The sequence below is a fragment of the Sus scrofa genome, chromosome 15 (assembly GCF_000003025.6).
Source record: "Sus scrofa isolate TJ Tabasco breed Duroc chromosome 15, Sscrofa11.1, whole genome shotgun sequence".
Classification (NCBI taxonomy): Eukaryota; Metazoa; Chordata; class Mammalia; order Artiodactyla; family Suidae; genus Sus; species Sus scrofa.
The window spans coordinates 125,545,400-125,671,167 of record NC_010457.5 but is presented as its reverse complement, the minus strand read 5'-3'; the positions used below and the strand labels follow the sequence as shown (position 1 = coordinate 125,671,167).

Here is a 125,768-nt window from a genome sequence, read left to right as displayed (position 1 = left end):
TTTTGTCTTGTACTAGCTATGTTTCTGTAAGATAGGATGCCCTGCGTATCCCAGAGAGCTAGAAAACTGTTCTTTGCTCTCATTTGTGGGTTCCATTTTTGTGGTTTTTTTTTTGAGAACATGCGTACAATAAAATATTCCTTGCTTGTTACTCTGTTGCCTAATTTAGCTTTTGTTATGTTTCCCCTGGACATTGAACAGCAATAATAGCTACCACAGTGATTAATGCTCTGCCTGCATTGTATGATTCAGACCTGGCAACAGTTCTGCAAGGCATCATTTTTCCCTTTTACAAGTGAGAAAACCAAGTAGGTCCTATTCCTGTCTGTCTGTCTGTCTGACTTGAAAGCCCATGCCTTCATACTGCCTGCCTCAATGTGCTGGTGTGCGTTGAGTGTTTTATATATAGGAAGTAGGTGTCATATGTTTTGAAGTGTGTGAAGCCCTGGAGTGAGATTGCTCAGGACCTCCAGGCTCCTGAGTGCACTGAACTACATGGAGGCACCATCATCCCCGTCCTAGGTCCCCACCTCAACAGCTCAGTTTTACAAAGAAACACAGGGTGGTTCTGACCCAGGAGAACTGATTCCTTGGCTTGACTGATGAGAGGTTGATTTAGAGATCAGGATGGCAGGTTTTTGAGGATTTTTTTTTTTTTAAGCTAAGCTTTATTTTCTTTCATCTTCAAAATAATATGCTTATTATAATAAAAAGAAAAGGAAGGGTTTGGGATGGAAATGTAAAATTGCATTGTGATGGTGGCTGTACAACTATAAATATAATAAAACTCTTTGAGTTAAAAAAAGGAAAATAAAAATACCAAAAGTATTTTAAAAGGATCTTTAAAAACCTGAGTCCACCCGCGCAGAGAAAACACTATTAAACTTACGCTGTATATATTTCCAGGGTTTTTTGAATGTACGTGTACATGTGTAAGACACACTTAGTAATACGTTTTTAATGGGGCCCTGCTTCCCCCCCCCCCACCTGATAGAGTATGGATAGTTTGCCCATGTCAGAAAATTGTGCACCCTGTTAGCATTTTCATTTGCTGCAAGTTGCAGTGGACACTAGCTCTGTGCTGTCCAAACGTGTACTGGCACTGCCAGTCTCCAACTCTGAGAGGCTGGGCACGTGACTTGCTTTAGCCAATGAAGTACAGGCGGAAACATTTAATCGCAGGCAGGAGGCTCAACCACCAGTTTCTTCCCGAGCAGTCAGGGAGGTACGTGCTGGTAGAGGATGAGGATGCCCAGCTGTCCCTTGGAGCCATACTTGCCCTGGAGCTGCAGTGGATTTTGCATGAGGGAAAAAGAAATCTTTGTTTCAATCCACTGAGGTAGGGTGTGTGTTTTTGTGTGTGTGTGTGTTTTAATTGCAACAAAATCTGGCCTATGCAACAGTATTGGCATAGTTCCATTATGTGGCTAAAGCATCGTTCATTTCACCATCCATGCTGAAGTGAGATTATACATTTTTATTTGTATTTATTTTTATATTTTATTTTATTTTGTCTTTTGTCTTTTTAGAGCTGCACCTGCAGCAGATGGAGGTTTCCAGGCCAGGGTCTAAATTGGAGCTACAGCTGCCGGCCTATGCCACAGCCACAGCAACCTGGGATCCAAGCCACGTCTGCGACCTACACTGTAGCTCATGGCAGTGCTGGATCCTCAACCCACTGAGCAAGGCCAGGGATCTAACCCACATCCTCATGAATACTAGTTGGATTCGTTACTGCTGAGCCACGGTGGGAATGCTTGTATTTTGTTTGGACATACACGAGATCAGATGTCTTTTGCTGCATCTCACATCAGTTAGAATCTGTCAAGTATATTGCAGGTCTGTGCTGAAAACATAGACAAACCTGAAGACACAAGGCCCAGGATAAGCCTATTGGCTGTACCCTCAAGGTATATCCCCATATGGCCACTTTTCACTATTCAGCTCTATTCCCATGGTCCAGTTCACTGTCATCTGGATTGTTCCAGTGGCCCCCTAACCAGTTTCCCTGCTCCTGCCCCTGTCAGCCTGTTCTCAACACGCCCATTAAAATGATTCTGATCACACCATTCCTGTACATGAAGCCCTCACAACCCCCACCAGACTCTTGGTGAGTTCTAAACTGTCCCATCGTGGAACTCCCTGGTGGCACAGTGGGTTAAATATCCAGTGTTGTCACTGCTCTGGCTCTGGTTACAACTGTGGCTCGGGTTCGATCCCTTGGCCTGGGAACTTCAGCATGCTTTGGGCTCGGCCAAAAAAAATAAAAACCTCTCCCCTCATTATCTCCCTGTCTTCTGTGTCCTGGCTTGCTCCTGTCTGGTGACACTGTTCTTGTTTGCTTCCCTCTAACTTCTCTGGGGACAGAGAATTTGTGCATACACAGCATGGAGTGTCAGGCACAGAGTAGGTACTTAATAAGTAGTGATGCTTGTATGTATACAGTTTGGGTGCCTCAGTGACAGGGAACTGCGGTGCATTTCCTTGAAGTCTGTCGTGTTAAGTTCTTGCTCCTCCACCATCATCATCCCTCCTACTCTTTCCACCTTCCACGCTATTCTGACAGTTTCCAGAAGCTGAAAGGAGCGGGTAGAGAACAGTGTAGAGAGTTTATAGAGGATAAGTACACAAGGGACATGAGATGTGTCTTAAGACGTCAAACACTAGTTCTGGGTGTCTCATCAGCATAAGACCTAATGAGAAGCCAACATGTTTGATGAGTGGTTTTTTTTTTGTTTGTTTTTTGTTTTTTGTTTTTTTTTTTTGTCTTTTTAGGGCCACACCATGGCAGATGGAAGTTTACAGTCTAGGGGTTGAATCAGGGCTGCTGCTGCCGGCCTACACCACAGCCACAGCAATGCCAGATCCGAGCCACGTCTGCGACCTACACCACAGCTCAGGGCAATGCTGGATCCTTAACCCACTGAACAAGGCCAGGGATCGAACCCGCATCTTTGTGGATACTAGTCAGGTTCATTACTGCTGGGTCCCGACGGGAACTCCCTGTGCTTAGACCTTCTCCTATTGAGTGGTGGGATTTATATGCCCTCCCCTTTGAAGCTGGGCCGAACTTAAGTGACTCACCAATAGAATGTGGCAGAAGTGACTCTGCAGTGTCTGAGGCCAGATCAGAAAATGCCATGCAGCTTCCACTTAGTTCTCTGCGGGAAACCAGCTGCCTGAGACCACCAGGTGTTCTGGTCAGCAGCTAAGCTGAGCTCCAGCTAGCCAGCACCAACTGCCAGCCATGTGGGTGCACCATCTTGGATGTCCAGCCTCTTTGAGCTTCCAGACGTCTGCATATCCAGCTGCCAGCTGCCAGAGCAGGAGAGGCGCGGAGTAAGGGCTGCTGAGGTGAGCCCTTCCTGAATTCCTGACCCCCAAAATTGTGAACAAAATAAAATGCTTGTTTGAAGCTGCTGAGTTGTGATTTGTGACACGGCAATGGTAACCTGAACAATGAGCCATCGGACTCTTAATTCCTTATCTGGGAGCCAGAGGGTAGAGCACCTCCCCACCCCCACCCCCACCCCGACCCGCACAGCCCAAAGCAGAGAAGTGGACCCAGAGCAGTAGAGCGCAAATGAGGAGCTTCTTCAGAAGCAACTTGAGTTCTTTTTTGTAAGATTACTCAGGGGCCTTTAGCTAATGGATCCTGATCCTCGTTATCTTTCTTCAGATTGCGTCCAAATTCCTACCCCTAAGCCCATCCTTGTACTTCCAGTCCACTCTTTTCCCTGAGATTTCCCTTTTGGCTACAGTGAATTTGGTTTTGAATTAAGCATATTTAGACTTATATTGGCCAAATTGAAGGGTGCCCAATTCTCTCAATTTTTATCACCCATTGTGTAAGTTATGTACAATGATTAGGGCATAAAGAGTTCTGAATTATGAAATTTGCAAGTACTGAAACATTATTATATATCATGTGTATTATATATGTTGTGTTTTTATTTTATTTTATCTTTTGTCTTTTGTCTTTTTAGGGCCGCACCTGCAGCATATGGAGGTTTCCAGGCTAGGGATCTAATCAGAGCTGTAGCTGCCAGCCTACGCCACAGCCACAGCAGTGCAGGATCCGAGCCGAGTCTTCAGCCTACACCACAGCTCACGGCAACGCCAGATCCATAACCCACTGAATGAGGCCAGGAATCGAACCCACAACTTCATGGTTCCTAGTCAGCTTCGTTTCTACTGTGACACGATGGGAATTCCATGTAGTGTTTTTATTAACACAATTCATTCATTGAAAAAAATAGTCCCTACTGTGTGTGTGTGTGTGTGTGTGTGTGTGTGTGTGTGTGTCTGTCTGTGTGTCTGTATGGTATTCTAGGTTCTTAAAGAAAAAAAAGTGAAGTAAGCAAAGACCCTGCTCTTGTGGAATTCACATTCCTGCAGAGGGAGGTAGACAGTAAACAATATTTATTTTATTTATATTTTATTTATTAGGTAAACTACACAGTATGCTAGAGCAGAATGGAGAGTGCAGGTAAGTGGGTGGTGGAGGCTGGTTGCCAAATAGGGGGATACATGTTTAGAGGATTCACAGGAGCTGAGGAAGGTAGCTAAGTGCACATCAAGGAAGAAGGTCCCAGACAGAAAATAGCTGGATCTGAGGCTCCAAGACAGGAATGAGCTGGTTATGTCAAGGAAGAGCAAGGACTCCAGAGTGACAGCAGTGGAATGAGAGGTGGTTGTAGCAGAGAAGGTGGGGTGGGGGGCACTGGGAAGTAGGGAACTATTCCAGAATACTTTGTTATTCTGGAATACCTTATTTTGTCATGCCCAGGTTGTCAGTTTGAGAAGTCTGCGGACATTTTATTATTCTAGGGAGGAATAGTCATCCCAATTTTACCGTTTTTTTCTTTTCCATTAGAGTTTATTATTTCATTTTATATTGTATTTTATAAATTTTATTGAATTATAGATGACTTACAATGTGACAATTTCTGCTGTACAGCAGTGACTCAGCTGTACACATAAACATATCCATCTTATTTTTCCAGATTCTTCTCCCATATAGACAATCACAGAATGCTGTGCAGACTTCCCTGTGCCATACAGAGGTTTCCATTAACTATAGCTAATTATTTTATACATACCATTTTAAAAGGGTGAAGGCTCTGCCAGCACCTTTATCAGTAAACGGTAGCATGCATTCAATCTGGTGTGCAGGGTACATGCAAAACTGCAACTGCACCAGATTCCCTTGGGACTTTATTATTTTAATTGTTTAGTTATTCATTTTTGCTTTTTAGGGCCACACCTGCAGCATATGGAAGTTCCCTGTCGAGGGGTTGAACTGGAGCTACTACAGCTGGCCTACACCACAGCCACAGCCACATGGGATCTGAGCCATGTCTTCGACCTATATACCCCACGGCAACGCCAGATCCTTAATGCACTCAGTGAGGCTAGGGATTGAACCTGCATCCTCATGGATGCTAGTCAGTCTCGTTACTGCTGAGCCACAACAGGAACTTCCATCCTTTGGGGCTTTTAAATCTTGGTTAAAGACTTGCAGTAATAACTGAAATTAAACGGAATCTTGTTCACCTTTACTCACTTTCAGGTTCCCTTAAATGGGGCATAATTACTCTCACCTTCAGGGACCTGCAAGCTCAGGATTAATAACTTGTGTGGCTTTGACTCATTTTTTTTTTTTTTTGTCTTTTTGCTATTTTTGGGGGCCACTCCCGTGGCTTATGGAGGTTCCCAGGCTAGGGGTCGAATCGGAGCTGTAGCCACTGGCCTACGCCAGAGCCACAGCAACGCGGGATCTGAGCCGCGTCTGCAACCTACACCACAGCTCACGGCAACGCCGGATCGTTAACCCACTGAGCAAGGGCAGGGATCGAACCCGCAACCTCATGGTTCCTAGTCGGATTCGTTAACCGCTGCGCCACGACGGGAACTCCTGACTCTTAATTTTTTGGCCCAGGAGCCTCCTGGGCTGCACCCCAATCCTAACTCTGAGTCGCATTACCTTCGTCTTCTTAAGAATTATAATCTGAAGCTGTCCTCTTCATTCATTTACCAACACGAATAATGTGACTAATATTTCTCTCTTGCCTTAGACCATAAGCTCAATGAAAATACAGTAGAGCCTGCTTGTCCAGTAGGTTTAGGAAAGCATGGTGCCTATGGGCTACAAAAAAAACAAAACAAAACAAAAAAAAAAACACTTTATTAATTCCTTCTAAAATCAGAAGAAAAAATGAACAACAGTGAATATATAATAATGAATCTAGCCTGGATCATATTTGTCTTTATTACCAAAATAGCCATAACATCTAATGTTTCAGATATTTGTATGGGGAAAGGGGACCGACCATGATGGCAAGGGTGGCCTGGAGCCCACAGAGGTGATAACGCAGCCCTGGTCACAGCACCGGGGCCTGCCTGACACGTGGCAGGTGCTCATAAAATCGCTGTCACAAGAAGGAGCCAGCAAAAGGAACATTCAACCAAAACAAATCTGGAGTCGAGTCAGGAGGTTTTGGGCAAATAGTCCCTGGCTGTCTTCCATTTCTAAGAATTATTGCTTCTAATTTCAAGTTTTTAATCTAGATTGAAAGAAATGCCCCCAAAGTCTCTGAGCCAACCGTATTCCTGAATGGGCTTTACAAAACCAATTGTGTATATGACTCACAAAGAATGTGAGGCCATTGTTAAGAAGCCAGCCCAGCATTCTTGCTGAGATGGAAGCATTTTGGATTTTTTTTTTTGTTTGGCTTTTGGCTTTTGGCGAAAGTAGATGGCTATTGTTTTCTCTTCCCTGGCCTTTTATTTATCTTAAAAGTTGCCTGGTGTCTTTTTGTTAATTCAAGTTCTTCAAGTTTTAATTTAAACGCTTTATGTATATAGGTCAGGAAACAGGTGAATCAGTGACTTCTAGAGCAGCATGCTCTAACGGTAAGAGGATCACAGTGTTTCATATTTCAAGTCCCAAGAGTAGACACTTCACATAGTTTATTTCAAAGAATGTACCAAATAGCCTCTTTGGGACTGATGAAAAATACAGTGGATAAATTAAAAAGAAATTAGTGTTTGTTGTTACAGGTGATGGCCCTTTCTTTTACAAGCATCTAACTTTGGGAAGGCGAGGCAGGGTGGGGTAATGGTTAGGAGTGCACTCCCTGATAATTTCATGCCTGGGCTGGACCTCTGGCATATGGAAGTTCCCAGGCTAGGGGGCGACTCTGAGCTACAGCCGCTGGCCTACACCACAGCCACAGCAACTTGGGATCTGAGCCACGTCTGCAACCTACACCACAGCTCATGGCAACTCAGGATCCTCAACCCACTGAGTGAGGCCAGGGATCAAACCCTAGTCAGGTTCATTAACTGCTGAGCCACAAAGGAATTCCCACTTCCCTCATCTTTAAAGAGAAGGTTGTGGGAATTCTCAGGTGGTTCAGTGGGTTAAGGATCTGGTGGTATAACTGCTGTGGCTCAGGTTCCATCTTTCTTAGCCCAGGACCTTTTTGGCACTGCTTAAAAAAAAAAGAGGGAGAGAGAAAATTGTGATGGTGCCTACATGATTGCGAGGTTATGTCCAAATCAACTAATCCATATAAATCTGCTTAGAATGGTGCCTGACACACAGGATATGTGCTCAGGTAGGATATGTTATGCAGATTCAAAATTCAGCTTATTAAGCCTTAGCAAATTAAACGCCTCTTCTGTCTAGAAATGCACAGGCTTTATACTACTCAGGAAGTCAAAACTTAGATCAATACCATCACTCTTACAAGTTCTCATAAAATATGAACATTTTCACCCTCAAATTCCTTCTTTGTTATCTTCCCCCAAATTAGTCAAGGTGATGGTTTCTAACCATACTCTGTAAGAGACCTAGTTAAGTTAAAATAGGGTCTAAGCTCATTAGAACTGTTTTGAAAAGAAGATTTTGAATTATTACTTCTACAGGGTATATTTGATGCGTTTTTCCATTTAACTCATATTTTGGTTTTATAATTTAATTCACATGGTTTAATAATCATAATTATGAGTGATATATATGTTTATTTTAATTAGGGTTCTGATTCCAAGACTTAAAACTATTATGATTCATTTTACTCATAATATAATTTAATTAATTAATTAATTTATTTTTAGGGCTGCACCTGAGGCATAGGGAAGTTTCCAGGCTAGGGGTCGAATCGGAGATACAGCTGCTTGCTGGTCTATGCCAGTTACAGCAACATCAGATCCAAGCCATGTCTGTGACCTACACCACAGCACAGCAACTCAGCCTAACCCACTGAGTGAGGCCAGGAATTGAGCCGGCATCCTCATGAATACTAGTCGAGTTCTTAACCCACTGAGCCACAGTGGGAACTCCTGTAATTTTAAACTAAAATATTTAAAGCTTCCATTTTAATTTCAGATGAATTAAAAACTAAAGAATAACCACTGCCTCTCCCAGGATATGAAAGCTTCCTTCCTTTCTTCCCTCCAGCCACCCCTCCTCAAAAACCAGCCTCCTTGGAGTTCCTCTCATGGCTCAGTGGTTAGCAAATCCGACTAGGAATCATGAGGTTGTGGGTTCGATCCCTGGCCTTGCTCAGTGGGTTAAGGATCTGGCGTTACTGTGAGCTGTGGTGTAGGCTAGCGGCTACAACTCCAATTAGACCCCTAGCCTGGGAACCTCCATATGCCATGGGTGCGGCCCTAGAAAAGACAAAAAAAAAAATAATAATAATAATTGAAAAAACAGCCTTCTTTAGTTTGACACAGTATTGCTAATTGATTCTTAAAGAAAAGAACAACTACTATTGTTATTGAAACAGTGACTTTCACCTCAGGTAAAAATTATTTCGATGGCCCAAGGTCTTTAAAATAATTATCTTTTTTAAAAATAGAAAATCTAGGAGTTCCTGCTGTGGTACAGTGGATTGATCATCCAGTTTGTCTCTGTAGAGGCACTGGTTTAAGCCCTGGCCTGGCACAGTGGGTTAAGGATCCAGCACTGCTGTAGCTGTAGCTAAGTTCACAGCTCCAGCTTAGATCCGATCTCTGGCCCAAGAACTTCCATGAACTTCCATATGCCATGGGTGTAGCCAAAAAAAGGGGAAAAAATGACTTAAATTTTTTTAAAAAAAATAGAAAATCTATTACAGAAATAAGTTCTCTAAAACAAATGGTTGGAGTTCCCTCATAGCTCAGCAGGTTGAGGATCCGGTGTTATCATTGCTGTGGCTCTGGTTACAGTTGTGGTGTGGGTTTGGTCCCTGGCTCAGGAACCTCTGTATGGCGAAGCCAAAAAAAAAAAAAAAAAAAGCCAACAAGGATGTTGGAACTATACTCATTATCATGTAATAACCTATTACGGAAAATAATCCAAAAAAGAATTATGTATATACAACTAAATCATTTTGCTGTTCACCTGAAACTAACACAACACTGCAATCAACTATATTTCAATAAAATGTTTTTTTTAAAGACAAATGGTTTTGGTGTATGTGTCAATATTTAAACATTAAAAAATTCTAATCATCTGGGACATGCATAAGACTTTTGACTTTAACTGCTTTTTTTCTTAACTTTTTATGTTGACGCAATTTCAGACTTACAAAAAGTTATAAGAATAGTACAAAGAATTCCCATGTACCCTCCCAAATTCTCCAAATGTTAATATTTTACCACATGTGAAACCAAGGGTAGTCATCAGTTAGATCCTTTAAACTGTAACTTGCTTAATAAATAATATCCTGGGAGTTCCCGTCTTGGCTCAGCGGTTAATGAATCTGACTAGCATCCATGAGGACTCGGGTTCGATCCCTGGCCTTGCTCAGTGGGTTAAGGATCTGGTGTTGCCGTAAGCTGTGGTGTAGGCCGGCAGCTGTAGCTCTGATTCAACCCCTAGCCTGGGAAACTCCATATGCCGAAGGTGCGGCCCTAAAGAGACGAAAAGACAAAGAAATAAAATAAAATAAATATATCCTGTAACTGGCCTTTACTAACTAAGCTTGCTTTAATTATTTTTGCAAGTTGTATACCCACCAAGCTTCATATAGTCTTGCTAATGTCTCACAAGGCTCTCGAGCCACCCCCTATAGATAAGACCTCTGATACATGGGTTGTTATAGTAACAGTATCTTAGGTAGTTTTTCAGGAACTTGGTTTCAGCTCTTGTCCAGTTCAAGCTGGCTAACATTGGTTTGGACCCAACCCTCAAACTGGGTCTGTGCATCTGTCTAATACATGACCTTTTGATGTCAGAAGGTCAAAAAATCCACCCTCCGATCGTGCTAGTGCCATTTTCTGAACATGCATATCACGAAAAGCATGTGAGCCAGCTACGTCTGTAAAGCAGCAATCATCTCACCCTTTCCTGCCCTAATCACCTTCCCCGGCACCTCCTATACTCTTCACCCATAAATATCCCAAGATCCTTGCCTTTAGGGAGGCAGATTTGAGAACTGTTCTCAGGTGGCACATGGACGTTCCCAGGCTAGGGGTTGAATCGGAGCTGCAGTTCGCCAGCCTACACCACAGCCACAGCCACGCCAGATCTGAGCCATGTCTGTGACCCACACCACAGCTCAAGGCAATGCCGGATACTCAACCCACTGAGTGGGGCCAGGGATCGAACCTGCATCCTCATGGATATTAGTCAGCTTCTTAACCTGCTGAGCCACAACGGGAACTCCTCACCCATTAGTTTTAGCATCCACTGGTGATTCTTGCTTGATGATTTTCCTGGTAGTCCCCAAGACTGCTCGATGATTGTCTAATTCCAGCATTAATTAATTCCACATTTATTAGTTGCTTTCTAGTAAGAGAAGCTTTGCCTCTCCCTCCACCTGTTTGTTCGTTATAAATCAATCAATCCACGTAGACTCATGACTTCTTATTTTATTCAATAGGTTATAATCCTTTACTGTTATTATTTTGTTGCTTGACTTAGTTTAGATTTCTCCTGTGGGAGCACTTTCAAGGTGGCTCTTGTGTCTTCTTGACATGTCGCTATCATTATTTGCTTTCTTTCAGGCACAACAAGACATAACAGGCTTTTCTTGTTTTCCCTGTGTCGGTCCCTGAATCTTCCCTTTCTTCAAAATGTGTTTCCTTTCATGGTGTGCAGAAGCAAGACCAGGTTTTAGTATTGTTGAAGTGTGAGTCCTTAGAAATGGAACTGCTGTGTCAGAAGGTAAACATGTACATAGTTTTGTTAGATGTTGCCAAATTACCCTGCATAAAGGTTGAACCAGTTTGCATTCCCACTGCCATGTATGAGAGAGCCTGTTCCCCACGGCCCACCAGCAGAGTATGCTGTCATTCTGTTTACTTTTTGATAATCAGATAGGTGAGGAGTTCCCTTGCGGAGCAGTGGGTTAAGGATCTGGTATTGTCACTGCCGCGGCTTTGATTACAGCTGTGGTGTGGCTTCGATCCCTGGCTGGGGGAATTTCCACATGCCCTGGGCGCCTCCCCCCCCCCAAAAGTGTGATAAATCTCTAGTTTTAATTTGCATTTCTCTAACTGAACCTCTTTTCATATGTTCAAGGGCCATTTAAAACATCCTGTGATGGCAGTTGTACCTCAATACAAAGCAAGGATAGTGGAGTGTTTTGACCCTTTTATTCTCAACTCTTTTCTTTGTGTGTCTTTTTTTTGCCTTTTCTAGGGCCGCTTCCTGAGGCATATGGAGGTTCTCAGGCGAGGGGTCTAATTGGACCTGTAGCTGCTGGCCTATGCCACAGCCACAGCAATGCGGGATCTGAGCCTCATCTGTGACCTACACCACAGCTCACGGCCACGCCGGATCGTTAACCCACTGAGCAAGGGCCGGGATCAAACCCTCAACCTCATGGTTCCTAGTTGGATTCGTTAACCACTGCGCCACGACGGGAACTCCTCATTCTCAATTCTGAGGAATACTTTCTAAATAAAACTAGCCCTTAATCTGTGGCTATGTATCAAAATTTTTCCTCCAGTTTTTCATGTATCCTTTGCCTTTTGACTTATGGTAGTTTTTTTTTTTCCTATCATGAAATTAAAATTTTTTTTCCTTTGTAGTCAGGTTTATTCAGCCTTTTGTTTGTTTTAATTGATTTTGGCTCTTGTTTGAAAAACGATTTTCTTTAGTCCCTGTATGAGCTCCTCTCTCTTTCCTTCTTCTCTCTCTCTCTGACTCTCCTTTCCTGTCTTTCTTCCTTCTTTTTCTTTTCTTTCCTGTCTTTCTTCCTTCTTTTTCTTTTCTTTCCTTCTTTCCTTCCTTCCTTCTTTCTTTCTTTCTTTCTTTCTTTCTTTCTTTCTTTCTTTCTTTCTTTCTTTCTTTCTTCTTTCTTTCTCTCTTTCTCTTTCTTTCTCTCTTTCTCTTTCTTTCTTCTTTCTTTCTTTCTTTCTTTCTTTCTTTCTTTCTTTCTTTCTTTCTTTCTTTCGTGCCTGCCTGCCTGCCTGCCTGCCTTCTCTCTCTCTCCCTCTCTCTCTGTCTCTCTCTCTTTCTCTTCCTTTCTCTCCCCCTCTCTTTCTTATTCCTGATTCATGTGGAATTTACTCTCATATGTGATATAACATATGCACCTAACTTTATGTTTTTCCAAATGGTAAATCAGTGCCTCAGCACCACTTATTAAAAAGCCCATCTTTGCCTCCAGGATCTGACATACCAGCTTTGTCATAAAGTTCCAAAGAGACTCGGGTCTGTTCTTAGGCCGTTCCACTGGTCTATTTGCTCCTGTCTCAGTGCTGCATTGCTTTAGTCATAAAGGCTTTATAGTCCGTGTTCATGTCTAGCCTGGCTAGTCCCATGTTGTAGCTCTTCCTTTAAGACATTTCCTGATTATTCATGAATGTTTATTTTTCCATAAAAATTTTATTTCTACTTGTCTAGCTCTGTAAACGATGGCTTGGTATTTTTATTGGGATAGGTTATTTATAAATTAACTGAGGGAGAACTGACATCTTTATAATGTTGAGTAATCTTGTGTGAAACAGAGAATGTTTTCCTTTTGTTCAAATCTACTTTATCTTTGAAGAAAATTTTGGTTTCCCTCTAAGGTTTGCACAGTTTGTATTATTTATTCCCACAAAACATGTTTTTTTTTTCTTTTTTTGTTGTTGATATGGTAAATTAGTTTTCTCAACTATTGTATCTCCTACTTGGTAATTGCATATATGAAGGTTATTGATTTTTTTTTTTTGTCTTTTGAAATTATATTCTGCTTCTCAACTGAAGCCTTTTATTGTTTGGGTGTTAAGTGCCTTTATTGTGTGTGTGTGTGTGTGTGTGTGTGTGTGTTGTCTTTTTAGGACTGCACCCTTGGCATATGGAAGTTCTCAGGCTAGGGGTTGCATTGGAGCTATAGCTGCAAGCCTATGCCACAGCCATAGCCATGGGGGAACCAAGCTGCATCTGTGACCTACACCACAGCTCATGGCAACACCAGATCCTTAACCCAGTGAGCAAGGCCAGGGATCGAACCCGCGTCCTCATGGATACTAGTTAGGTTTGTTTCTGTTGAGTCACAGCAGGAACTCTGGCTGCTGAGTGTTTCCCCATCCCTCTCCAAAAGCCTGTTAGTCTTCATAAAACCTGGACATCAGGGATATAGCTATAACGAATTATTTGAAGTTTTTTTTGTGTGTGTGTGCCACATTTCAACCACAATTTGTGAAAGTAGATAAATGAATATTAAGAATGTACATTTTAACATAGTGTTATCTCAAATCTTCATATTTAATTATGGGAAACAACTTCAAAGTCATAATTATGCAACAAAGTTAAATTTGGGCTGGTGTCTGGGAATGTGATGTATACTCCTTTCACACAGCTCCTTATAAATTCTTTTCCATTTGAATGTTATGCAAAGTTTACTTTTTAATTTATTTACCAAAACAGTTTTCTATTGAAGTATAGTTGATTTACAATGTTGTATTAGTTTCCGGTGGACAATAAATCCTTTTCAGATTTTTTCCCCTTATAGGCTATTTATTACGAGATATTGACTGTAGTTCCCCATGCCAAAAGTAGGTCCTTGTTGTTTATCTATTTTATTCTGTACAAATTCTTGCTTTTTAGGGCCGAATCCATGGCATATGGAAGTTCCCAGGCTAGGAGTCAAATTGGAGCTACAGCTGCTGGCCTACACCGCAGCCACAGCAATACAGGATCCCTGACCCACTGAGCAAGGCCAGGGATTGAACCCGCATCCTCATTGATACTAGTTGGATTTGTTTCCACTGCCGCACAATGGGAACTCTCTCCATAGAAATTCTTTAAAAATCTTTAACCATTGTTTACAAATATTAAGCAGATTATACTTGTGTTAATTTGAACCATTGAAAACTTGAGTAACATATTGGATAGAGGGTAAGAAGAAAGTTCCATATATTTTTCATATTTCCAAAAGGCAGTAGACAAAGGTAGCTCCCCCTCAATCTAATGTTTTATGTGTTAAAATATATTAAGGAGTAGAGTACACAATTAAGCACCTAACTGTGTTGAAAATGCAATTGCACATTTAGGAAAATTCTCCCTAGTTGCAAAGTTGTTTCTGTACTCCTATAAGCATTTCACTTGCTCTTTAATCTCTGTATTTAAACTATGTGCAATCTCATGAATGCAGCGGAAGCCTCTAATTAAGTGTAGTGTTTTGTGTTTATTTACACCTATTGCCTAAGTCTCAAAACCAAGTCACAGCGGGATCCAGAGGGTCATTTACATCTCAGGAAGTAAACTACTGTCACAGAATTCATCTCAGTGTTCCCACTTAGTGTCTAGAAATCAGATATTCAAAGATACTTAAAAGGAAGTATGTGAACTTCGAATAAATCTTGAAGCCTATTTACCTTTTCTTTCCTGGCATCGGGGGGCTCAGAGTTAATTCAGTGAAAAGAAAAGTGTCCGATAGGAATTCCCTTTGTGGCTCAGTGGGTTAAAGATCTGGCATTGCCATGAGGTGTGGTGCAGGTCACAGATGCAGCTTGGTTCCCACGTTGCTGTAGCTGTGGCGTAGGCTGGCGACTACAGCTCCGATTCAACCCCTAGGAACTTCCATATGCTGAAGTGCGGCCCCAAAAAGAAAAACAAAATATCCAATATATTTTTCTAGGAGTCTCTCTGAGATGAAGGAATACTCGGTAATTACTTACGGCCGACTGGTGACTTCAACAATGTCAACTTAAAAAGTAGAGCATTGAAGAGCCAAGGTTTCAAAGAGGGTAAATTTTTTTTTTTTTGTCTTTTTTTGTCTTTCTAAGGCTGCACCCATGGCATATGGAGGTTCCCAGGCTGGGGTACAGTCGGAGCCACAGCAACGCCAGATCTGAGCCATATCTGTGACCTACACCCCAGCTCATGGCAATGCCGGATCCTTAACCCACTGAGCGAGGCCAGGGATCGAATCTGCAACCTTATCGTTCCTAGTCTGATTCGTTTCCACTGGGCCACGACGGGAACTCCAAAGAGGGTAAATATTGATTCATTTGTTGATTTATTTATTCATTCATTTGAATATCCTCTTCACATATTTAGTTTCTGTAACTGGTTTAAGCAAAACACTAGGGATATAGCAATAAACAAAAAAGAACCTCTGAGTGCTGGATTTTATATCACATGAGGATGTGGTAAAACAGAGAAATAGCTGAAACTCTGTTGATTATCTGGACCTTAATTCCAGAATCTTTTGGACAATATGCAGAGTATAATAAGAAAGAAAAGTCTGTCTTCCTGGGAATTTCAATTAATTGGAGACGACTCCTTAGTTGTGTTGAGAGGAGCACTGAATAGGACTTGAAAATGGTTACTGAAGGACTAGTTACGTTGGTTGGTGAAGAATTCCTAGGGGATAGAGGTATAGATATACATTTTTAATAAAGTGTTTCTCTGGGGAAAAGAGAGAAAACTGTGAGTAGGATGTTATTATGCAGAAGATACTGCATATTAGAGATTCTTCAGGAGTTCCCGTCGTGGCACAGTGGTTAACGAATCTGACTAGGAACCATGAGGTTGTGAGTTTGGTCCCCACCCTTGCTCAGTGGGTTAAGGATCTGGCATTGCCGTGAGCTGCGGTGTAGGTTGCAGACATGGCTCGGATCCCACGTTGCTGTGGCTCTGGCGTAGGCCGGAGGCTACAGCTCCAATTAGACCCCTAGCCTGGGAACCTCCATATGCCTCGGGAGCGGCCCTAGAAACAGCAAAAAAACAAAAAAACAACAACAAAATAGATTTTTCAAACGTGCATAGGTACACGCAATTTCATCTCTTTAATTTATTGCTTTTCCATACATTGGTTCCCTCTAATTGTAATCTTAAACTTTAATAAGTATGTTTCTTTCTTTTCTTTTCCTTCTTTTTTTTTTTTTTTGTCTTTTTAGGCATGGCATATGGAGGTTTCCAGGCTAGGGGTCGAACCAGAGCTGTAGCAGGTGGCCTGCACTACGGCCACAGCAACACAGAATCCGAGCTGCATCTGCCACCTACACCACAGCTCACAACAATGCCAGATCCTTAACTCACTGAGCGAGGCCAAGGATCAAACCTGCGTTCTCATGGATGCCATTCAGATTTGTTTCCCCTGAGCCACGACAGGAACTCCAATGAGCATGTTTCTTTCATTTACCATATTTTGATAAAAATTAATTTGAAAATTTCCACCTTCAAAGAATAGCCACCTGCATGCTGAAAAAAAAGGGGCTCAGAATATATATTTTATTGCATTTTGTTTTGAATCCAAAGCTTACATTTTAGTGTGGGGGTCTGGCCCATATTCTATGGCACATACTGTCCTCAGGTCTCTGTGGTCTTATTTGTTGCTTTCCCTTTGCATTTGAACATTTTCTCTATGGGATTTTAGGCAGTTCATTTAAAAATCTGAATCAGAGCTTAACTAATTTCTCTATTCAAAACATACTTGCCGCCAGTGTATGATTATAAAATGTGTTCATTTGAGGCCTACCCTGTCTGGATGTAAAGTCTTATCTCCCCCCCGCCACTTTTTTTTTCACCACCCTGCTGCTATATCTCCCGAATGGCCTGGTGTTACAGCTTCTCTTGTGTGAGGCCCAGTGTGGGATCACCTGTAAGGAGGTGGAGGAAGAAATGGAGTAGAAGGAGGGGGAGGGGGAGGGGCAGGGGAGGAGGAGGAGAAAGAGGAGGAGGAGTGGGAGGGAGAGGAGGGGGGAGGAGGAGAAGGGGGGAGGAGGAGAAGGGGGGAGGAGGAGGGGGAGAAGAAGGAGGAGGGGGAGGAGGAGGGGGAGGAGGAGGAGGAGGAGGAAGAGTGGGAAGGGGAGAGGAGGACTGGAGAAGGAGGTGGGGAGGAGGGGAAGAGGGGGAGGGGAGGAGGGGGAGAGGAAGAGAAGGAGGGGGAGGAGAAGGGAGAGGAGGGGGGGAGGAGGAGGTGGAATAGGGGAGGAGAAGTTTCGCTACTTCTTTTTTAATCGCAGTGCTGCTTTCTTCACCCGGGGTTATTTGACTTAATCCTTTTAAGAACCCTCTGTGGTGGAACTACTTGTATACCTATTGTACAGAGGAAGAAATAGTCCTTAAATTCTGCTTTTCTGCCACTTGCCCAAACATTGATCCTGGCATCCTAGAGGAACCCCACAGGAAGTGCTCATAGACACGTTCAAGACCTCATAGGGTAGAAAAAGTGGACTTTGGTCCTGGACTTATCAGGGATTGAATTCCTGTACTGCTGCTCATTGGCTAAGTTGACACTGGCAAGTTATGCAAACATCCTGGGCGCCCACTGCTTTCCTTTCCTTACCAGTAATTCATGAATGTAAAGAGTAAGGTGTTTAAAGCAGCTAGCCTACTGTCCATGGTAAATAATACTTTCTTTCCCCACCTTCCCTTCCAATAGAAATGATGGAGACAAGTGGAGGATGGCCCTGCTTTGGGGAAGTTGATGGAGAAGAAGAGAGGGGTGCGTGGGATGTGCCCCTTGAGGCAGAGCTCACTTTGGGGTGGAGAGTTGAGGTGTGTGGTCCACCTGCATCCTGAGTTCCTGGTTCATGGCCTAATGAGAACACAGGGTGCTTTAACAAAAGGCCGATCCTGGGCAGTGCACTGAATTTTCCCTGGCCCAGCCCTTGGGGTGTTTGTTATGAGTTAAAGAAAAAAACCATAAAGTCTGAGTGAGCAGGATTGAGGAACATGGGTGAGGCCACCTCTCCAAGAGCAGCCAAGAGTGCTCTGTAGTCATGGAGGGGAAACAGGGAGGCCAGGAATAGACTCTCTGGCCAAGTATCTTTGAGGGGCCAGAAAGGAAGAGAGGGGGCTAGGAGAATCTGGAACCCAGGAACATTCCTCAGTGGGATCTTTTCTTTTTTTGGCCACACCTGAAGCCTGCAGAAGTTCCAGGGCCAGGGATGGAACCCTCACATTGTAGCAATGAAAATGCCTGATCCTTAACCCACCAAGCCACCAGGGAACTCCTCCTTAGTAGGATCTTGATGTGAGTTCCATTTTGATTTGTTCAGCATGGATTCACTCTGCAGAGCTGTGGAAGTGTTGGGGGTGGCCAAGAGCATGTGCTGTGCAGCTGACTGCCTGGACTGGAAGTTCCCTTAGGAGCTGTGTGGTCTAGGACAAGTGATTTAACCTCTGGCTTAAGATTTCTTTCTCTGTATAAGGTGGGGAAAGTAAGTACCTGCAGAGAGTCTTTTTTTTTCTTCTTCTTCTTCTTCTTTGCCTTTTAAGGCCATACTTGCAGCATATGGAGGTTCCCAGGCTAGGGAATTGGAGCTGTAGCTGCTGGTCTACACCACAGCCACAACAACGCCAGATCTGAGCCGCATCTGCGACCTACACTGCAGTTCACAGCAATGCTGGATCCTTAACCCACTGAGAAGGGCCAGGAATCGAACTCGATCCTAGTTGGGTTCCCAACAGCTGAGCCACAACAGGAACTCCTACCTGCAGAGAGTCTTGTAGTGAAGAGTAAATGAGTTAATACACATCAAGTGTTTTGAACACTGCCTGCCACGTACTCAATGCCCAGTAAATGTCAACCTTTTTGATGTGCCAGATTGGACCAGAAGATTAGAAATTCAAAGAATAATAATGCATATTAGGGCTTGCAAGGCAGTTTGAGCTGCCTTATCCCCAGCAGGTGGCGTCTGTGTCACTCACTAAGGCAAAGCATCAGGTAGACGCCAGACCTAGAACCCAGCCCTGCTGGATGGGAGGGGGGTTGGAAAAGCCCAACCTGCATCCCGTGGTTTCATGTCCAGGTCTTTCTTCTCTGGTTCCTGACTGGCCTTTTGTACGCATGTCTTCTCTTTTGGGGACAGAGATCCCCGTATAACGGGAGTTGTCCCAGTCTGAGAGCCAAGCTTGGGGAGTCCATAGGTTTGGGCAGATTGTCATGGCAACTCCTTCAAGCCTGGGAAGTTGGGTGGAAGTTTTGAAGGACGTTTAAAGTAGCTGCAAAGTACCTGTGAGCGCACTGAATCCAATCTCCCATCTTTTCCACGACCCTGAGACTTGGTGAGGCTCAGTGACCTAACTACTCAAGGCAAAGACAAGACAAGAACCCAGGTCTCCAGTTCTCATCACGGCCTCCTGGGTTTTAGAGTCGGAAAGGCCCCCAGGCAGTACATGGTCCAAACTTCCTATTTTTACAGATGGTAACACTAAGGCTCAAGGTGGTTGAAACACAGTTCTTTACTGACCCTACCTCTTAGCGCCACCAAATCTGAGCTGACTTTTTGTTTATTAAGTTGTATTTGGAAAGGTGGAAGCTGATGATAGAAAAATAAAGTTCCTAAGAATGGTCCTGGTGCATAAAGGACATGTTTCCACTTAACTCCTCTAATTTGCTTTAGTCTGGAGAAGCAACGCTTCCTGCTAGTAGCTATGACTCAAAATGAACACAGGAGGGCTCTGCTGCCATGTCTTGGCTGGAAATGAGCTCACACTTGCAGTCCTCCTAGAAAGCTGTAGACACCCAACTCTCATAAGATTGTTTGAGTCTGGTCTTTAAATCTGGCAGGGACAGAAAAGGTTCTTTATTGCTCTCAGAGCTTCTTTTTACTGGAAGTCAAACTCTGAGCAAGTAGTCACACTCGTTGCCTGGAAGTGTAGGTTTAATCCAAGAGGACTATTTAGGTAAATGTTCAATGGTTACTAAATGGGAGGGAGGAATCACTCCCAATCCCCACATTCCAAGAAAAATGATTTTCCATGTTGCTTGCATGGGGCGGGGGGCTCAGGTAAGGGACCAGCCCCACTGCCAAAGGTTGAGATAGGTGACACCGTCTTAAAGAGATTCAGAGAGGAGTGAGAAGGACAGTGGACAAACATCCTGGTCATGAATTTGTTAATCACGAATGAGGTCTGGGTGCCATTTTGTTCAGGTGGATAAAAGAAAGAGTTGTGTTTGTTTGTTTGTTTTTGTTTTTAATAAATAAAATCCTAGCTCTACCAGAGCCCACAAGATCTTGGGACCAAGATATTCTCTGACTGCTCAGCTCCCTATCTTGCTCCATCCCCACCTGCCTTCCCAAGCACTCACCTGTCCTTTCCCATCCCCTTTACCTGGCTGGTAAAGCAGGTAATTTAAATGTTAGGTTAGCAGCAGTTAGGTTAAATGTCTCTTAGAGAATCTCTGCCTTTATTCTCCTTCTAAGTGGATTCCCCTTTATGCACTCTGGCTCCTGGTCTCATCTGTCATAGAATTCATCCCTTGATTTCATCTGTCAGAGAATTCACCACAATTTTCAATCATCCCTTTTTATTTTTATTTTTTTGCCTGCACCTCTAGGGCATGTGCAAGTTCCTGGGCCCAGGATCGAACCTTCAGTGACAATAACAGATCCTTAAGCAGCTGTGCCACAAGAGAACTCCTCAATTATACTGTTTTTGTTGGTGTACTGGTTCGCTTTCTGTCCTTCCACTAGATTATAATTCGCCGGGATCCTGTCTGTGTCATCCACCGTTTCTTATGGACCCAGAACAGTGCCCAGCACATAGTAGGTACAAAATACAGAATTGCTGAAATGGGCTTAGAAAAGGAAGCGCTGATGGTGAGTTGATGTGATGCTTGTGCATAAGGAAAGTTAGTTCTGCAGTCTTCACAGACTGCAAGTTCTCTAATCAGCTATGTCAGAAAGTGAAGGGTAACCTCTGTTTAACTTTGAGGTTCTCCACCCAGGCAGATCTCAGGTCGAGATTCTTATTAGGGAGCATTCAGGACAGAACTGAACTGCAGCATGTGTGTAGGTGCCAGGGGCAGAGAGTATGAGCTCAGTACGCCAGATCCTCTGCTGGTCTTGAGGACACACAGTCCAAGTGAGATGTTTGTTTTCTGCCCAGGAAACAGGTTCAAAAACTTCAGTATCAACAAAACCAGTTAACTTTTAGTAAACATGTACCATGTACCAGGCACCATGCTAGATACTTTTCAGGTATTAGTTATACGGTTCATTCTCACAAAAAACTGTGAATTGCATACTGAGGTCATCTCCATTTATTGATGAGGAGACTGAGGCACAGAGAAGCTAGGCAATCAGTTCAAGTTCGCAGAGCTAATAAGTCAAGAGTCCAGGACTAAAATCAAAGCCTTGTAGTGGAATATGAGCCCAAAGCTTCCTCACTCTAGGCCCTAGAATGGATCTCCGGGGTCAGCATTTCTCCAAGGGGGGCTGGCATGTGTATCTTTCCCTCCTTCTGTGCACACCAGAGTTTGGAGTCTGCTGGCTTTATGAGTGGATCCAGATTTCTCAGGGCTTCCCATGGCTGGACTTTTCTCATGGGTGTCTGAGTTTACCCGTTCCATCAGTGGGACCCTCACCTGTGTCCAGGGTGGTGACTCCACTCTTTAGGCTGGAGGAGGAACTGGGAATGGTGTGTACAGGACAGCATCATGCTTGAAAACCCTGGAAGATTTGGAGTTGGGAATGAAAAGGACAAGAATAAAGGAAAACTCAAAGTCTGAATAAAACACGTGCTGGGGGGAGGTGCCCCTGTGGTGCAGTGGGTTAAGGATCCGCTGTTGCCACAGCTGTGGTGCAGGCTGCACCTGCAGTGTGGATTCAACCCCTGGGTCGGGAATGTCCACGTGTTGTACGGGTAGCAAAACAAAACAAAACACACAAACATGTGCTGGGGACTGAAGGACCACCTTAGTGGAAAGATTATGGACTTTGGAGATAAGGATACCCACATCTGAACCCCAGCTCTGCACTTTACTAATGAGGTGATCTTAGCAAGTTCGTCACATTCTGAGCCTCGGTTTCCTCATCTACAAAGAGGAATAATAACTTACACAGAATAACTGAAACAATCTCAGTGCTTTCCAAAATGTGTGACTAGGGAGGAATCGAGAGTGAAACAAGTGTCACCAGAGAGGAAATGAGTAGCCAGAGAGGATAAGTCTGTGGTTTAGGAAAATAGATAAATAGGGGGCTGAGCCTACCCAGCATGCCCCAGCTTAATGAATTCCTGCTCATTTTTGCTCTACTCAAGTCTTTAAATACTAGATCAAAAGGGCAGAATGTTTCTATTCAGGATAAGGTTAACAATCAGTATCCATTACCTACTAACACTATTTTTAGAATACTAACCCATTAGAAAATACTAACTAATATTAGAAAAATATTAGAAAAAAGCCAAGTGACCAACGAAGACTTAATTTCCAAAATGTATAAACAGCTCAACAACAAAAAAACAAACAATGCAATCAAAAATGGTTAGAGGTCTAAATAGACATTCCTCCAAAGAAGACATGCCGATGTCCAGTAGGTACATGAAAAGATGCTCAACATTGCTAATGATTAGAAACAGGCAAGTCAAAACTACAGTGAGGTATCACCTCACACTGGTAAGAATGGCCATCATTAAAAAGTCTACAGATAACAAATGTTGGTGAGGGTGTGGAGGAAAGGGAGCCTCCTGCATGGTTGGTGGGAATGTAAGTTGGTGCAGCCACCATGGAGAACAGTATAGAGGTTCCTGAAAAACCTAAAAACAGAGTTGCCATATGATCCAACAATTTCACTCCTGGGGTATAGCCAGAAGAAATTCTAATTAGAAAAGATACAGGTACCTCATTATTCATAACAGCGCTATTATGAAAGCCAAGACGTGGAAGTAACCTAAATGTCCATCGACAGATGACTAGATAAAGATGGGGTACATACACACAATGGAATATTACTCAGCCATAAAAAGCATGAAATAATGCCATTTGCAGCAACATGGATAGACCTAGAGACTCTTATAATAAGTGAAGATATTATTCATATATTTCACTTATATATGAAATCTAAAATATGATACAAATGAACTTATAAAACAGAAACAGGAGTTCCTGCTGTGGCACACATGATTGGCAGCATCTCTACAGCATCAGATGCAGGTTTGATCCCCAGCCTGGGCACAGTGAATTAAAGGATCCAGCACTAAAAGACCCCCCCACCCCCCAAAAAAAGGATCCAGCACTGCCACAGGTTGCAACTGTGGCTTGTATCTGATCCTTGACCCGGAAACTCCATATGCTGTGGGGTGGCTAGAAACAAAAACAAAAGAAACGGATTCACAGACAGAGAAAACAAAATTATAATTACCAAAGGGGGAGGAGGTGACCAAAGGGGGAGGGGGTGGGGAGGGATAAATTAGGAGGATGGGGTTAGTAGACACAAACTATATATAAAATAGGTAAATAATAAGGTCCTACAGTATAGCACAGGGACTGTATGCAATATTCTGTAATAAACCATAATGGAAAGAATATAAACAAGAATACATGTCTGTATCTAAATCACTTTGCTGTACACCAGAAACTAAAGCAAGGTTGTAAACCAACTATACGTCAACATAAAAAAAGAGTACATTCAACCTATATCAATGGATAATCATATTAAATAAGGCAATACATTTATTTTTTTAAATTATTTTTATTTTTTCCATCATAGCTGGTTTATAGTCTTCTGTCAATTTTCTCCTGTAAGGGCAATACATTTAAAGCCCTGTACTGGAATCTCAGTAACCAGTTAATAAATGTTAGTTATTATTATTTAAAAAAAAAGGGAGTTGCCGTCATGGCTCAGTGGTTAATGAACCCGACTAGTATCCATGAAGACTTGGATTTGATCCCTGGCCTTGTTTCAGTGAGTTAAGGATCCCACGTTGCTGTGGCTGTGGCATAGGCCAGCAGCGACAGCTCCAATTCGACCTCCAGCTTGGGAACCTCCATATGCCTCAGGTGCGGCTCTAAAAAGACAAAAAAGACCAAAGAAAAAAGCCAACATGCAGTTAGATATTACAATAGCATAATATTTAAGGATGGAAATTAGAAGGCAGAGAACCTGATCTCTTTCAACAAAAGGAGGCAAAGTATTCTCTCGCGAATTCCTGAAGGCAGGAGATAGCAAGCTGACGTTTTCTCAGGTGACAACCTCTGCCTTTGCAGATCCAGCAACCACCCCTGTGCATTTATATCACTTACGCTAAAGAACCTTGAGACTGTGTGATCTTCCAAGTCCTGCCTGTGTGTGCAGGTTATTACTCCGCGTATTGCTTGAGTTTCATGGGAAACTTGAGTGTGGCTTGCACGGCTGGGGACAAGCTGGCTGGAGCCACGGAGCTGCCATCCCATTCAGTGCTCTCTATTGCTTTGAAACATGCTTTTAAGATGCACATTTTAATACGCATTGGGAAAGTTGTTTTTGTTCAGTGAGTAGATACGGCAGCTTTTAAATAAAGTTTATAGTAATTAAGTTTGCTATAGCAGTAGTAACAACTGTAATTATTGAGTGCAGACTTTTTTTTTTCCTTCTTTTTCGGCTTCATCCACAGTTCCTGGACCACAGATCAAATCTGGGCTGGAGCTTCAATCTACATACACCACAGCTGCGGCAACCCTGGATCCTTAACTCGTGGTGCTGGGTGGGGGCTTGAACCGACACCTTTACAGAGACAAGCCGTATCATTAACTCACCGTGCCACAGCGGAAGCGCTGAGTGTAGACTTTTTAATTCTGCCAGTGTATTTAGGAGGCAAAAGAATGATTATCTTCACTTTACAGAAGAGGAAATGGAGGCACAGGGAGGTTAAGCATCTTGCCCAAATTCACATGGCAGGAAGGAAGAGAGACCAACCTGCCACTCAGGACGTCTTGCTGCAGGAGCTCCTCTCCTTTAAGACAATTCCAGCACATGACCCTGGGGAGAAGTTAACTCTCCCATCTTACCCACTCCCAACTCACTTGAAGGCTAGGTGATTCTGATTGTTCTCCCGAGTCCTCCTCACTCCCTACCCTGGATTTTGAAATCACTGGCTTTGAGATTCAGTCCCTTTCCCAACATACACATTTATCTAGTGACTCTGTACCATGTTCAGTCTGCACAGGGACACAGGATAACACGGGGACTTTGACCAAATGCTACAAAACCAAAGGCTGTTGCTTACCAGGAACACCAGGGCTAAGGATCCTCTGTTTTGTTGTTGTTGTTTGTTTGTTTGTTGCGTTTTAGGGCCACACCTGCAGCCTATGGAAGTTCCCAAGCTAGGGGTCTAATCGGAGCTTTAGCTGCTGGCCTACGCCACAGCCACAGCAACTCAGGATCCGAGCTGCGTCTGCAACATACACCACAGCTCACCAAGCTGGATCCCCAACCCACTGAGGGAGGCCAGGGATCAAACCTGTGTCCTCATGGATACCAGTCAGGTTCCTTACCACTGAGCCACAACGGGAACTTTCAGGGATGCTCTGGTTGATGGGAAATTTAAATATTGGTTTATTCTATAGGAGACTGGCAATGTATGCTACCAACATGGCATTAAGCTTCAGAACAGACTGAAGACTCCTTTTACCCAGCTATAAATCTGGCCCCAGGAATTCCCGTCGTGATGCAGTGGTTAATGAATCCGACTAGGAACCATGAGGTTGCGGGTTTGACCCCTGCCCTTGCTCTGTGGGTTAAGGATCTGGCGTTGCTGTGAGCTGTGGTGTAGGTCGCAGATGTGGCTCAGATCCTGGGTTGCTGTGGCTCTGGTGTAGGCTGGCAGCTACAGCTCCAATTAGACCCCTAGCCTAGGAACCTCCATATGCCGTGGGAGTGGCCCTAGAAAAGGCAAAAAGACAAAAAGACAAAAAAAAAAAAAAAAATCTGGCCCCAAACATCTTATCCATGTCTTGGGCAACTTGTCAACATCACCACTGGATTGGGTGAGTGGCCACAAGAATTTCCTGGAGTGTGGTAGTTGGTTGAGTGTTTAGAATTCCAAAGTAGGGTGGAAATACGTAGGGAGCAAATGCTGGCGGAAGTCAGACAAAAGCGCAGTGGGGGAGTTCCATCATGGCTCAGCAGAAATGAATCCAACTAGTATCCATGAAGACGGAGGTTCCATCTCTGGCCTTGCTCAGTGGGATAAGGATCTGGTGTGGCCGTGAGCTGTGGTGTTGGTTGCAAATGCAGCTCGCATCCCAAGTTGCCGTGGCTGTGGTATAGGCTGGCAGCTGCAGCTCTGATTCGACTCCTAGTCTGGGAACTTCCACAGGCCGCACGTGTGGCCCTAAAAAGCCAAAAAAAAAAAAAAAAATAAGCACAGTGCAGCAGTCAGGAAGGATGCCAATTCTTTGAAACCAAGGCCCAGTCTGGGGAAGGCAGGTCTGGGAACATGCTTGGAGGATCAAATCCAAGGCCAGCTCTCACACATGAAAGGCTCTCGAGTTTACTTGGCACCCATTCCGTTGACATATTCTGCATTTTCAGTGGTGATGGTAACTGCCACCCGATATCAAGGTGTATGTGTGTTCCGTTTTCTTTTCTCCTTTGGGTAGCAGTGATAACCATCAGCCTGCTTTGGTGAAGTAGCTTGTATTTGACCAGATTAACAAAGCAAGAAACCCAGAAACTATTACTCCCATTCCATTGATTTTGAGTTAGACTTTAACCAAATCACCACGATGATTAGAAAGAATGAACTTGCTCACTTCCTGACAAGACTTGTTTGATGACATCAGTAAATCTTACTTATTTGCAAATTCCAGAGATTACCGTGCAGATTTCAATAGCCATCAGGAAGCATTTTGCATCATCACACACACACACTAATATACACTCGATATCTTTTTTCTTTTCTGAAAACAATCTGGCATTTACAGGGTGATGAAGTAACATTTGAATAGTATTAATTAGTATACATGCCATTTGGTGAGAGACCATTAAACCTCTAAGGGAGAGATGCAGGTAACTGCAGGGATATCTGTCTCATTCTTTAATAATAATTTCACATTCTCAGGGATGTGTGATGTCTGCTCAAGGTCTTTAGCATGTCAGGAAGAGATGGGAGACCAGCCCACTCTTGGTCATATGCAGGTAGCTATGTTTTGAAAGCCAATCTGTGGTCCCCAAAGAGGGAGGGGCCTACTCAAAGCATCCCCCACTGAGAACTTGTAGGGGTGACTTGCTGGGTTCCCACCTTTCTCAGGGATCTGTCCTGATTCCACCACAGCTCTGGCTCTGGGGTTCACACCCCTCTTTCCATAAATCCCTTCTGCATGAGAATCATGTTGGAAACATGCTTATATAGAAATGGAAACAACTTGAGAGTTTGTGTACTGCCTCTCCTGGTGATTGATTTCAGGAATCCATAAAACCATAACCCAAAGAAACTGAATTCCTTGTGGAATTTTTATCTTCATCTGGGATGCGTATGTGTGTGTGTGTGTGTGTGTGTACGCTCATGTCAGTGAATTATGTCACATACACACACTGAATTTCTTGGCCAGTTTACTAGATTCATTCTCAAATTTCACAAGGTCCATTGAACGTCCCACTTGACTGGGCATCCAGTTGTTTCAAGAGCTCCTCTGGCATCGTGTCCTTATGCCCGTCGGCCAAATACCTTCTCGAGTTAATCTCCTTCAAGCACAGCTTTGTTCCAGCCACACACTCACCCTCTCCTCTGTCCCCCCTCCCTCCATTCTCACTCTGGCTTAAAAACCTTCAATAGATCCTCATTGTCTAAAAGGAAAACAGGTATTATTTGACTGACATTAGTGCCCTTCAAAAACTGGTCCAAACCCACACTAGAAGCTTGGAAACACTCACTATCCTAACTCACGCCATATCTCAGCTAAACCAGGGAGAGTGTGAAGGTGAGAGAGGTGCAAACCCTGGGTCTGGGTAGTCCAGTGCTCAGAGGATTGGAAAAAGGGGATTGAGCAAAGGCAAAAGGATGGTTCCAGGGAAGCCTTTGGAGCTTGGAAAGGGTGGTGTCCTGGCTGCCAGGTAAACTGTTTCCTGGAGGAAGTTGTATACAGTTTGGGCAAATGTTGCTGATGGATGGATGGAGAGGACGACTGAGCGCTCCCCACTGGGTTGAGCAACACGAGCTCATTGGTGACCTGATAAAAGCAGCATGGCGGGGGCTGGAGCCTAATGGGAGTAGGTTCAAAAGCCTGTGGGATGAGTGGATACAGACAGGGAGTAACGGCGAACTGTTTGAGACATTACTATAAAAGGGAGAAGAGAGAAGTTCCCTGGTGGCCTAGTGGTTAAAGGATCCAGCATAGTCAGTGCTGCAGCACGGGTTTGATTCTTGGCCTGGGAAATTCTGCCTGCTGAATTAACATTAAAAAAATAAACCATTAAAAATAAACATTAACAAAATAAACATTAAAAGAAAAAAGAGAAGAGGTATAGGTTGGCAGCCAGAAAATAAACATTAACAAAATAAACATTAAAAGAAAAGAGAGAAGAGGTATAGGTTGGCAGCCAGAAAATAAACATTAACAAAATAAACATTAAAAAAGAGAGAGAAGAGGTATAGGTTGGCAGCTAGAAGGTTGGCCAAAGGAAATTTTGTCTTGTTTTTAAAAGATGGAGGGTCTCACTGCATATTTAAGGATGTTGCTGTAGAAAGGGAGGAAGTGCGGATGAAGGAAAGAAAGTGGCCATTCCAGAATGAGATCCTTGCCTCTGCGAGGGGCGAGGTGGGGTACCTGTGCCCCAATAGAGGGGTCCTGACAGGCCATGCATGGTGGTAGCGGGTGGGAAGTGAGAGAGAACTCGGGAAGGCTGCACACGGGTGTGTTAAGGGTGAAAGAGGTTGTCTTTTGGTTGCTCCTATTCGCTCAGTGAATGAAAAGCTCAGCGCTCAGGTCTGAGGAGGGAAGAGAAGGTGTTTAACAGGCCTCAGCAGAGGGGAGCAAGTTGGCTGGGGGAATGTGGTGAGCCCCTCCCACCCCACCCCCTGTGGCCCTAAAGGTTATTTATTTATATATTTATTGTTATTTTTTTTTCCTTTTGTGATCCCACTTGCAGCATATGGAAGTTCTCAGGCTTGGCGTTGAATCCGAGCAGCTGCTGCCAGCCTATACCACAGCCACAGCCACACCAGATCCAAGTCTTGTCTGCTACTCCCGTTGCACTTAACCCACTGAGCCAGGACAGGGATGGAACTTGCATCTTCACGGACACTAATGTTGGGTTCTTAACCTGCTGAACCACAACAGGAACTCCCTAAAGGCTGTTTCCATTTGTGAGCAGGAACTTAAAGTGAGACTGGTCAGCCTACTTGTGAGTCTTCTCCAGGTAATTCAGCTGGAACTTTGTTTATAAGGAAATTTATTTATTTATTTATTTATTTATTCATTTTGGCTATGCCCATGGCAGTTCCCAGGCCAGGGATCCAACCTGAGTCACAGCAGTTACTCAGGCTCTAGCAGTGACAATACTGAATCCTTAACCTCTGGGCCTACAGGGAACTCCTGAAATTTATTCTTCGTTCAAGAGTTACATGGGTTGTTTGTTACTGGTAGGGTTGTTTGTTACTGGTAGGAATGTGGATCAGTGTAATTTGTACAATACTTTATTTTTTTGTTTTTTTTAGGGCCACACCTGTGGCCTATGTAAGTTCCCAGGCTAGGGTCAAATAGGGGCTGTAGCTGCCAGCTTTATACCACAGCCACAGCAATGTTGGGATCCGAGCTGCATCTGTGACCTACACCACAGCTCACAGCAATGCTGAATCCTTAACCCACTGACTGAGGCCAGGGATCGAACCCAAGTCCTGATGGATATACTAGTCAGGTTTGTTACCACTGAGCCATGATGGGAATTCCCTGGTACAATCTTCCTTGCACCAGTAATTTGAACTTTATGAATTTATCCTGATGTAACCAGAAGCTGGGAGAAAAATTTTATGTGCAAGATTTCCATTGTAATATTCATAAAATAACAAGTGAAAATAATCTCAGTATTTTGTCATAAGGACTTAGATTCCTAGAATTTCATTATATATCAGTATAAGGGAATAGAATAGGAATAGACCAAGAATGGACTCTTTATATGTTCTTTAAGTATTGTGGTTTTTTGGGAGTTCCCATCGTGCTGCAGTGGAAACGAATCCAACTAGGAACCGTGAGGTTGTGGATTCAATCCCTGTCCCTGCTCAGTGGGTTAAGGATCTGGCATTGCCGTGAGCTGTGGTATTGGTCGCAGATGCAGCTCAGATCTGGCGTTGCTGTGGCTGTGGTGTAGGCCGGCGGCTATAGCTCTGATTAGACCCCTAGGCTGGGAACTTCCATATGCTATGGGTGTGGCCCTAAAAAGACAAAAAAAAAAAAAAAAAAAAAAAAGTACTGTGGTTTTTTTAACTAGAAATTAATATTGAGAGATTCTCACAAAAATGCATTGAGTAAAAAAAAAAAAAAAAAAAAAATCCAACGGAATATCCTTGTGGAAGTCACAGTATCACCCGTCACTTGTTCCTTAGACTCCCTGCATCCCCTCCTGTCTGCCACCTTTTCTGTTCACACCACAGCAAATGGGACTGTTAATAAATACCTTTAAGACAAATTTTGACACTTCTCTTCTTGTAAGTCTTAAATGGCTTCTCATTTCTTGATCTCATGTTCTGAATCCTTAATCCAACCTCCTGCACTCAAGCTTTTTGCTCCACTATTTTATAGCTACATCTGCCCCAGGCCCCTGAACTTGAGCGTGCTGTTTCTCACCTTCAGTTGCTTTCTTCACCTCCCTCCTGCTCCAGGCCAGTTTAACTCCTACTAATTCCTCAGGTCTCACCTTATACCTCCCACCCTCAGGGAAACTTTATACTGTGACGCATCTTAATCACCCACACTGTGACAACCCAAACTACTTCAGGTAGTCACAAAATCCAGGGTTCATTTCCAGCTTGATCTGGGACTTAAAAACTTTCACCAGGACCTGATTATCTCCTTGTCTCTTGGCCCCATTTCTTTGGTGTTGGCTCCGAACAGAAGCTCATCCTTTGTGGTGCTAAGGTGGCTGCAGTGGCTCCAGCTTCCTCTTTCACCTTCTAACCTAGTAGGAAGAGTGGATGTACTTCTCCAAGAGGATGCCAAAAAACGTCCCAGAATTTAGTCCGGTTGGCTTAGGTTACTTGACTCCAAGCTTATGCCGATTTTAGAACCAATCATTGTCGCTGAAATGCATTGAAAACAGTTCTCTGAGCTCTCTGGTTGCTGTCAGGCCACGTGCTACTCCTAAGGCTAAGAGTTACGTGTGCGTTGGGTCCCCACACCCAAACTGGGATTTCTGGAAGCAGGAGGAATGGTTCCTGGGGAGGCAAACAACAAATGTCTGCCAGGATTTTCGTAGAGGTGGAATTGGAGCTGCAGCTGCTGGCCTACATCACATTCACGGCAACACCAGATCCTTAACCCACTAAGCAGGGCTGGGGATTGAACCCTCATCCTCATGGATACTAGTTGGACTTGTTATTGCGAGCCACAACAGGAAATCCAAGGAAATTTTTTTACTACATGTTAACATAGCACTTTCTCCTTCCGTTTAATAGCATTTGTGAAAATTATACATTTATGTGTTATTTTAAAAAAGACATTTGTTTTCCCTATAACACAGTACATTCAACTTGAGAGGGACCATGTCTTTTTTTTTTTTTTCCCACTGTTCTGTGTCCAGTAGTCAGCACAGTTCTTGGCACAAAGCAGATGCTCCATTAACATGTGTTCCATAACCATGTTTGCAAAAACCAACCAACAAAACCCAATCAGTTAAGTATAAAACAGGACATGTGGTAGGATTCCAATTTTTGTTTTAAAAACGAAATCTCTTTCTCTCTTCTGTGTCTGCAGAATACAAATCTAAAAGGAAATACACTACATACAATAAGGTAAAATTTAAAGTGGGGCTTTAAGAGACCACTTTTCTGTATTTTCCAAATCTACAATGAACCTATAATATTTTTTTAACTGAAAATTTTCTGAAAATATTCTTTAGAAATTTATTGGATAAGGTTCTTTTATTTGGAATAAAAATGTCCAGTTTTCAAAGGAAAAGGAGTTTTCTAAGAACATAAGGCCTCCGACCACAAGTTTCCCCATGACGAGGTGAATTCCTGAACGCTGCAGAAGAGATTACTGGAGATGTTGATTACTTAAGACATGAACAGCAAGGCATTCAAGAACAGCGGGGTCAGGCTTCAATCAAACGTGTGCTGCCCTGGAGGAAGGGTAAGAGCTGGTTTTGAAGCTGGTGTCTCCTTTGCTTCTTTTATTTTTTTTTTAAAACTTGTAGCTTGACTCTTCTCAATTTCTAGAAAGCTGATATTTTGGTTTAGACTATCATCATTTTTGCTTTATCATCATGTTCTGTTTGTAACTCCAACCCTCCCTCTCCCCCCGCTTGGACTCCATGGTGGCTTTTTCTGTATTCGCGGTATCTTCCGTTACTACACAGTTATGGAGTGATTTGAGAAGTGAAACTCAAATCAAGTTGACACAACACCAGGGCTTTGTGTTGCGAGTAGATGTCCACGCCCAGAATCACACACATCAGCTCAGAGATGGCTTTGATCTGAACCATGTCACATACCACACCAGGCTCCCTGACTTAGGCTTATGACAGCAGATTTGCAAACCAAAGGCCCCTTCAGGATTGGACCATCTTCCCAGTGGAGCATTTTGATTTACAGGGCCCCTGGGTCCTAGAGTTCTCTTGACAGATGCCACCACCCCAGGTGGAAGCTATCAGGAGGTTGTTAGGTTTGCCGAGGGAGGATCGCTCAAGGCCAAGTTAGCAGAACAAAGGGGATTTATTAAGGCATCAGAGGAGCACAGGCTGAGCTCAAAATAGCACCAGCTCTGACCATAAAGAGATGTGGATATTTTCCGCAGGCCACTGTTTCTTGCTGCCCAACTTGAACCTCCACATTCCGGGAGAGGGTGTCCACAGCAGGTCTCCAGGGTGAACAGCCACCTCTGAGGGTTGGGGGGGGGGTCCTGTCCGATCCCCCTGGGAACCTATCAAAGGCCTGCGGCATTGAAAAATCCAGGACCAGGAGGCACTTGAGCTTACTGAGAATTTGCAGGACGAAGGCTGCAGTTGTCTTGGGGGCTTTTAGTGCACAGGTTGCCTTAAGGCAGGGAAGACCCATTGCCTCCTGCCCACCCTCTGACCTCCTCTAATTTAACTCCAGCCCCAGAGGCCCTCTTTGGGGTCTTTTGAGAAGGATGACTCTTTTTTTTTCCCCCTTCAGAGCACTCACCTCCACATCTCATGTCACCTCCTCAGGGACCAGCCCTCCCTGACGCCCCCGCTAAATAAATGCAGCTTCTGCTGTGCAGGTTCTAGCAACCTGTAGGCATTTTCGTGGTAATCTTCTCACCTACTTAGCACTCGTTACTTTGTAATTATTTATTTTGGTTATTATTCGCTGAGCCACGAGAAACTATAAGCTTCAGAAGAGAGCAGCTTGTTTGTTCCCAGCTGGACCCCTGCGCTCCTTCTGAAGGGCTGGGCACAGAGAAAGCGCTGATGAATGTGGCATCATCGAACGGGTGGATGCCCCCGCCCCCTGCGCCGCGCAGAAGGCACATCCTGAGAAGGACTTTCACCAATTTTGGTTCCAGAAACTCAGGCAAAGTTTCTTAACCTTTTTGGGGTCACACATGTCTTTAGGTAGTTGATAAAACCAACCGACTCTCCCAAACGAACATAAAATGCACTCCAAGCTCTGCTTACAATTTGGGGGTTTGGAAACTCCTAAGGCCCCAGGTGGAAACTCCAATCTTAAGAAAATCCAAGGGGAGGAGTAAGATTAGATACTGGACGCTACAGTTTTAGGAGATACCTCTTAAAACCCGGCCTATCTGAAATGACCCACATCCTTGTACTGCAGCCATATGTGTATTATACATACACGTGAGAAGAAAGAAATCGGAGGCAAGAAATCGCTTCTAATTCTAGCTCCGCCAAAGGCTCCCTCCCTTACGCGGTTTAGGACTACAAAACCAGTGACCCTTCCCGAACGCGTCTCCGGAAATCTCTTCGCTAGGTCTGCTAATGAATGACACACTCGCTCGGCAGAATCAGGAAAGCAGCCCCGCTCCGGTTTCCCCGCGCAGATCTGCTCTGCGGGGTCCACCAACGCCGGGCAGGGCAGGCCAGGTTGCAGAGGCGCGCGCAGGTATATTCGCACCTAAGGCAGCAAGGACAGCGCGGGGCGGGGCCCGATGCGGGCGCCGGGCGGGCGCGGGGCGGGAGGAGGGGGAAGAACGCGAAGCACAGTGGGAGGAGGGAGAAAGGGGGAGGAGGGAGAGAGGGGAGGGGGAGGAGGGAGGAGAGAGTCGGAGAGGGGAGAAGGGGGAGGAGAAAAGGGGAAGATGGAGACAAGGAAGAGGAGAAGGAGGAAGAGGAGAGGAGGAGGGGAAGGAGGGAGGTGGGAGGAGGGAGCGGGTAGGGAGGGAGATGGGAGGGGCAGGAGGGGAGGGAGGGTAGCGGCGCAGGGAGGAGTCTGCAAACTTTCACTTCGAGGGCATTGTGGGAAGCAGCCATGGTCTGAGGCGGGCACCGCACCTGTCAGCCGCGCCGGCTCCAGCGCTCGCTTCTCCTCCTCGCGTCCACCGCGCTCGCCTCTCACCCGCCGGGGATACCGGCGGCCGGGCCACCATGGTGAGTCCGGGTGAGCAGGGCGGTGGCGCCGACCCGGGGCGGGGACAGCCTGTGTGCGCGTTCCCGGGAGGCACCTGCTGCGCCGGGCCGGGCGCGCGGTCGGGTGGGGTAGTAATCCCATCCCGCCCCACCACCCCCCAACCCGTCCCACGGCCGGCGGCACGCCCAGTGGTCCCGGCGTGGCGGCCGGATGGTGCGGATGCGCCCGGGGCACCGTGGACGCCAGGTCGAGACTCTGGGCGCCGCTGCTTCATTCATTCGACGGGTTTGCTGAGCGCTTATTCTGTGCCAGGCACGGTGCCAGGCTCTGGAGGTGTCTCGGGGGACCAAGTGGAGCCCTTGCTTTTAGGGGCTTACCTTCTAGGAGGAGGATGTGGAAGGGGGAGATGAGGAATATATCAGTAAAATTAGGATAAGTTCTGAGAGTAAGTGTTCTGAAGTCTCCAGTGGAACCGTGTGGAGAGATCGAGATGGAACTCTACAGAGGGCATGCAGAGAAGGCCTCTTCCAGAAGGTGACATCTGAGCTATTGGAGATCCTAGGGGAGCAGGGCAGGTAGTGGGAGCAGAGAGAGCAAAGGCCAGAGAGGAGGAACCCCTGCTTGTAGCGAGAAAGATGGGCAGGGGCCAGATGAGGTAGGTCCTTATAAACCAAATTAAGGAGCGTGAATTTTATTCCAACTGAGTGGTGGAGCTTTGAGAGTGTTTTAAGCAAGAGAACTGACTTTATCCCTTCTACGCTTTTGAAAGATCGCTTTGGCTGTTTGTAGAGAGTAGGCTGGGGTATGTGTGAGCGGAGGATGTCAAAGTGGAGACAGGGAGACCAGTTTGCAGTGCTTCTGGTGAGAGATGCTGGTTGCCTGCACTTGCATTGAAGCAGTAGCTTTAGGCGCCTCTTGTTCTTGCTTTCTGTTTAGGGTGGTGTTTTGAGAGTGCAGTGGCCTGAACTGCCCCAGTTCACTTCCCCAGGTGAGCTCACTTCTCCAATTGAGGTGGGACAAAAGTGACCTGCATTCTCAACTTGAGTACCGGCCACAGGCAGGAGCAGGAGGACCATGTGGGTTAAGAAAGTTGATGGACAAGGAGAGCAGTGGAGTGCTGAGCCTCTGAATGGGAAGACCATAGACACTAGTTCCTAGGAAAGGTTTGGCTGCACAGACTGGACTCGCCATTGTTGTTTGTGGAGGATTGCTTGTAAATACAGCGTGATGCAAAAAGGAGGCTGTAAATAATGGAGCAGTTCTCTTGGCTTGCTCAGGTTTCCCAAGGGACAAGGCGACATGTGTGCAGCCCGCCGTATCATTTGCCTAATAGAGGGTGGAATAAGGCCCTGGAGTTTCTGAGTAGCAAAAAACTTCCATCCTGAGAGCCCGTGCAGACTCTATGCTCTGGACAACACCTTCGAGTTTTATTTTTTCTTGCTGGTGTCAAATAATTAGTTGATGAGAAATGTGCCGTGCTTCCCTAACTTCTTTACTAGAACTTACCCACCGGGAAATATTGATGTTACCTACTGAAGGCTTGTGATAACCAAGCAGGACACTCAGCTCTTTACCTTCATGATCTCAGTCAGTCCTTGTAACAAACAACCAAAAGAGGGTATTATGCTCTTTCACTTCGCCTGCTCTGACCTGTCCCAGCAATGTGTCCTTGGATCGCGCCTTGACCTCTCTGTGCCGCTTTGCTCATTTGTGAAATGGAGATTATAATTGTGGTCTGGGTACCCTTAGGAGTCCCCAAGAGTTTTCAGAGGTCCACAAGGTCAAAACTGTTTTCATAATAGCTCAAAGATATTATTTGCCTTTTTTTTTTTTTTTAGGGCTGTACCCATGGCACAGGGAGGTTCCCAGGCTAGGGGTCAAATCGGAGCTGTAGCTGCCAGCGTAAACCACAGCCACAGCAACGTGGGATCTGAGCCACGTCTGCGACCTACATACAGCACAGCTCATGGCAATGCTGGATCCTTAACCCACTGAGTGAGGCCAGGGGTCGAACCTGTGTCCTCATGGATGCTAGTCAGACTCGTTTCTGCTTAACCATGATGGGAACTTTCTTATTTGCCTTTTGCACATTCATTCCTACTTGACTGTATATGGAGTTTTCTCCAGGCTCCTGGGACCTGGGAGGTTGTGACAGATTGAATGCAAAGCAGTTAGGAGAGTACAAATTTGTGGAAATTTGCCAAAATGTAAAACAATGCCATTCTTTTCACTAATTTTCTTTTTTGCTTTGGAAAATATTGTTGCTGTTCATTAAAAAGATGTTTCTGTTAATGTGTAATAGGTTGATTATGATTTTTTTTTTTTCTTTGGTCATGCCCAAGTCATGCAGAAGTTCCCGGGCCAGGGGTTGAACCTGTATAACAGAATTGACCTGAGCAGTTACAGTGACAACGCCAGATCCTTAACCTGCTGAGCTACCAGGGAACTCCAACAGGTTGATTATAATTTTTCAGTGCATTAATAAGTATCTAATTTTTTTCTCTATTTAAATTCCTAATACAGTAAACATCAATACAACCTATATATACAAAAGGTCTTTGAGGTGGAGTTTATATATATATATATATATATAGTTTGTTTTGCTTTTTAAATTTTATGTATTTTTATTATTTGGAGCTGAATTTTTAAGAGTGAGAAGGAGTCACAGACAGGTGAATACAGGTGAAAGTGTGTAGACCAGTTTTGCCCACTGTAGGTGCTCAGTGACTGTCACCTCTTGTCTGTTATTACTGGTGGAGAAGCATAAGTGGCCCTCCCTCTTGCCAGCACCTCTAGGCTCTTTGGAGAGGGCCACTCTGTGACTCCCTGTTGTTCTGCTGCTTTGTTCCTGCCTCTTAAGCTAGGAGAATGGACAATGCTCACAGCCTCCCACTGGGTACCTACACGCAAAAAATGGTCCTTGGTTCCACTGGGCCAGTGATCCTGGTTTCTGGTTCAGAGACTTCATGCACTGCGCATCTTCATTTATATCTGAATAGTACTGTTTGCATCAACTCTGTACTTCTGCACCCCGTCTTTGTTTTAGAAATCTCTCTCTTGAAAACAATACTAAGTCTGTCGTGTTTCAGGGATCCCCATAGTCTCTGAGCTCAGGGTGCTTAAACATTTCACTGGGATGAATTTACCTTTCCATGGTTGGCAATGTTGATGGAAGAAGGAGGATTTTTTTTTTTTTTTGCTTTTTAGGGCTGTACCCATGACGTATGAAGGTTCCCAGGCTAGGGGGTCGAATCGGAGCTGTAAGTGCTGGCCTACGCCACAGCCACAGCAACGAAGGATCTGAGCTGTGTCTGTGACCTGCACCCCAGGTCACGGCAACGTGGGATCCTTAACTCACTGAGCCAGGCCTCAGTGATCGAGTCTGCATCCTCATGGATGCTAGTCAGATTCATTAACCACTGAGCCAGTACAGAAACTCTGAAGGAGTATTTTTAAAATGTGTTCTGGTATTTATTTGTTTATTTTACCTGTAAGAAGATAGCAGTGAGGATTTATAGGGTGAAGTTTGAAAGGCTTTGGGAACACCCTGAATAAAAATGCAAGTGGACTTTGCTTTATGCAGCCCACATGCTTCTGGGAAGTTGAGGTGACTTTTAAAACCACGATGTGAACAAAATAGGGAAATTATCCACTGAAAGAAACTCACAAAGTGACCCATTTTAAATATGAGTAAGCATCGCCTTGTGTTGCAAGTCTAGTTCTCATAATGTATGTTACTTATCTAAACTAAAATGGACTTAGGCTGAAAAAAAAAATCAGGGATTTTTGGATGTGATTTGACATTTGACTTGAGACAGACAGAGACAGATATCTTCCCAAGCTGAACTGCGAGGTTCTTTCTTTCTTTTCTTTTTTTTTTTTTTTTTTGTCTTTTTGCCATTTCTTGGACCACTCCCGCAGCATATGGAGGTTCCCAGGCTAGGGGTCTCATCCGAGCTGTAGCTGCCAGCCTACACCAGAGCCACAGCAACGCGGGATCCGAGCCGCATCTGCGACCTACACCACAGCTCACGGCAACGCCAGATTGTTAACCCACTGAGCAAGGGCAGGGATCGAACCCGCAACCTCATGGTTCCTAGTCGGATTCGTTAACCACTGTGCCATGACGGGAACTCCCGAAGTTCTTTCTTTATCTAAATTCATGTTTGGGGGAGTTCCCGTTGGGGCTCAGTGGTCCCCGATTGGACCCCTGGCCTGGGAACCTCCATATGCTGCGGGAGCGGCCCGAGAAAAGGCAAAATAAAAATAAAAATAAAAATAAAAATAAAAATAAAAATAAAAATAAAAATAAAAATAAATAAATAAATTCATGTTTGGGATGGCAATAGCTTAATTCCAAGTTTCCCAGGTTCATCATAATTTCATTGTATTACAGAGGCAGAGGAAAGGGGAGAGGGAGTTGCTGAAGGTGAGATATCTAACACTGAATCTGGAGATCCTGCTGTGACCCCCTTTCTCCATCCAGTGTAGCCGTTTTATTGTCTGAGGCGTAGGTAAATTGTAATAAGTGTGGAGTTACCGCAGTGGTGGTTTGAATTCCGGTTTGAGGGTGAAGAAGCCTATCACAGCAGCGAGTGTTTTTCTCCTCTGAGGTGTGGACTGGGCTGCTGACCAGCAGTTAAGGATGGAGGGGTTGGGAGTAGGGTTGGGAAATGTCCCTCCGAGGTGTTCAGTTCTCCCAAGAGGGTTCACCCCCTACAGGCCCTTTCTGTGGGTCTCCCAACAACACCAGTGAGATCTGCATTTACCCCTCGCCAGGACTGTACCTTTCCAGTTCTTCCCATCACTGGTTTTTGTGACAGATACTGTCAACAGCTTCCCATTTTTGTGTGATATTTTACTGACAACCGCTGGAAGGAAATGATCAGCCCACAGTGCCTTTGCCACATTGTGTTTTCAATGTCTGTCCTTTTGGGTCCCATGAATTATTTTATCACAGACGAAGACATAAAGATACCCCTCCCTCAACACAAATAAAGGAAGCAGGAGTTCCCATTGTGGCTCAGCAGTAAGGAACCAGACTAGTATCCATAAGGACACGGGTTCGATCCCTGGCCTCACTCAGTGGGTTAAGGATCCCGAGTTGCTGTGAGCTCCGGTGTAAGTCGATGTTGTGGCTTGGATCAGGCATTGCTGTGGCTGTGGTGTAGGCTGGCAGCTACCGCTCCGATTCTACCCCTAGCCTGGGAACCTCCATATGCCTCGGGTGTGGCCCTAAAAAGACAAAACAAATAAATAAGTAAATAAACAAACCTCCTGTAAGAGTCCCCAAAGTTAAGCATTTCTTGATATCTCTAGGAACCTCCTTCAATTTTAATTTGCTGTTACTCTAGAGATTCTCCCAGGGGGCTGAGACTTCACTGGGGTTCCTTCTCTCCTGGGGCCTTCCTTGCCTCCCTTTCTGATATATTGTATTTTTCTCTGATGGGATTATGTGTTTTCCCTGAATTTACTCTAGCCAGTTCCTCAGGAGAGACTCCCTCTCCACCGTTCGAAGCCCCCAGATCCTGTGGATAGGAAAAACATGTATAGGAGTTCCCGTCGTGGTGCAGCAGAAAGGAATCCGACTAGGAACCATGATGTTGTGGGTTCGATCCCTGGCCTTGCTCAGTGGGTTAAGAATCTGGCATTGCTGTCAGCTGTGGTGTAAGTTGCAGACATGGCTCAGATCTGGTGTTGCTGTGGCTGTGGCGTAGGCCAGCAGCTGTAGTCAATTCGACCCCTAGCTTGGGAATCTCCATATGCTGCGGGTGTGGACCTAAAAAGACAAAAGACAAAAAGAAAAGAAAAGAAAAGAAAAGAAGAGTGTATGCAGATATCAGAGGCAAAGGCCTCTAAAGTCCTCTCGGCCGTGCACTGAACTGGCCTGCCATCACCCGACCATTCAATCAAGTCCCAAGGCTGAAAACGTTCCAACAGGTAGAGCTGGCTTCTGAAATAGCTCTCTGTACATAGTTTCTGAAATCTGCCTGGGGAAAAATAATCCAATCACTTTCTAGTCTCTCAGGGCAGTGGGGGGTAGACTTGTATCGCATTCAGTCAAGAGCAAGGGCGTTCAGGATTCCATTGTGAATGTCCTTTTGAATCTTCTCAGAGCACGACTTCTGGGCTGGGAAGAAAGGATGGCTGTGTGGTGCGGTTCTGGGGCCACTGAAATGATACCAGAGCCTTCCTTCTCCACTGGGTCTTTTAGGGAGGAGGAATGAGGGCCTCAGTTTGCAAACTGTGGGGCTTGTGCTCTTTGCATACTCATCCTTGGCGAGGGGGACCTCCAGGGATTAAAAGTGGTCATCCAGATCATTGTAGATTAAAAACACTTTTTTGCAATAAAAAACACTTTTATTTGCGTACAAGATGCAAAATCCACATTACCTTTAAAGACAGAAACCTAAGAAATAGCTTGTTTACGGCTAGTTGCTGAAGGCGAACCCACCAGGTTTCCCAAGACTGCCTGTCATTTCTGCTCTTTGGGTAGAAAAATTTGAGACAGTGTTCTAAGGCAGGTATCAGAAACATTTTCCTGCAAAGGGCCAGATTGTAAATATTTTTTTTTTTTGGTCTTGCCTGAGGCATGTGGAAGTTCCCTGGCCAGGGAATGAACCCGTGCCACAGCAGTGACCCAAGTGGCTGCAGTGACAACACCAGATCCTTTACCAGCTGTGCCACAGAAGAACTCCTGGATTATAGATATTTTAAGCTTCCTAGCCCTGTAGTCTCTGTCACTATTACTCAATCCTTCTATTGTAATGCATAGGCAGCCACAGACAGGATGCAAATGGCTCTGGCTGTGTTTTAATAAAACTTTATTTACCAGAACAGGTGGAGGGCTAGGACTGGCCTGGAGGCTGTAGTTTGCTCTGTAGACCCCTGTTCCAAGGCAACTTCCATTAATTCACTAATGTGTGTATTTGACAAATAAATCAGACACCTGCCCTAAGACAGGCAATATTCTAGGCAGGACTACATAATTTGTGGCGCCCTGTGCAAAATGAAAACGTAGGATTCCCTCATTCAGAATTTATTGAGAATTTTCTAATGATGGCAGCGGAGTGTTAACTCAAGGGTGGTGCCCTTGAACCCGGAGCCCAAGTGTGCATAGAACCCAGCCGGAGATCTAGGCCTCAGGGATTGTGTTGAATAAGCCAGAAGCTCTCCTGTGCTCCTGGAGTCCACATTCTGGGGAGGACATTCTTTAAACTTTCTTAATATGTATTTTGTATCAAGCACTCAGAAGAGGATTATACTGTAAAGCCATTGATTAGTCATCTCATTTTCACTTCATGGAAGTTGTAGATGTTTCCTAGCAGGTGCCATGGGGACCCTAGCAGTCCTGGCCTTGGTGGCTACATCAAGTCCCACCACGCCGTCCCTTTCTGCCCTGAAGTGGTGGGGCCATTCCTCTGGCTGGCTCAGCCTGCCCTCGGTCACTTCTTGAACCAGTTCTGACTGGACAGAGAGTTCAGAGCCATATCCGCCTCCCCCCATGTGCTTTAGATCAGATCCTTAGATTAATGCTTCTGCTGCTGGCATTGCCTTTGTCCCTGTACCCATGGAGCACCGGGCACATGATGCCGTGGCTCCCCTAGTCCCTCCTGGGTCTGCCCTAATTGTCAGGTGTGGTGTAATTTGTCAGCTTAGACCCTGTACCTTATGTCCCCATGTGTGTAAAATAAGGAGATAGATATGCCTACATATAAACAGAAAACTTCTAGAAGGATGTGCTAGAGACAGTGATTATTTCTGGGCCTTCCCAGGGCTCTAAGCATCCAGTGTGATAAAAGGTTCACTTTTTTTTTTTTCTTTTTATGGCCTCGTCCGTGGCATGTGGAAACTCCCAGGCTAAGGGTCACATCAGAGCCGCAGTTGCCGGCCTACACCACAGCCGCAGCAATGCAGGATCCAAGTCGTGTCTGTGACCTACAACACAACTCAGTGCAACGCTGGATCCTTAACCTACTGATTGAGGCTAGGGATCAAACCCCCATCCTCATGGATACTAGTTGGGTTTGTAAAACCCACTGAGCCACAGTGGGAACTCCCAAAAGAGTCACTTTCTTTCTTTCTTTTTCTTTTTTCTTTTTTTTTTTTTGCTTTTTAGGGCCACACCTGAAGCACATGGAAATTCCCAGGCTAGGGGTTGAATCTGAGCTACAGCTCCTGGCTTATGCCGCAGCCACAGCAATGAGGGATCCGAGCTGCATCTCCGACTTACACCACAGCTCATGGCAGTGCCGGATCCTTAACCCACTGAGCGAGGCCAGGGATGGAACCTGCATCCCCATGGATAGTAGTTGGGTTCATTACTGCTGAGCCACAATGGGAACTTCCAAGATTCACTTTTTATTGTATGTTCTATTAGATCCTTCGGTTTTTCTATTTGAATGTAATACCTTTTAAATGATATGAAAAATGACGTTAATATTATATTACTTCTCCAGCGGAACTCTGTTTTGTTTTTCCCTATATTTTGTGACTTCTTAAGCTTGGATGTGTCTGGAATTGGGATGGAAGCAGATATTTCCTGAAAATACACACTCACACAGACACACACATGCGTGTGTACACACTTAGATGTACACACATGCCTATACACACAGGCACTTTCTCTTTTTCTCTCTTTAACTTGGGCTGTTGGCCAGGCTCCCAGGACGCCTGATTGTTCCTCGCTTTTGAAGGAGAATTGAGAGTAGCTGAGGGGGAAAAATGTGATCCATCTTCCTCACTTCAGTGACTCTGAAAACTTATGAGGTAAAATAATATTTCCAGTTGCTTCACGGGATAGAGCCGTTAAAGCACAGAGATGTTTGTTAGATGATCTGGGGCCGGTCTCACTGTGTTGCGGAACATTCTAGTAAGATTGAGAAGTTCTGTCCCTGAGTCAGGAAGGACGTCAAGCCCAGTATCAGATTCAGATTATGACTGACTAGTTCTGCTCAGTTTCAGTGTCTGCTGTCCACCCACAGCTCTCCTTGGCTTCCCTGCAAGACAAAAAAAAAATCAGGGCAGCAACTTTTTGCTATGCAGGTGGAGCTGTCAGAGACCTGAAAAAAATGTCTTGTTTCTTGTAAGAGACGTGTCAGAGTTTCATCAGGTGGCAGGACGTGCTGTTGGAGGAGACATCTCTGCGGCGTAAGTGTTGAGCCACACGTTCCCTGTGGAAGTGACATACCTACAGCATTTCAGGAAGCCTTCTTCCCATGCTTACTTCTGAAGACAGGTGTGGGGTATGGGTGTATCCTGGCAGGTGGAGAATGCGGTGAGGCAGACAGCCCCGGGCCCTTGCGTGCAGGCTCCGTGATTTGGGACGCTCTGCTCTCTGCTCTTGTCACCGGGGCCCCTTCCTGAGTTTCCTTGAAGGTTGAATGAGCTAATCTACTTTGACCCTTAGCTTGGGACCTGGCCCCTGGCAGGTGTTGCATAAACATCAGCCAGGCCAGTTTTAAGGGAAATAGGAAAAGTGGAATGAAAAACTGAAAAGTAGTTCTAAAGTTTTGTTTTTTAAGGGAGAAATTTATTTGAACAGATGAAATAAAGAAATAAAATAGCACATGCTGCCGAGATTGGGGAGGTGGGAGAAGATAAGGGTTATTGTAATATCCCAGTGTTTTGGAATGTGATTGCAAATTCAGTGTATGTATAGAGGGTTTTCCTTTTATTTCCTAAACAATGGCTTGCCTTTAGTTTCTTCATGAGAAGTTAAGTCCTTAATTCTGAGTGCCTTGGTTAGTTGCCCTACCTTTCTAAGTCTGTCTGGCTTCATGATATAGACACTTGAAGAATTCATATATCTGGAGAAAACCAAAATTCCAAAAGATACATGCACCCCAATGTGCATTGCAGCTCTATTTACAATAGCCAAGACATGGAAGAAACTTAAATCTTAACTGTCCATCGACAGATGAATGGATAAAGAAGATATATATATATGTGTGTGTATATATATATAACATATGTATTTCTCACACATAAACACAACTATACCTATATACATATATACTATACAATGGACTATTCATTACTCAGCCATAAGAAGAATGAAATAATGTCATTTGCAATAACATGGATGGAGCTAGAGACTCTCATACTGAGTAAAGTAAGCCGGACGAAGACAAATGATATCATTTACATGTGGAATCTGGAAAAAAAAAGATACAAGACAGAAGTAGACCTACAGACATAGAAAACAAATTTATGGTTACCAAAGGGGAAAGGTTAGGATAAGGATGGACTGGGAGTTTGGGATTAATATATACACACTACTATATATAAAGTAGATTACCAACAAAGACCTACTGTATAGCACAGGGAACTATAGTCAATATTTTTTAATAACCTGAAATGGAAAAGACTCTGAAAAAGAATTGACATATGTATATGTATAACGGAATCACTTTGCTGTATACCTGAAACTAATACAAGGTTGTTAATCAACTGTACTTAAATTAAAAAATAATTCAGAAGATCTAGTCTGTGTTGACAATCTTTGCAAAAAAATACAGGAAAAGAAGAAACCTAACTATATAACAAGGCAGGTCTCAGATTAAACGTGAATTTTGAAACAGGGTATGAGGAACTCCTTTGTGGCCATGGGTTAAGGATCTGGTGTTGTCACTGCAGTGGCTCAGGTTGCTGCTTTGGCACGGGTTGGATCCCACATGCCACGGGCATGGCCAAGAAAAAAAAAAAAAAAAAAAATATATATATATATATATATATATAGTGGATGTGCCATCTCCTATATCTTTCTTTTTTGGGGGCGGTGGTGTTGGGGGCAGGGCAGCGGGGTTGGGGGGATGGGGTGGGTAGACCGCCCCCATGGCTTGCAGGAGTTCCTGGGCCAGGGATCCAGCCCACACCACAGCAGTGACCCAATTGCTATAGTAACAACGCCTGATCCTTAAATTGCTGTATCACAAGGGAACTCCCATCTCTTGCCTCGTAAATTTTCTTCACAACTGTAGGCTTGGTTGTCAAGGTATAAAGGCCCTGGGGACAGACTTGTAATGAGTTTTGGGTAGGCTGCAGTAGGAGGAAAAAGGAAGGTTCTTAATAAACGTTTAAGTGGTCATTACCATTCAGGGTGCTGAGTTTAGCACAGAAATCATAGCCTCCTGAACAAAATTATTCCTGACCACAAAAATTCACATTAAGAAAGATCAAATAAGCACAACTATGAAATATGAATAGAGTCCCAAGTGGTTAATGTTTCATTCAACTTCAAAGTCATATTGAAAATTGCTTGAAAATTCAGCTCCCTATTTCTAGAATCCTTTTCCTCCTGGAATGATTTGAAACAGAATCAAATGCTACTCTGCCTCTGAAAAGACTCCAGGAGAGGGAGTTCCCATTGTAGCTTAGTGTGTTAAGAACCCAACTAGTGTCAGTGAGAATGCAGTTCAATCCTTGGCCTCGCTCAATGGGTTAAGGATCTGGCATTGAGATGCGGTGTAGATCACAGAAGAGGCTCGGATCTAGTGTGGCTGTGGGGTAGGCCGGCAGCTGCAGCTCTGATTCGACCCCTAGCCTGTGAACTTCCACATGCCGCAGGTGCAGCCCTAAAAAACAAGACCCCACAAACAAGCAAACAAAAACTCTAATTAGGGACATACTGACAAAAGTAAACCACCCACAGATACTGTTGATATACCCTAAGTTGATTATTCCATCCAGAGGAAAGGATAAATGGAGAAATAATATGTGAATCCCTTTTTGTTTTTTTTTTTTTTAATTTGTTAATCCTGTATTCTTGTTTGTTATTGTTTTTTTTTCCCGCGGAAAAAATAACATGATATTCTCATTAATTAAATGTATATTACTGGTGCCATACTTTTTCTTTTCTTTTTATTAAATACAGTTGATTTACAGTGTTGTGTCATTTCTGCAGTATAGCATAGTGACCCAGTCATACATATATATATATATATGTGTACACACTCTTTTTTCATACTCTCTTCCATCATATTCTATCCCAAGAGATTGGATAGAGTTCCCTGTGCTGTACAGTAGGACCTCATTCCTTGTTCCTTCTGAATGGATGTTGTAGTTTGCATCTACCAGTCCCAAACTCTTCATCCATCTCACCCTTGGCAACCGTAAGTCCGCTCTCTATTTTTGTGTTCTTAACCAGAGAGGTTACTAGAAAAGAAGACCCCACAAATAAGATTTGTTGCTTGATTACAAGAAACTTATGCTGTTGGGAAGAAATTTCTCACGTGCATAGACACCTCGATGAGTGTGGGCATGAGCCATTAAACTCTGAAGTATGTTTTTTGGAATATAGAGTTACCATAGGAATTCTGTGCAGATGGGCGGGGCTCATGGGAAAGACAGGCGTGGGGCTGAGCCCAGAAGGGCAGGGGACCCTGCCTTCAGCTTTTCAGAAATGAGCATGCGTGTGTATGTCTGGTGTGTGTGTGAGGGCGAAGGGGTTAATAAGCAGATGACACAGAAAGGCGACATTAGGACATGTGAATCCTGGAGGACGGCCTGTGGAAGGCCTGCCGTGACAAACTGGTGTCTTGCTGATTCTCCCGTCTCTAACTCTGCCCTCTGGTCAGCCACACCCGGAAATTCTTCATCCATTGGAGTTCCCTTTGTGGCCCAGCCCTTAACAAACCCAACTGGTATCCATGAGGATGTGGATTTGATCCCTGGCCTCGCTCAGTGGGTTAAGGATCTGGCGTTGCTGTGAGCTGTGGTGTAGGTTGCAGATGCTGCTCGGATCCTGTGTTGCTGTGGCTCTGGTGTAGGCCAGCGGCTGTAGCTCAGATTTGACCCCTAGCCTGGGAACTTCCATATGCTGCAGGTGTAGCCCTAAAAAGCAAAAAAAAAAAAAAAACAAAAACAAAAAAAAAAAACCCAAAACATTCTTTATCCAGTATAACTGGGGAATGACATTTCTCACGTGTGCACTTTCCAGATAACTAAAAAGGACCAGATTTTTTTCTTTTATTTTAGAGTTTAAACAAATTGAATACCTTTCTTAAGTGTTTGAGACTCATCCAGCATCTGGTGGAGCCTCACTTCACGCAGCTGCATGGTTTTGGAGATGGGTGGCCTTCTTAGCAGCCAAGAAACAATGTGACCGAAGTTGCAGGTGTGTTGAGGGTGCGTGTGTGTGTGTGTGTGTGTGTGTGTGTGTGTGTGTGTGTTTAGTCTCTGAGTGGGTTAGTTTCCTTGTGTATCTCTAAGAAACCTTCTGCTGTTATCTTCCCCCACCACTTTAATGCATGCTTTGAAAAGAAAAGCTTGTTTTAATAGCAGCACATAAGGCAGACATCACCGGAAAGATAGGAGAGCATGAGGCCCGGAAGGATGACTGGACTGGAAGATAAGGAGATTTGGGTCTTGTACCCAGCTATGCCAATTGCCGTGACCTTTGCTTCCTAGGTGAACTAACTTCCTGGGGCCTGTCCTCAGCTGTCACATGAGGTAAGCTTGCTTGAGCCTGGGAGAATCTTAAAAATCCTTTTTGTTTGTCTTTTTAGGGCTGCACCTGTGGCATATGGAGGTTCCCAGGCTAGGGGTTGAATCAGAGCTGCAGCTGCCAGCCTACACCACAGCCATCGCAACATGGGATCTGAGCTGTATCTGTACCTACACTGCAGCTCATAGCAACACCGGATCCTTAGCCCTCTGAGTGAGGCCAGGAATCGAGCTCTCATTCTCACAGACATTATATCAGGTTCTTGACCCCTAAGCCACACCGGGAACTCCTTAAAAATCCTTTCCGCTTCTCACAGTTTGTGATCAGCTGCAAGAAAATCATATACCTCTCCTAACCGCGTATACATTATTTCCTGAATGTGTCAGGTTCAGAAGCAGGGAAGGCCTGATGCTAAACTGTTGAACCCTCTGACCCTGTGTTGCTGTGACCAGGCGCTGGGCTCCTAAGTGCAGCCTGCAGGTGGCCTTGTCATGTAGCGTGAATGCATGGTGGCCAGACCCCCAGTGCTCATGTCACTATATATCAGGTCATTGCATGCCTTGCATGTCCCTTTGAGTGTGCGTTTAGGCACAGGAGGGAGTGCAGTTTTGGCTTCAGTCAAGTCACATGTAAAAGCAGCACAGCAATCTTTTTTTCTTTTTTTTTCTTTTGGTAATTATTGTCTTTGACTTTATTCCACTATTGAGATATAAAACATATCATTTAAAACACATCATTTAAAAATGTACAATTCAGTATTTTTAGTAGATTCTCAAGGTTTTGCAATCATCATCACTCTAATTCCAGAATAATCATCCATACAACAACCCCCATATCCTTTTCTTTTCTTTTCTTTCTTTTTTTTTTTTTTTGGTCTTTTTAGGGCTGCAACCTTGATATATGGAAATTCCTAGGCTAAGGGTCGAATTGGAGTTGCAGTTGCTGGCCTACACCACAGCCACAGCAACGCCAGATCCGAGCGGAGTCTGTGAACTGCATTGCAGCTCATGGCGACACCAGATCCTTAACCCCCTGAGGGGGGCCAGGGTTAGAACCCTCATCCTCATGGATACTAGTTGGGATTGTTACTACTGAGCCACAACAGGAACTCCCTGCCCTTTATTTCTTTGTGGAAGCCAAATTACATTGCAACGCGTCTGTCACATTTCGTTTATCCATTCTTCAACTGATGGGCATTTAGGTTGTTTCCCTTTTCAGCGATTATGAATATGTTGCTATGAATATTCATGAATGAGTCTTTGTGTGAATACATATTTTCACTTCCCTTGGGTTTCTGCTAAGGAGTAGAAATACTGGATCATACGCTAATTCTATGTTTAAAGTTTTGAGCAACTGACAAACTATTTTTCAAAATGACTACACCATTTTCGCCAGCAATGTAAAATGTTCCCATTTATATTCTCATCCTCTTCAACACTTGTTTTTATTTTTATCCAGCCTTTTGATTATGGCCATTAAGTGTGAGGTGGTTTCACATTATGGTGTTGGCTTGCCTTTCTTTAATGATTAATGATGTTGAGCATCTTTTCGTGTTCTTATTGACCATTTGGACATTCTTTTTTTTATTTTTTATTTTATTTTTTGCCTCTTCTAGGGCCGCACCCACGGCATATGGAGGTTCCCAGGCTAGGGGTCTAATCCGAGCTACAGCCACTGGCCTACACCACGGCCACAGAAACGCCAGATCTGAGCCTCATCTGTGACCTACATCACAGCTCATGGCAATGCTGTATCCTTATCCCACTGAGCGAGGCCAGGGATCGAACCCATATCCTCGTGGTTCCTAGTCGGATTCATTTCCACTGCGCCACCACAGGAACTCCCCATTTGGACATTCTTTGGAGAATTGGCTCTTCAATTCCCTGCCATTAATTGGGTTTATTTGTCTTTTTATCATTCAGTTGTAGAAATTCCACACATTTTTTGGGGTTATTTTCTTTATGGACCATGTGACATTCCAGAAGTTGCAAATACAAAGCTGAAAATACATCTTTACTGTATATATACCTTTACTGGTGAGCCTTGTCATTTGTGGTATTTTGGATTCTGGTTGCAGCCTTTTCTTTTCTGCCTAGAGAAGTTCCTTTAGTATTTGTTATAAAGCTGGTTTAGTGTTGCTGAATTCTCTTAGCTTTTCCTTGTCTGTGAAGCTTTTGATTTCTCCTTCAAATCTGAATGAGAGCCTTGCTGGGTAAAGGAATCTTGGTTGGAGGTTTTTTCCTTTCATCACATTAAGTATATCATGCCACTTCCTTCTGGTCTGCAGAGTTTCTGCTGAGAAATCTGCTGCTAACCTTATTGGGGTTCCCTTGTATGTTATTTGTTTCTTTTCTCTAGTTGCTTTCAAGATTTTCTCTTTGTCTTTAATTTTGGTCAGTTTGATTAACATTTGTCTCCGGGTATTCCTCCTTAGGTTTATTTTATATGGTACTCATTGCACTTCCTGGATTTGAGTGAGTGCTTCCTTTCCCACGTTAAGGAAGTTTTTGGCTATTATCTCTTTGAATATTTTTTCTGTGCCTTTCTCTCTCTCTTCTCCTTCTGGCACCCCTATAGTACGGATGTTGGTGCATTTAACATTGTCCCAGAGTTCTCTGAGACTCTCTTCATTTGTTTTCAATCTTTTTTCTCTTTTTGTTCTGCATCCGTGATTTCCACTAATGTGTCTTCCACCTTACTTATTCGTTCTTCTGCCTCCTGTATTGTGCTGTTGGCTGCTTCTAATGAATTTTTTTCATTTGTTATTGTATTTTGCCTCTCTTCTTGCTTAAGTTTTATATCTTGTATCTCTTTGCTCAGTGTTTCCTGTAAGTTATCCATCTTTGCCTCCAGTTTGTTTCCAATGTCTTGCATCATCTTCAGCATCAACAATCTAAAGTCTTTTTCCTGGAGGCTGAGAATCTCCTGATCACTTAGCTGATTTTCTGGGGTTTTTTCTTTCTCCCTCATCCGAGTTATAGTTCTCTGTCTTTTCATTTTTATAGGTTTTTGGTGTTGTGACCTTTTTCCAGATAATAGAGTTGTAGCCTCTCTTACTTCTGGTGTCTGCCCCCCTTGTGGCTGAAGTTGGTATGGGGGGCTTGCTGTAGCCTTCTTGATGGGAGGGACTGATGCCTGCCCACTGGTGGGTGGAGCTGATTCTAATCCCTCTGGTGGGTGGGGCTTTGTCTCTGGATGAGATTAGAGGTGGCTGTGTGCCTGGGGGGTCTTTAGGCAGCACAGCAATCTTGTTTTGCTATAGGGACACATTGACCGAATACTGACTGTGGTCTATACCCAGGATTGGAGATGATTAAGAGATGTAGAGGAGACAGAAATGATTATGCTTCTGATCCCATGGGTGGTGGTGGGGGGGGGTTGGATCATAGAGTAACTCTCGTCCTGCCCTAAACTGAGGGTTTCTTTCAAGAATGTGGGACATAGAGTTGTGGAAATGACTTTGGAAAACACACACACACATATATACACACCCACAAAAACCTCCCAGAAAAAGTGGAGTTGTTTGGTGGAGGATGTTGAATGCCTGAGAGTTTCTTCTTGCCATTTGTCTGGGGGATAATTCAGGAAAGTCTGGTGTGGTTGTTTTCTGTTTAGAAAGGCTTTAAATTGAAATTTACAGGCTTACGTTCTTTTCCTTTTATATTAGATAAGTTGAACCACCACACCCATTTCTCAGAAAAACTTGAATCTATCTTTGGTAATTTTGTTTTTTACTTCCTCTTTATTGAGATGTACCTGCTGGTCATGAGTTTGGCTGTTGGGGCAATGCCAAATTGCTATAAACATTTTTTTTGAGATATAGCTAACATAACGTTATGTGACTCTCAGGTGTATAACGTAATAATTCAATATATGTGTAGATTGTGAAATGATCACTGCAATAAGTCTAGTTAACATCCATGATCATTTTTTAATGAAATTCAGGCAATATGTATTTATTTGTTAGCAGCTATATGTCGTTTCTTATTAAAATCTGAACCATTATGTTTCCTGAAGAATAAAACATTTTAAAATATAAGGAACCAAATATGAAAACTTCAACTCTGGCTCTTTGTATAAAGCGTTTGTAAAAAGATTTATATCCTATGTCAATTGCAAGACAGAAAACTTTCCGTCTGAGAAAAAAGCTTTTTTTTTTTTCTTTTTGGCTGCACTTACCACATGCGGTAGTTCCTGGGCCAGGGCCACAGTAGTGATGACGCTGGGTCCTTAATGTGCTGTGCCACTGGGGAACTCTGAAAAAACCTTTTTAAAGTTATTTTCTTGTAATAATGGACTTGTCTGATTAACTGATGTTGACTTACGCTTATTTGTAAAATTAATATCGGAAGTGTCATTTATTTATTTATTCATTTATTTATTCATTGGCATGTTGGAGTTTCCTGCAGCTTAGTGGTTAATGATGCAGCATTTTCACTGCTGTGGCTTAGGTCATTGCTGTGGTGTGTGTTTTATCCTTGGCCTGGGAACTCCCACGTCATGGGTGTGGACAAAAAAAAAAGTCATCCTCTTAGGCTGGTCTAATGAAAAATGAAACAAGCCATTGCTGGGCATGATCTGGTGTTTCCTGTTCTACTGCTCAGCAGGGAGCTGGAGCTTACCAGGTAAGGAACAGCTGTCCTCTAGCCAATGCATGGTTATTTACTGCCCACTCTTAATCACATCACATTATAAGAGTAGAAAGGGCCCAGAAAAGAATTCTATAATAAGATTTGAGCAGGAGGCCAGATTCATTATCAAGTAATTTAGCCCCAGAATTACTTTAATGGCCATTAAAATAGAATTAAACTATTCCCCCATGACTGAAGCTTAAATCTATGACAATTAAATTATGACCTCTTCAAAGTAGCTGGTAGTACTTAAAGTTTTCTGGGATAAGAACCCTTTCAAAAATCTGCTAAAATTTCTGGATTTTTTTTTTCCTTAGAGCAATACTTATAAGTCCTAAATATACTTTTAGTTATTCTACTGACACCCCTTTCTCTTCCAGATTATCCTTAAACCTTGGACATTTCTTATAAAAGCTATGGAATCCTGCTTGAATGCAATATACCTTGCCCTTACCGATATAGCTTGGTGACTCTAGGAAAGTCTTTTAAATGTGAGCAACTTAATTAATAATAATAATTATTATTATTTTTTTGTCTTTTTTTTTTATAGCGCAGCACTCAAGGCATATGGAGGTTCCCAGGCTAGGGGTCTAATTGGAGCTGTGGCTGCTGGCCTACGCCAGAGCCACAGCAATGCCAGATCCAAGCTGCGTCTGTGACCTACACCACAGCCCACTGCAACACCAGATCCTTAACCTACTGAGCAAGGCCAGGGATTGAACCCACAACCTCGTGGTTCCTAGTTGGATTCATTAACCGCTGCGCCATGACGGGAACTCCTTAATTAATAATTATTATGGTTTTTTTTCTTCAGTGTTGGTACATCACCCACATTCGTTTGTAGATTAAACAATATAATGCATTTAAACGTTCCCAGCATTGTGCCTGCTGTGCAGTGGGCCATTTTTACTGGCAAATACAATTGTCATGTAGAACACTTCATTCATTTTAGTTGGTCAGCAGACTCAAGACTTCCTGGAGGAAAGGCCCCCTGAGAAGTTAGATAATGATCAGAAGATTCTTAGGAGAGCTCAGGACCAGAGTAGTGAGAGTTAGTGGGCCAATGACAATGTCTCTACATTCATCTAACTAACTCTTAGCTCTTGCATCTCTCTGCACTTGCCAACAGCAGGTACTCAAAGAGACCAGATGGGGCACCTTTCTCCCTGGAGGTGTGTTGGCAAGTTCTAACAAATTGTCTTCTTCAAGGATCTAAGCAGGCCACAGCTGTTAACACAGCTTTCTTCAGACTGGCTACTGTAGAGCAGATCCTGGGGCCCCTTGCTGGTTGTCATTCCAGCCCACACCTGGTTGTGTTGATTCGACCATGTCTTCTATGGAGGGTTAATCATGCTGCTTATGGGCTTTTTGATTTTGATTGCCAAATTATGGGATGACTGGTAGTCTTTTTTTTGCTTTTTAGCTTTTTAGGACCACACCCACGGCATATGCAGGTTCCCAGCCAGGGGTCCAGTCGCAGCTACAGCTGCCAGCCTACACCACAGCCACAGCCACATCAGATCCAAGCCTTGTCTGCGAACTACGCCACAGCTCACAACAACTCCAGATCCTTAACCCATTGATTGAGGCCAGGGATCGAACCCGCAACCTCGTGGCTCCTACCCAGATTCCTTTCCACTGTGCCAGGACAGGAACTCTGACTGGTAGTCTTTTGTACAGTACTACAGTCTGCAGTATTGTTGAGCCTAGTGTTGTGCACCTGTTTAACAGACTCAAAAGACTTGTGTTATGTAACCAGGCATCGCATCTACCCTGTGCACATATGAAGACTGCCTTTGATTGTGGGAAGGACTGATGTGTGGATGGAGTGAGGACCCCTGGCTTTACAGTCAGATCTGTGTTGGAATCCCTCTCTGCCACTTACCAGCCTTTCAGCTCAGTCATCAGTGTAGATATAACTGTGCACCTATCCATGGCCTCAAATGAACACGCACTATCTGTTCCTTACTGATGATTATCTTGATGATGATGGCTTGTGGCTACTCACATTTCCTTCTTCCCTTCGCCATGCTGCGTGTTCGTGGCCTGGAACCCCATCTTTGCCTCCAAAGGAACATCTGTTGATTTGTTTTTGATAAGTGACCAGTTTTCTCAGATGCATGGATGGAAAAAAAGAATCATCTACTATCTGTCTTGGAGGTTTATCATTGAGTATGTTACTCACATTCCTAATTTAACCAATCGATCTGGCTGATAACAAAGTTCATGCTGAAGTATGTGTTCTATGGAATGTGGGGTAATGTATAAATAAGGATAATTGGGGTAATGTATAAATAAGGATGGTTTTTTTGCTTGGATTATTTGCTTTGGAATTTTTAAGAAGTTTAGATTTTAGTCAACTCGGACTCATTGCCTTAGTTTTTCTGACAAGGTTCACATGTTGGGTTGGTTTTCCAGATCTCTGCAACATCTTCTTAGGTTCATTTCTACCACAGTTTTTAGGAATTTGCCATTAGTTCTTAAGCTTATGAGGGAAAGTGATTTTTATGTGAGAGTTGGGTTAGAATCTAAAGAATCATTACTCAGGTCTGTCTGGAATTTAACCCAGTCTCTTTGCTTTCCTTGGATTGTACCCAAAATCAATCCTGGATGGTTTCTCCCAGAATTAGTTCCCCCAGGAGTTCCTGTTGTGGCTCAGTGGGTTAAGAACCTGACTAGGATCCATGAGGATGCGGGTTTGATCCCTGGCCCCACTCAGTGGGTTAAGGATCTGGTGTTGCTGAAAACTGTGGTGTGGGTCACAGATACGGCTGGGATCCTGCGTGGCTGTGGCTGTGGCTGTGGCTGTGGTGTAGGCCTGTGCTGGAGCTCCAATTTGACCCCTACCCTGGGAACTTCCATATGCCGCAGGTGTGGTCCTAAAACAGCAAAAAACAAACAAACAAACAAACAAACAAACAAACCCCAAACCCAAATCCCCCCCCCCCAAAAAAAACCAAACCAAACAAAACCAGAATTAGTTCTTCCAGACTCTTCCTCTCAAAGAAAATACGCCCTACACTGGAGGTCATGTCTGGAATTTACTAACCAAGGAAGACCAATGACTGTTCTTAGTTTTATAGCAAAAGATTCTCAAAGGTTTTCCAGTGTAGTTTATGGAGCATTGATGTATACTTTCAGCGGCGTTGTTTTACTAACTCTATTCATCCTATTGGTGGAATGAATTACAAAGCCAAGTCAAAACTAAATCACATTCATTTAAAATAAAGTTCGGGTCTTTGTTATTATTGTCAGCCTGAAATCTGTACAGTCTTAGAACTCTTAATTTTTTAGTTTAATGTATAAGCCTCATTTCAGGGGGAGGGATGGTGGGGTGCTGCTGCCCCACGGCATATGGAGTTCTCAGGCCAGGGGTCAGATCCAAGCCACAGTTGCGACCTATGCAGCATCAGCAGCAATGCTGGATCCTTTAACCCATTGTGCTTTTAATCCACTGTGCTAGGCCAGGGATAGAACCTGCGTCCTGGTGCTGCAGAGACACTGCTGATCCCGTTGCGCCACAGTCGGAGCTCCACAAGCTTCGTTTTGGTTAAAGTACAACCATATTTGAAACATCAGACTACATATTTTGCAAATGGTGAATGAACCTGTGATCAGTGAGAATCGTGTTTGCAACGTTTGATAGGGTCAGTGGAAAACCAGTCCTGGCCACATGCCCCTGATTATTGTGCCCTACAGAGTGGCCAGGTATGGTTTGAATGTTACCTTTTGAGCACATTTAATTTCAGAATTAGGTGATGTCTGAGAAGCAGAAAGGCCCGCCCTTTGTCATTTTTGCCTTTTTGTTAAGCTCAGTACTGATGGGTGTGGTCTCCCAGGCTGTGAACTAGACGGAGCAGAACAGAAAATGAAAGGCAGGGAACAGCTAGTTCCCATTGCTAATGGACAAAATAAGAAAGTGTGTGAGATACTCAACCATGCCAGCCATGTCTCCTGTAGCCTCTTCCCCGTGGTATTTCTTTCTCTGATTTGCTCAGTGCAATCTTCTTTCCAGTGAGGGTCACAGGGGGTCAGAGCCTGGGGTGGGGGGTGTAGGAGGCATTGCCTACAACGTCCATATTCTAAAGCCACTGGCATGTGACAAGATGAAGTGACCAAAACAAGGCTATAAAGGAGTTCCCTTCCTGGCTCAGCAGTTAAGGAGCCTGACTAGGATCCAAGAGGATGAGGGTTCGATCCCTGGCCTCACTTAGTGGGTTAAGGATCCAGTGTTGCCGTGAGCTGTGGTGTAGGTCGAAGATGTGGCTTGGATCCCACGTTACTGTGGCAGTGGTGTAGGCCGGCAGCTACAGCTCCTACCTGACCCCTAGCCTGGGAATCTCCATATGCCATGGGTGCGGCTCTTAAAAAAAAAAAAAAAAAAAAAGAACAAAAAACAAGGCTATAAATATTGTGGCACCTTTTCAAGCCTTATGCTTAGCAAGGTCTTACATGCAGTATTCATAAAATTCTGTGTACTTTTATTTTGACTTTGTCAAAATATTTTAAAGATTTATAAAAATATGTTGGTTCACTGTGTGTGCCAGAATCTTGAACTGGCAATGGGACACAATTTTATAGCTATGTAAAGACCATCTCTCCCTTTTAGCCTCATTGGGGTTTTTCTGTGACAGTCTGAGTAATGCATGGTACTAGATTTGAGACCCTTTGCAGACATGAGCCTGCCTCTTCCTTCTTACCCCTTTCATTGAGTGGGGCTACCTCTGATTCTGAGGCTGATTTGTCTGTTTTTGCTCTCCCATGTATTGGCACTCATAGTGTCCATATTTTGGAAAATGTTTTATAGGAAGGATGCAGAGGCTTTGTGAGAGTAGGCTTAGCGAGACTGTGTCCTCCGAACAGGGCTATAGTTGGTAAAAAAAAATATTCAGAGTTGGGAATCTGTTCCCAACCTGCCTGGCTTCTAAGCCTGGTTCCACCACCTGCAGCTGTGTGGCCTTAGACAAGTTACTTAACCTCTCTGTCCCTCAGTTTACCCTTACTTAAGAGATGGAGAATAGCTATTCTCCATTTTATGTGTTCACTGTGGGAATTAAATGATGCAAAGTACTTAGCACAGGGCCTGACAGGTAGCAAATGATATTCCAAATAATGGACAATAGTAATAAGTTTCTAGTGTATGTTGTACTATTTATTCTTCTCCCTAAGATTTTAATCTATTTTTTTTTTCTCTTGTTCTTGTGCTCTGGTTGGTGATGATGGCCCATGAGTATACTGCATGGAGATGCTGTACTCCATCTCTAGGCACCGATTCCAAAAGACAGGCTTTGGAAGTTGCAGAAAAATTACTCACTGAGCTTTTCTAATATGCATTCTGAGGCCAAAAGGCCCTACATAAAGCCATAGTAGAAGAAAAGTGATTTTTTTCATTATTCTTATTGACAGTTTTGAGTTTAGGTTATCGTTTTTGTGACTTTATTGCACATTCCTGATTTTACTCTGTCTCCTCCCTCTGCTAACTGAATGATAAGGTGTTCAAGCCAGGCTCTGTGGAGTTCTCTGAAGACCCCCAACCCCCAACTCTCTTTAACCAGAGCTGCTGAGATCTTACTTTTTCCTCTTTGTAATTAACTTTCATTTAGATCTAGAGTTTCTGTTTAACAAAGATCTCTCATTTCTCTCAGGGCAAGGGATGAGAAAGGGAACCAAAAGTTCCTGCACCTACCTTCCACCAGGCAAACAATGGCCCCCACACCTACATGCATAAATGTGATATATATGTTATTTTGTAGTATTTGGTTTCAGACAAATATGTAAAGGATGCTTTATGACTGATGATCTGAGAATTACTCTCTGTATCCCATTATTTATTTTAGAGGATGTGTGATTATCATTTCCTTATGGGATAGATGTCTAGTATCAGAGCTGAAAAACACCTTGGCAATGATTTCAGTCAGGCATCCCAGGGATGCTTGTAAACTTGCAGCGTAGAACTGACTTTCCTAAGTCACGTGGGACTGATTCTTGGCAAAAATCTGGATTTATAACCACATTTTATGCCACAATGCCATCTTATTTTTCCTAAAGTTATTATTTTATTGGATTAATAGTAAGTAGGCAGAAGATAAACAGAACTTAAACTATTTATAGGACACCTGAACACTACCAGATCACATATTCTAATTTCTACACCTTATGAACATGCATATGAGACATAAATATAATTCCCAAATCCCAAATAACCGTTAATCCAGAATACCGGCAGCATCTACAATTGTATATAAGTGAAAGTGTTAAAACATAGGGCCAAAATGACTTGATGGGAAAATGGACAAAGAGCTTGAATAGATGTTTCTTCAACGATCTCCAAATGAGATTTCATTAGGGAAATGCAAATCCCAATCACAATGAGTTAGCATTTCACTCCCATTAGAATGGCACATTTTTTTTTTTAATCCAGTAATGGATTGTATTGAAATAGACAGAAGAAATCATTGAACAGGTGGAACTGTGCACACAGGTAATCCCCAGGATTTACCAGTCAGGGGACTTAGCACTCATACACTTCAAATGGGCAATGAAAAATTTCTGAACATGCTACCCTATTTTTAATTTAATTTAATTTATTTAGTTATTGTTTGGCTTTTTAGGGCCACACCTGCTGTCTATGGAGGTTCCCAGGCTAGGTGTCAAATAGGAGCTGTAGCCGCCAGCCTACACTACAGCCACAGCAGTGCAGGATGTGAGCTGCATCTGCGACCTACACCACAGCTCATGATAACTCCAGATCCTTAACCCACTGAGCAAGGCCAGGAATCAAACCTGCAACTTCATGGTTCCTAGTTGGATTCATTTCTGCTGCACCACAACGGGAACGCCCATGCTACCCTATTTTAAAGGAACTTCAAAGGCCAACAAAGCTACACAGAAGGTCCAAAGTTTGCTAAGGGGAGAGTTATTGGAAAAGGGTGGAGTCCAGAAAAGGTTAAAAGTTAGAATGGCTGCTATTAAAAAAAAAAAGCAAAAACCCAGAAAATAACAGGTGTTGGTGAGGATGTGGAGAAATTGGAACCCTTGTAGACTGCCTGTGAGAATGTAAAATGGTGCAGCCTCTATGAAAAATAGTATGGCACATCCTCAGCAAATTAAATATAGAATTACTGTGTGATCCAACAATTCCATTTCTGGGTATGCACCCTAAAGAATTGAAAGCAGGGGGAGTTCCTGTTGTGGCGCAGTGGAAATGAATCCGACTAGGAACCATGAAGTTGCAGGTTTGATCCCTGGCTTCACTCAGTGGGTTAAGGATCCCTCGTTGCCGTGAGCTGTGGTGTAGGTTGCAGACGTGGCTTGGATCCTGCATTGCTGTGGCTGTGATGTAGGCTGGTAGCTGTAGCTCTGATTCAATCTGTAGCCTGGGAATTTCCATATGCCATGGGTGTGGCCCTAAAAAAGCAAAAAAAAAAAAAAAAAAAAAAAGAATTGAAAGCAAGAACTTGAAAAAAAGAGAGATATTTGTACACCGATATACATAACAACATTATTCACAATAGCCAAAATGTGGAAACAATCCGGGTTCCCACTGGTGGATTTACGATAAACAAGACATGCTATTTACATGAAGTGGAATATTACTCACACTCCAAAAATGAAGGAAATTCTGCAATGCAACAGCACGGATGAACCTTGAAGACATTATGTAAAGTGAAATAAGCCAGTCACCAAAGAACAAATAATGTATGATTCCAGTTATATGAAGTGCTTAGAGTAATCAAATTGATAGAGACAGAAAGTAGAATGGTGGTTGCCAGGGGTTAAGGAAAGAGGGGGGAGTTATTGTTTAATGGGTACAGAGTTTCATTTTGGGAAGATGAAAAAAGTCCTAGAGCTGGAAGGTGGTGATGGTTCCACAATATCATGGGTGCATTTAATAATACTGAACTGTACACTTAAAAATGGTTGTGGTGACAATTCCATGTTATGTGTATTGTTTAACCCTTAAAAATGGAGCCAAAATTTAAACTACAGTAAAAAGATAATACAATGCTTGAAAGAATATTGCAGCAAATAGGTCTGTAAGAGGAATCCTAAGTGGTCTCTTGTAATACAAATAATGACTCCTTAATTACTGGGAGTTTTCTACCCATCACAAAGGATTTGTTGAGCATCTTCTGCCTAGAGAACTGAATACCTTTACATTTAGGTAAGTAGGCATTACTTGATGTATTGTTTCAAGAAAGGAAGTGATACTGCTTCTTTGGGCCAGGTGCAAACTTAAGAGTAGTACATTTAGGAGTTCCTATTGTGGCTCATCAGTAACGAACCTGACTAGTATTCATGAGGATGCAGGTTCCATCCCTGGCCCCACTCAGTGGATTAAGGATCCAGTGAGCTGCAGTGTAGGTTGCAGACATGTCTCAGATGTGGTGTTGCTACGGGCTATGGCGAGAAGCTCCAATTGACTCCTAGCCTGGGAACTGCCAAATGCCGAAAGTGCAGGCAGCCCTAAAGAAAAAAAAAAAAAACAACGCAAAACAATTTAAAAAAGACTAGTGCATTTAGTAAACTAAAAAAGAGAGTATTCTCTTGTGGTGCAGCGGGTTAAGGATCTGGTGTGGTCACTGCAGAGCCTTGGGTCGCTCCTGTGGTGCAGGTTGGATCCCTGGTTTGGGAGCTTCCACATGATGTGGGCATGGCCAACTCCCCCCCCCCGCCCCACCCTCGCCCCAACCAGAACAAAATAAAACACTAGAAAAGAGAGAAAAGAGAGAGGAGATTGAGATACGGTCAAGTATCATTTACTTTCCCTCTGTCATGTTATTTAATCTAAATTTTCACTGGCTCAGTTGCATTTTGCTTTGGTCAAAAGACAACTGTATTTGAGTTCAAGATCCTCAGGCTCTCAACAGCTTAACAACCGTGTGATTTTGGGCTGAGGCTTTTCCTCTTTAACTGAATTTCCATTAGATTCTATCCAAGATTCTGTCCAGCTTTAGCCCTTTGTGAACTCTTTAGTCTATTGCATTGGGATTTTTAATGCATACACAGATTTTAAAACATATTGCTCTCTGCTCTTGACTTATATAGCTCTTTCTAACTTCTAAGCCCAAAAAACTCCTCCAAAATGGATTTCCAATGAACTATAGAAACCCAGTCGACTCAGTTAATACCCCTGACTTGAGAAGGGCCATGGTCAAAGATATAAAGGTATCTTGATTTTAGATGTGCTATTACATCATTTTTAGAAGCATCATTTATAGAAGCAGTATTGGGGAAACTGTTGTGAATCCCTTCATGCTGGTGCTGGCGGAATCAGTTATTCACTCACTTTAGAGTTCCGCAGCTGGTGGACCCTGCTGACGTTCTGCCCTTGGAGGATGCCAGGAAAAATCCTAAGAACAGAAAGGGAAGGGTGATGACAAAGTCTTGGATCCGCATTCTGAATGCGGTGGCTTGGAAATGAAAACTTAAGTTTTTCTAGGAAAACAAAAAGGAAAATGGCTACCTCTAATAATGGCTTTAAGAAAACCCTTCAATTTCGTACTTACCTACACTTTCAAGTGTCCTTAGTGAGAAGCTTGTTTGCTGCTTATTGTGCCACAGTAATTCTCATAATCTAGGTGCATCCTAGATGCACAGCCCAGTCTATGTATATGTTGTCAAAACAGTGCTTTCGGGAGTTCCCGTTGTGGTGCAGTGGTTAACGAATTCGACTAGGAACCATGAGGTTGCGGGTTCGATCCCTGGCCTTGCTCAGTGGGTTAAGGATTTGGCGTTGCCGTGAGCTGTGGTGTAGGTTGCAGACACGACTCAGATCCCGAGTTGCAGTGGCCGTGGTGTAGGCTGGTGGCTACAGCTCCGATTAGACCCCTAGCCTGGGAACCTCCATATGCTGCAGGAGCAGCCCTAGAAAAGGGAGAAAGACCAAAAAAAAAAAAAAAAACCAAAAACATTGCTTTCGGCCATTATTTGTTTCTCATTGTTTACAGTCACTGTCTCATTTCCCGAGAGAAATTCATGTTGAGTGCGTTGAAGGAACAGATATTTGGTAGCCAGGTGAAAATTTAAATGTTCACGTCTTCCTTTGGAGTTCAGTTAAATGTGAAGTCCTCATGGCAATCACTTCTTGATTGTTAGTCTCACCAATAAATGATCTAAGGGAGGTAATCTTTGATTTTTCTCTGATGGATCATTATATCTTTTTCTTTTTCTTTTTTTTTTAAATTTTTTATTTATTTTTATTTTAAAATTTTTTTATTACTCAAATGAATTTACCACATTTTTTTTTCTTTTTCTACAGTGACGTTTACAGAAAGAAAAATTCATAATGTTCTCATGTTGCTTGTAGTGTGTTGTCCTAGACTTATCCATCAGAGATAGACACCAGATATACCTGTAGGCTGATAATACATCAGTAATTTCCAGAAAAATTAATTTATCTCTTCTCCAACAAGCAAAATCTACCACTAAAATGTGGAGCAGTGATGGAGTTAGACATAATTTAAAACCCATCAATATTCTGAACCATAATCTTCTAAATTCTCACAGTTCTATTGTAAGTTAACCAAGTAATTATATTTTACAGACTATATTTTCTTTTTTGTATTTTTGGGGCTACTATTCAGCAAATCTTTGCTTTATTGTCTTCACACAAGAGTTGATCTGCTGTAGTATTTCATCTGTTTATTTGGAAAGTATTTGTTGAGGAACTATAATGTGCTGAGCACTCTCCTGGAAATTTGGGATGCATCAAATGAACCAAAAGCATAATTATTGCCTCTGGAGCTTGCATTGTAGAATATGGAATAATGACAAGATAATAAAGTAAAATAATATGTCATAAATATTTTGAAAAATCGTGGAGTGGGGCTTAGTATTGGGAGTGTTGGGCTAGGGTGGAGCTAGTGGCGAATTTTATATAGACTGTGCAGGGGAGGCCTTACTGAGAAGCAGATTTTTGTTTGTTTTTTTTAGGGCTGCACCCGAGGCCCATGGTGGTTTCCAGGCTAGGGGTCTAATTGGAGCTGTAGCAGCTGGCCTACGGATGGCAGATTTTTTTAAATAGACTTGATGGAGGTGTGGGAGTGACCCAAGCAGATATTTGGGGGTAAGAGTGCCTTGACCAGAGGGCCACGGAAGGTGATGACATCAGAAGCAGAGCAGTGCGTGTTGGGTAAGGCCTTTTAGGTCGTGGTAAGGACTTGGCTCTTCTCTTCTTAGAGAGAGGGTTTTGAGCAGGGGAATGACCTGCTCTGACCTGCAGTAGATCTGGCTGCTGTGTTAAGAACAAATAGTCAGGGAACAATGGTTGGAATCGTTGTTATGATTCCTAATGAGGTCTGCTAAAACCTTACCAGCCTGTCAAAATTTAGAGAAAAGAACATCTTGAGTATTTCTAAGGAAATTTAATTGTATTGTTTTCTAGTCTAGTACATTCTAGTTCATTTGCCATCGAAGGATCAAAATTCAGGGGCTTATTTAGGTGTGCCTTAATGAAAAGATGAGTCATTTAAAATGAGAACTTATAACATCATATAGCTCTCCAGTGAAAAATGTTTGAAAAGCGTCCTTCCTTCTGTAATGTTTCTGGCAGCCTACAGGATGAACCCCCCCCCCAAAAAAAAACCCCAAACAAACAAACAAAAAACCACTTCCCTTCCATGTAGCATTAAATTCTCATTAATTGGCCAAGAATTTAGAACTCATCTGAAGGAAGGGAACTGCACAGGGAGGAGCAGAGCAGTCCTCAGCCTGGCCTCCCTGGATCCTCAAAGGTACTGTTGGCCAACAGCTGCCAATGAGAACATGGCGACAAGGAGGGGCTCTCTGCATCCTTGAAGCTCTGTTCCACCTCTGTCCCTTTCCTATGTTCTCAGGTCTTACCTTGCCATGGGGAAGAATTTGTTACCGATTTTTTCACTTCTGATTAAGGAAATGCTTACAAGTACTGGGCTCTTTCTTGACCTAAACCAAACACCAGCAGGGCCATATTTTCTTGTGTGGCATGTGTTAGGGCATCGGGTAGGGTGTATGGCAGAGTCCATACTCTGCCTCCAGCTGTCTGGTATTCCACCAAGCCCAGTGCTTCCCTTCCTGTGTTTGAGTAGCTACTGTATTCTGTTTCCCTAGGAAATGTAACTTAAATGTTGGAGTTTTTTGTTGTTGTTTTTAGGTTGTGCCCATGGCATGCGTAAGTTCCTGGGCCAGGGATCGAACCTGCACCTCAGTGACTAGCTGAGCCACAGCAGTGACAATGCCAGATCCTTAACCCACTGAACCACCGGGGAATTCCCTTAAATTTTTAAAAATTATAACTCATGCACACACACACACACACACACACACACACACAAGTATATGTATGTGTTAGGGTTAGGGTTAGGGTATAAGTATATATATATGTATTTATATATGTTCTAAATACTGAAAGTTTAAAGTTAACTGCCAAAAGTAAGAAAAGTAAAAGAGGGAACCTAAAATGATATAAAATGATATGCAGCTCAAATGATGTAAAATAGTGCTAAATGATATAAAAATCATCAGCTAAATGATATGAAAATATATACAGCTAAAATAATATTAAAATAATTCTTCGTGTATATGGAAAGCTGAAATGTGACCATGAATTTCACATGGTGTGCGTTTTGCACTTGCTGGTGTGATTGCTGGGAGGGTTATTTGGGTTTGGCACTTTCAAGAGTGAAAGCGTGTGATCATCCACTCAATTGGAACCTGTCTGGTTTCTTTTTAACTTAATGAGCATGCCAGCTAGAGAGCTATGCAGTTCTTCTAGTGTTTGTACTCAAGTCTGTCTGTATTTTTGTTTTTCCAGAAGTTAAAAGTTTGACATTCTTTCTCTGTCCTTGATTTGGTAAAACCTTTACTTAGTACAGACTAAGTACTGAGGGAGTACTTGTACTAAGTACTAGAGAGTATTTAGACTCTCCTGTGACATTCGATTCTGTACTTGATCAATCAGGGTGAGAAATGGAGGTTTCTGGTATCCTTAGACTAGTGAAGGCACAGAAAGTATTCACATTTAACCTCAGATGCATCATCACTTGCAAAAGTTGCGAAAAAAATTATAACTAAATTATGCATACTACTGGGGTAAAACAAATAAAGCAAAAGGAAGAAAAAAAACCTCTCTGAAACTTCAAAGCAAAATCGATTGAGGAGCAGCCTGTGAGAAACCAAAATACATTTTTTAGACATATTAGAAGTTAGATGTAGTTCTGAATGACAATGAGATACTAGCATATATTTGTTAAAGTAATTCGGAATGTATTGGACATTTATCTAATGTATCCAGTGGACCACTTACCAAGCCGAGTAAACTCTGAGATCAAATAATTTTGTCTTGGCACCAGAAGTGTACGCACTATATATTGTATTTTTTTTTTTTTTTCTTGTCTTTTTGCTATTTCTTTGGGCTGCTCCCGTGGCATGTGGAGGTTCCCAGGCTAGGGGTTGAATCGGAGCTGTAACCGCCAGCCTACGCCAGAGCCACAGCAACGCGGGATCCGAGCCACGTCTGCGACCTACACCACAGCTCACGGCAACGCCCGATCCTTAACCCACTGAGCAAGGGCAGGGATCGAACCTGCAACCTCATGGTTCCTAGTCGGATTCGTTAACCACTGCGCCACGACGGGAACTCCGTACCATATATTGTAAACATGAAGGCGTAATCTTCAGAAGTTATTTTGGGGAAATGTACATCAATATATGCTAAAGCTTCAGTGGTCACTTTCCTGCTCCCTATGCCCACCGATGGGTTTAAAGGCTTCTGTTCAATGTTGGCCTTTTCTCTGCTGGTCATTCACAGGCAAGTTCTTTCTCCACTTGTTTCTCCAGGAATGTTTTCTCACAGGTTCGTCTTATCTGACCCACTGTTGTACACATATGAGCTTCAAGCCTACATGACTTCAGCTGATAGTTTAAGGTGGTTTTGAACTAACTAGGAATGAAGTGCCCATTCCTTAAAACCCTGCTGCAAAAGTTAGTATCTTCCTGAGAGTCAGGATTCAAGATGGACATACAAGCACAACTTGTGAATTTTACCATTGATACTTTAGAAACTCCCCTTCCTTTCATTCGATCTGGAAAATACTAGTCTTTTCTTCTTCTTCTTCTTCTTTTTGTCTTTTTTTGTCTTTTTAGGACCACACTCACAGCATGTGGAAGTTTCCAGGCTAGGGGTAGAATCGGAGCTATAGCTCCTGGCCTACACCACAGCTCACAGCTACGCTAGACTCTTAAACCACTGAGCAAGGCCAGGGGTCAAACCTATATCCTCGTGGATACTAGTTGGGTTTGTTACTGCTGAGCCACAACGAGAACTCTGAGCCTAGTCTTTTCTAACTTCCCTAGTTTGGAATCAGTGACCTGAAAACTGAAAGAAAGGAGATGATGGCACTGGCAAGGTGGGCACGCTTACTTGGTGTGCATTGGGGAATTAGTTAGCATTTCCACCTCTGTGTTGGCAGCAGAAATCTGTAGCCACTACTTTGGAAGGTTTGGGATGTGTGCTCATCCCTGCCTGACGGCTGCTTTTCCATGCTACAGCCAAGGGCGGGATCTAAATTCAGGAGCGTGAACCTAGGCATCAATTGGGAGGTTCTATTTACCTGGATCTTACCACGCCTTGTTTTTTTTTATTATATTATAATTTTTTATTTAAAGGGACAATTGTTCAGCCTATGGAAAAGAGAGATGCGGAGTAAGTTGGGTCAAAATTTAACATTCTACTGAAGTTTGTCTAAAGGCATAGTTACACTCTGCATTTGTGCTGGTCCATCCCACCTTTCAGAGGTCATGAAACTTGTACTCATTATTAAGTATCTTTTGCATGCTTAATTTTCATGCCAAAGATAATCAGTGACCTGTCATCCTGGGACTTCGAAGAATAATTGTCTTTGAGTCTGACCTACCACCTTTACCCTCAAGCAAGATGCCGTAGTATTAGGATAAAACCAATTAATTATTGAAAGAGGTGAAAGCACTTATGTATGGAAATCTGAGCGGTAACACTTAGTGACACTAAACTTGCATCAGGAAATGGGATGTTATAAACCTCTAACAGTCTCCCCTGCCATTTTGGCTCCTTTTGATGACCTTGGATGTAAATTAAAAAATTACCTGGTGGCATTCAACTTTGAATAAGGCTTTAACTTCCTGAAAGAGGAAGACAGATAAGTGAATTTATAATCTATTTGAGGATAGGAGATCTTGGAGTTGGAGTGGATTGTTTTCAGTGAGTATCAGAGATTTGCAAGAAGAATGAACTTGGCTGCTAATAGCTGCATTTGCATTTGATAACATCATTGCAGTTTAAAGTGACTCAAGGACGTTCTGGTTGTGGCTCAGCCGTAACCAACCCAACTAGGATCCATGAGGATGCGTGAATCTCAGGTTTGATCTATGCATGATCTCAGTGGATTAAAGGATCTGTGAGCTGTGGCGTAGGTTGCAGACGCGGCTTGGATCTGGCATCACAGTGGCTGTGGTGTAGGCTGACATCTCCAGCTCCAATTCAACCCCTAGCCTGGGAACCTCCATCCCACCTGGTGTGGCCCTGAAAAGCAAAATAAAATAAAATAAAGTGACTCTAAGCAGGGTTAAAGCAGTCATAGAAAAAGTTTGGTCTGAGTTATCAACCAATACAAATTTCGATTGATAAAAATGTTCAGACTTTTAACACAGTTAAGGAGATTGTAGTAATTGGAAAACTATCTTATTTTGCTTCTAGTGCATACTGGTTTATATAGCCAAGGATGTAGATGCTTGTTTACCGCAGTTTTATCTATAAAAAATGCTTGACTGTTCAAAAATATTCCTAGACAAAGTAGTTCAAAGAAAGATATTTCTTTTTTTTTCTTTTATTTATTTATTTATTATTTTTTAAAAAAATTTCCCACTGTACAGCAAGGGGATCAAGTTATCCTTACATGTATACATTACAATTACATTTTTTCCCCCCACCCTTTGTTCTGTTGCAACATGAGTATCTAGACATAGTTCTCAATGCTACTCAGCAGGATCTCCTTGTAAATCTATTCTAAGTTGTGTCTGATAAGCCCAAGCTCCTGATCCCTCCCACTCCCTCCCCTTCCCAAGAATATTTTTTCTTTTATTTGACTAAAAGAATAATCATGGGTTGATCTACTGCTATGAAAAATAACACTTGGCAACAAAGGCAATTTATAAAATTGTATAATACACCACAGATTTTTATTCATGTATTTTCTGAGCTGTCGATAGTGAAGATTCAAAACTTCAGAAAAAATGCTCCTTACTGAAACCATTGATGAGACTCTTAACAATTTCCTTCACACTGAGGTTGAATAGAGTAGAACAGTTGGCCTTTGCTGCATTTGGGAGTTGTGAGGGGTTTTTTTTTGACTAAAATTGTTTAAGAGCTACTTTTCTTTGTATAATTTATGTATTGCCTAAGAATGTGATTTGTAATTTTGGGAATTATTTTTATTTTTGTTTATTTTTTTTGTCCAAACCCATGGTATATGGAAGTTCCTGGGCCAGGGATCAAACCTGTGCTGCAATAGCGACCCAAGCCATTGTAGTGACAACACCGGATCCTTAACCTCCTGTACTGTAAGAAAACACCAGGAATTATTTTTTAAAAATAGGATTCATTACTAGGAATCAAAAAGGCAAAAGACCATTAGTAATTTTTACTTTGTGTTTTATAAGAAAATACTTTTATCCTTATGTTGAAAAGCTTTGAGATGGTTAAAACAACCTAGCAAAATTGCTATTAATTTTTTTTTTTTTTTTGGCCATGCCTATGGCATGTAGAAGTTCCTGGGCCAGGGATTGAACCCATGCCATAGCAGTGATCTGGGCTGCTGCAGTGACAACATGGGATCCTTAACCTGCTGCACTACAAGGGAACTGCAAAAATTACTATTAATTTTTTTACATGTTAAAATAACATTAATTGGGACATTCCATAAAGCATCACTGATTACATGGTTTATTATTGGAAAGTGGTTCGTTATTGCAAAATATTGAGATACCCCCAATTGAGATAGTATTATTATTTTATACTGAGACATTTTGAAATCCTCTTAAGCGAATCCAAAATTAAAAAAAAAAAAATAGACAGGCAACACAGGATGTAACTAATGCTGTCTTTCTCACCAAGTTGGATAGATTTGTTGGAGGGAGGTGATAGGAAGGGGTAAAAAGTTTGACTCTTGCTTCTTGAGAGCCACTGTAGGGTAGTGAACGTGGGCTGAATACTACAGATGATTTTACCCACTTCCTTGTGGTCTTGGTGAGTCATTTCCTGCCTCCGTGCCTCAGTTTCTTTATTTAAAAGCATGGGAGTAGAACAGATGATTGAGAAAGGGTCTTACAGCTTCATTCTCTTTAAGCCTCTGTTGGATCCTCTCTGCATTCCAGAGGATCTTGAAACATGACCTGGTTGCGTCTCCAAGCCTGTTGGAGTTATGCCACCACCATAACTGGCCCCCCTTCTTTGGTGGCTTATCTCCTTCTCCTCCTGGGTTCCTTGAGTCAGAACATTTACCACTACTCTTGGGAGTTACTGTTGACCCTTCTGTCCTCACACGGACCACTAGCCAAGTGCCATTGGTTCAACTACTTAAATAGCATGGACCCCTTCAACTTCTCTCCATCCTCACTGCTACACTGATGAAAGCCACAGGTGTCATCTCTGCATGTATTGCTCCATTCTTGGGTTTCTTTATTCCCATTTCCCTTAGGCTGAAGTCCAAACTCTTCATCATGGCTTGCAAGACTCTTCTTCTCTTTGCCTTTGCCGTCTCTCCCTGCTCTGCCTCTCCAGTCAACCAGCCACATGTGCCGTTCTCAGTTTGCAGAAGATGCCATATCCTTTTCTTCCCCGTGGCTTCCTTATTCACAGTTCGCTCTGCCCGATCATTCTTACTTAGCCCTACCCTCTCCTTTCTTAAACTGTTTCCGTTTGGCTAATCCTCTTCATCTTTTCAGGTCCTATCTTGAAAGTCACTTCCTGAAGGGTTCCCTGACTGCTAGACAAGGTTATTTTATTTTCCCATAGCTCTTGGTGCTTCTTGTACTTTAATGCATCAGGCTCCGATGGAATGTATACTGTTTAACTGTCTGTCTCCTTCTGTTAGAAGATGTGCTCCATGAGGGTAGGAATGTTTCTGTCCTGTTCTTGGTGGTATCCTCAGCTCTTGGCACAGTGCCTGGCACATAGAAATTCAGTAAATACTTGTTGAATGAATACATGAAAGAAGGAAAGAAAGGAAGAAAGGTAACATTCTGTGCATTTTCTTTTTCTTTTTTCTTTTTACGGCTGCACCCACGGCATATGGAAATTCCTGGGCTGAGGGTCGAATCAGAGCCACGGCAGCTCGGGATCGGAGCAACACCACATTCTTAACCCGCTGAGCAAGGCCAGGGATCAAACCTGCATCCTTATGGATATTAGAGTCTTAGCCCACTGATGCCCAAGAGGAACTCCTCTATGCATTTTCAGTAAGAAAGCAAGTCCAGCAGGCAGTGGCTGTGCTTTTCTTTCCTGCTATCCTCCTCTTACCTCCCACTCCATTTCTGTTAGAAGCAGGGACTTCCGTACCAACACAGGCCCGGTTTTAATTATCACCTCAAAAGAAGTAAGGGCCTCTCCTCTCAACTTATAGACCTTTGGTGGAGCTCTCCAAGTAATTCCCCACCCCCCCCAACTTCACATTCCTCATTGCTCTCATTTATATGAAAAGTGACAAGGGCCCATGTTTAATCTAGCTAAACTGCATAGGTGGCTTCAGATGATCTTTTCCTGTGGACAAGCTATTCTTTTCCAATAATCTTTGCTTAAAACTTTTTCCACCCATCTTTTTTCAATTTTACTTTTTTAAAAGGAGGTTGGGTTTATTGACTTATTGAAAAGAAGGAGATTACACAGCATGGAGAACCATGGAGTGTCTCCGTAGGAGGGTTTGAAAAAGGACTTAGAATATTTGGGTTTGTGCTAATGATTTGGGGGAACATCCAAAGAAGCAGGGCTTTGCTCTGGATTAAATGCTATCAAGAAGCAAAGGGTAATTCTTGTGTATCTTAATAATTTTCTACCTGGAAGATGGAAAGAACCAACTGGTTATCACTGTAATTAGTAAAGAAGCAGAAATCAATCATACTAGCCAGGATAAGGGATAATTGGCTATTTTTGTGGTTTGGACAATGTTCCTGTTTTTGTCTGTGCTGATACTGGGTTGCTGGTTGGTTGTCACAGTCACTGTGTGGTCTTGTCTGACATTGGTATTCTGTGAAATTGTTCGGCAAGAGAACACTGTGACCCAGCTGTGAAGGCCGGGCTAGGTTCTGGATATCAGTGACGGCTTTTTGATTTTTCAGATGCAGCATAAGAAACTGATTTACTGGTAACAAGACATCTGTATTCCTGATAAGATGCCAGTGTGATTCTGATGGAGGGAATCTGAGGACCAAACGTGCCAAAACACTCCTTTGGTAGGAAATCAGGCAACGCAAGAGGAGTAACTTGCAGAGAGCCTTGAAAAACAGTTGAATGTGTTTGAACATAAATCTTCCAGCAATAGGAGGTGGTAACGGCATATAGGCAAAGAAGAAACATTGGTTCAGAAAGATTCTTCTGTTGGTTTCATGGAACATAAATGACAGGGGCTCAGACTGGGGCTGAGCAGGGGAAACAGAAGCAGACTGACCACCAGCTAGGACACTCATGCAGAAGTCTGATCTTGAGGAGATTATAGCTTATATTAAAAAGGAGATAACAGAAGTAGAGCCCAGTTCTTAAAAATGTGTCTAGAGAGACAACTGTAATAGAAAGCTCATATGAGAATCAGTGAGTCACAGCATGCAGTAAGTATGGTGCTGGGCTGGACCCCACAGCCCTGCAAGGCCTATGCTTGGCTAGCTTCAGGACCAAAGAAAGAGCCTGGCGTCAGCGACAGAGACATCATCAATAATTTAATGAGTAAGGGATCTTACACATCGGAAGCAGGGTCCTGGAGTGACACTCCACTCTGTGTAGTGGCCAGCAGGCAGGACATGGTGGCAGTGTTTTTTCTCCACCCATCTTGATGCCACTGCTGTGATATGTTTAATAGTAGTGAGTCAGAGTGATTCAGTACTAATGTCCTTATTATCTTTAGTTGAATGTTTATTTCTCTTATTTTAATTTCTATAAGCACAGGCCTTTGGCCCTCTCTGCTCATCTTTAAGATTGGCACGGAAATTCATGGTATTGGCTAAAGCAGGGCGAGCTTCAAGGACTACCTTCTAGTTATAAAGATGAGCAATAGCATATTGAGTTTAAAAGCAGGTAAATCCAGCCTCATTGGTGTCTGTCTTTGCTGTCTCCCCACAGGGTGATGGTGCATAACCCTTAAAAAGTGGACTCCAGAATTAAAACCCAGCTCTGGAACCTTCTTGCTGATTGGCCCAGAGCAAGGCACTTAACTTTTTTGGGCCCCAGTTTCCTATCAATCAAATGAGGATAATAATAGTATTTCTGTCTTATGGTTTTAATGAAGGTTATAGGAGGTACTGCATATAAAGTGCTTAGCATGGTGTTGGAACCTGTTCAGCACATGCCAATCATTATAAGTAGGTTTCTGGCATTAGCATAAGACTTGCCTGATTATAATTATTTCCATAAATAGGAAAAGAAAGTAGTGGTCTTAGCTTTGCCAGAAAAAGGTGCAAAGAGCCTTGGGCTAGGAGCCAGGAGATAGTCTTAACTCTGCCACTTGTTAACGACCAAGAGGCTAGTCACCAGCACTCTGTTTTGAGCTGAGATTTGCACCAAATCAGTTCTGCTGTCCTTTCTAATGTTCCTAGCAGTGTGCTGCGAGTCCAGGAATGAGTGGTTATTTCCTTTTCAATACCTCACTGGGGTAGACACTGAATCAATATTTGCTTAGGGGAATGGAATCTGCTGACTGTATCTCTGGAATGTAGATGATTTGGTTTCATGATATTGAATTGTAATGACACAGAAAACAATGGTGGTGATTTTGAGATTAAAAAAAAAAAAAAAAAAAAGAGGAGTTCCTGTTGTGGTTCAGCAGAAACAAATCCAACTAGGAACCATGAGGTTTTGGGTTCAATCCCAGGCCTCGCTCAGTAGGTTAAAGATCCGGCGTTGTTGTGAGCTGTGGTAGAGGGCACAGACACGGCTTGGATCTAGCGTTACTGTGGCTGTTGTGTAGTGGTGTAGGTCGGCAGCTGTAGCTCTGATTAGACCCCTAGCCTAGCAACCTCTGTATGCCACGGGTGTGGCTCTTAAAAGAAAAAAAAAAAAAAAAAAGACATAAAATTAAAAGCCAGAGACAAGCTGTGTATTAGGGCTGTTGTAATGAAATACCACACATTGAATGGCTTAAACAACAGAAATGTATAGGTTTACAGTTTGGGAGGCTGGAAGTCCAAAACCAAGGTTTTGGAGTTCCCATCGTGGCTCAGTAGAAATGAATCTGACTAGTATTCATGAGGACTTGGGTTTGATCCCTGGCCTCGCTCAGTGGGTTAAGGATCTGGCATTGCTGTGAGCTGTGGTATAGGTCACAGATGTGGCTCCGATCTGGCATTGCTGTGGCTGTGGCATAGGCTCCTTCTGATTCGACTCCCAGCCCGGAAACCTTCATATGCCGTGGGTGTGGCCCGAAAAAACAACAACAACAAAAATCAAGGCTTTTGGTAGGGCTGGTTCCTTCTGGAGCTTCTGAGAGACACTGTGTTCCATGCTTGTCTCCTAGCTTCTGGGGCTTTGGTGCCAAGCTTTGGTATGCCTTGGTCTCTGCTGGCTGCATCGTTTCAATCTCTGCCTTTATCTCCACGTGGTGTTCTTTCAGGGTGTGTGTCTGAGCCCCGATTTCCCCCTTTTATGACGATATATTCATACTGGATTAGAGGCCCACCCTACTCTGGTATGATCTCATCTTAACCTATTACATCTTCAGCACCAGGGTTCTATTTTGAGATACTGGGGTTAGGACTTCAACATATAAATCTTTGAGTGAGGCAGTTTAACCCATAACAGGCTGCTTATCTTGTCTTTTTTTTTTTTTCTTCACTGTCTTTTTAGGGCCGCACCGTTGGCATATGGAGGTTCCCAGGCTAAGGGTCCAATCGAAGCTACACCTGCCTATTTACACCACAGCTCACAGCAACGCCAGATCCTAAACCCACTGAGTGAGGCCAGGGATCGAACGCGCATCCTCATGGATACTGGTTGGGTTTGCTTATCGCTGAGCCCTGGGCTGGGCCGGGAACTCCTTATCTTGTCTTTTTCAGGTAACTATCCACCTCTGCATCCTTCCTCCCTCCCTCTCTCCCCTCCCCTCCCCTTCCTTCCTTCTGCTCAGGAAACATTATTGTGCAATACAGGTGGATGAATAACAGACACTTTAATAAGGAATTTTATTTACAGGAGAATGTTTAAAGTTTTACATAAATGGCTACTAGCTAACTCTCAGCAGATGACCTTTTAATTTGTGGATTACTTATGACTTTTGTTTCCATCTCATTTTCTCTCCCCCCCCCACTGTCTCTCTTACTCTATTCTTCCTTTTTCCGCCTCACCCAATTCAGCTTATTTTCCTTCTCCACTGAGCATTTCACTGTTATAAATAGATAGTTCTGCCACCAGATGGTGTGCAAGCATTGGGAAAGGATTTGAAACACACTGGCCAATGTGGCAGCCTGTCAACATTTTATTTTGGGAAGAAAGTTGACCTAACAGGCCAAAAACAAGATCCTGAGTTTGTATAGATTTTACTTCTCCAGGTACTTTTGCTCTTCCTGGATTATGCAAACAGAAACCTGAGCTGGAAATCTTGAGGAAAAGAAAACTTAAAACCTGTGATGGCTAAGAGTTAATAGAAGACACTGATGTTGGCATAGCTTCCACAGTAACATTAGGCTGAGAAGTAGAAGCAAGATTCTCGGGTTTGAGGGCCACTTCCTCAAACAGGTAGATTCAGAAACCACAAAAAAGGGGAAATCTGTTGAGCACAGTAAAGCTATGAAAGGCATTAGTGAAACGAGGGGCTTCCGTTGTCACTTAATTCAGCCATTTCATATGAACCTGTAGCCCCAGTGCAGCTTACGAATAACTACTGCTTGCAATGTGCTCTGTTTAACTTGCACAGGGGTTTGTTGTTATATTTCATTATTCATTGCCAATATGAAAATTATTCCAATATTTCACATATGCATTCAGATTTCAGGCTTCTTTTGAGAAAAAGAATCTGAAGGCTCGGCAGTACCAGCTGAATGTTTTTCTTGGCTGGCTCTGGCTGAGTTGATTCCAACTATCCCTTTATAGTTGGAATTCGTGATGTATGGTTTTGACTTTGTCTCTCCCCTCCCCGCCTTGTATTATGCTGAACATTTACCCTCATTTAAAATGTTACCTGCCTCTGCCTCTGCCCAGCCCTTGGAAAGTATTCGAATAGGCAATCCTGCTCTCCTGCTTTTTAGACAAAGAATGAAGTCCAGAGAGGGGAGCGGACAGCTGGTTCAGTGCCACGCCTACCCTGGAATTCCCACTAAGAGCTGCTTCCTCTGGGAAATAGAAACTGGTGGGGAAAGATAAGAGTGACCCATCCCTCATGGGTGATGCAGTTCAAGCAAAGTGTCAGGGGAAAATCTTAACCGCTGTTTCTCAGTTATAGAAAACAGAAACTAGAACCATGCACGCACATACATGAAAAATGGGAAGCCCTAAAGTAAACACCTTTTGGGGAACTTGGAGAGAATTAATAAATACATGATCAGAGCACCACTGGTCAGCAGTCGAAAGAAAGGAACCCTAACCAACTTACCTGTATGTTTAGGCTGTCTCTGGGGTAAACTCATTATTTAAGCATTGGGAAGGCAATTGATGAGGCTGGTAGTTGAGAAGGCAAGGTGGCAAGTCACTTAGAAATTGGATGGTTTGTTATTATCCACAGAAACAGCAGAATGTCTTCCTGGGGACCTATAAACACTTTCCAACAGAACGTGGGGACTAGCTGGTGGAAAAGTGATGGAGTAGACACGGCCTGATGCCAAAGTGGAAGCAGGGAATTTTTACTTTGCCTCAATGAAGGTAAATTGGACTATAAATGGGTGGGGCTGACTCCCAGAGGACCTATTAGCCATGGCTAGTATTTGTTGAGGGCTCACTCTGTGCTAGACTCTGCCCTAAAAGGTAGACGTGTGTGATATCGTTGCGTCTAACATTACTCATGTCATTCCTATTGTCCCTCCCTCTTTTATAGATGGGCAGACTGAGCACCGGGGAGATCGAGTAACTTTTCCAAGTTCACTTAGCTCACAGATGACAGAACCAGGATTCAAAGGCAAATTCTCAAGCTGCCTATCCCCAGAGTCTTCCCACTTAACACCCAACCGGCTCTATTGGCCCCGAGTCCTGGCCAAGGATGTGGCCTGGCCAAGTGATAAATGCCCTGAGAGTCCCAAATCCAATTTAGGTTGTCCTAGTGGTAAATGCACAGCATGTTCTGCACCAAATCTCACACGGTGCTTGAGATACACCATTTGGACTGGGTGGCATATCCAAAAACCAAAAACGTGCATTCCCTGCATGCAACAAGTTTGAGGAGCGGCCAATTGTCAATGAATCTTTGTCCTGAGAACATGAGTACATGACTTGGGCAACTTTAGTCTGACACATCTTAGTTCCACCTGGGGCATGCTGGTAACATCTATAATAAAGGTAGATCCCTGGCAGCTTAAGCAAATTACCTTTTCAGAGGGAGGGCAACTTGGCTTGTGGAAGAGGAACTGGAGGCCCACAAGAAGGTGAATGCATGAGGCTGGTGACAAGCAGGGGGAAGCCCTTCTTTCTACTTCCTGGAAGCCCCTCTAATAGGGGTTCAGACCAAAGGGAGACGCTTGAGAGGAGCGACCCTGGAGGGGTAGTCTTACCACTTTTGGAGCAGACTTAGAGGAAGGAAATCAGGACAGTGGCGAAAGGGGTCATTCCTATGCTCAAGTATAAACTGTAGGGCCCTGAAGAAATGAGTGCCTGGAGGAGGCAAGCGTCACATTTTCATAATTGATCTAGCAGAGAGAATGGAGCAGCTGGAGCTCTTGGTTTGTAAACGCTGGTAAGCTCTCCTGGCTGGAGAACTGTTACTCTGGTCAGGATAAGCTGCCAGAAGATCTGGCAAATACAAGTGGTAGTTGAGTTTATTGCATCTGGAGAAAAGTAATCCCAGTTACAAGTTTATGATGCCCTATAACACCCCAGACCATGGTGTTCTCTGACCTCTGTAGAAAACTCAGTTCTCTACTCGGAATACTAATACAGGGCCAGTTGCTATTTCTCAAAATTCTTCAGTTCCACCAGTGTTTACTGAGCCCCTGTTTTTTTTTTTTTTTTTGTTTGTTTGCTTTTTAGGGCTGAACCTGCATGTGGAAATTCCCAGGCTAGGGGTCTACGCTGCAGCCACAGCAACACAGGATCCGAGCCGCGTCTGCAACCTACAACCACAGCTCACCGCAACGTCGGATCCTTAACCCACTGAGCGAGGCCAGGGATCAAAACCGCATTCCTCATGAATACTAGTCGGGTTCTGCTGCGCCACAAGGGGAACTCCCCGAGTCCCTGTTATTAGCAAAGAGTGGAGTTAGACACGATTCAGGAAGAAATATGCAAAATGACAGGGGAGTTGAGAAAGTCATGGTGTGAAAAGAAGCTTCAGAGAGGAACTTCTTTGCTGCACAGGTGAAAGCGCAGGGGGATGTATAGTGGATTGTTTTTGTTTTTAACATATTTTAAATTATAGCAAATTGTTAGTATATGAAAGATAGATACAGACTCTGCAAAACCTTTTATCAGTCCTCTCTTTTGAAAAATGATACTAGGAACAGTAGAATTCTGGTCTTATGCTATATGCCTTGAAATGAAATCGGGACATATATTAAAATGTATTATTCCACCTGGAAGCCAGTAAACTAAAGGCACTCTTATTCATGAACTCGTACAGATTGAAAAATAAAATGGCATCAGATAAAATCAAATGAGAGGTCACAATGCATGTAGAGATTTCCCCTCTAAACTTTAGAGCTTAATATTGGGAAGAAGAGGGGGAAATATCTCAGACTATGTTGTTAATGTCACCGTCAAATATAGTAATCCACTATCCTTTTTTTATTTGTTTTTAATTCCTTAAAAAAATTTAAATATAAGTAAGATATATGTACATAGTTTAAAAAAATCGTATGGGTTATACAATTTGTAATGAAATGGAGCAACGTTTCGCCTGTCCCATGTTCTTCTCCTAGAGGCAGTTACTTTCAGTAACCGTAGCCTTTTCTTCCCGTATTTATATTTCTAAATAATATGCTTATCCTGGCAGTTTCTCCCTCCTCATTCTTTATATTATTTCCTGACTTGCTGTTATTGGAATTGGGCATTTACTTCTCTTCAGGTCACCCACATACTTCCTCTTCTCTTTTTCTCCCAAAGTCATTTTCAGAGCTAGGATTCCAGTTGGGGGCTCAGCAGGTTGAGAACCCGACATAGCATCCCTGAGGATTTGGTTTGCTCCCTGGCCCCTTGCTCAGTGGGTTAAGGATCCAGCGTTCCCACAACCTGCAGCGTAAGCCAGAGATGCACTAGGATCCAGTGTTGCTGTGGTGTAGGTCTACAGCTGCTGCTCTGATTCAACCCCTAGCCCAGGAACTTCCATATGCCGTAGGTGTGGCGGTAAAAATATAAAAATAAAAAATAAAGAAAAAAAAGAACTGGGATTATGATTTCTTGTTTGTATCATTTCTCTTTTCTGGAGTTTATAAAATTTTTTTCTACTCACCTGGCTTTCTCCGTATCTATCATTGTTTATCCCCCTCAATGGGATATCTTAGCCGATATCTTTTAGATGGCTATCAGTATTTTCTCCAACTATACAAAGGAATGAAATGATCTACAAATTGTGTTTCTCCCTTCCCCTCCCCCCCACCCAGCCCCAACCACCGTCTGCAATGGTTGCTTTCTTGGTCTCCCGCGTGGCTGTCACTCTGGCTTTTCTTTTCATCACCGTTTCACTTTGGGTTCCCTGTGCCCTAGGTGACCATATCTAATGCTTTTCGATACTTTGCTGAGAGATGTCTTCCAGTGGCTTCCTGAGAAATATATACTGGATGCAAATTTCTTTCTTTTATTTTTCTCTTTTTATTTTTTGTCTTTGCGAGTGTGAAAACTCAAACGTCTCGTCCCCTCTTTTACCGATTGATCATTTGGCTGCAGGTAGATGTCCAGTCTTCCAACAGCTGGTGCTTCTCCACAGCTGGTGTTGCAGGTGAGGAGTCCGATGCTCTTTTGATTGCCGATCTATTGAGTGGGAACTTCTTGTCCTAGAATCTCTTAGGCTGCTCTCCTTATCTTAAGTGTTCTGAAGTGTCCTGCGATGTACTTTTAGAGTTCATTGTTCTGGGCACTTGATGAGCCTTTCTAATCTGAAGCTTCATCTTGTTCGCCCTGGGACATTTGTTGAATTCTTCCTTAGAGATTTTCTTCCTCTCCATTATCTCTGTTTCAGCTTCCTGGATGTTACACCTTCTGGATTGACCCCTTAATGGTTTTATCTTTTCCACGAATTTTCCGTCTGTTTTTTGGTTTGTGATGATCTCTTGAAGATTCCTTTGACTTCATTGTGTTTATTGTACTTTTTAGTATGCAGGGTTTTTTTCTTGTCTCTTTTTTCCCCTCATAGAATTCTGCTTTTGTCTTATTGACATAGGAATTCCATCATCTTTGAACTCTCTGAGTACATTCATTTCGTGTGTGTGTGTGTGTGTGTGTGTGTGTGTGTGTCTGCGTAAGTTTGTCCTCCTCCTTGTTTTCTTACTGTATCCAGTGCTTACTTTTTTCTCTTTGTCCTTTTTGGCCTTGTTCTTTGGCATTAGAGACTATTCTCAAATGTCTGGTAACCTTGGCTTCCACTCATATTTAAAAGCAGATGCTAGATTGGCTAATGGCACAGAGAACTCTACCCAATATTCTGTGGTAATCTATATGGGGAAAAGAATCTGAAAGAGAATGCATGTGTGTGTATGCATAGCTGAATCACTTTGTTGAACAGCAGAAATTCTCACAACATTGTAAATCAACTATACTTCAATAAAATTTTAAAAAATGAAAAAAATTAATATAATAGAGTGCTAAATGTTAACAGTCAGTTCTGGGGGGCAGAGTCAGGTGGCCTGAAAGCCCCCATTGTTAGTGCCTAGAGGTCTTTCCTCTACCATTTAGTGTTTCCAGGGGAATCATTCAGTCTCCTGATGAAGAGACGGGTTTTTTGGAGTTCCCTTCATGGCTCAGCAGAAAGGAATCTGACTAGTATCCATGAGGATGTAGGTTTGATCCCTGGCCTCGCTCAGTGGGTTAAGGATCCGGTGTTGCCATGAGCTATGGTGTAGGTTGCAGATGCTGCTCAAATCCCTCATTGCTGTAGGCTGGCGACAACAGCTCTGATTCACCCCCTTGCCTGGGAACCTCCATGTGCTGCAGGTGAGGCCCTAAAAAGACCCCCCCCCCCGCCGCCAAAAAAAAAAGATGGGTTTTTTTGGACAACAAAGTTCGTGATAGAGGTGCAGCAACACTTTTCTCTCTTAGCGAAGGTCTATATCTATATATCTGTGGCTTTGCAGGCTCAGAATTGCACTTAAGATCCAGGAGGGCTGCAATTGTTTATAAATATTTCTTCTTAAGGGCATCAATTACTTGTGTTAAGTGCTTTGAGAGGTAATGTAAGCCTTAAGTAGAGAAACATGGCATTGCACAAATTTGAGCTTCTCAGGTTGGGTAAACCTGTGACTCCTGTGGACAGCAGCATGTTGGCAGCTGCTTGTTACCCATTCCTGACCGAGGTCCAGAGGAAGCTGTGCTAATGTTAGGGGACGATTGACTGAAACTGCCCACCTTGGCCAAGCACAATAGCTGCTCGCGTGAGTTGTCTCAAGCAGGAGGCCCTGATACGGAACATGATGCTGCCCTGAAGACTAACCAGGAGGATGTGGGAGGGGCCAGTAGGAGGGTGGAGAGGACCAGCCTCCCAAGATCCTTGGCTCTGGAATCCATTTTGGCTGAGAGGTGCACATGCCACCAAGAAGGACCCTGAGTCAGATCAAGTAAGGGCCGAACAAGATGATTGGCAGAGACTACCTGGAAACGAATCCCTTTACCATAAAACTGGAGACTGCAGTTCTCCTAGGTTCCCTTACCCTGGCAATCTCTGCCCAAGTGCCCCTTCTCAATAAAATCTTTTGCTTTGTCAGCATGTGTGTGTCCTCAGACAATTCATTTCTGAGTGTTAGACGGTTGGGCCCGGGGAGGGGTCCACCTTCCTGCAACACTAAGAGGCTCTGACTGTAAGGCTTCCCCTGAATTTCTGCACCCTGGAATAAAGCAACTGGGGACTTACTGTGGAGGGTGGTCAGGTGTGTGCGTTCTCAGCTGCAGTCCCCTGGAAATGTCAACAGCTCTGTAGGTAGACCTTTAGCCAGTGTCCCTGTTTTCACAATTGGGGGAGGGGGGCGGCATGTTACCCCCAAGTGCTGCTCTTGGGCTTTCTCTGGGGAGAATTGGCTGGTTTCCTTTGTTTTATTTATTTATTTATGCTTTTTGGGGCCACACCTGGGTGACATTTGGCAGTTCCCAGGCTAGGGGTCTAATCAGAGCTACAACTGCTGGCCTATACCACAGCCATTGCCACAGCAACATCAGATCCAAGTGAGGCCAGAGATCGAACTGGCAACCTCGTGGTTTCTAGTTGGATTCGTTTCCACTGCACCACGACAGGAACTCCTGGTTTCTCTTTGAAATCTGCCTCTTACACTACAGCCGTCCTTATTTTGCTAAGTTAGTTGTCACTCTCTGTCTCCTTCCATCTTCCAAAGATTTGTTGAAATCTCTGGGCTGCTATCACATGCCCTTGGGGCTAAGGCATTTTTGTAAATTCTACTCTTCTCATTTTAGTGGTGTTTCGGAAGGTAGAGTAGATAAAAGACTGTGGTTGAATTCTATATATATATATATATTTTTAAAATCTTTATCACGACTAAAAGCTCCTCAAGGTAAAGAACCAAGTATTATGTTCACAGGGTTCTTAGTGCACTTAGTAGATAATCAGTAAATATGGATTAAGTGAATAAATGACCTCTGCTTTAAGGTCTCTCTGAAATTCAGATAATTTAGCTGCCAATGTGGTATTTCCTCCGGATCATCTCAAGCTAACCTTGAATGAAGGAGGTGGGATCTCGGTGAAGCCAGATGCCCACCTCGGACCAAATGTGAGAAGCCAAGCTTGCTCATCATACTTCATTGGATTTTATGGTTATTTCTGGAGTTGGCGTTTTCCAGAAGAGTGTTACAGTCAGCCTCTCCATATGCCTTTCTTCTCAGCAATATTATTGAAACAAAATGCCTGGGCATTGTTTTCTGAAGTCAGATGTAGTTTACTTTCTTTTTTTATGTATATATTCTTTTATTTTCAAATTCATATTCTTTTATTTATTTATATATATATTCCTTTATTTTTTATATATTCTTTCTTTTTTAATTACTCAATGAATTTTATTACATTTATAGTTGTATAATAATCATCACAACCAAATTTTATAGATTTCCATCCCAAACCCTCAGTGCATCCCCCAACCCCCCAACCTGTCTCATTTGGAAATCATACGTTTTTCAAAGTCTGTGAGTCAGTATCTGTTCTGCAAAGAAGTTCATTGTGTCCTTTTTTCAGATTCTGCATGTCAGTGAAAGCATTTGATATTGGTGTCTCATTGTCTGACTGACTTCACTTAGCGTGATAATTTCTAGGTTCATCCATGTTGCAGCAAATGCCGGTATTTCTTTCCTTTCAATAGCTGAGTAATATTCCATTGTGTGTATGTACCACATCTTGATCCACTCCTCTGTCGATGGACATTTAGGTTGTTTCCATGTCTTGGCTATTGTATATAGTGCTGCAATGGACATTGGAGTATGGGAGTCAGTGTGTCCATTCTCTGGATAGATGCCCAGGAGTGGCATTGCTGGATCAAATGGTAATTCTATTTTTGGTTTTCTGAGGAATCTCCATACTGTTTTCCACAGTGGTTGCACCAATTTACATTCCCACCAACAGTGTAATAGGGTTCCTTTTTCTCCACACCCTCTCCAGCACTTATTGTTTGTAGACTTTTTGATGATGGCCATTCTGGCCCGTGTAAGGTGGTACCTCATAGTGGTTTTGATTTGCATTTCTCTAATAATGAGTGATGTTGAACATCTTTTCATATGCTTTTTAGCCATCTCTATGTCTTCTTTGGAGAATTGTCTGTTTAGATCTTCTGCCCATTTTTCGATGGGGTTATTTGTTTTTTTGGTATGGAGCTGAAGAAGGTGTTTATAAATTTTGGAGATTAATCCCTTGTCAGTCGATTTTTTTGCAAAGATTTTCTCCCATTCCGTGGGTTGTCTTTTTGTTTCGTTTAGGGTTTCCTTTGCTGTGCAGAAACTTTTAAGTTTAATTAAGTCCCATTTGTTTATTTTTGTTTTTATTGTCATTACTCTAAAGGGTGAATCTGAGAAGATGTTGCTGTCATTTATGTTGGAGAGTGTTTGGCCTATGTTTTCCTCTAAGAATTTTATAGTAGCAGATGTAGTTTCTTTATGATGAATTTAAGTTGGCTCTTTTTAAATATTGGAATAAAAAACCCCCTTCCAATAGTCTTTTTTTTTTTTTTTTTTTTTTTTTTGTACTCTCAAGCTAATGCTAATCAAAAATGGTATTTGATTAACCTCTTGAAACACATTCTCCAAATACGCCTTGAATGACTAAGCTGATAAATTGGATAAAATTAATTGCTAGAGGTTACGAACTCCTGTGAATCATTGCAATTTATTCTGCCAGTTTTCTCATGCTACATTGTTAACTGTGGAGATGGAACAGATACCAGGTACCACAACACTAGCTGCTGTGCTCTCCCAGAGCAGAACTTGAAAAACTCTTTCAACACTGTCTTATGCAATGCAGTTACTGGATAAACTTGAACCTGTTTTTTTGCTTCTTTTGAATTTGAAATACATTTTATATTTTAAATTGCTTTATGGATGCGTGTATTATGTTCATCCTTTCTCTTTGAACTCATTGTTAGAATGAAAAAGAGCTCTTTGTTTATTTTCTACCTTGTTGATCCATGTTTAAGAAGGCAGGCACTTGATCTTGAGAGAAGGTTGCAATAGAGTTAGAAAGTAATCCACAGTTAAACATAGCAATTGTTCCACCTAGAACTTTGGGCATTGATATGATCTTAAATTAAAAGTGATATTTATCTATGAAGTAATACTGGGGGAGTTGCAATGATAATGTTTTGAAATCTGATAATAGGGTTCTATAAGAAGACATGAAACCAAGGTAGTTTGTTCTGTAAGGAAAAGACTTTCTTTTGGAAGGTAACCTTTAATGCCTGTCTTCAAATATGTGAAGAGTTAGTTATTATTCCAAAGATAGTGATATATTATCTTTTAAGATGTTCTGTAGATAAAACCAGGGAAAATCAGTTTCAATTGTAACAGAAGAGTTTAGGTTAGAATGCAAAACGAACACCCAGAAAACACGTGGATTGCATTTCTCCAATAAAGATCTGACCATTCGCTAGACATTGGTTTGAATAGTTTTATCCACTGATTGTGATCCAAAGCTGAGCTTTGTTCTCAAGATCCTGAGGTTTTATCATTCTGTCACCATTCAATTTTGTACCTTTAGAATGTCACTTTTAAGATCTCTTCCTGGAAACATAAATGCCTTTCTCCGTGTGATTCGTGTGATTCTTAAAAAGTGGTAGCTGTGTTCCATTATTGCATTATCTGTACCTATGCTGATAGTGAAATGGGTATTTAAGAAAATGCTATATTCTAAGCAGATGCTTAAAATTCCAGATTGAGGGTGACTTCTTAAAGCTACTAGATGAGCAGGGCTTTTTAATTTGCTTTCTTTTCACTTGCTGTGTCTTGGTTTTCAAGTCCCTGTTATAACAGATGTTTCCTTTCTAAGACAGAATATAACTTATTAAGAAAACTTCAAATTCTATATGTTGGTGGGAGGGGACTCTCTGAGGAAGGAGCGTAGTTTCTCTTGGTCCTCAGATACCACCACCTAGTGGGTTTAAATGACTCATGTTGTGATATTTAGAGCCAAAGCTCTTCAGTAAAGAGTTGAATATTGTATTTGTAAATAGTTCTTTTTTTTTTTTTGCTGCATGTGGAACTTCCTGGGGCCAGGGAATCAAACCCTTGCCACATCACTGACAATGACAGGTCCTTAACCCACTTAGCCACCAGGGAATTCCTAAAAAGTTTAAAAATTGTGATTATTTTAGTCCTAGTATATATTGTCCCCTCCGTGGCACAATTAACCTCAATAATTAATTTTATTATTATTTTTTAAAATAAAGCAATTGTAGGAGTTCCCATTGTGGCACAGTGGTTAATGAATCCGACTAGGAGCCATAAGGCTGCGGGTTCGATCCCTTGCCTTGCTCAGTGGGTTAAGGATCCATGTTGCCATGAGCTGTGGTGTAAGTCGCAGATGCAGCTTGGATCCTGTGTTGCTGTGGCTCTGGCATAGGCGGGCATCTACAGCTCCAATTAGACCCCTAGCATGGGAACCTCCATATGCCGCAGGGAGCGGTCCTAGAAAAGGCAAAAAGACAAAACAAAAATGAAAACAAAAACTAAACAATTGTATAGCATAGGGAACTATATTCAATATCTTGTGATAACGGTAATGGAAAAGAATATGAAAAAGAATGTGTATATATGTGTGTAACTGTTTCACTTTGCTGTACAGCAGAAATTAACACATTGTAAATGGATTATACTTCAATAAAATAAATTAAAAACAAAAGAAAAAAACAACAAATAGTTTATGATTCTAAACTTTACCTTCTCATTCTGTGGATTGAGAAAAACATCTCTTACAAATATTAGACAATCTGACAATTTCTGAAAAACAAATCTTCCATACCTCCCAGGTTCCGCAATAAATTTCGCATGTCATGGTGTCTTCTAGTCATTGAAAGCTTTTAAAGTTCATTGAAATATGAACATGCATTTTAGATACACATTTTGAAACAATTGAAAATGAGATCAGGTGTTCAGCTAATGTGGCCCGTGCGCTATCTAAATTGTTAAACATTAATTATGATGCCAAAGATAATTGTGTTTTGAGATGGTTGATTCTACATCTCTCAGCCAAGTAACCCACAAAGTGGAGTAAAGATCTTACATTTAAGACTAGTTTGATCTTTGAGGGAGGTGCCAAGAACACACCATAGGAAAAGGACTGTCTCCTTAATAAATGGTATTAGGAAAACTAACAACCACATTCAGAGGAATGAAATTGAATCCTTACTTCTCTTCACATGCAAAAATTAACTCAGAATGGATGAAACTCTCAGGCCTGAAACTGTAAAACTATTAGAAGAAAACATACGGAAAATACTTCTTGACATTAGTTTGGGCAACGATATTTTGGATATGACTCTAAAAGCACAGGCAACAGTCAGAGTTCCCTTGAGGCACAGCGGGTTAAGGATCTGGCATTGTCACTTTGGCAGCCAAGGTTGTTTCTGTGGCATGGGTTCAGTTCCAGGCCCAGGAACTTCCACATGCCACAACCACAGCCAAAATAAATAAATAAACAAATAAAATCACAAGCAATAAAAGCAAAAGTAGGCAAATGAGGTTGCATCTAACCAAAAAGCTTCTGCCCAGCAAAGGAAACAACAGAGTTGAAGAGACAACTGATGTAATGGAAGAAAATATTTGCAAACCATACATTCGTTAATGGGTTAATATCCAAAATATGTAAAGAATTCAAACAGGTCAGTAGCAAGAATGCAACCCAATTAAAAGTGGGCAAAGAACCTAAATTGACATTCCTCCAAAGAAGATATACAGATGGCCAATAAGTATATGAAAATATGCTCAATATTACTAGTCAGCAAAGAAATGCAAATCAAAAGTGCAATGAGATATCACCTTATACCTGCTAGAACACCTATTATCAAAAAGACAAGAGATAAGAGGTGTTAGTGAGGGTGTGAAGAAAAGCGACCCTTGCACACTGTTGGTAGGAATGTAAATTGGTACAACCATTATGGAAAATGGTAAGGAGGTCCCTCAAAAATTAAAAAATAGAACTACTATGCAAACTAGTATATCCTGGATGAGTAAACAACAAGGTCCTACTGTATAGTACAGGGAACTATATTCAATGTCCTGTGATAGCCCAACATGGAAAAGAATATGAAAAAGAATATATATATGTATAACTGAGTCACTTAGCTGTACAGCAAAAATTAGCACATTGGAAATCAATTATGCTTCAATAAAATAGAAAAATTACATGAATTCAACAATGAAATTCGTATCCAGAAAAAAAAATAGAAAACACACCATTGTAAAGCAACTGTTCTTTAATTAAAAAAGGGCAAAAAAACCAAACAAAAAACTAGAACTACTATATGATAGCACTTCTGGGAATATTTCCAAAGGAGATGAAATCAGTTTCTCAAAGAGACAACTACACTTCCATGTTCACTGCAACGTTATTCGCAATAGCCAGGATAGGGAATCAACCTAAGTGTCCCACTGAGAGCTGAATGGATACAGACAGTATGGTGTGTGGAGTTCCCTCATGGCTCAGTGGGTTAAGGATCTGGCGTTGTCACTGCTGTGACTCTGGTTACAGCTGTGGCGTGGGTTTGATCCCTGGCCTGGGAACTTCTGCATGTTGTGGGCGCAGCCAAACCGAAAGAGGATGATGTGTGTGTGTAGTTAAGTATACACATATACACAAACGATGGAATATTATTCAGCCTTAAAAAGAAGGAAATCCTGTAATTTGTAGTAACATGGGTGAACCTAGAAGATATGCCAAATGCAATAAGCCAGGCATAGAAAGACAAACACTGCATGATCTGACTTATATGTAGAATCTAAAAGCATCAGACTCATAGAAGCCAAGAGTAGGACAGTGGTTACCAGGAGTGGGGGGTGGAGGAAACGGGGCGATGTTGGTCAGTGGGGGCAAACTTGCTTCATGTAGGAAGAATAAGTCTAGAGATCTAGTGTAGAGCGTGGTGACCTGGTGACCGTAGCTAATAATACTCTATGGAATACCGGAACTTTGCGAAGAGAGTATATTTCCGGTCTGTCATCACACACAAAAACAGATAACTGTGTGAGGAGATAATGCGTTAATTAGCTTGATTGTCATAAACACATCACTCTGTGTATGCATATCAAATCCTCGTGTTGTGCACCTTAAATATATATAATTTTTATTGAAACATAGATATGGTCCCCTTCTAGTTTCCTCCTATCCCCCCCTTGCTTCATGCTCCTTTCCTTTGCATTCTTCTTTCCTTTCTTACTACTTATCATTTTGTTTCTATGGTTGCGATACAGAGCAGGAGTATAATTTTTAAAGTAAACCCTTCCACTGTTTTAAATTTTTTTTTTTTTTTTGGCTTGTGAAGGAAGAATTTAATGGTTTTCTCCAGAGTTATATTCTTCCTTGATATATTTTTCTCTCTATAATGAGTTCGTGACTCATGAAAAGAATTAAAAGAAGAACTTACCTCTCTCCTCTAGTATAAATAAGCTGTGTGTGTGATGTATATGTTTCTTTGTTCTTTGATAGGTTAAATGTAATATAACCCAGATAAGCTAGGTTTTCATACTGCTAAGTATTTTTCATCTGTTCAGAATTATGATCCTTTTTAAACCCTGCTTCTGAATTTCAGTGTCTAAGGTAGAATGATTTGGTTGACCAAATTCCATTTTCTTTCTGTCCTTTATTTGTTCTAGATACATTTCATATTGCTCTTCAGTCGACAAGGGAAATTACGGCTGCAGAAATGGTACACGACTCTCCCTGACAAGGAAAGGAAAAAGATCACCCGGGAAATTGTTCAGATTATTCTGTCTCGTGGTCAGAGGACAAGCAGTTTTATTGACTGGAAGGAGCTAAAACTTGTTTATAAAAGGTGTGAGTAACTTTATGAGAACTGAATTTCTCATTATTGTTTGGTTTGTTCAATCGTGAACATTTTAGATTGCAACACCCATTTCATCATTTATTGAAATCTTAGGAGACTGGAGCCCGAGAAGACTAAATAGAAGAGGATGCTCATTTATTGAAAGGCCCTCCGTGTGCCAGAGTGGCTTCTGGATACTTAATTTTTGTGCCAATAATGCACACATGCATTCAAGAAATGTCTTATGAGCACCTGTTATGTTTCCAGCACTGTTCTAATGGCTGTGGATACAGTAGCCATTAGACACAGAGCTGAAATCAGACACAGTCTGAATAAGACACAGAACATTCCTTCTCTCATGGAACTTATTAAACAAAGCATTTTTCAGTTAGTAACAAATGCTATGGAAAAAATTGCAGCTTCACATGATGCAGAGGTGGGCATCTCTTTATTATGGTTATTATCACTCATGTTTGCAAATGAGCAAACAGAAGCCGCTGAGAGTTTAAGAAATTAGTCCCAGCAACAATATTTGAGTGGTAATTGGTGGAGCCAGCATTCAAATACAGATTTTTGACTTTAAAGCCTGTATATCCTCTCTTTACTGCACCAGCTTCCCCTGGTAAGACCATACTGGAAGAGGACCTCAGTTTATAGATGAGGAAGCTGAGGCCCTGAGAGGTGAAGTCATTTTGCCCATGAAGATCCAGATAACCAATGCCTAAGCCAGGACCAGAGCACAGCCAATCTGACCCTGCACCCAACATCACACTGCAGCTTTTAGAGGGTAAAAACACACACTAGAAAGGGTCTTTTGGAGTTCCCAAAAAGGTGCAGTGGGTTAAGAATCTGACTGCCGCAGCTTGGGTCTCTGCTGAGGGTTAGGTTCAATCCCTGGCCTGATGCACTGGGTTAAAGGATCTGGTATTGCCATAGCTGTGGCTCGGATTCAGTCCTTGGCCCAGGAACTTCCATATGCCATGGATGCCACCATAAAATTTTTTTAAAAAAGGGTTCTTGCAAGGGGTGTTTAAAAAACTGGAAGAAGAAGGAGGTAGCATCCGCAGGCTATATGCAATGGAGTAAATTACCAGGAAGTGCCTGGGCAAAGCTTCTTTTGCTGGGTCCAAGGTCAGAGCTTTTTGTTTTAGCATCATGAGAGATGTCAGCTAAGGCCCCTTCATAAGCATCTCAGGAATGTAAAGGCAAAGTCCCAGGAAAAGCTTGGTGACAAAAAGCTTGTCCCTCTTCTTTGCTTGTTGGTTTCTAGAACTTTGAGCTCATTTGTAATTTAAACGAGTGCATGAAGAATAGGCTTCAACAGTTCTTTCAACAGATACTTACAGCTTCTGGGTACACACTGGTGGACAGGGCAGCCTCAGTCCCTGCCTTTGGGAAGTGGCTGGTCTGGTGGAGGAGAGACAGGCCAAGTGATACAGGATGAAGAGCACATTGTGCTTTGCAGGGGAGATACAGGAATGCAAAGCCGGGGCATCTGATGCAGTGAGAAAGGATGGAAATTTCCTGGGGGAAACGGCATTCAAGCTCAGAGCCACTGGAGGAGCAGGAGAATCGGGTGGGGAGGAGTATTTTAGGCAGAGGAACACACAGGGGAGGGAGGACTTGACAAGCTGAGGGTAGGAAACAGGGCAGTGCAGTGTAAAGGGAGAAGGTGGGCAGCGTGGGAGCCCTGGTCAGGGGTCTGGAGTTTAGAAAGCACAGTTTGTAATCCAGGGAGGAGCATGAATAGGCACCCCAGGCCCAAGGACTCTGTTCCCCGATAAGAGCGCCTCCTGGTAAAGTTTCGTGGAGGACCTTTTCACCTAATTAACCGAAATACTCCCATCACCACCATAGTTTTTGCGTATTCTATTTTACATTTTGGGAGGATGTTGGATGTGATGAATAATGATTTCTCTCTCGGAGGTGACCAGGGAGAGTCTCTAGGGAGGAGGGGTAACTGCTTGTTCCCCCCCAAAAAAAGCCAAAAAAAAAAAAAAGCCATCTTCAGGTCGTGTAACATGTCACCATATTTTACGTTCTCTTTTTTTCTTTTCAAGGTATGCTAGTTTATATTTTTGCTGTGCCGTAGAAAATCAGGACAATGAGCTCTTAACACTAGAGATTGTGCATCGTTACGTGGAGTTGCTGGACAAATACTTTGGAAATGTAAGTGGCGTCCTGGTTTCTTAGAATTAGTCAGTCTCCAGGCCGGCTCTGACTTCCGTTCTGTCTGTCGTCACATTCTTTCTCCCTCTCAAGTCCAAAATAGGAACTGCCTTTGCACCGAGGATCAGAATGCAAGGCTTTCTCCTTAGTAAATGGGAGATCTAACGCTTTCAGGAGGCAGGTGTGTGTCTCCAGATCACAGCCATGCTAGACACCTTGTTTCAATGAACTGGAAATTTAATCCTAAAAGATTCGATGATATTTTGTCTCTTACTCCTCCTGATCTGTCTTATCCCCTCTCTGGTTTCTTTTACTAAGCTCTGAGCGTTCTTGCATATTATTTATACATAAGAGAAATCAAACATCCGACAAATGCAACAAAAATCTCTTTCCTTCATGTTGCTGTTCAATCTCTATGCAGTTACTGCCAAGAAATACAGTCTTCAAGGTGCCCTGAGCCCCAGAACTCATTCACTCCGTGGCATCTTGCAGCTTGGCTTCACCTTGACTGTTCCAAAGAAATCATCATGCTTCTTTTTAATTAGTTTTACCTTTCACATTTAGGTCTTTATTTATTTATTTGGTCTTTTTGTCTTTTTAGGGCCGAACCCACAGCATATGGAGGTTCCCAGGCTGGGGGTCCAGTGGGAGCTGTAGCCACCCGCCTACGTCGGAGCTGCAGCAACCTGGGATCCAAGCCTCAGCTGTGACCTACACCATAGCCGGATCTTAACCTGCTGAGCAAGGCCAGGGGTTGAACGCTTATCCTCATGGATGCTAGTTGGGTTCACTAACCACCGAGCCACAATGGGAATTCCCAGGGATGCTTCTGAAATCTTCACCTGCCTTAACCTCTCTGCAGCCCTGGACTCTTGCTTATCAAAATCCTTTCTTTAAATCTGCTCCTTTTATTTCGCCCTGACACTGAGTTCTGCTGCTTCTCATCCTGTGTTTCTAAAGGCTCCCACGTGGCTTCTTCTCCTGCTTCCTCCCTCCCCCTGCCCTCCAAATGCCCTCCTTCTCTTTCTGCTCTCCTGCATGACTACTGGACTTTCTCTCCTGGAAACCCATCACCGGCTGACTCTTCTTCACTCCGCTGGGCTTCTCATGGGCATCTCAACGTTCATCTGACAAGAACTAAAATCACCTCCCTAGAACCTTCTCTGTCTTATGATGGAAATTATGATGTCCCAAGGTCCTTCAGTGCCAAAGGACAGTGTTTCTGATATCTTTCCCCACCCTTTGCTTAGGTTTGCCTCCGTCTCTTCAAATTGGACTCAAATTCATGTCCTTCTTTCTCTCTCACTAGTGTAAGCTTACTTGGGATTACAGTTTGGCTTTTCTTTTAAACCTCGTCTCTGCCCCTTCCTGCCTCTGGGCTTGTCTCTGCTCCCCTTTCCTGGCCTATTTGTTAGCATCTTCCTTCCAATGCACAGATCTCAGGTGACATTCCTCCCTCAGTTGCTCTCCTCCGTCCTTAATGAATAAAACTCAAAGAAATTTCTTTGTCTGGCATTTACGCTTTCTAAACGTTGGTCGCATACCACTTCTTCAACCTTCTCGCTTTGCTTTCTTTTTATCCCTGACATACCCAGTGCTCCAGCGACACGGAGCAGCCTTGTATCACCCTTAACTTGTGCAGGATTTGCTTGACAACCAAACTGCAAGTCTCTTGAGATCATGACCTGGGACTTATTTGTTTTGTTTTTTCAGCACTTGGAACCAGCGCTGGGCTAGACTTTAGCAAATGTTCCAGAAATATTTCATCTAGTTCACAGTCTCAAAAATAAATCAGTGAGGGCGTTCCCTGTTGAGCCTAGCAGTTAAAGATTTGGCATCGTCACTGCCATGGCTCAAGTTCAGGACCTGGCCCAGGAAATTCCACATGCCATGGGTGTGGCCAAAAAAAAAAAAATTAGTGGATTTGGAAAATGTTTTCTTCATAGTAATATTCTCTTCCCTGTTTCCATGCTCACTGAAGATTTTTAGTAAGTGCTGTTTGGAGAATTTGCTTTCAGAATATTTTTCTGTACAGTGTTTTATTTAGTGAAAGGAGCAGCATTTGAGATATTGATTAAGGTTTTATCCAGTTTGTTGCAACAGTTTTCACATGAATGAGTACCTTAAAGGTTTTTGAAATAATTTTCCCTCCCTTCCTCCCTTTCCCTCTTTGATTCTTCTTTTTTTTTTTTCTTCCTTCGTAAAATGTTATAAGCCCTAAATGTTGCTTCAGGGATTTCAGGTTGTAGGTCAGTGCATAGAAGTAATAAGACAGACCAATTTTCTTTCACGCTCTCCCCATTTACTAAGTTTATTTTGATTTTTTAACAAGAGATTTGCAAATATATAATGGCGTGTTTTCAGACCTGAGATTATTCCATTTTGTGCCTTCAATTATTCAAATGAATCCCGACACGGCGGTACTTTCATTTGAAATAAACTGCAGATGTGGTTTTTTTCAAAGCCCCGAAGGAATTCTCCAGAGGCCCAGGTTTTCCTATAACCTACCTTCTCCCCCTCATTTCTTCACTCTGGTTTGACCTGTTGTGTTTTCTTAGATTTATGCAATGAGGGTCATATGAATTGGGTTTGAATTTTGATCCCAACCTTCTCTGACCACATGTCAGATGTTTCTGAACATACGTTGCTTTCTCAAGAGAATTTGAATCCTCTTCACCAATGCTAAGCCCAGTTAGAGTATAAGCAGACCTGGAACATATTTCTATTTCTCGAACATTAATTTTTCATCCTCTTTTGGCATAGCTTTAGAAGCTCTGTCTTTATCATGGACCAAAATTTAATTCACTAAAAAAATTCAATGAATCTTTCATTAAGCTAAGAGCAGCTTAAGAGCAATTCAAGGCTCTGTGCCCAGTAGGTGTTCAGTTCTTATTAATTAACTGATGAGTAAACCCAGCAATTCATGACATCGTCTCAGGAATAGCATCCTTCTCTTTGGTCTTCTTTTCCTCCTGTGTTAATACTGAGCATTTTCTTGGATTTTTGCCCTTAGATTATCCCAGGGAAAAAAAACCCTCTGGACTGAGCTTTTCATAACGCTAGAAAATATTACCGTCCAATGACAGATAAATCAAAATCTCTGGCTCTTAATTTATGTTTTAAATTTTTTTTTATTTTTTATGTTTTTTAGCACTTTTCAATTCCCAGGAGATTTACCTGGATTAATGTGTTACTCTTTCAGTCTTCAGTAAGTAGCATTAAGCCCCGTTCATAGAGGGTAAGAGGCAGTACCTCAGAGTCTCACAGTAGATCAGGCGCAGTCTGAGAATTTAGACGCCTGCCATGTTGTCCCATTGCAGGCTAGCCTGTTAAGTTTTTACTGATGCACTCAGAGGGAGTGGAAGTTGCTGTTCCAGAGAGGTTTGATCTTGATTTAGGGGGTTTTGTTGTTGTCAGAGGAGGGGGTCCTCCGGCTCCTGCTGGATCCCAGTGTCGGCTCACTCACTCACTAGACCCATGATTTGGCTCCTCATAGACCTTTATTTCACAGATAAGAAAAATTACACTCAAAGTGTAATTTACTTTGCCAGTCTCATGGGGGCTGTTGTGAGGATCCAGGAGATAGTGTAATTGACAATACTTTATAACTTTCAATTGCCATGCAATTGTACTTTGCATTATTATTTTAGATATAGTTTTATATATTTGCTATAACTTGAGCTTTTTTTTTTTTTTTTTTTGTCTTTTTTTTTTTTGTTGTTGTTGTTGTTGCTATTTCTTGGGCCGCTCCCGCGGCATATGGAGGTTCCCAGGCTAGGGGTTGAATTGGAGCTATAGCCACCGGCCTACGCCAGAGCCACAGCAACGCAGGATCCGAGCCGCATCTGTAACCTACACCACAGCTCACGGCAACGCCGGATCATTAACCCACTGAGCAAGGGCAGGGACCGAACCCGCAACCTCATGGTTCCTAGTCGGATTTGTTAACCACTGCACCACGACCGGAACTCCCAACTTGAGCTTTTTTGTGTTTACTTTAGAACAGAATTCAGTAATGGAAAGTCCTCCTTAGATTCTATCCAAAAGGGTTTAGTTATTGACATGTTGGAAATAATCTCACTACAGCATGTATTCTGCTATAACAGAAGTCCCTGAAGCCAAATGATAAAGCACAAGGCTAGGGGATCAAAGATAATGTTAAATTACCCCTGTTTCTTCCTATTACAAGCTTTCTTCCAGAATACAGAGACATTAGAAAATGAGAAAAAAATAAGGAAAGAGGCTCATGTGTTTATTAACACAGAAACTATGTGCTTTTGTGTAACTAGATGGAATGCAGGCATTTGAGCATCAAGGTACATTTCTGATATATTGGGGCAGTGCTCTAAAGGTAGAATTAGAAGTAATATTTGAGTAATTAGACAATAGCTAAGAAATCAGGTCTCATGTTCTGCAATATTTTGTCTTCTTACTTTCAGATACAACAGCCTCTTGGTGTTAGACTCTAAGAATAGCCAGTGGAGTATCATTTTGGAGTATGAAAGAGTTGCTCTTTTATAACATTCTCTATAATGCTGGTTGAACTTGCGCATCCTTCTCCCTTACGATCTGGAAATAGTAACTGTATAATCAAGGTGTGTGCGTGTATGTTCTCTGTGGCTTTGCATATCTATCCCTTGAAGCTAGATGCAGTAAATTAATTGCCCCATGGCTGCTGGCAAGCCCTCTAGGCTTGAGGATGGGTTGCTGCTCAGACAGTGGGGTATGAGAAGTTCCGAGAGATCTTGAGTTAGTATCTGTCAAGTTCACTTTGCAGGATTCTGGTTGCTGGTTTCACTTAATGAGATTCCTGTCTGTCCTGGATTCCTGGTCTACACCTGCCTTGAACTCTGGGGTTCCCCGGCTGTTACTGCTTTAACTCCTGACTTCCTGCCTCTTCTGATCTCTGGTAACTGCTTACTTCTTGTACCTTCTTTGATGTGCACGAATGTCTGATCTACTGTGCTTTCTTTCTGTTTATCTATATTGTTTACAATTGCAAAATAACGCATGATACATTCTCACACATAATAATATGCATAATACAATCCCACTTTTTTTTATTAAAGAAACTGAATATGTTTTATATGTCTTATCTAGAAGATATATACAGTTTTTTTTTTTTTGCCTTTTTTTTTAGGGCTGCACCTGCGTCATATGGATGTTCCCAGGCTAGGGGTCAAATCGGAGCTGTAGCCACTGGCCTACACCACAGCCACAGCAACGCCAGATTCGAGCCAAATCTGCAACCTACACCACAGCGCATGGCACCTCCTGGTCCTTAACCCACTGAGTGAGGCCAGGGATTGAATCTGCATCCTCATGGATGCTAGTCAGATTCATTTCCGCTGAGCCACAATGGGAACTCCTACAGTTTTTTTTTTAAATTAAAAAATGGGATTGTATTATGCATATTATTCTCCAACTTTTCTTTTTTTTTTTTTCCTTTTAGGCTGCACCTGCAGCATATGGAATTTCCCAGGCTAGGGGTCAAATCGGAACTGCAGCTGCAGGTCTATGCCACAGCCCACAGCAACACTAGTTCCAAGGCATGTCTGAGACCTATGCCACAGCTTGTGGCAATGCTGGGTCTTTAACCCACTGAGCGAGGCCAGGGATTGAACCCACATCCTCATGGATAGTGGTCAGGTTCATAATATATTTTAAGGATTTATAAGCTGAGAACATGTCATTTTATGATGTCATCCTTTTCCTGATGGTTATTTTCAAGAAGGAACCCTAAAGGTCTGGGAAAGTCCTAGATTATAGTAGCATTTCCCAGTGAATAGACTCTATTTTAAACTGGTTTTAATATGTGTGAGGAGAGAGAGAAAGAGACAGAGGGTCAGACTCTCTAGGGAGGGAGAAATTAGAGGTACAGGCACACACAAACACACACACAAATGTACATGCTTATTGATTTGATGTTGTTTTCTAATGAATGAAGAGACCATATGCTTTGCAAGTTAGATTAATTTTTCTGAGTTGGCCATTTATTATAGTGGTTATGCTTATGCTTCTAGATTCAGTTGGATCTGTCAATATAAACCATTTTCCTTGGAGAGTCTTCAAGTTTATTTTCCTAAATCCTAAATATATGGAGCAATTTGTTAAAATATTGACATCCATTTTATGTCAAGTCATAGGATTCAGTAGGATCAGAGGATTATTGATCTGGGAAGCCATTAGTCCCCAGGATTGTAACAATAAAGACTCTGTGGTGGTAGCTGACTCATTCATTTATCCTGCACACATTTACTACATCCTACTGTGTGCCAGGTACCAGAGATATAAGGATGACTAAGACATGGGCTTTGCCTGAGCTCACAGGGCAAGGTGGAGTGGCTGTAAGTAAGCATACAACAGGATGAAAGAGAACACAGGAAGTGATGCAGAATCTCAACGGGAGGAGAGAGGATTTCCGGGAATCATTGGGCTCATAACTTTGGACTTTGGCCTTAAAAAATGAGCTTGATTTTGCCAGGAGAATGAAGGAAAGGACATTTGGGCAACATTCCAGGAACTTCTGGGATGTGCAAAGGGCAAAGGCAAAAAATCATGGGGGTGAGTTTGTGGAATGTGTAGCTGTAGTGTGGAGTGGGCGCTGGCACGGGAAGCCAGAGGGAGGCTCCGGGCTAGGCTGCAAAGTTTCCTGCATGCCATGCTGAGGAGTTAAAACTATCTTGAACAGAAGACCGTACACAAGAAAGGAACCAGATCAGCATTTTAACAAAGCATTAGTGGTCATTGGCTTTGCGTGGGCACAGACACCACCTAGAAGGTCACGGATATGCCCTAAGCAAGAGATATTTTAGGCCTGAGCAGTGGCAGTGAAAATGGACAAGAGGAAAAGGGTTAGGGGTTTGCAAGGATGGAATCCATAGGATTGAGAGGGATGTGACTGAGGAAGGAGAGGAATAAGAGCTAGGGGGAAAGTAACTGTAGAATGAATTAGATGGAACCACTGGATAGAGGTTTCAGCTACTAAGCAAAGCCAGAACTAAAGGGAAAAGAATATGCCTGACTTCAATTTGGTACATGGGCCCATGGATTAAGGGATATGCAGGCAGAGATGTCTGATTAGTGGATGAAAATATTGAATTAGTGCTGCAGAGGGGGTTCAGGCCCAGACATCTCAGTTGGTTAAGCCACCTGCATGCAAGAGTCAGCTCTAGGAAGAAAAGGAGGTTATCTAGGAAAAGCATGTGTTGCAAAGAGAAGAGGCTCTCTTGAGAAACACCAGTCCTTTTTTTAAAAAAAATTTCTTGGAATATAGTTGACTTACCAAGTTGTGTTAATTTCAGGTGTACAGCCAAGTAAATCAGTTGTACGTATACATATATACATTTCTTTTCAGATTCTTTTCTCATATAGGTTGTTACACAGTATTGAGTAAATTTCTCTGTGTTATGCAGCAGGTTCCTTTTGCCCATCTATTTTATATATAGTAGTGTGTAGATGTCAATTCCAGCCCCCTAATTTATCCCTCCACCCACATTTCCCCTTTGGTAAACATAAGTTTAGTTTTGAAATCTTTTAGTCTGTTTCTGTTTTGTAAGTTCCGTTGTATCACTTTTATTAGATTCCACATATTAGTAATCTCATATCATATTTGGCTCCCTCTGTCTGACTTATTTCACTTAGTGTGATAATTTCTATGTCCATCCATGTCGCTCTAAATGGCATTTCATGCATTTTTTATGGCTGAATAATATTTCATTGTTTATATGTACTACGTCTTCTGTAGCTATTCTTTTGTCGATGGACATTTAGACTGCTTCCATGTCTTTGCAATTGTAAATAGGGCTGCAGTGAACATGGGGGTGCATGTATCTTTTCAAATTATGGTTTTCTCCAGATGATGTATGCCCAGGAGTGGGATAGCTGGATGACATGGTAGTTCTACATTTAGATTTTTAAGGAACCTCCAATCTGTTCTCCATGGTGGTTGTACTGATTTACATTCCTGCCAACAGTGTAGGAGGGTTCCCTTTTCTCCACACCCTCTCCAGCATTTGTTGGTTTGTAGACTTTTTGACGATTGCCATTCTGACTGGCATGAGGTGATACCTTACTGTGGTTTTGATTTGCATTTTTGAGAAACACCTGTCTTTAGGAAGAACGTGGGTCTGTAGAATGTAAGCATCCTGCAGCCGAGATGTTTGCTTTGCTGATTGATGTGTCCCAAGCATTTTGTAAATACTTCTTAAATGAATGCACGGTCAGGGGGGCGATAAATCACCCAAGGAGCCTGAGAAGAATCATCAGAGGTGAAGGAGGAAACCAGGCTCGAGTGATATTGCCAACAGCAGGGAGCAAAAGAGAGGAGATTTTTTAAGCAAGGGATTGGTGAAGCGTATCTGATGCTGTTGAGCGGTAAAGGTGGGAGGGGACTGAAAACCTTGATTGAGCAGAACTTCCATAGCATATGGGAAGGGAGCTCTGGGGAATATATGACAAGGAAGTAGCAAGGAAAGTGCCTGAGTGGTTGTCTGGTGGAGGCATTGGAATTGAGCCTCATGTGGATTATGGGGAGTGGACTTGGCACTTGCTACACGTAACCAAATCTACAGTCTCTGCTTTAGTCTGTGACAGTGGCCGTGGTTCTCCATATGTGGTCCCCATACCAGCATCATTAGCATCACCTGAGAACCCATTAGCTCTTCAAACTCTCAGGCTTCACCCAGACCTACTGAATCAGAGACTCGGTAGGTCTGTTTTGTTTTGTTTTTGTTTTTTATTTTTTATTTTTAGATGTTGGAGGTCGTTTGCTATATTCTCCTTCACCGAAGCATCCCTTCTACAGTGACCCTGCCCAGCATTCATTTATGCTGTGTTTAATTGCCTTTTCCACGTTGCTGTCCCAAGGCTTGCAGTGCTGGTATAGCCACAGCCAGCTGTGTTCATTTCATCAAGTTATTTCAGTGTACTGGGCCTCATTTTCTCATTTATAAAATGGTAATAATTATAGTACCTAATTTAAAGAGCTGTTACTTCAATTAGTTAACTATAATGGCTAACATTGTTTTTATTTATTTATTTATCTTAGGGTGGGGTCAAAATCAGCATGTTTTTATATTAATGATAACTCTTTAAATTAGTAAAGATGCAGTGAAATGGTAGGAGCACAAATTTATACATTTTTTTCAGAAAGCAATTTGAGTGTATATACCAAAAACCTTTAATATGTCACTGGGGTGTGTGGTAACAAACTTTCTGGGTGATTAAGGTACAGTCGGAAGTTTGAGAATCACTGGTCTGTGACATAATTTTGAGAAAAATTAGCACAACTGAGCTAATATGCCTCTAAAGAGGGAGATTCTGAGAGTTCGAAATCTGGGAGCCAAATTTGCAAACCAGAGATCTGGAGCAATGAAGCACTGTCCTCAGGCCTGAAATGCAACGCGGGCTCAGCTTTTATCTGTGCAGGTGGAAAGATGAGCTGGGCTGCTGCATGCTACTGAGTCTCAAATTTCCTGTTGTGACATTAAACAGTATTATCAGAGGACATGCTCTGCTTTAATAGAATGTGGTTTGACTTTTATTCAGGGCCTGGACTTTCCTAGTTCTACTTTCCTGGCCTTAAAATACCATCTGATATTCTTATCTTTGGGATGCCATATGGTTGTCACTGTTGAAAAAACCTGAAACACTGGCCAGTGTTTCCCCTGATCCTCCTGCAAGTTTATCAAAACATTTGTTTTTGCCTTACCAGGTCTGCGAACTGGATATTATCTTTAATTTTGAAAAGGCTTATTTTATCCTGGATGAATTTATAATGGGTGGAGAAATTCAAGAAACATCCAAGAAATCTGCTGTCAAAGCTATTGAGGATTCTGATATGTTACAGGAGGTCAGTACATAGTTTCTCCTGCTCTTCGAGAAGATATTGTTGTTGGTGGTGGTGGTGATAATATATTAATTGACACTTGTGTGGTTACTCTGTGTCGGGTACAGTTTCTAAGTTACATGCATTGACTTAATTATGGTAGCAACTCTAAGAGATAGGTATATTGTTACCCTCCTTTTAAGGATGAGTAAACCGAGACCCAGAGAAGTTTAATGACTGCTCAAGGTCACCCAGTAAGTGGGGAATAGAGATTTGAACACTGGAATTGGGCTTCGGAGTCTTTGCTCTTCATCTTTGAGCTTTTCAGTGAGGATCCTTCCCTGTCAAAAGAGTATTAAATATTTGGTGCTATTCTTTTCAAGGATAATTTTATGGGAGGTGTAAAAGGACTTTCATTAAAATATCTGTGCTGCCCTGGGAAAGCAGACTAGCAGTGTCTTGTTATTTCATTTGCCTGGGATTCTAGGGCTTTATTCTTGAAGATGGCATTTATCATTTTAATTAAAATTTCGTGCCTTCCTGGAGAGGCTGTCTGTGTATTCCTATTTGCATGAATAAATTCAGGAATTCTGTGGCTTGCTTGCCAAGGGATAAATGGACTCGGAAGCATCCATCCATTCGCTCAACTCCTGACTCTGTGATACTTATATAAAATACACTGGGGTTTTTCTCCGAGATACGGTCCAGTTTGCACTGTCCCTAAGAAAGAAACTTACCTACATTAGCCCCTTCATTCCTCTCAGGGGCTTCACCCCACTGACCTTTGCCCTCCCCAATGAGATGAGGCGACTGGTCCCCTGCACAAGCATGCCTTTGAGGGCCTGGATCCTGTCCTACCTCTGCCATCTCTAGATTCTTCTTCTCACAGCATCGTTGGGCCTTTCTATCTTTCTGTTTTCATGAGAGCAGATCAGAAGAATCCAGAGCATTATAAATTGTCTTTTAAAAAATTGGCATTAAAGCCATTCTTGCTGTTGCCCTGAAGAGCCTGCCTCAGTTAATAATTAGGTATGATTTCCCAGCAACTGTTTTGGTAAATTTTTGAGCTGATGACTTGCTCCTGTCCATCTAGGGAACCAGCCCTTAGGTAAATGGACACAGAGAAAGAAGCAGGGTACCCCTGAGCCTTGTGTTTGGCTGATGTGTTTATTTCTAGAGGTGTTACTACCTCAAAAAAATGCATTTAAACTTTTGATGTTTACTTGGCTCCCTCCAAAGGCCACGGGAAGGGAGTTTTACAAAGTACTTGAGAAATCGGTGGTTTGGAATTTCCACATAATGACCTCTCTTAAAATATGCCAGGGGGTTCTTTATAATTCTGTCCTCAGGGTCCTTACTGTGGAATCACCTTCTAGGAGAAACAAACCTTTACCAGGGTCTTTGACACTTCCATAATGAAAGCTCCTTGAATTGGGGCCAAGACACATCTGGGTTATTTTGAATTCTCTGTAAGAAATAAGAGCTTTAAAGAGCTTGCAGGGTATCTGGTGCTTCTAGTTCCATTTAAGTCTGGGAAGCAGGTATCGCCTGCTATTTCAAGAGTGAGGTTTTTTTTTTATTTAATGATTTTTATTTTTTCCATTGTAGTTGGTTTACTGCGTTCTGTCAATTTTCTATTGTACAGCAAATTGACCCAGTCACACACACACAAACATATATACACACACACACACACACACACATATATAATATATATATATATATACATTTTTTTTTCACATTATCCTCCATCATGCTCCATCACAAGTGACTAGATGTAGTTCCTGGTGCTATACAGCAGGATCTCATTGCTTATCCATTCCAAATGCAATAGTTTGCATCCATTAACCCCGGATTTCCAGTCCATCCCACTCCGTCCCCCTCCCCCTTGGCAATCACAAGTTTGTTCTCAGGAGTGAGGTTTTTCACACTTAAACATTAATTGGTCATTCATGTCCCTGGTGATTGAGTGAAGGGTCTTGATAGGTAGGTCTCAGGGGACCCTCCATTCAGCCCCCACATCCCCAAAGTGAGTAGGCAGAGTGTCATGACTGCTCTCTAAAGCTATCATTTAATTAACAGCATCTGCCAAAGAGAAACACTGTTACCAGTTTTCCCTTGGGAGCTGGTATTTCAGCTAGGTTGAAGAACATTTGCGGAGCTGGTTGAAAAATTGACTTTGTATATCTGGTTAGGAAGTTGAGCATGAAAAGGCACAAGCAGTGTAATTGTATAAAGAGAAAAAAAATGACTGCTTTCTTTTTCTCCCTCTTGTCCTTTGCTCCTAAGCACATATTTGTACTTGCCAAAGTTTAAGGGAGGCCTTTGTAATATTGCTTTTCCTTTGTGCACAACTGAAAATCTCAAAGTGGCCCTGGACTTTTCTCTGACCCCTACCCAGTAAAAGGTTTTCAGAATAAAAAGACTGTCTCCACATATTTCGTAAGAAGATACATAGTCTTAAAGCTCTAAATGCTCTGAGCTTATTCTGAGTGCACTGAGGCCGGGCACTGATAATAAGGAAAGAAAGGAACAATTTAATTGGTTGGGGATGATTTTAAGAGGCACCTTCTTTTGAAAGTACCTGTGGACAATGGTGCAGAAGGATTGGAAGGAAAAAGAAATGCTAAAAGGAGAAGATAGAGATCCTTCAATGAAAGAGGTTGCAATTCTTGGGATCACCAGTTGGGGGCGAGAAACAGAAGCTGTTCTGACCACTGAGTAAGAAAGCCAGTTAAGAAGGGAGGGTCAAATGGTACCTCATTAGGTCAAGCCATGGGATAGATGGGATACCGTGTACGTGTGTGTGCAGATTCGTGAGAAATGGCTAGGTGCTCCTCAACACTGTTACCCTTAAAAGCACAAACTACGTTAAACAGCTGAGCCAAACAATAGTGCTGTAAAAAGTTGTGGCATGCAGAGTGCTGAATGCACAGGAAACACCACTGTGCTGAATGAATACCTGGAGGGGTCCTGAGATACCCTAGTCCTGTTGGCGGAGGGCCAGGGAAGAGCCTTTTAAGTTTGTGCCAGCCCTAAAAGTCTGGTCCTGGAGTTCCCATTGTGGCTCTGTGGGTTAAGAACCTGACATAGTGTTCTATGAGGATGCAAGTTCAATCCCTGGCCTTGCTCAGTGGGTTAAGGATCTGGCATTGCTGCAAGCTGCGGTGTAGGTTCACAGATGCAGCTCAGATCCAGCGTTGCTGGGGCTGTGCTGTAGGCTGGCAGGTGCAGTTCCAGCTCTGATTCGATCCCTAGCCTAGGAACTTCCACATGCTGCAGGTGCGACCATAAAAAGAAAAAAAAAAGTCTGTTCTGCCTTTAAAGTGGAAAGCTGAAGAAAGTACCGACCTCATGTGTCATTGGCTTATGTAAATTTGAGTAACAGTCCAGCTCATAAAGGGCAGCCAGTGCAGTCTTTAGCACAATGAATTTTCCAATGGGGTGAAGCAGTGCCAATGACTTGAGGCCAATGACCTGTGAAGCCAGCGAAGTTGACAACTCCAGGGCTATCTCTAGTCCAGTCCCCTTCCAAGGCTGTGGGCTCATATTGTCAAATTTGCAAAGGTAAGCTATCTTAACTGCAAAGAATTTGTGGCCATGTAATGAATATACAAAATACTGTAGAAAGGTGTCAGGCATTTAATGAATGAAACCCATATGCTATTATTCTGGATTTTGTGATATTTGTCTTTAAAACAAAATTGATAATGTACTCTCATTTCTTTTCCCATTCTTTTTCTTTTTTAGGGCAGCACCCGAAGCATGTGGCAGTTCCCAGGTTAGGTGTCAAATCGGAGCTATAGCCACTGGCCTAAGCCACAGCTACAGTAATGCCAGTTCCAAGCTGCGCCTGTGACCTTTACCACAGCTCATGCCAATGCTGGATCCTTAACCCACTGAATGAGGCCAGGGATTGAGACTGTATCCTCACACATGCTAGTCAGATTTGTTTCTGCTGAGCCACGACAGGAATTCCTCTTTTCCCATTCTAAATAAACTTTATGCCCAATTTGGTATTTGTAATTTTGCATTCCTTTTAAAATAGTATAAACTCTAGGTACCATGAGACAGTCATGGGCCCCTGGCCCATGTGTTACCCCTGCCAAGTTTAAAGACATGGGCAATATCTGTAAGAGGAGGTACAGGGCAAAAGTCTTAAGGTGTGGGCTTCTCTTGGCCAGTGCTCATCCAGGAAGCATAAGAGCTTTATAAGAAAGTATGGATGATGGAGCACAAGTATGAGGACTGAAATTTTAAATAGAGCTGATGAAAACAGTTAGAAAACCTGACTTTGAACCCTAGTATCCTCTGAGCAGTTTTGCCTAGGTATGGTCTTGGTCTCTTTAGCCCATGCTGGTTGACATCTTCCCTGGCAGGTTCATGTGAATCAGCCCCCCGGGGGCAAGCATTAGAACAGGTCGAGCATTGCTGACTGTACTGGCTTTGACTTACATGGATGAGGTAGGGGTGTTACCCAAGGCTGGGCCCTTGAACTCTCTCTCTCTCTCTCTTTTTTTTTTTTTTGTCTTTTTAGGGCTGCACCTATGGCATATGGAGGTTCCCAGGCTAGGGGTCTAATCAGAGCTGTAGCCACTTGCCTGTGCCACAGCCACAGCAATGCAGGATCTGAGCCGTGTCTGTGACCTACACCACAGCTCACAGCAACACTGGATTCTGAACTACCGATTGAGGCCTGGGATCGAACCTCGTCCTCAAGGATGCTAGTCAGATTCCTTTCCACTGAGCCACGATGGGAACTCCCCTTAAGTTCTCTTATTGATTCAACCCAGCGGCCACTGGGTTGCACAAATATATGTTTACAACAGAACAGAGTGGAAGAGCAAGTCCATCCATCATGCATCATTAAGGGCTTGCAACATCACTGTGATTTTCCTTCTCCCTATAACTGGTAATTCATTTAAACATTTTTTTTTTAAAGTTCTGAGAAAAAATTACAGCCTCATGACATATTAGCAAACTTGGTAAGTGATGAGGAGGATGAAGAAATATAATTTGTATTCTTTGGAGGAAAGCCTTTACAAAATACATGGAAGAAATTCTTAAGAATTACGGTCTGTTTATCCTTTATGTCTTGGCGATAAGATGTTCTGTATCTGTTGTAATAATACATACGTTATAAATATATGTATGTAAAGATACATGTTATACAAATACAATTCAGATTTCTTCAGTACCTGTGCCCAGAGGTAGTCCTCATGACCATTTTAGCAGGCACATATTTCTGAAGTCAGCGTCATAGTTTGGCAGCTGTTACTTTAGCATTTCTCTTTTCAGATATTCATTTTATGGTCAAGCTTAAGTTTTTCTCTGTTGAAAGTTATTTAATTCCAGCCCTACGGATTTGTATACAAATTATATTCAAACTTTGAGCCACCTTTCTTGATTAGAATGCAAAGATTTGTGCCCATATACACTTTCAAAAACTTCTTTTCACTAAGGGCAAAATAAAGAATGAAGAAGTTTTCACAATCCAGGGAGTTCCTGGTCGTCTAGTGGTTAGGACTCGGCACTTTCAGTGCTGCAGCCTGGGTTCAGTCCCTGGTCTGAGAAATGAGATCCCACATCAAGCACCTGTATGCAGTGGCAAAAAAAAAAAAAAAAAAGAAAGAAAAAGAATAAGTTTTCACTGTCTGCTAAAGGATGTGGTTTAAGGGGAAATTACTTAATCTGCTATTCTCTTTCAGACAATGGAAGAATACATGAACAAGCCTGCATTTTAACCATACAACTACTTGAAGACTCCAAGTGCTACATGTTGCGAACTTGTAAATAAGCAGTGCCTTGCATGGAGTTATTTGACAGAGCCTCTGGCACCATGCCAAAAATAACTTAAAAGGGATTTTTTTGTTACCTAGTAAAAATTAAAGTTGTTAACATAATATATTTATCATTATTACATGTCTGTATTATACTGTATATGACTATTTCAAAGTTAAAATAACTGCTTTCATAACTCAATAGACTGAATATTTGTTAGCAGTGTTTTAACTCCAAGTCACATTTTGGAGCTACTTTAAAATTTGTTGCAATATGTTTGATCTGCTACTGATAGGATGAAAAAAATGTCTTGTAATAATCCATGATTTTGAAAGTAAAATATCTCTTGTATCAGTGATACTTTTTCTAAATGTTTAGTTTCTTAAATTGTATAATCAAAATTACCTTGGTAGTTCAGAGTTCTACAATGCTGACATTTTTAATACACTTTAAAAATTTTAATACTGTAATTTCAATCCAGATACAGTGTATCTGATTTTAATGTCCTGAGTTTGTTAATTATTTCAGGGCTGGAATTAAGGGAAATGACCAAAGATAATATAGGATGTAAGTGTTTTTTATGTCTTGGAAGCTGCTATCTAGGCTGAAGTTTTAATTTTACCTTTTAATTAACTATAACAGGTGTTTCAGTAAGGTTGTGTTTTCTACAAACCGTATTTATTTAGGTTTTGAGATATCTGGAGATATGTCTGTAACTTACCTTATTATAAAAATAGTATAATAAAGATTAATAACAGTAGCAATAATAATTACTACTACTGTTTTAATAATCTTTTATGTTATAAGCACTTAGTTGCTTGAGAGATTTAGTTTCCAAAATGTTTTCATGTATATACAATATATTTGAAGACTTATTGTTTTTTAGGCTTATTTGGAGCATTTAATATTATTGCAGCTTCTGTAGCAAGTGCCTTTCCTCCTTTTTTCTCTCTTCATCTCCCAAAGAAAACATTTGCTGTTGACTGTTATTATTGTGACTATGTCACATATACGCTTTCTGGAGTGAAAGTTCTATATAACCAAAGAGTGAAAGTGATCAGAACTTCTAGGGAAATGGCTTATTCTGTTCTGTCTTGGTGCCCTGCTTTTGATGTCTTACCTGTGTGTTTTCAATGTTAGTTTTGAGGTCTCATATCATCGTGTTGCCATGGTTAGGGACCCTCTAGTGTTCTTCCTAAGAGGAATGTGCTTGCTGTTGGAGACTTCAACTCGAGGGGCAAATGATCTCTCTGATTTACTTTGCAGACATATTTAGGGAAAAAATAGCAAGACAAGAGCAGAAGAATATGAGGAAAAAGTTGACCAGCTCTTCAATATAACCATTATTAAAAGGAAACAACTCATTAGTATATGAAGGAATTATGGGGCTTAATAGCTATATTTCCTCAAATTAATCATGTATTTATAATTACGGCATCAGATTAAAGTTTGTCATTTTTAGCACTTGGTTGACTTTAGATCTTCTTTTGTGCTTTAGCCTGTATTTTTTTTTTTTTAATATGGCAGAGCTCTTTATTTTAAAAAAACATTTCATCAAGGTAAACTTTGGGTAAATTGATCTCAGTTTTTCTTGTTCTTTTGGAGTTCTCCATCATTTTTGGAGGAAGGTATTGACTGAACCTCATTCAGAGGTACTCAGCACACATTCTGGGGAATTCCATATCAGACCCTGTCTAGCTAGAGACAGGGCTTCTCGGAATTCTTGTCAGCAGCACACTTAGAACAGGAACATAACAAACAATATGGCACTCAGTCGTACATTAGAGGAATTTGGGGGACACCTTACATGGACATTGGTGAAAATAATCATTATATCATATAATTGTAGCAAAACTGTCAAGTGAAAGATAATAAATATTTAATTTGTACAAAACTTCCAAATAAAAAATTTTAAAGTTTTTAAACGAGGAACTTGAGTGTGTTTTTATGAAAAGAATTGCCTTTAAAAAAATCAGATGTTATGCTTGGCGTTGTTACTCGTAATTCCTGGTGAATTCACAGTAATATAACTTTTCATTTTCTTGGCCATTACCATTCAGGAGAAACTTCATAAGCAGGTGACAGCAAATGAGAGAACAGAATATAGTGTTTTGCTCCTATTGTCTTCTTTCTCCCATTCACCCACATTTCGATAAACTGATCTCTTTACATGTAGTTAATGATCATTCTTCAAATCTACTAACTCTTTTGCTTTCATTTTAACAAATGTAAAGTGACTTTTTTTTTTTTTTTTGTCTTTTTAAGGCCAGACCCACAGCACATGGAAGTTCCTAGGCTAGGGGTTGAATCGGAGCTGTAGCTGCTAGTCTACACCACAGCCACAGCAACGTGGGATCCGAGCCTCGTCTTCGAACTACACCATAGCTCATGGCAACACTGGATCCCTAACCACTAAACAAGGCCAGGGATTGAACCCGCATCTTCATGGATACTGGTTGGGTTCATTACCGCTGAGACATGACTGGAACTCCAAGTTGACATTTCTTATGATAAATAAAGTGAATTTTTATTTTGGACTTCTTTCCATTTCAGTCTCATGAAATAATGATAAAGCTTTTCCATCAAACATATGCAGATTCTTCTACACCTAACAGTTCCTTAGGATTTGTATTATAATACCCATGAAACATCACTCATGAATGCATTTAATGTTACTTTTCTAAGGTCTAATCAATACACTTAATGGGCAAATGTTACTATATTTTTTTTCACATGGTCCCTGCAATTTTGGGTTAAGTTCAGTAGATGCTCTGGAATATACAATAACTTTTTCAATAATTTGCAAAGGGAGGGTCATTAAGTTTTTTTTTCCAATTTTTATTTTAACTCTTGACAAACTCTTAAAAACCTTTGCCCATAGATGATGTAGTATGGTACTCAACAGTGATAATCTATTTTGTCACATAAAGCTAAAATCAGAAAAGGCTGTATTAGATTCACTTTTTGCAACTACTATTTGGTATGGAATCCAGCCCTACTATTTAACATGGAATTCAAATGTGCATTTCTGTTTGATAAGTTCTTTGTGAATAAACTCACATATCGACTGAATCCAGGGTTTTCTCCTTGCATCTGTGCCATCAGTACATAATTTATGCAGTGTTTCCATCATAACTTACTGGTTTCAGTGTTAATTTACTATTTCATGGACTAGTTTGTTTTGCTACTCTACAGAATAAACAGGCCTCTTCAAGGCTTAACAGCATAGTTCCTAACAAGGACGGATCAATGTGAATGATACATTTATGTACATACATACATACATTTATGTATCATCTAATCTAGATTTAACTATCATCTAGATTAGATGGTATTGTTTTCACATCTTTGTGAAAATACCAAGAGGACTTTTTCCTCTATTTGTTTAACTAATAGTATTATTCAAAAGTGGTAATTTTTCCTCATTCCTTTGGAAAATGTTGAGCATTTCCATGGAGGCTGGTAAAATGAGCATTTATGCAATGTATGTGTTTTTTGGGCTTTTCCTGTCATTAGCATGACCTTATAACTATAACTTTATGAGCTACACCTGATATGTTATAATTTATGAGAGCTTCTTATTTTATACTTGTGCATGTTTACAATGTTATTAATCCTGTGTAAAGAGGATATATAGTAGAAAGATGCAGCATAGTTTACTTGATAATATTTTGAAGTAAATAAAACATTTAGACAGAAGAGGAACAACACTTGATTCAAAAGTGAGATAATTTTCATACTGCTTCGATAGTGATATATATGTATATATGTGTGTCTGTGTGTGTGTATGTCTTTTTAGGGCATACCTGCAGCATTTGGAAATTGCCAGACTAGGGGTTGAATCAAAGCTGCAGCTGCAGGCCTATGCCACTGCCACAGTAAAGCTGGATCCTCAACCCACTGAGTGTGGCCAGGGATTGAACCCACATCCTCATGGATGCTAATTGGGTTCGTTACTGCCTAGCCACAACGAGAATTCCAACTTCAGTAGTGATTTAAAAACTCTTTTATTTATAAATAATACACCACAGCCAGAGCAAAGCAGGATCTAAGCCGCATCTGTGACCTACACCACAGCTCACAGCAATGCCGGATCCTTAACCCACTGAGCGAGGCTGGGGATGGAACCCGCAACCTCATGGTTCCTAGTTGGATTCGTTAACTACTGAGCCATGACAGGAACTCCCTAGTTGGGTTCTTAACCAGTTGAGCCAGGATGGGAAATCCAAGCATTTTTATTTCTGGAAACAAAATTCGAATGATATTTTATCAAGACAGAATTTGTCTAATTATAATATTAAAAGCCAAAACAGAAATAATAGATGAGTGAACAATCAAGGCACGTAATAAGAAAAATGAATAAAATCAATTACGTTCTACTTAAAATACCTAATTTCATATGGTAATAGTAATAGTTGTAAAGAAAGCAATGTGTATGTTCTTCCTCTATTTGTTGAACACCTCATTAAAAATGTAAGAGCAGAGAGCAAATTATGTTGGAAGAAAATTTGAATTTTTAACCTATCCACAAGAAGCTAGAGAGCGATAAATCACAAAGTAAAAATCAGACTTACGCACTGAGGCGGTGTTACATATATGTATAGTTTATTTACCCTCTCTGCTCTCTATGCATTCCGTATGCAGAATTTTATGGGCCAAATTACGTAATTACTGAAGTTAGGAATTTTTCTGAGGCAGCCATCCGAATGCTATTCGAATATAATTCAACTCTTGCAAACTTTTGAATCAGTGGAAAGTAATTGCTTATTATTATTTAAAAATTTTCTACATGTGATTTTCAGCCAACAGTGACTCAGAGCAAGTAAGTGGGCCATAGCTCACTGGTATAGACGTTCTGAAAGCTAAGACTAAGTGTCATAATTGTGTTTAGAGCTTCAGAATGGATTAGAAATTGGGAGCCTTCACACTTGCCCTGAATGTACCACTGAGAAGGTTCATGAACTTGCTCTTTGGAATGGATCGAATGCCGGAGTCAGATGGGATCATGGAAGTGGGCTAGCGAAATCATTCATTATGCAAGAAGAGGAAAGCATAATGAGAACATTCCCACTTGTGCTTTGATCGGGTTCCAGTGCTGATCATTTTCTTAATTAAACCTTGTCTTGATCAAAGGTGTTACCTAATGAAAGTATTTGATGAGCTCGTTTCCTGGTTTGAGATAAGAGCCTAATGCTATTCAAGCGTGTTTTTCACCCTTTCAAATGATACCAGTGATGTATGATGAGTGCACTTTAGATGAAGGGTACATTAGGGGAGTAGAAAGAAGAGCTACTCTTGGAATACAGATGAAGAGTGAATCACCAAAGCTGTGCTCGTGAATTTTGGAGGTGGAATGTCATATGAACAGAAAAGCAATACATTTTTTTTGGCTAATGTTGAATAAAAGGGACTAATAGTCTTGAAAAAAATCATTGAATTCAGAGACGTTTTCTGCATTTAGCTAAAGCTTATCATTTCAACCTAGTTTGTACCTTCGTGTTTGGTTGTGAGTCAAGGAACGAGTGCTGGATGAAACCAAAAACACTGCTTGAAAAATGCGGTAGACCAGATGTCCATTTACCAAATCATTTCCTTCTTTTCCTAGACCCTCTTTCTTAATTTTATTTTTGTCTTTTTGTCTTCCTAGGGCCACACCAGTGGCATATGGAGGTTCCCAGGCTAGGGGTCTAATTGGAGCTGTAGCCATTGGCCTATACCAGGGCCACAGCAACGCAGGATCTGAGCTGCATCTGTGACCTATGGCAACGCCACAGCCTTAACCCACTGAGTGAGGCCAGGCTTGAACCCATGTCCTCGTGGGTGCTAGTCGGGTTCGTTAACTGCTAAGCCATGATGGGAACTCCTCTCCCAGCCTCTCTTGAAGGTTGGTTTATCCATAATGGAATCACAGCCAGTGGTATGTGGGTCCAAGTAACGTGTGCCCAACAGCAGGTCTGGCTCTTAAACACCCCCACATGTGACCCTCCATTTCTGTCCTTCCTGGTTCATAGCTGAAGGAAAATATTCCAGGGTCCAGAGAAAGCATAGCCATGAGATTGATGGATCAGTCACACTGGACTCCTACGTGTGACAAAAATAAACATCTATGTTTTTAAGTCCCTGAACTTGTTTGTTGCAGTGGTGAGCGTGCCGGGATACATGACACAGATGTCAGAGACTCTCAGCAGCGTCAGGATATGAATAGTCAAGGTTATCTTCAGAAAGTGGAAAAATATAGCACCCTTTAGAGTTAATACACACAACTGTCTATCTAAAAAAGATAATCAGATTGGGGAAGTAGGCTGCCTGAGAAGTAGAAAGATAATTTTACCATCCACCCATGGTGTCACTTTTGTAGAGAGATGAATTGGGTGCCACAGGCTCCCCTGAGCCTGCATACAACTTTTGTTTGACCCGCACTTATGAAAAGGGGAATCAATTGTATGATTTCATATAAAAATTAGATTTTTTGGTTTGCTTTGCTGGGAACATCCTAAGAACTGACCCTTTAGGGCCTGCACATCTGGAGGCAGGATTCAGCTGACGCTGGAGGGCTGTATACTGCTGATTTCTACAGTACCCACCACAACACCGGCCCACCTCACTAATTTATATACGTCCCACCTTGTGCTAAGTGTGCGCTCTGATGCAGCGTCTTAGTCTGACTTTTTTTTTTTTTTTTTTTTTTTTTTTTTTTATTAAATTTTATTTTCCCACTGTACAGCAAGGGGGTCAGGTTATCCTTACATGTATACATTACAATTACAGTTTTTCCCCCACCATTTCTTCTGTTGCAACATGAGTATCTAGACATAGTTCTCAATGCTATTCAGCGGGATCTCCTTGTAAATCTATTCTACGTTGTGACTGATAAGCCCAAGCTCCCGATCCCTCCCACTCCCTCCCCCTCCCATCAGGCAACCACAAGTCTCTTCTCCAAGTCCATGATTGATTTTCTTTTCTGAGGAGATGTTCATTTGTGCTGGATATTAGATTCCAGTTATAAGTGATATCATATGGTATTTGTCTTTGTCTTTCTGGCTCATTTCACTCAGTATGAGATTCTCTAGTTCCATCCATGTTGCTGCAAATGGCATGATGTCATCCTTTTTTATGGCTGAGTAGTATTCCATCGTGTATATATACCACATCTTCCGAATCCAATCCTCTGTCGATGGACATTTGGATTGTTTCCATGTCCTGGCTATTGTGAATAGTGCTGCAATGAACATGCGGGTGCATGTGTCTCTTTTAAGTAGAGCTTTGTCCGGATAGATGCCCAAGAGTGGGATTGCAGGGTCATATGGAAGTTCTATGTATAGATTTCTAAGGTATCTCCAAACTGTTCTCCATAGTGGCTGTACCAGTTTACATTCCCACCAACAGTGCAGGAGGGTTCCCTTTTCTCCACAGCCCCTCCAGCACTTGTTATTTGTGGATTTATTAATGATGGCCATTCTGACTGGTGTGAGGTGGTGTCTCATGGTAGTTTTGATTTGCATTTCTCTTATAATCAGCGATGTTGAGCATTTTTTCATGTGTTTGTTGGCCATCTGTATATCTTCCTTGGAGAAATGTCTATTCAGGCCTTTTGCCCATTTTTCCATTGATTGATTGGTTTTTTTGCTGTTGAGTTGTATAAGTTGCTTGTATATTCTAGAGATTAAGCCCTTGTCAGTTGCATCATTTGAAACTATTTTCTCCCATTCTGTAAGTTGTCTTTTTGTTTTCTTTTGGGTTTCCTTTGCTGTGCAAAAGCTTTTCAGTTTGATGAGGTCCCATGGGTTTATTTTTGCTCTAGTTTCTATTGCTTTGGGAGACTGACCTGAGAAAATATTCATGATGTTGATGTCAGAGAGTGTTTTGCCTATGTTTTCTTCTAGGAGTTTGATGGTGTCCTGTCGTATATTTAAGTCTTTCAGCCATTTGGAGTTTATTTTTGTGCATGGTGTGAGGGTGTGTTCTAGTTTCATTGCTTTGCATACAGCTGTCCAGGTTTCCCAGCAATGCTTGCTGAATAGACTTTCCTTTTCCCATTTGATGTTCTTGCCTCCCTTGTCAAAGATTAATTGACCATAGGTGTCAGGGTTAATTTCCAGATTCTCTATTCTGTTCCATTGGTCTGTCTGTCTGTTTTGATACCAGTACCACACTGTTTTGATGACTGTGGCTTTGTAGTATTTCTTGAAGTCTGGGAGAGTTATGCCTCCTGCTTGGTTTTTGTTTCTCAGGATTGCTTTGGCGATTCTGGGTCTTTTGTTGTTCCATATAAATGTTTGGATTGTTTGTTCTAGTTCTGTGAAAAATGTCATGGGTAATTTGATAGGGATTGCATTGAATCTGTAGATTGCTTTGGGTAGGATGGCCATTTTCACAATATTGATTTTTCCAATCCAGGAACATGGAATATCTTTCCATTTTTTTACATCTTCTTTGATTTCTTTGATTAAGGTTTTATAGTTCTCGGCATATAGGTCCTTTACCTCTTTGGTTAGGTGTATTCCGAGGTATTTGATTTTGTGAGGTACAATTTTAAAAGGTATCGTATTTTTGTATTCCTTTTCTAATGCTTCATTGCTGGTATACAGAAATGCAACTGACTTCTGAATGTTAATCTTATATCCTGCCACTTTGCTGAATTTATTAATCAGTTCAAGGAGTTTTGGGGTTGAGTCCTTAGGGTTTTCTAGGTATAGAATCATGTCATCTGCATACAGTGACAGTTTGATCTCTTCTCTTCCTATATGGATGCCTTTGATTTCTTTTGTTTGTCTAATTGCTGTGGCTAAGACTTCCAAAACTATGTTGAAGAGCAGTGGTGAGAGTGGGCATCCCTGTCTTGTTCCAGATTTGAGTGAGAAGGCTTTCAGTTTTTCCCCATTGAGGATTATATTTGCTGTGGGTTTATCATAAATGGCTTTGATTATATTCAGGAATGTTCCCTCTATACCCACTTTGGCGAGGGTCTTGATCATGAATGGATGTTGAACTTTGTCAAATGCTTTTTCTGCATCTATTGAGATGATCATATGATTTTTGACTTTTTTTTTGTTAATGTGGTGTATGATGTTGATTGATTTGCGTATGTTGAACCATCCTTGTGAACCTGGGATGAACCCAACCTGGTCATGGTGTATAATTTTTTTGATATGTTGTTGGATTCGGTTGGCTAAGATTTTGTTGAGAAGTTTTGCATCTATATTCATCAATGATATTGGGCGATAGTTTTCTTTTTTGGTGGTATCTCTGCCTGGTTTTGGAATGAGGGTGATGGTGGCCTCATAGAATGTCTTTGGGAGTATTCCTTCTTCTTCAACCTTTTGAAAGAGTTTAAGGAGGATGGGCACCAATTCCTCTTTATATGTTTGATAGAATTCACCTGTGAAGCCATCTGGTCCTGGGCTTTTATTTGTAGGGAGTGATTTTATGACCTCTTCAATTTCATTTCTAGTGATTGGTCTGTTCAGTTGGTCTGTTTCTGCTTGATTCAGTTTTGGCAGGCTGTAAGATTCTAGAAAATTGTCCATTTCTTCCAGATTGTCAAACTTATTGCCATATAGTTGTTCATAGTATTCTCTTATGGTTTTTTGTATTTCTGCTGTATCCGTTGTGATTTCTCCTTTTTCATTTATAATTTTGGTGATTTGGGTTCTTTCTCTCCTCTTTTTAGTGAGTCTGGCCAGGGGTTTATCAATTTTGTTCACCTTTTCAAAGAACCAGCTCTTGGTTTTATTAATTTTCTCTATTGTTTTTTGAGTCTCTATTTTATTGATTTCTTCTTTGATCTTTACAATTTCCTTCCTTCTGCTGACTTTAGGACTTCTTTGTTCTTCTTTTTCTAATTCATTTAGGTGGAGGGTTAAGTCGTCAATTTGGGATCTTTCTTCTTTTTGAGAAAGGCCTGTATTGCTATAAATTTCCCTCTGAGCACTGCTTTCGCAGCATCCCATAGATTTTGAGAGGTTGTGTCTTCATTATCATTTGTTTCAAGGTAGTTTTTAATTTCCTTCTTGATTTCCTCATTGACCCATTGGTTTTTTAGTAGCATGTTGTTTAGTCTCCATGGAGTAGGTTTTTTCTCTTTCCTTTTCCCATGGTTGATTTCTAATTTCATGGCATTGTGGTCAGAGAAGATACTTGAGATAATTTCTACGCTCCTAAATTTATTGAGATTCGCTTTATGTCCCAATATGTGGTCGATTCTTGAGAATGTTCCATGAGCATTTGAGAAGAATGTGTATTCTGATTTTTTTGGATGTAGTGTCCTGAAGATATCAATTAAGTCTAACTTTTCTATTGTTTCCTTTAGGATCTCTGTTGCTTTATTGGTTTTCTGTCTAGAGGATCTGTCCATTGATGTGAGGGGGTATTTAGGTCTCCTACTATGATTGTATTCTCATCAATATCTCCCTTTATGTCTGTTAATATTTGTTGTATGTATCTGGGTGCTCCTATGTTTGGGGCATATATGTTGATGATAGTAACATCCTCTCCTTGGATGGATCCCTTAATCATTAAATAGTGTCCTTCTTTGTCTTTCTTTATGTCTTTTGTTTTAAAGTCTATTTTGTCTGATATGAGCGTTGCAACTCCTGCTTTTCTGTCATGTCTATTGGCATGAAATACTTTTCCCCAGCCTTTCACTTTCAATCTATATGTATCTTTTGTCCTAAGGTGAGTTTCTTGTAGGCAGCATATTGAAGGTTTTTGCCGTTTTATCCACTCAGCCATTCTGTGTCTTTTGATTGGGGCATTCAGTCCATTGACATTTAAGGTGATAATTGATAGATGATTATTTATTGCCATTTGATCCTCGTGTTCAAGTTGATTCTATGGTTCTCCATTCTTCTTTTTTTTTTTTTTTTTTTTGGTTGGATGGTCTCCTGTTATTATCTGCTTGAGTGTATTTTTTTTTTTCATTTTTTGCAAATGCAATATTTGGTTTTGGCTTGTGGTTGCCCTGTTTTTTAAGTATGCTAACCCCTTCCCATAATTTTGTGTTTTAGCCTGATGGTCCTGTAAGTTCAAACACTTCATTATTATATTAAAATTAAGAAGAGAGACATACATACAAACAAAAAGGATTATTTACCTCCTAACATCCCTTGCCCACATTTTATGGTTTTGATGACTCTTTTATTTTTTTCTTTTTAATTTTATTTTGTTTGAAGCATGTTCATGATTAAATCTGTATGCTGGCTTATTTGAGTGACTGCTCTCTGATTGTATCTTCCTCAGTCCTAGTTCTTCCTCTTCTTCTTCTTCTTCTTTTTTTTTTTTTCTTTTCTTTTTTCTTCCCTTTCCTTCCTTTCTTTTTGGTTTAGAGAAGCCCTTTCAATATTTCCTTTAACCTGGGTTTTGTGTTGCTGTATTCTTTAAGTTTTTGTTTGTTGGGAAAAATTTTTATTTCCCCTTCTATTTTAAATGATATTCTTGCTGGATAAAGTATTCTAGGTTGCATATTTTTTCCTTTGAGCACTTTAAATATCTCTTGCCATTCCCTCCTGGCCTGTAGTGTTTCTGTAGAGAAATCAGCTGATATTCTTATGGGGGTTCCCTTGTAGGTAACATTCTGTTTTTCTCTTGCTGCCTTTAGGATCCTCTCTTTATCACTAACTTTTGCCATTTTTATTATGATGTGTCTTGCTGTGGGTCTGTTTGGGTTCAGTTTGTTTGGGGCCCTCTGTGCTTCTTGTATCTTGAATCCAGTATCCTTTAGATTTGGGAAGTTTCCAGCGATAATTTCTTCAAATATATTTTCCATTCCTTTATCTTTTTCTACTCCTTCTGGAATTCCTATTATGCGTAGATTGGCCCGTTTTATATTATCCCATAGGTCTCTTATATTGCTTTCCAGTTTTTTGATTCGGTTTTCTGTCTGTTGACCAGATTGAGTGATTTCCATTATTCTATCTTCCATATCACTGATTCGTTCTTCTGCATTATTCATTCTGGTTTTTACTGCCCCTAGTTCAGTTTGCATCTCTGCAAATGAATGTTCTAGTTTTTCTTGGCTCCTCCTTATATTTTCTAGCTCCTTTCTGAGGGTATCTGCATTGCTGTTCATATCTTCTCTTAATTCCTTCAGTATTTTCACTATTTCTCTTTTGAACTCCAGGTCTGTCAGACTGCAGAGATCAGTTTCATTGTTGACTGTTTTAGGTGAGTTCTCCTGTTGGTTTGACTGGGGGTGGTTTCTCAGCTTCTTCATCTTGCTTGTTGTCTTCTTTCTCCTGAGGGAGTTGTACTCTCCGTTATCGGGTAGTGTTTGCCTTGTCACTGCCCTGGAATATTTCCTGAGGGCTGTCGTTGTTGGTCAATCTTTTTTTGAGGCAGTGTGGCTTTTCTGGAGTGTTGATGGGACTAACAGTGTTTCTTTGAAGCAAAGGAGGACTTCCTGAGGGCAGACAGGACTGGGAGGTCCACCCCACGATGGTAGCAGATTTCACTTGGTTCTCAGCACCCCCTGGGGTCTTGGGCGGGTAGCAGGGCCCTTGGAGGCTCAAGAGGCTCCTCCCCAGGGCAGCCCGACTCAGAAAGACCGTCTGAGATCTTTTCCCGATTCCGCCAGGCTTGTTGTAGCTTTTCTGGGCTGCAGGGGGTCCTGCCTGGAGCTGGCAGTCCTATGGAGCTGGTCCACTAGGTCTCAGCACCCCTTGGGGTCTTGGGCGGGTAGCAGGGCCTTTGGAGACTCAAGAGGCTCCTCCCCAGAACAGCCCGACTCAGAAAGACCGTCTGAGATCTTTTCCCAAGTCGGCCAGGCTTGTTGCAGCTTTTCTGGGCTGCAGGGGGTCCTGCCTGGAGCTGGCAGTCCTATGCAGCTGGTCCACTAGGTCTCAGCACCCCCTGGGGTCTTGGGCGGGTAGCAGGGCCCTTGGAGGCTCAAGAGGCTCCTCCCCAGGACAGCCTGACTCAGAAAGACCGTCTGAGATCTTTTCCCAAGTCGGCCAGGCTTGTTGCAGCTTTTCTGGGCTGCAGGGGGTCCTGCCTGGAGCTGGCAGTCCTATGCAGCTGGTCCACTAGGTCTCAGCACCCCTTGGGGTCTTGGGCGGGTAGCAGGGCCCTTGGAGGCTCAAGAGGCTCCTCCCCAGGGCAGCCCGATTCAGAAAGACCGTTTGAGATCTTTTCCCGATTCGGCCAGGCTTGTTGCAGCTTTTCTGGGCTGCAGGGGGGTCCTGCCTGGAGCTGGCAGTCCTATGCAGCTGGTCCACTAGGTCTCAGCACCCCCTGGGGTCTTGGGCGGGTAGCAGGGCCCTTGGAGGCTCAAGAGGCTCCTCCCCAGGACAGCCCGACTCAGAAAGACCGTCTGAGATCTTTTCCCAAGTCGGCCAGGCTTGTTGCAGCTTTTCTGGGCTGCAGGGGGTCCTGCCTGGAGCTGGCAGTCCTATGCAGCTGGTCCACTAGGTCTTAGCACCCCCTGGGGTCTTGGGCGTGTAGCAAGGCCCTTGGAGACTCAAGAGGCTCCTCCCCGGGGGAGCCCGTCTCAGAAAAACCGTCGGAGAATTAGGTCGATCTATTCACGGCCTGGCTAGGCTTGTTCTAGCTTTTCTGGGCTGCAGGCCTTTTCTAGGGGGCTGGTGGTGTTTGGTGCTGCTCTGTGGAAGTGTAGCCCCTCCAAAGGGCAAGCAGGCCTGTGCAGGGAGAGCCCCTGCGGTGGTAGGCTTCAGGCAATTGTTGAGGCCAGCCCTCCTGGATGGCAGGCAGCCCCAGGTTCGGCGAGAGCGTAGGGGGTGGCGGGGGTGGGGGGAGGGAATGCACTGGGAAGCACAGCTTTCTGCTAGCTAGCGGGCCTGTAAGCTTGCTGTGGCATGGGGGGTATTCTATGGGGACCCACCCCTTCTTCTCTCCCCTCCCCAGCACGGGCGCAGACCAGGCTCTTCTCCCAGGTTCCCTCTGAGGCGGCTTTCCACTTCCCCGCCCCTAGAGTATTGCTCCCTTCCTCTGCGACAGCTTTGTTTTCTAGTCTCCCAGGCAGTCTCTGCCCCGTCAAATGGTTTAGAGACCTCCCAAGCAGTTTCCGCTCTTCCCCGCCCCCTAGCCCGGGGACTAATCTCTGGAGCCGAGGTCTCGGTGCCCAGCCCCCCCCCCAGGCGTCCCCGGCCCTTTCTTGGGGACTAACCTTCGGAGGCGAGGTCTCAGTGCCCAGCCCCAACCCAGGCGTCCCCCGGCCCCCTCTCGGGGACCAACCTTCAGAGCTGAGGTCTCGGTGCCCAGCCCCCACCCAGGCGTCCCCCGGCCCTTTCCCGGGGACTAACCTCTGGAGCCGAGGATTCGGTGCCCAGCCCCCACCCAGGCGTCTCAATTTTTGGTGACTGTGCCCGTAGTTCAGATGGTCCGTTGGGTTCTTGATCGTTTTTCCGTACTCCGACTTACTGCTACACTCTTCTCTGCATCTGGAGATTCCTCCGGTTCGTTTGATCTTTCCCCCGGTAGGAGACTTTCCAGGGTGCGGGATCCCTTTCTCCTCCGCAGTTCCCTTTCGGGAGCGCCCGTCCCGCTCGGATTCACCTTCTCTCACTCTCCTCTTTTCTCCCGTTCTGCCCAATAATGTCACGAATTTCTTGCTGTTATTGGAGTTTAGGTTCCTCTGCCAGCGGTTGGTTGTTGTTCTGTGCGAGTCATTTCTTCTGTAGATGTGCTTTTTTTGTTGTGTTTGTGGGAGAGGGCGAGCGTGTCCCCCTACTCCTCCGCCATCTTGTCCTCTCCCTAGTCTGACTTTTAAGACCTTCCACGATCAGACTTCCAAGTCACACATCTCACCCTTTCCTGGGCCGGGTCGATGTACTACTCTTTTTGGCTGTTGCTTGTTCTCCTTTTTCCTTTTACCTGGAATGTTTTTTTCTCCATCTCCCCATGTCCAGATTCTCTAATACCCGACTCAAGTGTTACCTTCATGACTCTTCTCTTAGTGCAGCCTTCCTTCTTCCTCTAAAACCCCTTTGTTTACATTGTACCTCCCAGGGTACTTGTCATTTTTAATATTATATTATAAATATGTACATGCCCTATCTCTGGCTGACCTGAAAACTCCTTGAGAGAAGGATGTGTGCGTGTGTGTGTGTGTGTGTGTGTGTGTGTGTGTGTGTATGAGAGAGAGAGAGAAGGATTGCTTTTCCGAATCTCTTTACTAAAAGGCCTGTTAAAGTCTTACATACACTGACACAATTTCTCATACAGGTGTCCCTTACTTTTCAAAAGTTCACTTTACGCCACTTCACTTTTATCAAAGACCTGCATTAGTACCTGTTTTTGATAACTGAAAGAAACCTGAAGAGGATTTTTGATTTTACAAAAAAAGGCAAAAAAACGAAAGTAGGGATCAGCGATTGTTTTGCAGGGAGCCTTAACAGAGACAGTGGCGCCACCCGGCTCCTTCTGTGGGAACTGCACTCAGCATCTCAGCATCCGGCCTCCGTTATTTTGAACTGTGTCTAGGAGCATCTATGCTTTATCTCCATTTATTTCTGCATCTGTGAGCAAGATGTGCCCTTAAGTAATTTCTTCTCCACTTTATGCCATTTTGGCTTACAAACGGTTTCACAGGACATTCTGCTTTCAGATATTGGAAGAAACTTATTAGATTGGAACCAGAAAACCTCCCCTTTAAAAAGATATTTTTCCTCTATACCCTCAGTGGAACCTTTATGAAGAACATTAAGACATTCATTAGACCAGCAAGAAGTCTGCTCATTTCTAGAGTATATCACTGGAAGAGTTTCTTTGTGGCCGAGGAGATCTATACTCCCTCTTGTATTGTCTCGAGTTTAGAAATGGCATTAAAATCTTGTATTTCTGAAGCATGACAGGGTCCCAAAACTTCAGGTGATGCTGCGGTTTCGGTTTTGTCTTCAGCTGGGTTCCCAGGACCCATATCAGTGCCCGACACAGTAAAATATCAATAAATGTCTGCTGAATGAAACTGGGTGATGGAAAACGAAATTCAATATGGCAACTAATTGGCTGCAGTTGTTCCTCTGATAGTAGTAAAGTGACCAAAATTAAAACTGAACACTTTGTGGTGGTGCATAGGGATACGTTTTGTTTCTTGTGAAAGGATGAACAAGAACACAAGAGAGTTGGGACCTGAAGTTAAGCGATCACATTCTAGGCCAGCATTAAGTACCTTTTATGTAAGCAACACTAAGCTTTTATGGTGAAGCCATTCATTTGGTGGCAAACCCATTGTCAGCTCTTACTAGCAAGATGAAAGAGAGCCCAATAGTTTGTTGATGTAGTTCTACAAAAAGCAAATTTTATCCAATGATGCACATTTTGTGTTTTTATTTTGTCTTTTTGCCTTTTCTAGGGCTGCTCCCACGGCATATGGAGGTTCCTAGGCTAGGGGTTGAATCGGAGCTGTAGCCACCGGCCTATGTCAGAGCCACAGCAACGTGGGATCCGAGCCTCGTCTTCGAACTACACCACAGCTCACAGCAACGCTGGATCCCCAACCCACTGAGCAAGGCCAGGGATCGAACCTGCAACCTCATGGTTCCTAGTCAGATTCATTAACCACTGTGCCACAACAGGAACTCCATGTTTTGTGTTTTTAATTGTGTCATATGGACTATGTATGACTCTGCTATGTGATTATTACAAGGCATGAATTTTTGCTAGAAAGGAAGCTCCCTTTCTGATTATTTTTCCTAATTCATGGAGTAGAAAACAGTGATATGCTAATTGCTCTCTGCCTCTTCAGCCTTCCTTTGTCCTCTGTTACAAAAATGCGTTGACTTGCTTTATAGGTGGCGTGTGAGAACTGTACAAATGCAAGTGATATGAAAACAAAGCTGTGAAGGCACATTGGTAAGCGGAAATGGAAAAACACCTTTCAAAGAAGCTTTCTGTAGAAGAATGTGGCATTTGCCAGTGGAACAGTAACTACCAATAAATTACCTTTCACCCTAGACCTAGCTAAGGTGCTACTCATAAAGAACAGGAAAGACAGTTTCCCTTAAAAATTTAGGACAGATGAACAGGTAAGGAAGGACAGACAGCATCAAGGAGAATGGATTATTTCATACTGGTAAATATAAGAGTTCTCCATTTATTGGTTCTCTCATCTCATGCTCCTGCTAACAGATGGAAAAGTAGTAAAATAAAAATTTAGAAAAAGCTGCATTGTAAAGGAGGCCCAAGAACCAAACTGGCTCTTTCTTTCTCTTTTCTTTTCTTTTCTTTTCTTCCTTCCTTCCTTCCTTCCTTCCTTCCTTCCTTCCTTCCTTCCCTCCTCTCTTCCTTTCTTCCTTTCTATTGTTTGCTTTTTAGGGCTGCACTTGGGTCATATGGGAGTTCCCAGGGTAGGGGTTGAATTAGAGCTGAAGCTGCCAGCCCACACCACAGCCACAGCAGTGCCGGATCCAAGCCATGTCTGTGACCTACACCACAACTCACAACAATGCTGGATCCTTAACTGGAGCAAGGCCTGGGATCGAACTCATATCTTCATGTATACTAATCAGGTTTGTAACCCACTGAGCCACAACGGGAACTCCTGGATTTTTTTTTTTAATGAGTGCCATGGCATAAAAAGTTTTGGAAAGTGCCATAAACTACCCAGTAGAAACTAACCTTACAGACTTGATCTTGTAGAGAGGTCTTAGAAAAGTGACCTCATTAATAGGCGGCTCAGAAACCTCCAAAGCATGGAGCTCGCCTGTCTCTAATGCATGTACTGAACCCTTGGCCTGAAAATCCTACCTTTTCTTTTCTTGCCTTGAGAGTACACTGCTCACGGTTGACCTGGTGGTTCTTGGTCACCATCCAGGCCTCAGTTCAGGTGTCAGCTCCTGTGAAACTGGCCCCCTTACCTGTCCTCAGGATTAATGGATGACATCAGATGCTACAGGAGCAGAGAACATTGTAGCTCAGAGATAGGGCACCGTACATTGACAGCAGGGTGCCTCTATCTCAAGATTGCGAGTGTCTTCAGGGCAGAGGCCCAGATAGCCACTTCATGTTTGTTACATCAGTATATACTTTTTTTTTTTGTCTTTTAGGGCTGCACCTATGGCATATAGAGGTTCCCAGGCTAGGGGTCTA

At 42.4% G+C, this 125,768-nt stretch overlaps 1 protein-coding gene across 3 annotated transcripts; it reads left to right on the top strand.

Moving 5' to 3' along the window:
- AP1S3 (adaptor related protein complex 1 sigma 3 subunit) lies at positions 33,953 to 109,655 on the top strand. Of its 3 annotated transcripts, XM_021074902.1 has the most exons (6): positions 34,707 to 34,866; positions 76,855 to 76,991; positions 89,778 to 89,956; positions 92,008 to 92,116; positions 101,832 to 101,969; positions 107,654 to 109,655. In XM_021074902.1, exons 2-6 carry the CDS (start codon positions 76,986 to 76,988, stop codon positions 107,687 to 107,689), a joined length of 468 nt encoding a protein of 155 aa, XP_020930561.1. In that variant the 5' UTR covers positions 34,707 to 34,866; positions 76,855 to 76,985; the 3' UTR covers positions 107,690 to 109,655. The 3 variants fall into 3 exon arrangements, with proteins under 3 accessions (XP_020930560.1, XP_020930562.1, XP_020930561.1); XM_021074901.1 differs by lacking the exons at positions 34,707 to 34,866; positions 76,855 to 76,991 and adding an exon at positions 33,953 to 34,381; XM_021074903.1 differs by lacking the exon at positions 76,855 to 76,991 and having other exon boundaries at positions 34,696 to 34,866.

Coding starts and splice junctions, on each gene's coding strand:
- AP1S3 (XM_021074901.1), top strand. CDS start 34,262: ATGACACACTCGCTCGGCAGAATCAGGAAAGCAGCCCCGCTCCGGTTT. Junction 34,382..89,777: donor GGTTGCAGAGGCGCGCGCAG/GTATATTCGCAC, acceptor TATTTGTTCTAG/ATACATTTCATATTGCTCTT. Junction 101,970..107,653: donor ATTCTGATATGTTACAGGAG/GTCAGTACATAG, acceptor ATTCTCTTTCAG/ACAATGGAAGAATACATGAA.